Source organism: Bubalus kerabau, chromosome 17 (assembly GCF_029407905.1).
Source record: "Bubalus kerabau isolate K-KA32 ecotype Philippines breed swamp buffalo chromosome 17, PCC_UOA_SB_1v2, whole genome shotgun sequence".
Taxonomy (NCBI): Eukaryota; Metazoa; Chordata; class Mammalia; order Artiodactyla; family Bovidae; genus Bubalus; species Bubalus kerabau.
In genome coordinates, this window is record NC_073640.1 from 55,526,017 (window position 1) to 55,655,229 (window position 129,213).

General features: G+C 42.5%; 5 protein-coding genes and 2 long non-coding RNA genes across 26 annotated transcripts in view; 5 read left to right on the forward strand and 2 right to left on the reverse strand.

The window, feature by feature from the left end:
- LOC129632202 (zinc finger protein 45-like) overlaps nucleotides 1–495 on the forward strand; it is a 17,427-nt gene extending 16,932 nt beyond the window's left edge. For all 8 annotated transcript variants that reach the window (XM_055553656.1, XM_055553657.1, XM_055553658.1 and 5 more), the window contains one exon: nucleotides 1–495. This exon is cut by the window's left edge. The gene's annotated coding sequence lies outside the window, so the exon portion shown is untranslated.
- Nucleotides 496–12,136: 11,641 nt separating this feature from the next.
- LOC129630670 (zinc finger protein 646-like) lies at nucleotides 12,137–40,546 on the forward strand. Its single transcript, XM_055551170.1, is given in 13 exon segments — nucleotides 12,137–12,301; nucleotides 13,053–13,117; nucleotides 16,469–16,569; nucleotides 17,918–18,044; nucleotides 19,031–19,123; nucleotides 21,448–23,245; nucleotides 23,247–23,296; nucleotides 26,068–26,171; nucleotides 28,018–28,221; nucleotides 28,535–28,641; nucleotides 31,511–31,556; nucleotides 34,530–34,656; nucleotides 38,345–40,546. Coding segments are annotated over 11 exon segments (4,836 nt in total). The 5' UTR covers nucleotides 12,137–12,301; nucleotides 13,053–13,117; nucleotides 16,469–16,554; the 3' UTR covers nucleotides 40,510–40,546.
- A 4,662-nt stretch (nucleotides 40,547–45,208) lies between these two features.
- On the forward strand, nucleotides 45,209–74,703 carry LOC129632200 (zinc finger protein 227). 10 transcript variants are annotated; one of them, XR_008704405.1, is made up of 12 exons: nucleotides 45,209–45,418; nucleotides 47,978–48,114; nucleotides 49,761–49,822; nucleotides 51,931–52,057; nucleotides 53,171–53,293; nucleotides 57,238–59,226; nucleotides 60,190–60,287; nucleotides 62,807–63,134; nucleotides 66,243–66,291; nucleotides 69,730–69,854; nucleotides 70,595–70,687; nucleotides 72,373–74,703. XR_008704405.1 is itself a non-coding variant. In XM_055553653.1 (8 exons), the coding sequence occupies exons 2-7, from the start codon at nucleotides 48,012–48,014 to the stop codon at nucleotides 60,267–60,269; spliced, it is 2,484 nt and encodes an 827-aa protein (XP_055409628.1). In that variant the 5' UTR covers nucleotides 45,209–45,418; nucleotides 47,978–48,011; the 3' UTR covers nucleotides 60,270–60,287; nucleotides 61,665–62,043. The 10 variants fall into 10 exon arrangements, 2 of the variants coding, with proteins under 2 accessions (XP_055409628.1, XP_055409629.1); XR_008704410.1 differs by having other exon boundaries at nucleotides 72,567–74,703; XR_008704406.1 differs by lacking the exon at nucleotides 45,209–45,418 and adding an exon at nucleotides 47,300–47,493.
- Nucleotides 61,427–63,049, reverse strand: LOC129632208 (uncharacterized). The gene is made up of 3 exons (XR_008704422.1): nucleotides 62,910–63,049; nucleotides 62,099–62,206; nucleotides 61,427–61,605 (listed from the first exon to the last, which is right to left on the reverse strand). It is a non-coding gene; the product is annotated as an uncharacterized LOC129632208 (long non-coding RNA).
- Nucleotides 63,139–74,703, forward strand: ZNF233 (zinc finger protein 233). The gene is given in 9 exon segments (XM_055553670.1): nucleotides 63,139–63,273; nucleotides 69,730–69,854; nucleotides 70,595–70,687; nucleotides 72,373–72,703; nucleotides 72,705–73,427; nucleotides 73,429–73,455; nucleotides 73,457–73,625; nucleotides 73,627–74,017; nucleotides 74,020–74,703. Coding segments are annotated over 9 exon segments (1,917 nt in total). The 5' UTR covers nucleotides 63,139–63,247; the 3' UTR covers nucleotides 74,052–74,703.
- Nucleotides 74,704–80,187: 5,484 nt separating this feature from the next.
- On the forward strand, nucleotides 80,188–85,711 carry LOC129632207 (uncharacterized). Of its 4 annotated transcripts, none has more exons than XR_008704420.1 (5): nucleotides 80,188–80,346; nucleotides 81,240–81,374; nucleotides 81,489–81,657; nucleotides 82,028–82,086; nucleotides 85,352–85,711. It is a non-coding gene; the product is annotated as an uncharacterized LOC129632207 (long non-coding RNA). The 4 variants fall into 4 exon arrangements; XR_008704421.1 differs by having other exon boundaries at nucleotides 81,533–81,657; XR_008704418.1 differs by having other exon boundaries at nucleotides 81,550–81,657.
- Nucleotides 85,712–102,344: 16,633 nt separating this feature from the next.
- On the reverse strand, nucleotides 102,345–121,660 carry ZNF235 (zinc finger protein 235). The gene is given in 7 exon segments (XM_055553655.1): nucleotides 102,345–103,256; nucleotides 103,258–105,202; nucleotides 111,938–112,033; nucleotides 112,871–112,997; nucleotides 117,258–117,323; nucleotides 120,023–120,330; nucleotides 120,621–121,660. Coding segments are annotated over 5 exon segments (2,337 nt in total). The 5' UTR covers nucleotides 117,273–117,323; nucleotides 120,023–120,330; nucleotides 120,621–121,660; the 3' UTR covers nucleotides 102,345–103,102.
- Nucleotides 121,661–129,213: the final 7,553 nt, after the last annotated feature.

The window sequence follows — 129,213 nt, forward strand, 5'->3', positions numbered from 1 at the left end:
TTCGTGAATTTTGATAAATGTATCTACTTGTGTGATCATCACCAAAATCAATATATACCACATTTCTATTAAACCTGAATGTTTCCTTGTGTACCATTCTTGTCAGTTCTACCTCCAGTGGCAGCAAGTATGATGATTTCTATATGGTGTATTAACTAGATCTGTCTGACAATATTTGTATATCAACACAGGTTTCTTTATTTTGGTTAATACTTAGGAGTGGGATTGTTCGGTTGTAAGAGTATGTCTAACTTTGTGAAAAACAGGTGTTTCTAAAGTGGATATACCATTTTGCACTCCCACCACCAGTGCATATCAGGGTTTTATTTTTTAACATTTCAGTAGTTTTATACTGGTTTCTCATGTTGGTCTTAATTTATATTTCCCTAATGACTAAGTTCGGAGAAGGTGATGGCATCCCACTCCAGTACTCTTGCCTGGAAAACCCCATGGATGGAGGGGCCTGGTTGGCTGCAGTCCATGGGGTCACAAAGAGTCGGACACGACTGAGCAACTTCACTTTCACTTTTCACTTTCATGCATTGGAGAAGGAAATGGCAACCCACTCCAGTGTTCTTGCCTGGAGAATCCCAGGGACAGTGGAGCCTGATGGGCTGCCGTCTATGGGGTCGCACAGAGCTGGACACGACTGAAGCGACTTAGCAGCAGCAGCAGCAGCAATGATTAAGTTGAGCATCTTTATACATGAATGTTTGATAACCATAGACCTATTTTCTTTGGTGAACTGCTTTCTTGTTCTAGATTTTTGAGTTAGCTTTATATGTTCTGGACACTTGTCCTTTGTCAGTTATGTGTTTTGCAGATATTTTGTCACTGTGTGCTTTTTGTTTTTGCCACATAGTATTTTTCACAGAGCATTTAAGTTTTTTAAATTTTTGATGAAGTTCAGTTTTTGTCTTCTGTGATTGTGTTTTGGGTTTCAGATATAATAACTCTGCCTAATTTAATGTCACAAAGGTTTTTCTGCCCCCACTTTTTTTTCCTACTCTAAAAGCTGCACAGTTTCAGGTTTTACATTTAGGTCTATGATCCATTTGAATTAATATTTATTTATTTGGCTGTGCCAAGTCTTATTGGTGGCACGTAGGATCTATGCTCTTGCGGCATGCAGAATCTTTAGTTATGGGGTTCTGGGATCTAGTTCCCTGACCACAGATCAAACCCAGGCCCCCCTGCAGTGGAAGCCAGAACCTTAGCCACTGAGCTACCACGAAAGTCTCTGACTCATTGATTTTGGTGACTCAGACTCATATGAGAGACACAATAAAGAATCAACCAAATTACTGTATTCTCTTGGGCCCATGAAGGTTATAATACACTTTTGAGGGTGTACGCTTTTTGCTTTGCCACACTTGTAGGATCTCTAATCTCAGCCAGGGATTGACCCCAAGCCACTGCAGTGAAAGCCTGGAATTCTAACCAGTGACTCAGCAGGGAAGTCCCTATAATACAACCTTAAAGTGTTTTTAAGTTTTTCTTGGGCCCAGAAGGGCCAAGAGGAACTACTCCACGTTCAAGGTCAGAAGGGGCGGCTGTGAGGAGATACCCCTCGTCCAAGGTAAGGAGCAGCGGCTGCACTTTTCTGGAGCATCCATGAAGAGATACCCCATGTCCAAGGTAAGAGAAACCCAAGTAAGATGGTAGGTGTTGCGAGAGGCATCAGAGGGCAGACACACAAACCATAATCACAGAAAGCTGCTGCTGCTGCTGCTGCTGCTGCTAAGTAGCTTCAGTCGTGTCCGACTCTGTGCGACCCCATAGATGGCATCTCACCAGGCTCCCCCGTCCCTGGGATTCTCCAGGCAAGAACACTGGAGGGGGTTGCCATTTCCTTCTCCAACACATGAAAGTGAAAAGTGAAAGTGAAGTCGCTTAGTCATGTCCGACTCTCAGCGACCCTATGGACTGCAGCCTACTGGGCTCCTCCGTCCATGGGATTTTCCAGGCAAGAGTACTGGAGTGGGGTGCCATTGCCTTCTCTGCACAGAAAGCTAGTCAATCTAATCACACGGACCACAGCCTTGTCTAACTCAATGAAACTAAGCCATGCTATGTGGGACCACCCAAGATGGGCAGGTCATGGTGGAGAGATCTGACAGAATGTGGTCCCTTGGAGAAGGGAATGGCAAACCACTTCAGTATTCTTGCCTTGAGAACCCCATGAACAGTATGAAAAGGCAAAATGATAGGATACTGAAAGAGGAACTCCCCAGGTCAGTAGGTGCCCAATATGCTACTGGAGATCAATGGAGAAATAACTCCAGAAAGAATGAAGGGATGGAGCCAAAGCAAAAACAATACCCAGCTGTGGATGTGACTGGTGATAGAAGCAAGGTCCGATGCTGTAAAGAGCAATATTGCATAGGAACCTGAAATGTCAAGTCCATGAATCAAGGCAAATTGGAAATGGTCAAACAGGAGATGGCAAGAGTGAACATCGACATTCTAGGAATCAGCAAACTAAAATGGACTGGGATGGGTGAATTTAACTCAGATGACCATTATATCTACTACTGGGCAGGAATCCCTTAGAAGAAATCGAGTAGCCATTATGGTCAACAAGAGTCCAAAATGCAGTACTTGGATGCAATCTCAAAAAAAGACAGAATGATCTCTTCATTTCCAAGGCAAACCATTCAATATCGTGGTAATCCAAGTCTATGCCCCAACCAGTAATGCTGAAGCTGAAGTTGAAAGCTTCTATGAAGACCTACAAGGCCTTTTAGAACTAACACCCAAAAAAGATGTCCTTTTCATTATAGGGGACTGGAATGCAAAAGTAGGAGGTCAAGAAACACCTGGGGAAACAGGCAAATTTGGCCTTAGACTATGGAATGAAGCAGGGCAAAGGCTAATAGAGTTTTGCCAAGAGAATGCACTGGTCATAGCAAACACCCTCTTCCAGCAACACAAGAGAAAACTCTACACATGGACATCACCAGACGGTCAACACTGAAATCAGATTGATTATTTTCTTTGCAGCCAAAGATGGAGAAGCTCTATACAGTCAGCAAAAACAAGACCGGGATTGACTGTGGCTCAGATCATGAACTCCTTATGGCCAAGTTCAGACTTAAATTGAAGAAAGTGGGGAAAACCACTAGACCATTCAGATCAGATCAGTCGCTGAGTCATGTCCGACTCTTTGCGACCCCATGAATCACAGCACACCAGGCCTCCCTGTCCATCACCAGCTCCTGGAGTTCACTGAGACTCACATCCATTGAGTCAGTGATGCCATCCAGCCATCTCATCCTCTGTCGTCCCCTTCTCCTCCTGCCCCCAACCCCTCCCAGCATCAGAGTCTTTTCCAGTGAGTCATCTCTTTGCATGAGGTGGCCAAAGTACTGGAGTTTCAGCTTCAGCATCATTCCTTCCAAAGAAATCCCAGGGCTGATCTCCTTCAGAATGGACTTGTTGGATCTCTTTGAAGTCCAAGGGACTCTCAAGAGTCTTCTCCAACACCACAGTTAAAAAGCATCAATTCTTTGGCGCTCAGCTTTCTTCACAGTCCAACTCTCACATCCATACATGACCACAGGAAAAACCATAGCCTTGACTAGATGGAACTTTGTTGGCAAAGTAATGTCTCTGCTTTTCAATATGCTATCTAGGTTGGTCATAACTTTCCTTCCAAGGAGTAAGCGTCTTTCAATTTCATGGCTGCAGTCACTATCTGCAGTGATTTTGGAGCCCAGAAAAATAAAGTCTGACACTGTTTCCACTGTTTCCTCATCTATTTCCCATGAAGTGATGGGACCAGATGCCATGATCTTCGTTTTCTGAATGTGGAGCTTTAAGCCAACTTTTTCACTCTCCATTTTCACTTTCATCAAGAGGCTTTTGAGTTCCTCTTCACTTTCGTCCATAAGGATGATGTCATCTGCATATCTGAGGTTATTGATATTTCTCCCGGCAATCTTTATTCCAGCTTGTGCTTCTTCCACTCCAACGTTTCTCATGATGTACTCTGCATAGAAGTTAAATAAACAGGGTGACAATATACAGCCTTGACGTACTCCTTTTCCTATTTGGAACCAGTCTGTTGTTCCATGTCCAGTTCTAACTGTTGCTTCCTGACCTGCATACAAATTTCTCAAGAGGCAGATCAGGTGGTCTGGTATTCCCATCTCTTTCACGATTTTCCACAGTTTATTGTGATCCACACAGTCAAAGGCTTTGGCATAGTCAATAAAGCAGAAACAGTTGTTTTTCCGGAACTCTCTTGCTTTTCCCATGATCCAGCGGATGTTGGCAATTTGATCTCTGATTCCTCTTCCTTTTCTAAACCAGTTTGAACATCAGGAAGTTCACGGTTCACATATTGCTAAAGCCTGGCTTGGAGAATTTTGAGCATTGAGCATTCTTTGGCATTGCCTTTCTTTGGGATTGGAATGAAAACTGATCTTTTCCAGTCCTGTGGCCACTGCTGAGTTTTCCAAATTTGCTGGCATATTTAGTGTAGCACTTTCACAGCATCATCTTCCAGGATTTGGAATAGCTCAACTGGAATTCCATCACCTCCACTAGCTTTGTTCATAGTGAGGCTTTCTAAGGCCCATTTGACTTCACATTCCAGGATGTCTGGCTCTAGGTCAGTGATCACACCATCGTGATTATCTGGGTCGTGAAGATCTTTTTTGTACAGTTCTTCTGTGTATTCTTGCCATCTATGACCTAAATCAAATCCCTTATGATTATACAGTGGAAGTGAGAAATAGATTTAAGGGACTAGATCTGATAGATAGAGTGCCTGATGAACTATGGACAGAGGTTTGTGACATTGTACAGGAGACAGGGATAAAGACCATCCCCATGGAAAAGAAATGCAAAAAAGCAAAATGGCTGTCTGGGGAGGCCTTACAAATAGCTGTGAAAAGAAGAGAAGCGAAAAGCAAAGGAGAAAAGGAAAGATATAAGCATCTGAATGGAGAGTTCCAAAGAATAGCAAGGAGAGATAAGAAAGCCTTCCTCAGCGATCAATGCAAAGAAATAGAGGAAAACAACGGAATGGGAAAGACTAGAGATCTTTTCAAGAAAATTAGAGATACCAAGAGAACATTTCATGCAAAGATGGGCTCGATAAAGGACAGAATGTTATGGACCTAACAGAAGCAGAAGATATTAAGAAGAGGTGGCAAGAACACACAGAAGAACTGTACAAAAAAGCTTCACAACCAAGATAATCACGATGATGTGATCACTCACCTAGAGCCAGACATCCTGGAATGTAAAGTCAAGTGGGCCTTAGAAAGCATCATTATGAACAAAGCTAGTGGAGGTGATGGAATTCCAGTTGAGGTATTTCAAATCCTGGAAGATAATATACCAGCATATTTGGAAAAGTCAGCACTGGCCACAGGACTGGAAAAGGTCAGTTTTCATTCCAATCCCAAAGAAAGGCAATACCAAAGAATGCTCAAACTACTGCACAATTCCCCTCGTCTCACACACTAGTAAAGTAGTGCTCAAAATTCTCCAAGCCAGGCTTCAGCAATACGTGAACTGTGAACTTCCAGATGTTCAAGCTGGTTTTAGAAAAGGCAGAGGAACCAGAGATCAAATTGCCAACATCCGCTGGATCATCGAAAAAGCAAGAGAGTTCCAGAAAAACATTTACTTCTGCTTTATTGACTATGTCAAAGCCTTGACTGTGTGGATCACAATAAACTGTGGAAAATTCTGAAGGAGATGGGAATACCAGACCACCTGACCTGCCTCTTGAGAAACCGATATGCAGGTCAGGAAGCAACAGTTAGAACTGGACATGGAACAACAGACTGGTTCCAAATAGGAAAAGGAGTACGTCAAGGCTGTATATTGTCACCCTGCTTACTTAACTTCTATGCAGAGTACATCATGAGAAACGTTGGAGTGGAAGAAGCACAAGCTGGAATCAAGATTTCCGGGAGAAATATCAATAACCTCAGATATGCAGATGACACCACCCTTATGGCAGAAAGTGAAGAGGAACTAAAAAACCTCTTGATGAAAGTGAAAGAGGAGAGTGAAAAAGTTGGCTTAAAGCTCCACATTCAGAAAACGAAGATCATGGCATCTGGTCCCATCACTTCATGGCAAATAGATGGGGAAACAGTGTCAGACTTTAGTTTTTGGGGCTCCCAAATTACTGCAGATAGTGATTGCAGCCATGAAATTAAAAGACGCTTACTCCTTGGAAGGAAAGTTATGACCAACCTAGATAGCATATTGAAAAGCAGAGACATTACTTTGCCAACAAAGTTCCATCTAGTCAAGGCTATGGTTTTTCCTGTGGTCATGTATGGATGTGAGAGTTGGACTGTGAAGAAGGCTGAGCGCCAAAGAATTGATGCTTTTGAACTGTGGTGTTGGAGAAGACTTGAGAGTCCCTTGGACGGCAAGGAGAGTCCATTCTAAAGGAGATCAGTCCTGGGTGTTCTTTGGAAGGACTGATGCTAAAGCTGAAACTCCAGTACTTTGGCAACTTCATGCGAAGAGTTGACTAATTGGATAAGACACTGATGCTGGGAGAGATTGCGGGCAGGAGAAGGAGACGACAGAGGGTGAGATGGCTGGATGACATCACTGACTTGATGGACATAAGTTTGGGTGAACTCCGGGAGTTGGTGATGTACAGGGAGGCCTGGCGTGCTGCAGTTCATGGGGTCACAAAGAGTTGGACATGACTGAGTGACTGAACTAATACTGAAATTGTTTTTATCAACAGTTCTATGTAGATTTCCAAACGTGCAGCTTCTTGAGCCTTCACTTTGTGCAATGTTCTTTCAGAGAATCTGAAGTTCATCACTGGAGTTTGAACTAAACTTTCAAAGGATATGTACTTTTGCTTACAAACAGTACCTTAAACAACATACAATAGTCTCTGCTCTCGGATTCAGGAGAGGATAACACTCGCCCCTAGCAGGAATCCACCTTACTGCCCAGGAAGTCGACTGCATAAACTTTGCCTGCAAGGGCATTGTGGAAACTAAAGTCCAACATCTGTGAAGGGGCTTAAATACTTCCAGTGCAAAGAATGAAAAGTGTAAGTCGCTCAGTCCTGTCCGATTCTTCGCAACCCCAAGGACTGCAGCCCGCCAGATTCCTGTGTGTATTGAATTCTCCAGGCAGTAATACTGGAGTGGGTTGTCATTTCCTACTCCAATCTTCCCGACCCAAGGATAGAACCTGGGTCTCCTGCACTGCAGGCCTCAGATTGCAGGCCTTCTGAGAAAGTGAGCGGTATGCCCACTTGGTTTTCTGGGAAGTGTAGTCAACAAGTTCGGTGGGCTCGCGGTCACTTCCGCGCAGGCGCAACCCGGACAAGGGAATTGTGGGAAATGTGTCTCCAGAGCAGCCTGAGGGTGGAACTTCCTCTCTGGGCGGAACTTCTGCTTTGGGCTGCCTGTTATTCTCCTCTCCTACCTGGCAACGGTGAGTGGTTTCCGCATTATGCGACCCATGGGAACTTCTTTGGGAACCTGTCTAACCCAGTCAGCAATTTCGGGGAAAGAGCTGCTTCAGAGAGCAGTGCTTTGAAGGATGGGGCTTGGAAGGTGGTTCCTTTGGGCTGAGGCCTTTCCGTTCCCGGAGGTGGATGGGATCAGTTCTGGCCTAGTTGAAGGGTCTCCAGATCTCTCCCCGTGAGGACCCTCCTCTCAAGCTGCACGCCGTCTTACTCTGTCATTTAACACAGTAGAACATTGGATGAATTAAACTTCTCCTCCTCTGACGGCTTTCTGTAAGTTTGGGATGCGGTTACTACTCTTAAAAAACAAGGTTCAAGAAATTCCCTGTTTGTCCAGTGGTTAGGACTCCGCACTTTCAATGCCAAGAACCTGGGTAGGATTCCTGGTCAGCGGAGTAAGATCCCACAAGCCGCTCATGGCGATTCATGGGGTCGCGAAGAGTCGGACACGACTGAGCGACTGAACTGAACTGATTGGAAACCACAATGACTGGCACCTAAAATCTCCCAAAGCACCGCACCCACAACCACATCAGGCACATAGGCCACACAAGCACATAAGCACTATGGGTACCAGGTTCATCCCCAAAGCCCAGTGTCATCAGTTTAATCTTTAGACCTACGGAGGCCTAGAAAAACTACCATATGGGATGCAGTGTCCATGATTCCCAGAAAAGTCTTAATTCCTCTGTTTCCCCCTTTTATCTTAGAGAATAGGGCCACTGTCTCTGGTGAAGACACGGAGAACTTGGTCACATCCCTAAGTATGTTATTTGGCTGGAGACATTTGAATCTGCAATGTCCCCTTAAATAAGATGCAGCATCCACTGAGCATGGGATTTTCCTAGCTTCTGTCCTTATCTGTACTTCAATTTTTAAATTTATCCCTCAAGGAGGAGATTATCTCAAAAGTTTCAGTAAAGCCATCAGTTGTTTGGTACTGCACAAAAATGAGAGTTGTGCATGACCTGGACTGGATAGAGCTTCCTGCACAGGACCCTTCTAATATTCCCAGACACTGCAACCCCTGGGACATCGTGAGTGTTGGCGAGTAGCACACAAGGCAGTTTGAGCTTGGCCAAAAGCCTGGGTAGGATGTAGTCTCCTGCTCTTCTAGGAGTCACCTCTCAGACTTCTGTCCTCACCTACTGCACCAGCTTATCCCTGGTAACAGGAAGCTTATCTATATCCTGTTTGTCCCCATGTGGCCAGAGGGTAGCCAGCAGCTCAGTTTTTCACTCAGGGAACTAGTACTGCCAAGAGACAATGGGACTGACAAGCCCTTGCATTTCCACCATGCCATGTGGAAATGTCTCTGCTCAATCTTACAGGATTTGAGCTTTGGTTGGGTGTTTTGGGACAGAGCCTAAGGAAGCAGGGTTCACTCTAGGTTGGATGCTGTCAGAAGGCTTTGGGAGAGCAGAATAGAACAAAGATAAAGTCTAAAGTGGTAAAGAAGTAGCAGTCACTGTTTTAGCCAAGAGGGTGATGTTTGGTATTATGTGGGTGGCACAGTGATCTTATTTTTGTCTTTCTAAACAAAATTAGGAAGAAGCCTTGTTTTGTCTTACTTTACCCATAGTCTCAGAGACACCTCATTTGAGGATGGTATTCTGTGATTGGTTTATATCCTAAAGGAGAATAACACTGGCCTAGTTGGAGTGCTGTGCCAGCTTCCACATGTCAGGGGCTGTTTTGTTTTCACTTCTCAGGTTCATTCAATGAATCATTATATAATCATCATTGAAAGGTTTTAGGTTTTCAGTGGCTTTTATTAGAAAATGTCTAGCTTATATTGAGTTTAGAGAAATAGAGGCAAAATACGAGACTTGAAAAAACAAGTACATGTGGGGACTTCTCTGGTGGCCCAGTGATTAAGACTCTGTGTTTCCATTGCAGGGGGTGTGGGTTTAAACCCTGGGCAAGGAACTATATAAGATCTTGCATGCCATAGAGTGTGGGCAAAACAAAAAAAAAACAAGTCTGTGTGTTGATACATGTTAAGTATGTTTATAGGGAGAAAAAAAATCTGGTTATCTTCAAGGGGACAGAATCTAAGTATCAGTCCACCACCACCACCACCGCCCCCCCCCCCCAATTTGGCTTTATACTGTTTTAATTAGCAATGGTATGCACCTAACAGAAGCAGAAGATATTAAGAAGAGGTGGCAAGAATACACAGAAGAACTGTACAAAAAAGAGCTTCACGACCAAGATAATCACGATGGTGTGATCACTGACCTAGAGCCAGACGTCCTGGAATGTGAACTCAAGTGGGCCTTAGAAAGCATCACTATGAACAAAGCTAGTGGAGGTGATGGAATTCCAGTTGAGCTATTTCAAATTCTGGAAGATGATGCTGTGAAAGTGATGCACTCAATATGCCAGCAAATTTGGAAAACTCAGCAGTGGCCACAGGACTGGAAAAGGTCAGTTTTCATTCCAATCCCAAAGAAAGGCAGTGCCAAAGAATGCTCGAACTACTGCACAATTGCACTCATCTCACACGCTAGTAAAGTAATGCTCAAAATTCTCCAAGCCAGGCTTCAGCAATATGTGAACCGTGAACTTTCAGATGTTCAAGCTGGTTTTAGAAAAGGCAGAGGAACCAGAGATCAAATTGCCAACATCCACTGGATCATCGAAAAACCAAGAGAGTTCCAGAAAAAATCTATTTCTGTTTTATTGACTATGTCAAAGCCTTTGACTGTGGATCACAATAAACTGTGGAAAATTCTGAAAGAGATGGGAATACCAGACCACCTGACCTGCCTCTTGAGAAACCGATATGCAGGTCAGGAAGCAACAGTTAGAACTGGACATGGGACAACAGACTGGTTCCAAATAGGAAAAGGAGTACATCAAGGTTATATATTGTCACCCTGCTTATTTAACTTATATGCAGAGTACATCATGAGGAATGCCAGAATGGATGAAGCACAAGCTGGAATCAAGATTTCCGGGAGAAATATCAATAACCTTAGATATGCAGATGACACCACCCTTATGGCAGAAGTGAAGAGGAACTAAAAAGCCTGTTGATGAAAGTGAAAGAGGAGAGTGAAAAAGTGGCTTAAAGCTCCACATTCAGAAAATGAAGATCATGGCATCCGGTCCCATCACTTTATGGGAAATAGATGGGGAAACAGTGGAAACAGTGTCAGACTTTATTTTTGGGGGTTCCCAAATCACTGCAGATGGTGATTGCGGCCATGAAATTAAAAGACTCTTACTCCTTGGAAGGAAAGTTATGACCAACCTAGATAGCATATTGAAAAGCAGAGACATTACTTTGCCAATAAAGTTCCATCTAGTCAAGGCTATGGTTTTTCCAGTGGTCATGTATGGATGCGAGAGTTGGACTTTTAAGAAAGCTAGCGCTGAAGATTTGATGCTTTTGAACTGTGGTGTTGGAGAAGACTCTTGAGAGTCCCTTGGACTGCAAAGAGATCCAACTGGTCCATCCTAAAGGAGATCAGCCCTGGGATTTCTTTGGAAGGAATGATGCTGAAGCTGAAACTCCAGTACTTTGGCCACCTCATGTGAAGAGTTGACTCATTGGAAAAGACTCTGATGCTGGGAGGGATTGAGGGCAGGAGAAGGGGACGACAGAAGATGAGATGGCTGGATGGCATCACCGACTCAATGGACATGAGTTTGGGTGAACTCCGGGAGTTGATGATGGACAAGGAGGCCTGGCGTGCTGTGATTCATGGGGTCGCAAAGAGTTGCACACGACTGAGCGACTGAACTGAACTGAACTGAACATATGTCTTAAAATTACCTATAATAAGGGTTTTAACCAGAAAATATTTAATACAATAAATACAACATTTCATATTAATATAAACATTCTCCCTTGCCAATAGAATTCTCCTCAGTGCTCAGGCATTAAATCATAGGCTTTGGGAATCACAGTGACTCCAGTGCCAAGCTCTTCAGCAATGATGCTTGCATTGAAATAGCAGACAATTTCTTAACTTTCTGAAATGTGGTGTTTTCACATCCAAAGTCGGGATTGTATCAACTTCAGTGAGAAGTTCAGGTGAGGGAAGAGCACTTTTCCATGAGTGCCAGCTTCCATTTTGGACCTCTCAAGTTTGTTTTTCCTACCAAAGCAGTGGTACCAAGGGTCTGGAGTTGGCATTGCTACCTCCTTCCTTCCTTCCTCATTGCCCCTCCCAAATCATTCCTCTTTGCATATTCTTTTATCTCACAGCTTTAGCTTCATAACATCAGATTACACTAAAATGAGCCTACATTCAATCACCTTGTGTCCCCTAAGCAGTTAATATCTTGAAGATTGTATCTTGTTCCTGTCCAACAAAACTCTGCCATAATTGGGAGACATTTTGATTTCAGAAAGTCATGTCTATGGAATATTTTCACTGGGGAACTCAAGGAAAAGTAACAGACTCCGTACAGGAAACCTCATTACCAGCCCGGGAGTTGGGACTGTGGGGTTCTTTCCTCTGTGGTATTTAGGGAAGTGTAGTCAAGGAGCTCCCCTTAGTTTCAACACTTCGTGGAAAGTGAGACTCTGGTTAGTGTCCCTTGGCATTCGGCGAAGTGTAGTTCTGGCGCTGTTAGTTACTTGCGCTGCCGCTCAGGAAGAGGAAATCTGATGAATTCTGGGAAATGTAGTCCAGACTCCCCGCGAACCCCTAGGACTTCCGTTCAGGGAGAGTGAGGTTGGAAGGTCTCTTCCGTGGGGCGGGCTTGTCAGTTCCGCGTCTTGCTGGCCCTTCCAGATTTCCTGGATCTATGCCTGGGATGCGCAATTACCTGGCAATCGACTTAGGGGAAAAGAATCCTCGGTGGAGAATGCAGGTGCGGAGGAGCAAAGGCGGCAGTGTGCGTTCTCCTAGGCGGAGCGGTTGGGGTATTCTGGAGCCTGAGAGAGGACCAGCTCCCCTCGCATATCTCCTAGATTAAGAGTTTCCGTGGCTTTGGGATAACCCGTTCCGCCTCTCAACTTTCCACGCGCGCTTCTACTTCCTCACATGGGGAGTTAATCTCCCTGTGCCTCCCGTTTTGTGTGTGTGTGTGTGTGTGTGTGTGTGTGTGTGTGCGCGCGCGCGCGCGCAGCTCTCTTAGTCGCTCAGTTGTGTCCAACTCTGCCATTCCATGAACTGTAGCCCTCCAGGCTCCTCTGTCCATGGGATTCTCCAGGCAAGAATACTGTTATCATGCCCTCCTCCAGAGGATCTTCCCCAACCCAGGGATCGGACCCAGATCTCCTGCTTTGCAGGAGGAGTCTTTATGCCTGAGCCACCCATTACTTTTTGTTTTGGGAAGAGGTGATAGAATAAAAGTCTTAGCCGGTTCCTGGCAAATAGTGAATGGTGATTTCTCCTTGCTGTTAATATCTCAAGGAGTGGTCAGGTACCGGGTTAGCATCAGAGATCCATTTTCAGTGACCCTTACCCTTCTTTCTATCTCTCTGCGACACTGGGTCATCCTGCACCCCTTCTGACTTGGAAGAGAAGATTCCAGACTGCTCGGAGGGAAGGGAGGCTTTAACTTTTAACGAGGCCGAGGGCTCAGTCCTGGCATTTCCTAGCATTCTTTCTTTCCCCAGCGTGACCTCAAAAAGAACTACAGGAGGTAGGAGTGACTCCTGGGCTACTAACTGCAAAGCTCCACGTGAGTAGGACTTGATATTTTTCTCTTACAATGACGGTTACATCAATCAGAGAATGTGTCCGATGTGTAACTTGACATGGGCATTGATAATAATTAACCCTTAACCGTTAACTTTAATGAGTGAAAATGTTAGTTGCTCAGTCCTGTCCAACTCTTTGAGACCCCATGGACTGTAGCCCTTCAACCTCCCGTCCATGAAATTCTCCAGGCAAGAATACTGGAATGGGTAGCCTTTCTCTTCTCTCCAGGGGATCTTCCTGACCCAGGGATCCGATCCTGGTCTTCTGCATTAGAGGCAGATTGTTTACCCTCTGAGACACCAGGGAAGCCCCAGTAATGAGCTGCTGCTAAGTCGCGTCAGTTGTTTCCGACTCTGTGCGACCCCATAGATGGCAACCCACCAGGCTCCCCCGTCCCTGGCATTCTCCAGGCAAGAACACTGGAGTGGGTTGCCATTTCCTTCTCCAATGCATGAAAGTGAAAAGTGAAAGTGAAGTCGCTCAGTTGTGTCTCGACCCCATGGACTGCAGCCTACCAGGCTCCTCCGTCCACGGGATTTTCCAGGCAAGAGGACTGGAGTGGGGTGCCATTGCCTTCTCCGCCAATGATGAGGGCTTTACACAAATAAATACATTGTGCCACACCATGACTCTGAAAAGAAATGTTGCTTTTTTCCCCCTTCTGTAAAATGAGATTGATACTCAGAGTGCTGTAAATTATGTGCCCATAGTCACCCACCAAGTCAGGGGGCTCAATTGAGTTTGAAATTCAGGCACTGAGTCCAGAGCTTGAGTTCATAGTCTTTTAGTCCTTAAGGCTTAGGAACCAGCTGGAATCAGGCATCATAGTTAGGAATTGGTCATGAAGGACCTTAAATCAAATAAGATGGGTTTGGACTTTCCTGTGAGTTTTTAAAGTCATTGTCAACTATTTTGTTTCCCTTGTTGTGAATAATATTTCTTATTCTTACAGACTCTTATTGTGGAGCATTCAGGAATTAAAAATTTGAGAGAAAAAATTTCTTAATTACCATTAATCCAGGGTGTAATGATAGCAACTGTTAAGCTTCTAATATGTTTTTGCTTAGTGGGTCTTTTTGTATATTTCTCTATAAACATTTTACAGATTTTTTTTTTTTAATCACACCTTTCTCAATGGTTTTCCCCTTATGTGTTTTAACTATGGGAATTTCCAAACCCTGATAAGATAGAATAAACTAATGAACTTCCATATAATTTCATAATTAGTCTTAGTATTTTCATTATTGTTATTCCTATGATGTTTTCTGATTTTTAAGGCTATTTTATCTTTATATAATTTTAAACCTATGGAAAAGTTGCAAAAATATTATAAGGAGCTCTCATATACCTGTTACTCAAATTGACCAATTGTTTACATTTTGCCTATCTGCTCTGTACCTCCATCATCCAAATAACACCAGAAAGTTACTTGTATTCAATGAAAGCTTATCTTAACTTTCTGCATGAAGGAAGCCCACATACCATGAAATCAGGAGGTGTCTTGGTAAGAGGGATTTCAGAAAGACTGATTGTAGAATTTTAGCATCACATACTTGGTAATGTTAGATATTATACTAAAGAACAGTGTTTTATCTAGTAGGTATCTATTAAGTTAATCATAAGTAAGTAATGCCAGATAACATATTGGATAATGCACTATTAAATAATCCACAGTCTTGTGTTTCTTTTGTTATGTTTTTTTAACTAAAAGTCTTCATAACTGGTTTCCCCCCCCAGTTCAAAGTCCAATTTTATGCTTTAATTCGTATTTTTTGTTAATAAACATTTTACAGAATTTTTCTCACTTTTCTTAACCTTCTTTAATGTGGAATGATTCTACAACCTTTGTCTTTTTTATTCTTGATATTTTGGGGGAGTATCAGTTCAGTCGCTCAGTTGTGTCCGACTTTATGACCCTACGGACAGCATGCCAGGCTTCCCTGTCCATCACCAACTCCTGGAGCTTGCTCAAACTCATGCCATCAAGTCAGTGATGCCATCAACCATCTCATCCTCTGTCGACCCCTTCTCCTCCTGCCTTCTATCTTTCCCAGCATCAGGGTCTTTTCCAATGAGTCGGCTCTTCTCATCAGGTGGCCAAAGTATTGGAGCTTCAGCTTCAGAATCAGTCCTTCAATGAATATTCAGGGTTGATTTCCTTTAGGATTGACGGATTTGATCTCCTTGCTGTCCAAGGGACTCTCAAGAGCCTTCTCCAAGACCACAGTTCAAAAGCATCAATTCTTTGATGCTCAGGTTTCTTTATGGTCCAACTCTCACATCTATACATGACTACTGGAAAAACCATCGCTTTGACTAGACAGACCTTTGTTAGCAACGTAATGTCTCTGCTTTTTAATATGCTGTCTAGGTTTTTGGGGGTGTATAGAGTCAAGTTATTTTGGAGAAAGTTCTTCATTTGAGGTTCATCTGATGTTTTCCATTTTTAAGTTCAGATTATGCATTGTTGGCAGGGATTCCACAGAAGTGGTGAGGTGTCCTTGTCACTGCAACATAGCTGGAGCCAAAGGATATCAGTATATCCCTATATTAGTAAACTCAGCTTTATTTACTAGGCTCAGGTGATGTCTGTCAGATTTCTTCATTGTAAAGTTATCTTCTTTTTTTAATAAAGTTTTTTAATAGGGAGATATGTTTATTAGTTTACATTCTACTGTAAAGAGAAGCTTCTCCTTCCCTACTTATTTATTTATTCATTCATATATAAATATTAGTATGGACTCAATCCATAAATTCATATTGCAAATCTAAATGACATGTTGATTAATAAACATTTACTTTTACCAGCCCAAAATATGCATATCATAGAATTCACCCATTTCAGGTGTACAGATTAATGATTTTTAGTAACTGTGCTCAGCAGTACAACTATCACCATAATAATCTGGAACATTTTCATTTCTGCAGTTGGATTCCTTAGTTAACCCCCATCCTCTCCCCAGAAACCCCGGGTACCACTAACATACTTTCTGTCTCCATAGATTTGCCTATTCTAGACATTCCATATAAATAGAGTCATACAGTATGTAGTCTTTTGTGTCTGTCTTCTTTTGCTTTCCATAGCATTTGCAGGGTTTACCCATGTTGTAGCATAGTCAGTACTGGATTCATTTTCATTGGTGCATAATATTCCATTGTATGAATATACCACAGTTTGTTTTCACACATAGGCCAACATTCCAGTTGTTTCCAGTTGTAGGTTATTATGAGTAATGCTGCTATGAACCTTCATGCACTCATTCACAAGAAGCATCTGTGTGGATGAGCAGTGACCCAAGCTACTCTTTCATGTTTTTTTCTGCCTTCTCAGACTCTCAGAACTCTCTCAAGACAGTTCTGACCTCCTAGAACCTGTATAACTCAGGACCGTGCCCATCCCCAGGCATAGGAGGAAACATGACCACATTTAAGGTGAGTAGTACCTGCCTTTCTCACTTTAAAGTTCCATCTCATTGCTCAGATTGTTACATGTTTGTTTTGGGATGACTCAAGCAGAACAGGAGACACGGGAGACATTGCATTGTCCTTCTTGAGTTTTCTTTGTGTTTGTTTTTATTCTATGTGATTATTATATATTTTATGGAGTAGCAAAATGACTAGAAATGAATAACTCTCCCATTTCATTACTTCCCTACTGGCAAACTAACTTTTTATTTTGTATTTTCCTCATGTGCATTTATAACTGTATTTGTATTTATGGTGTACATCTAACTTTAAATTGTGACTTTGTTCCTTTAATATTATATTTTTAAATGGATACTTCACATTTGCCACTGTATTGATACGCCTTTTTTTGGGGGGGGGGGGCGCTGCCTTTTTATTTTTGACTACTTCTCACCTGTAGACATTTAGGTGGTTTACAAATTTGACAGTTCTAGGCAACACTTCAGTGACAGCTTTCTTCCATGATACCTTTTCCCCTTAAATCAGTTCTGAAAACAATGTCAGTTTTGTCCTTGATGTACTATGCATTCAATATAGAAAGAGTACATTTGATCTGTGTTGTGTTGGCTGTTTCTTAGGTAGAATATCCAAATAACGGCATGGCCCAGCTCTTCTTTCTTTCTTTCTCTCTCTTTTTTTTTGATGCACCACACAGCTTGTGGGATTTTAGTTTGTTAAAAAGATTTGGAGAGACTTCCTGGTGGTCCAGTGGCTAAGATTCCATATTCCCAATGCAGGGGGCCTGAGTTCAATCCCTGGTCAGGGAACTAGGTCCCACATACCACAACTAAAAATTTGCATGCCGCAACTGAAACCTGGTTCAGCCAAATAAATAAATAAATATATTTTTTAAAAATGTTGGTATAACACCAGACACATGTAATGTCCATCTTACAATCAGTGGCTACTTGAAAAGCAAAAGTGCCAAGAAGGTGGAGAGGTTGAGTAGGAAGTGAGTCCAGATTCTGAGGGACTTCAGTCAGTCTGTTGCCACTGAGGAAGCCACTGAGGCTGAGGAAAATCAGTGTGTGGCACTGGCAGGATAGAAGAAGGGCTGGGAAGTCTACAAATTGACTGAAGTCCTTCAGAATCTGAACTCACATCTCACCCATCCTTTCTTTTCCATAGCTGCACTTCCAGGGAGGCTGAGGAAAGTCAGTGTATGGTGTTGGCAGGACAGAAGGAGGGGGACTGGGAAGTCTACACATTTCCACAGGAGCCAGAATATCTTCCCATCATCCATCTCTGCTTCTTGGCTTTGTCCCTCTTCCACTGGACACTGGTTGTAAGATTGAGCTGAGATTATTTGTTGTAGGAGGCAGTGACCTTCACGGATGTGACTGTGACCTTCACGGAGGAGGAGTTTGGGCTGCTGGACTCGGCCCAGAAGAAGCTGTACCAGGATGTGATGCTGGAGAACTTCCGGAATCTGGTCTCAGTGGGTGAGGACAGGCACCCTTTCTTTTTTAAAAAAATATGTACTTGGCTGTTCCAAGTCTTAGTTGCGATATGTGGAATCTAGTTCCCTGACTGTGGGTCAAACCCAGGCCCCCTGCACTGGGAGTGCAGAGTCTTAGTCACTGGACCACCAGAGAGGTCCCAGGCACCTTTTCTAACAAGGTCATCTCCTTGGTTTGGCTTTGTGTCCTCAGATGTGGAAGGCTTTTGGGGTATTGAAATGGCATTTGGGGACCTGACTTTCATACCAAAGCTTTTTATCAAAATAAGGGAGAAAAATATCAGAATTTGTCAGGAAGAATGGAATACATTGCAGGAAAAACTCTGGCCAATTGTGTGAGTCATATAAAAACCAGTGAGGGGAGATTTAATGAAAATAGGCACTGGTGAGAAATTGGTTTCTGTAATACTTACTGTATTTATGTGTCCAGGTCTTGAAATATTGGTATTTTGGGTTTTTTTTGTGTGTGTGTTTTCCTTTTAACTTTTTGACTGCACCTTGGGCCATGAGGGATCTTAGTTCCCTGATCAGAGATCAAACCCGTGCCTCCTGCATAGAAACTCAGAGTCTTAACTGCTAGACCATCAGAGAAGTTCCAATATGTTTTCAAATAGGTCATGTTTTCTTAAAAATATTTTAATTACACTCATTTTGACTCATTAATCAACATTAAATACAGGAATCTTAATTTCCAGTAAATTGTACTGTTAGCGTATTCATTTTTTTTTTTTCTGACTTTAAATTTATTTATTTTTAATTGAAGGATAATTGCTTTACAGTATTGTGATGGTTTCTACCAAACGTCAACATGAATCAGCCACAGTGTGTTCATTTTAAATATGACTTTAAATTTATTTATTTTTAATTGAAGGATAATTGCTTTACAGTATTGTGATGGTTTCTACCAAATGTCAACATGAATCAGCCACAGTGTGTTCATTTTAAAAAAGTTACTCTGCATGTTCACAGGGTGTCACCCCTTCAGACATGATATATTTCACTTAGAAAAGGAAAAAAGGCTTTGGGTGGTGAAGACAGCAACCCAAAGAGAAGGAAAGTCAGGTAAGAACCGGGCAGATGGGGGTCCTTAGAGAAGCCCTCCCATGTGTTTTTTACTTCTCTCCAACCCTTTGGCTGTCATCTCGTCCAAACTGCCAGACCTTTTTTTAACACACCTTTGTACTGGTTGCCCTGCCCCGCCTATAGTCTGTTTTCCAGGTAGCAGCCAAGAGTGATGCTTAGGAAAGACTGCCATTCTTCTCTTCTAAATCTTTTATAGCTTCTTATTTTTCTTAAAGTTAAACCTCTTAAAGTGGCTCTGCAGTCCTCCAGGATCTGCTCATGGTCCCCCACTGTCTCTCTGATTCCTTTCCTCTCGCTCCTTGTCTCCCACCCATGCTGTACACCACACCAGGCTCAGACTCGCCAGGGATGCTGTATCACTTGCGGCTGCCTGAACAAATCACTGCAAACACCATAGCTTAACACAACACACGTTGAACATCTTACACTTCCAGAGGTCAGAGGTGTGGTGTGGTTTCACTTTGGAGGTTCTGGGGGAGAATCTGTGTCTCTGCCTTTCCAGCGGCTCATGGCCACCTTCCTCAAGCTTCACACCTAGCGACATCGCTTTTCTCTGCCCCGTCCTCCCTTGTCACATGTCCCTTTTCTGCTTTTTTCCTGCATCACACTTCTGCTTCATAGGAGACTTTTGATTGCATTGAGCCTCCCACTCCACCCCAAAGTAGAGGATGTACTTACATTTTAAGGTCAGCTAATCGGCAGCCTCAATCCTGTCTGAAATCTTAATTCCCCTTTGCCACATAATCTGACATAGTCTAGGCTCCAAAAATCAGGATGTGAGTTCTTTGGGGGACAGTTACTGTGATCACAGCAGATACTTCCACCTATGAGCCCTTAACTCTGCCAGACCTACTCTTCTACCTCTGGTCTTCCAACTCCCTCCCTTTCTGCCTTCAGGTCTTCGCTCAGTTCCAGCATCATGAGAGAGGCCTTCTCTGACCACCCTGTGTAAAATTCCATCCTCCCTTTTCTCTCCTCTTTCTGCATCTTACTGGATCTCACAGACTTTGCTTGTTTATCACCCTTCTCTGCACTGGAGTGTGATCACCAGGAGTGTGGAGTTTTGTCTGTCTTGAGTACCCGGAGCAGCCCAGTTGTGGCAAGCATCTGTAAATATTTGTTGACTGTGTAAGTTTGATGGATGGGATAGGAGAGCTGTGTTTCTCTCAGTGTGAAGGGGATAATTATAGGTCATGTAAAAACCAGAGTGAAGGAAGGAGGTTGGAGAGCATTTTTTGTCTTTGATGATTGCCTATCTGATTACTTTTTTTTCTTCCTTTTAGTTTTTAAAATTTAATTTTCCCAGTTCCTTTTTATTTTAATTTCTTTCCTTTTTTTCTTTAATTTAAATTGAAGAATAGTTGATTTACAATGCTGTCCTAATTTCTGCTGTGCAGGAAAGTAACTCAAGAAGTTAGACTCAGTTTTTGAGGGATTTTTTTGGTAAAACATGAGCCATGGTAAGAAATGCATGCTTTGTCATAACCAAAACCTGCATTTCAGGTGTTGGAGATTTATATGTATCACTTTCATAGGTATTTCATGTGATGACCCCTTTCCTGTTGATGATGATGCTGGTTCTTTTTTCTTTTTAAATATTTATTTTTATTCACTTTATTTGGCTGCACTGGGTTTTCCAGAATGTCATATAGTTGGAATTACACAGTATGTATGCTTGTCAGATTGGCTTCTATTTAGAAACTTAGAAATATGGATTTACATTTCCTCCACATCTTTTCCTGGCTTGGTAGTACATTTCTTGTTAGCACTGAATAATATTCCGTTGTGTGGAAGTACCATACTTTTTATTTATACATTCACCTGCTGAAGGGCATCTTAGTTGCTTCCAAGTTTTGTTTACAAAAAAAGTTATTGCTTTCCCTTAAAGTTCTAGTTGATTCATATTTTATTATCTATATAACTTTTTTGTCTGCATCATTTACTAACTATAAAGTTTACTATTGGAGATTCTACACTGCCTTTGAATCCAATAGAAAATGTCTATAGGTGAACAGTTTGAATCTAATTATCAATTTTTCAAGTTAAATTTTGGCATCTAACTTGCACCTCATGGAGGAAGCTTACACCAGTGGGTTTTGTTATGCTTAGGGGGTAAGAGCAACCTGGACCACCACTTGGTTTCCATTGGCATGCAAATCAGAGCACATGACACACAATGGAAGAGACAAACTGAACATTCTCTGGATTCATTCACGTCTCATACTCTCTCCTAAATGTGAAATCTTGAAAACAGCGAACAGAACCTTCAGTTGTCCACATCTCTGAATTTTGTGTCTTTGCAGAAGAAAAGATCCAAAGTGAGATGGAGACTATTTCAGAAGTAGGACCACATGAAGAGCTTTCCTGCTGGCAGATCTGGCGACACATTGCAAGTGACTTAACCAGGAGTCAAGACTCCAGGATAAAATGTTCTGAATTCCACCAACAATGTGACTCACCTGGCCAGAATGGGGCAGGACTATCAGTAATTCACACAGGCCAGATACCTTCTCAGTGTAATGAATGTACAAAATCTTTTGATGCTCTCTCCAACTTTGATCTTCATCAACAAATTCACTCAGGAGAGAAGTCTCATACATGTTGTGAGTGTGGAAAAAGCTTCTGTTACAGCTCAGCACTTCGCATTCATCAGAGAGTGCACTCGGGAGAGAAACGCTATAAGTGTGATGAGTGTGGCAAGGAATTCAGCCAGAGTTCACAGCTGCAAATTCATCAGAAAGTCCACACTGTAGAGAAGCCATTCAGATGTGAGCAGTGTGGGAAAGGCTTCAGTCGTAGATCAACACTTACTGTTCATTGTAAATTACACACGGGAGAGAAACCTTACACTTGTGACAAATGTGGAAGGGCCTTCATTCATGCTTCACATCTTCAGGAACATCAGAGAATCCACACTGGGGAGAAACCATTCAAATGTGATATATGTGGTAAGAACTTCCGCCGCAGATCAGCACTTAACAGTCATTGTATGGTCCACACTGGAGAAAAACCATACAAATGTGAGGAGTGTGGGAAATGTTTCACTTGTAGCTCAAATCTGCATATCCACCAGAGGGTCCACACAGGAGAGAAACCTTATAAATGTGAGGAGTGCAGTAAATGCTTTGTTCAACCTTCACAATTTCAGGCCCATCGGAGAATTCACACTGGAGAGAAACCATATGTATGTAAAGTGTGTGGTAAGGGCTTCATTTACAGTTCGAGTTTTCAAGCCCATCAGGGAGTCCACACAGGAGAGAAACCATACAGATGTGATGAGTGTGGGAAGAACTTCAGGATGAAAATCCATTATCAAGTTCATCTGGTCGTCCACACAGGAGAAAAACCCTATAAATGTGAGGTATGTGGGAAAGGCTTTCGTCAGAGTTCATATCTTAAAATCCATCAAAAGGCCCACAGCATAGAGAAACCCTACAAATGCGAGGAGTGTGGGCAGGGCTTCAATCAGAATTCACGACTTCAGATCCACCAGCTGATTCATACTGGTGAGAAACCATACAAATGCGAAGAGTGTGGGAAGGGATTCAGTCGTAGAGCAGATCTTAAAATTCACTGCAGAATCCACACCGGAGAGAAACCGTATAATTGTGAGGAGTGTGGAAAAGTCTTTAGTCAGGCGTCTCATCTTCTGACCCATCAGAGAGTCCACAGTGGAGAAAAACCATTCAAATGTGAAGAGTGTGACAAGAGCTTTGGTCGGAGTTCACACCTTCAAGCCCACCAAAAAGTCCACACTGGAGAAAAGCCATACAAATGTGAGGAGTGTGGGAAGGGCTTTAAGTGGAGCCTGAACCTCGACATGCATCAGAGGGTCCACACAGGAGAGAAACCATATAAGTGTGGGGAGTGTGGGAAGCACTTTAGTCAGGCCTCAAGTCTTCAGCTTCATCAGAGTGTCCACACTGGAGAGAAGCCCTACAGATGTGACGTGTGTGGTAAAGTCTTCAGTCGGTCTTCACAGCTTCAGTATCACAGGCGCGTTCACACAGGGGAGAAACCTTACAAGTGTGAGATGTGTGGTAAGAGCTTCAGTTGGCGCTCCAATCTTGTAAGTCATCACAAAATTCATACTGGAGATACATGAAAGCAATGAGAGTGGTAAGAACATCAGGGAACTGTCAGAGGAAAGAAGTTCCACAAAATGATTGTTTCAAAAAACTCATGTGCAACCCTGAATTCTTGCAAGTGTCAGGTCTCATAGGAGGGAAGGTATTGGGTATCGAAGCAGTAGCTGAACATATCCCAGTGTTCACCAGACCACACAGCAGAAACCTCCTCTGAGTGGTGCAGTAAGGGTTGCATTCAGAACTTTGACATTTGTCAGATACCACTTAGGGAGATAGCACTTAGAGAGGAAGAGTTTGGTCTTGCCTTTAATGAAAGTGTAAGTATGGGCTTGTCAAAACTGATGTCCAGGAGAATGTGAGCTCCATGAGGGCAGGCACTTGGATGCTGAATCTACACAACCTTAACATCGACTCTTGCTTGTAGATCTGCTCAGCTCATGTATGTTAAATAAACCAAAAGGGGGAAATGTACACTATATGAAAATTGTTTCAGAGGAGGAAACCTACCAAGTAAAATTAATTCAGGAAGTGATCATTTGTTGAAGTACAGAAAACCACTTGATACTATAATCTTCAGTATTAATATGATATGAGCCTATTGCAACTGGCTCCTTGCCTCCCACCGCCTCTGTTCTCAAGTAGAGTTATTTTCTGAGGCCCTGTCTAGTTTTCCAAGGGTTGTATCTAATATAAAATTGAACTGTCTTGCGGATTTTTTTTCTGACAGTACAAACTGAAAATGTTACTAACTTTGCAACAATAGGTAACTGCATACTTTACAATTGATTTTTTATGAGTCACTCAATGTTAAGGCAGGATTTACTGTTACATTTTGAAAATGTCACAAAAATTGTCACTAGAAAAAATTTTATTGGTCGACCTTGAACTTACTGATTTCTAATTCCCTGCATTATTATCCAGACTTTGAAATGTTTGCTTCCTAAGAACTGTAGCATTTCTTCTGTCAAAACTTCTCAGGTAGAGGCTATGCCATATTTTTTACACACATCCATGAGGAAAATACCCAGGAAAATGTAGGAATTTGATAAAATTATTAAATGTATTATTGAGGCAAGACTGACATTTATGTCCTTTGACCTATTGGTAGCAGTAAAGCATGGTTTTGGGAAAGGAGTACTTATCAGTATCTAGGTTGTGTATCTCTTTGATCTCAAAATCATATAATTGAATGTTTTTGATTATGAAGTTAAAATATGAAAAAGATAAGCACCACATCAATGATGTCACTGAAGTTTTTTAATGGAAATAAGTGTACAGCTGTAGGAATTTGAGTTTTACTATATTTGTATATTAACCTGAAGCCATTAAAATTATGGCAAATATAATGGCAAGAGATACACAATATGGGCTTTGAGAGGTCACAGATTGTAACCTTCAGAGTATAATCGAATCTTTGTGTGTGTGTTTATGTGCGTGTACACATACATCTGTATGTAGACATGCATAAGATCATGTGTAAAGGGATACTCTTCCATAGTGGTTTTCCTTAGTTAGGAGCATTTTGTGGTATTTTTTCATTTTGTAATTTCCTGTTATGGTTTTTTCATTGACCAGTACTATCAAAGCAGGAAATTACAATAGAATTTTTAAAAATTACTAGTAAATAACCCTTGTAGTTAACACGACATAATGATTGTTCTATATTGTCATAAGGCATATAAAGATCAAAATTATGATAGGATCCCAGAAGCCAATTTCAAAATAAAAAAAAAAAATTCTGATTGTTTTGTATACACCGATAAATTGATGTTTCAACCATTGAATCTTTATGCTGTACTTTAAATACAGAACATGGAGAGGGCAAATTCAGTAGCTGGAAACGAAGTAGATGTACATTCATTGGCATCTGACTCTTTGCGATCCTGTGGACTGTATCCTGACAGGCTCCTCTGTCCATAGAATTCTCCAGGCAAGAATACTGGCCTCTTCCAGGGGATTTTCCCGACCCAGGTATTGACCCCATCTCCTGCATCTCCTGCATTGCCGGCAGATTCTTTACATGTGTGGCTCACCTGGTAAAGAATCCGCCTGCAATGTGGGAAACCTGGGTTGGGAAGATCTCCTGGAGAAGGGAAAGGCTACCCACTCCAGTATTCTGGCCTGGAGAATTCCATGATCTGTATAGTCCATGGGGTCGCAAAGAGTCGGACACGATTGAGCGACTTTCACTTTTCCTGTTGAAAAGATGTGCGTGAGGAGGGAAAACAGAATTACAACAGAGGACCCTCTCGATGTGGAACCAGTAAGGACAAAGCATGTTTGGTCACATTTCAGGGATTGAGGTATTTTGACTTTTGACTTCAGCCTGTTCCAAAGAAAGCCTAGTTTCCTTCTCTTATTTCAACAGTAACTCTGGGGTTTACCAGGAAGCCTCTATGGCTGGTAATGCATTTATGTCACTTAGGCCCTTGGACATGTCCAAAGTGCTTCTAAGCTTGTAACCCTGTTCTAAGGCTGACACGGTAGACTGGCAAGACATTTGCCTGAGACCTTAGGGGTTAAGGGAAGTGAAAACCAGGTGAACCGACCACTTCCTCATCAGGGGGCGAGGCTTTGACGGCTTTCCGCTCGGACCTTCGCTGAAGTGTAGTCCAAGAGGGCGGTGGAGGGCCCACACGCACTCCCTTTGTATTCTGGGATGTGTAGTCCAAAGCTCCGTGTAGGCTCGCACACTGCAGCTATAGTAAGGCGGACTGCGAATGTCTCCTCACGGAATTCTGGGAAGTGTAGTCCAGGAGCTCCGGGTAGTCGCAGGCCCTTCGGCCCCAGGAAGACAACGTAGCAGCCATCTTTCGCTTGATGATGGTGTTTCAGGTCCGCTTTTCACGATCCATTCAAACTTCCCCGAAATGCGCTTGGGGCCAGCATCTCCTGACCTTTCATTTGGAGAGAAAGAGAAGCAGCGGCTAGAAGCAGAGGTTTGACGGCCAAGGGTGATGATGTTCGTGCCCCTGGGCGGAGCGTTTGGTAGCATCCCGGGATGGGGCGGGCTCAGGTCGTGCTTCTTGGGATTTGAGGGTCTCCCCGGCTTTCTGAACCCCTAACCTGACCTCCCACTTATGAAGCTAACACTTTGGCTTCATACTCTGTCACACTGGGTGAGTTGCTTAACCCTTTTGTGCCTCCGTTGCTGTTCTGTAAAAGAGAAATAAAAGCAATGCTTTCTTAATACAGTATTTGAAGAAAAAAGATAGCAAAAGGTCAACAAAAGCCTGACACATGATTGTTATTAATGCTTCTGTAATTCAGAAGCTCCTGGATTCTCACAGATTCTGAGAGCCCAGGAAACTGAATTGTCCTGGACTCCGGACTTGTTTAGAAAAGGGAGGGTTTCTTCTAGCTGGTACAAGAGGGTGTGAAATATAGGGGATGCAAACACAATCCTGGGATTTCACAACCTCCTTTCCTTCTCCAGCCCTGACTTCTCAGAAAGCACTACACGAAGGAAGAGACAACAGAGACCCACGGGAGTAGAACTTGGCATTCTTCTATTTAAGATATATAAACTGTAGAACGTATGGGGCATGAGTAATGCTTGTAACTATGCCTTGGTCACTTAAGTTACGTTCCAAAAGCTTTATACTGATGAACACCTTTCCATCACACTGGCTCTGTGCATCGGTACTGCTGTTTTCTCTGCTTTAGAGATAAGGAGATGGAGCCAGGGAACACAACCCTATTGGCCCATCCTCAGCTGAACAGTAAGAGGCAGAGCTGCGATTGTAACCCTGGGCAGGCTGAATCCAACACCTGAGTTTGCTAATCTCTTTGATATATTCTTGTTGAGCATAGGGAACTGACTAGAGTCTCTTCATGAAAGTAGGTTGGGACTTAAATGTGGGGACCTTGAGAGCAAAGTTGAGGTTATTCTATGAAGTTTTTTTGTTTGTTGTGTTTTGTGTGTGTGGTTTCTTTGGTCTCGCCACACAGCTTGCTGGATCTTAGTTCCCTGACCAGGGATTGAACCAGGGCCCATGGCAGTGAAAGTACCGAGTCCTAACCAGGGACCACCAGGGAATTGCCTAGTCTATCAATTTTAAGTTAGTTTTCTCAACTGGGTCATTTATTTTATTTCAAATATTTATATTACAGAAGTAACAATCATTACGGTAAATGCAGATGTAAAGAAAAATTTTAATTACCTGTAAGTTTAGGATGTAAAGATAACAGCTGTTAATGTTTTCTTGCCTTTTTGTCTGGTTACTCTTTGTTTATGTGTGTGTTTAGTGGAGGCTGTTTTCTTTGGGACTGAGGTTACACTGCCTTGCTACTCAAATTGTGATCCACAGGGCAGCAGCATTGGCATCACTTGGGTAGGAAGGCCCAGCCTTGAGCCCCATTCAAGACCTTCTGATTTAGAATTTCTGCATAGGGGGCCCAGAAGTCTGCATTCCAACAAGATCCTGTAGTAACTCCCCTGCATGTGAAAATATGAGAAGCTCAGGAAAGGATCTTGTCTGGAAACTGAGGCCGAGGAAATTGCTGGATGTCGCAGATAAAGCTGAGCTGGATAAAGTGGAGCTTTACTTAGTTGGAGGATTTTATTACCCCACTAATGATTGTCACTTGTCAGGGATCCTTGCAAAAAATCCTGACTTGAGCAAAAGGTAGCTAGCAAGTATAGAATCAAAATGAAAGGGTATTAGATGTGAAGATATATCCCTTCCAGGCTTTTGGGGGTAGATTCATTGCTATCTTTTAAACTAGAGTGCTGTTGCTGGTGTTTAGTTGCTAAATTGTGTCCGACTCTTTGGGACACCATGAACTGTAGCCCACCAGGCAGCTCTGTCCATGAGATTTTCCAGGCAGGAGTACTGGAGTGGGTTGCCTTTTCCTTCTCTAGGGGGTCTTTCTCACCCAGGGATCAAACCCGAGTTTCCTGCTTGGGAGGCGGATTCTTTACCACTGAGCCACCTGGAAAGCCTCGTAAACTTGTGCCTAAAGGGGGAAGATCAACTAATAGTTACTGTTAGTTAGTACTGGATATTTTTGCCATAGTCATCATCAGTGAATCACTACTATTATTACTATTGTTATTACTATGACTGTTTCTTAGCTTCTCGTTTTAAATTTTATTTCTTAAATATTTATTGGAGTATAGCTGATATGCTGTGTTGTATGTTTTCTATACCTTTATTTTCATTAAAATAATAGGAAATAATATAAAAATAATTTCAAACAGAGAAAAGTGGCAAAAATAGTATAAGGAGTTCTCATATACTCTTTATGTGGAGTTATCAATTATTTCTGTTTTGCTCAGTTGCTCATTTGTGACCACCAGGCAGCAGCCACCAGGAACATACCTGTAATCAAAGAGCTCCGTTTGTTTGAGCTTACTGCAGCAAGGACACCTATGCCGCACTGGTGTCCTGGTATGGAGGCGGTGAGGTATGGCTGTTTCTACGGTTTCGGTTCGTGTTAACTGAGTTGGGGAGAGCTTTACGCAGTGAGAGTTTGTTCTGGATTGGATGGTGTCAAGAAGGAGATGCAATTTGACTACTGAATATCATAATGATTTGCATCTAGTGGATGAGAGAAACAAAATGGGACTGGAGTCATTATTAATGAAGTGGTCCATCACTTCATGTTTGCTGAGAGGACAGTTCTTTGTTTTTTTGTTTTTTTTTAATATTATTTACTTGTGACTGCATCAGGTCTTAGTTTCGACAAATAGGCTTAGTGGCTCCACAGCATGTGGGATCTTAGTTCCCCAACCAGGGGTCCAACCCACATCCCCTAAATTGGAAGGTGGATTCTCAACCCCTGGACTACCAGGGAAGTCCCAGTTCTTTGGTTATTTTTGTCTGTGTTATGGAGTAGCTTGTCTTTTTCTCATTTCAACACGATTCTTGTTGATCAGTTAAAAACACCAAGTTCGAGCCGTTTCTCTTGCTAGTTCTCAGTGCAGTGTGGTTTTTCATGGCTTTATCATGCTTGTATATTTTTTCGTTTGCAGAGCCAGTTGATCAAAAGGAGGTTAATGACATTGATAACACACTACTATCTAATGCACAGCCCATATTTACATTTTTTATTAGCCTTTTCTTTAAGATCTTGTTTAAAATTGAAATCTAGTTGACTTATAATATCATGTTTATTTCACAGCACAGTGATTCATGTTTTTCAGATTCTTTTCCCTTATAGGTTACTACAAAATATCGAGTGTAATTTCCCTGTGCTATACAGTAGGTCCTTGTTGGTTCTAATAAAGTCTTGGCGAGCCACTTTTCTTCTTCAAGGTGTAGTCCAGTTATATGCTTTGCACTTAATCTTTGTTTCATTAGTCTTCTTTAGCCCAGAATGATTTCTCAGACTTTTTGGCTTTTGATATTTTTGAAGAGTATTGATAAATTATGTTGTGGGAGGGCCCTCTTTTTTGGTTTCTCTGACCTTTGTTCATAATTAGGTTCAGGTTATACATTATCATTTTTAAAATAATTTTATTTATTTATTTATTTTTGGCTGTGCCGGGTCTTTGTTGCTGCACGGGCTTTTCTCTAGTTATGGCGAGCAGGGGCTGCACTCTAGTTGCAGTGCACGGGCTTCTTATTGTGGTGCTTCTCTTGTTGTGGAGCACAGGTTCTACAGCTTGTGGGCTCAGTAGTTGTGAAACACAGGCTTAGTTGCTCCACAGCATGGGGTATCTTCCCAGATCCGGGATAAAACCCATGTCTTCTGCATTGGTAGACAGATTCCTCACTACTGAGCCACCTAAGGAAGCTGTGGTTTATCTGATACTTGTTCATGATTAGATTCAGGTTATGTATTTAAAAAAATAATTTTATTCATTTGTGTTTGGCTGTGCTGGGTCTTCGTTGCTGCACGGGCTTCTCCTTGCGGTGGCTTCTCTTGTTGTGGAGCACAGGCTCTAGGCCACGTGGGCTTCAGTAGTTGCAGCTTGAGGGCTCAGTAGTTGTGGCTCATGGGCTCTAGAGCACAGACGGGCTCAGTAGTTGGGACACATGGGTTTAATTGCTTCATAGCATGTGGGATCTTCCTGGACCAGGGATCAAACTCATCTCCTGCATTGGCAGGTGGATTCTTTACCACTGAGTCACCAGAGAAGCCCTGGTTTATCTGATATTTGTTCATAATTGGATTCAGGTTATCCATTATTAACAGTGATGCCCCAGAAGTGGTGAGGCAGCCCTCTAAGGCATCATACCAAGCAAATGTCAGTTTGTGGGTTTGGTTAAGGTGTCTGCGAAGTAACTATTGTCCCTTTTGCAATTAATATTTTGAAACAATGTGGCTATCTTACTCTGTACTAAACTTTTCCAAATTTTAGCACCCATTGATGATTTTCTGTTTTTCATTCTACAGTTATTAGTTTGTGTTCTACCATGGGGGGGGAGCTCTCTCTTCTCATCCATTTATTTCTTAAACATTTCTTTATTTATAATCCAGATTCCTGTATGGAATTTTTCGGTATGGACTGTCAAGGTGTTTTTTTATTATTGTTGCAGAATCCAGGCTTTTATTAGTTCTCTTTACATCTGTGCATAATTGTCAAAAGGGTACTTCCTGGTTAAAAAGAAACAATGTATTTTTATATCTTTTATAAAAACTTGCCTATTTCAGTTTAAATATTAATGTTGTGGTAACAAAATTTTGAGGAATACAAGCAGAAATTTGCAGAACTCTAAAAGCTCCCATTTCGGGACAACAACCTGGGACCTGCCCATATTTGACAGTGTTCTGTTGTTAGAAATCACGTCTATAAGGATCATTTCAAATTGTACAATATCATCTGCTTTACCACAGTTGCTGAGAAATAAGAAATCCTGACGGGGTTCTCAGAGCTTTCTGCCTTACACCAGTCTCATGAGGTGGATACCCCTGTTCTCCCCTACTTGCTGATGACAGAATTGAGGCGGAGAGATGTTAATAATTTGCCAAAGATGACACTGCTAGTGAGTGGTGTAGCCCGGATTTCAGCCCATGCATGTTGACTCCAAAGCCTGCTCTTACTCACACGGTCTCTTATTACACCTTGGAATAAGAATGACCGCTGTGGAAGCCGCAGCACACTGATAGGGCCAGTGTGTGGGTGGGCATGTTGCTCCCTGAACAGCTAATGAGAGAGGTCTCAGAGGCATCTGGTATCAGTGCAGGATCCCTCTCAAGCCCACTCGGCTGCAGCCACTTGGACGACTGAGTGCCTTGCTGATTCACAGTGAGCCCCACCTGGGTTAGTCATGTTTTTGTAAACCAGTTTTCACTGACTTCTTTCTGCTTTCCCCCTCTGTCTTCCTAGGACTCTGCACTTCCCTGGAAGGAGAGAGAAGATGAACATGTTCATGGTGAGTAGAGCTTGTCTGTCTTGCTGTTAAAAAATACCATTTTTGTACTCAGAGATTTTACATGGATTTTTCTTTCTTTGTTTTTAATTGAAGTATAGCTTCCCTGATAGCTCAGTTGGTAAAGAATCCACCTGCAATGCAGGAGACCCCGGTTCAATTCCTGGGTCTGGAAGATCCGCTGGAGAAGGAATAGGCTACCCACTCCAGTGTTCTTGGGCTTCCCTTGTGGCTCAGCTGGTAAAGAATCCACCTGCAATGCGGGAAACCTGGGTTCAATCCCTGGGTTGGGAAGATCCCCTGGAGAAGGGAAAGGCTACCCACTCTACTATTCTGGTCTGGACAAGTCCATGGACTGTATAGTCCATGGAGTCGCAAAGAGTCGGACATGACTGAGTGACTTTCACTTTCACTTTTCACTTTCATAGTTGATTTACAATGTTGTGTTAGTTTCAGGTACAGCAAAATGATTCAATTATATATGTGTGTATGTATATATATATTCAGATTCTTTTCCCTTACAAGGAAATATTTTGTAATAACAAAATACTGACTGTAGTTCCCTCTGGGTTTTTCTTTTTCAAGGAGAGTCTAAGCCTGTGAAGACCTTTGTGAGCCATGTGTGCTTTTTAAAAAATTCCTGTCTTATGTAATTAGTTTTGGTTTTAATTTTGGTTTTATTTCGTCACTTTTTATTTCACAAGTAAAAGAAAAATTAAGGGACATGAAGAACATCTTCCACTTTAATATTTCCCAGCTTACAAATTAGCTGCTTTTATATTTCTGTAATCTCTTCATCATATGTATTCATAGCTATGTATTTATATTTATAACATAGTAGTAGTTGTATTAGTCACTCAGTCATGTCTGATTCTTGGTGACCCCACTGACTGTAGCCTGCCAGGCCCCTCTGTCCATGGATTCTCCGGGCAAGAATACTGGAGTGGGTAGCCTTTCCTTTTGCCAAAGGATCTTCCCAACCCAGGAATCGAACCTGGGTCTCTTGCATTGCAGGCAGATTGTTTACCATCTGAGCTACAGGGAAACTCATTTATAAAATAGATATAGTTTAAAAACTTTTCTCATTTAATACTACCTAACATTTGCTTTTAATTGCTTTATCATGTTCCCAAAAACTTCAGTCATGTCTGTCGTGTCTGACTCTTTGCGACCCCATGGACTAAAGGATGCCAGGCTTCCCTGTCCATCACCAACACCTGGAGCTTGCTCAGACTCATGTCCATCGAGTTGGTGATGCCATCAACCATCTCATCCTCTGTGGTCCCCTTCTCCTCCCGCCTTCAGTCTTTCCCAGCATCGGGGTCTTTCCCAGTGAATGAGTTCTTCACATCAGGTGGCCATAGTATTGGAGCTTCAGCTTCAGCATCAATTCTTCCAATGAATATTCAGGACTGATTTCCTTTAGGATTGACTGGTTGGATCTCCTTGCAGACCAAAGGACTCTCAAGAGCCTTCTCCAGCACCACAGTTCAAAAGCATCAATTCTTTGATGCTTAGCTTTCTTACATACTTAGTTTTAAACTATTTTTTATTCATAGACCTTTAGGACTTTTACGGTTTTAAGAATGCTACAGTGACAATGTTCCTGATCTAGCTTTTTTCTCAAAAAATGTATTCTGAAAAATATTGCCTCTTTTTGCCCTTGACATACTAGATATGCAAAATTGAAGTGGTATATTTTGTAAGTGGTACCTTGGATGTTTTTTGGTAAAATAGCCAAATATGGCACAGCAGGGTAAAACTGCCTCTTCACACAGAAAACATAACTATTGGTAGTTTTCTTATGACAAGAGTGAGATTCTGTCTTCCTGTGGTTGAATCAGACCCTGTGTGTATTTTATTTACTGGTTTGTTTGTTTTTCCATCTTGTACTGGGTTGGCCAAAAAGTTTGTTCAGATATTTCTGTATGGTGGTACGGAAAAGCTGGAATGAACCTTTTGGCTAACCCAGTATTTTTTTTTTTCTTTTGATCAAAATAATCCATGACCTTAATTTTAAAAGTCAGGTGGTACTTCACTTGTCACTGCATTGACACCTGAGAACAATTGTCTAAAGAGGTATGTACTTGGTTTTATCTTTGTTTTAAGTAAAAGGGTTGTGAAAAATGAGGAACCAATTCAGATTTATCCAGAAAACCAAGATTCTGGAGTCAGAGTATACCATTAGATAAGAGAAAGACAAACAGGGAAAGAAAGAAGGGTTTCATCTGAGGCCTGGCATGGCCTTTTGGTTAATTCCCTCATATGACCCTCCTCCTCACCTGGTTCCTACTTCAGTGAGAGGCAGGTGCCATCATATACTGCCGGGCCTAAATTAGTAAATGTTTCTGGGACAATTGACGATTGTAACTAAAAAGTGAAATGTTTTGGGGAGTTCCTTTTATGGCTCAGCTGGTAAAGAATCCACCTGCAATGCAGAAGACCTGGGTTCAATCCCTGGGTTGTGAAGATCCCCTGAAGAAGGGAAAGGCTACCCACTCCAGTATTCTGGCCTAGAGAATTTCATGGACTGTATAGTCCATGGGGTCGCAAAGAGTCAGACACAACTTAGTGACTTTCACTTGGTGGCCAGTGGTTAAGACTCTGCACTTCCACTGCCAAGGCCCGGGTTCAATCCCTGGTCAGGAAACTTAAGATCCCACAAGCTGAAAGGCATGGCCAGAAATAAAAAGTGAAGGCTTTTTAGTTCAGGATGCAGCAGTTAGAATTCTAGGGAGTTGATGAGTTCACTGAGAACACCAGGTAAATGCACAAACCTTCCTTCTTCATAGCTGCACTTGCAGTGAGGCTAAGGAAAGGCAGTGTGATGTTGGCAGGATGGAAGGAGCGGGGCTGGGAAGTCTACACATTGCACAGGAGCCAGAGCAACTTCTTATCATCCTCCTCTCCTTCCTGGTGCTGCCCCTCTTCCACTGGACACTGGCTATAAGATTGAGCTGGTATTGTTTGTTGTAGGAGGCAGTGACCTTCAAGGACGTGGCTGTGGCCTTCACAGAGGACGAGCTGGGGTTACTGGACTCAGCCCAGAGAAAGCTGTACCAGGATGTGATGGTGGAGAACTTCCGGAACCTGGTCTCAGTAGGTGAGGACAGCCTTTCTCTGCAAGTGTCTTGTGACCTTGGTGTTTCAAGGCTCTGGGGTTCTTGAAATGGTTCCCTGAGTTTGAAGACCAGACTTTTCCAATTCCAGTGGGATATGAGAGGCTATCTCTGGTCTTTCTAAACAGTATGTTTCAGGTCTTTTTCTTTTTTTGGTCAAAGAACAGTCAATGAACAGTATCCTGCTGTACTTTGTTCTTTTTCAGATTTCACTCATGTCCGATTAGTGGCAGTCCCATTAGTGGATTATAAAGCCAACTTATCAAGCCTAATATGCCGTTTTTAATGAAATCAAATATTAGAGAAAATATCAAGAGCTTCTTAGGAAGAATAGATCACGTTGCAGTGAAAACCCTGGTCGATGCATGAGTGGTGTGAGAGCCACTGGGAACAGATTTTAGGAAAATAGACCAGTCAGAAATAGGTCATTCAGCCTTCATTTTAGTAATGCATATTCCTACATATGTGTCTGAGTCATGAAATAAATGCTACTTCTTCAGTGGGTCATGATACAAAGTTTAAAAAACAGGGCCTTCAGTATCTTTTTTTGAAACGTAAATTATTTATTATTGTTATAATCAAGGCAAAATCTCTTAAAACAATTAGCCTTGATAATGGAAATATAATCAGAACCATTTTGCAGTTGTTCTTCTCTGCTGTTCGTACTTCACTCTTCAGTATCTTAAATATGTAGTTGGAAACTCAAATTTCCAGTAAATTGTAGCTCTGACCTGTTCATTTTAACTTGCAACTCTGCATGTTCTCATTCTTCAAAAGAGATACAAAACATATAGAAAGAGAAGAGAGGCTTTGGATGATGAATTCAGCGACCCAGATAGAAATTTAGGTAAGCACCAAGCAGTTGTTCATTCTCGTGGTTAACTCTCCATATGTTGTGCTTCTCACCAGCCCTGTGCTGTCCATCACCTGGTCCCAATGGGACATCTGTTTCCCTGGTTATTGCACAGTCTATACTGATCACCTGCTCCCACCTTTCCCCTCCTACAGTTCGTTCTTGAAGTGGCGAAGGGATCCTTTGTAACTTTAAGTCAGATTATGTTAGTTGTCTGTTCAGAATAAAAACCACCTAAAGCAACTTCTGGGATCCTCTAATGGTCTGCTTTTCAACCCCACCACCTCCCTGAGTACATCTCCTCTCCTCCTCCTGACTCTGTCCTTTCCGTCTCCATCATCCTCCCTACTGTCTCAGACCTGCAAAGGATGTGTCTCCTTGTCCTCTCTGCCTGGAATACTCTTTCACCGGTAATCCTTCAGGCCTGTGTACTTACCTTAGGTCACTCACCTTCAAGAGGAAGAGAGGGCTGTCCTTGGACCACCCTATAGAAAATCTAGTCCTCTCTTTCTTTCTCTGCCCTGCCTTGTTTGATCTCTGAGCACTGATCGTCACTCATGTACATACATTTTGGTTCACCTGTTTCTCACTTCTCTCTCTTCCCCTGGAGGGTATTCCAGGAATGGAGGAATTTGTCACTGTTGTTTTTTAATATTCATTTCTTTATTTGGCTGTGCCAGTCTTAGTTGAGGCATGCTGGATTTTCAATCTTCACTGCCTATGTGAGATCTAGTTCCCTGACTAGAGATCAAACCCAGGCCACCTGTATTGGGAGTGTGGAGTCTTAGCCACTGGACCACTAGGGAAGTCCCCAGAGTGGAGGAATTTGGTCTGTTCCATTTATTGCTTACAAGCCTAAGTGCTTAGAATAGCCTTGGTACATGACAAGGACTCTAAATGTTTGTTGAATAAGTGGATGAGTCGATGGACAGAGAAATTTGCCTACCACTTAAATAGCCAGTGGCTGGTGAACAAATCCGAGTGAACAGGGATATTGCAAAATGTTTTTGTGTCTTCAAATGAATTCCTAGCCTAATTCTCAGAGAAAGAAATGGCAACCCACTCCAGTACTCTTGCCTAGAAACTCCCATGGACAGAGGAGCCTGGTAGGCTGCAGTCTCTGGGGTCGCTAAGGGTCGGACATGACTGAAGCGACTTAGCAGCAGCAGCAGCAGCCTAATTCTAACTTCTCAGGTCCCATGGTGTATATGTGGGTGTTTGCCTTTCCGTACAAGTTGACCCTCATCAACTTGAGCAGACACATGCATAGAACCTGTAATTATAACCAAACTGAGTGAAATGCTTTCCCTGTGACTTTCTTTTAGCCATTACTAGCAAGCATATTCATTTGGGGAGAAAAATTTTTTTTGAATGAAGAATTCTTATGTCTACTTCTTAGGTAGCTTTTCATAGAAGGAAAAAAAATTCTATTTCCTTATCCATCATATCCGGGGAGAAAAGGTCTCAGAAAATAGCTAACTGGTGAGTTAGTCTTGCCCTGAAAAGATTTTCCCAGCTCTGTCCCATCTCCTTCCTTCCAAGCCCACCTCAGTAACAAGAAATGGATCTTAGGTTGTTACCTCTACAAACATTTTGTTTGTGTGGCGATTTGTACATATGCTTTAGAAGGGACTTCAGATCATGTTTGCCTTGACTGCTTTGATGATTCTTTGACAGTGTCTAGTCTTTCTAAATACTTATCATAAGCTATGGAATTTATTCCCACCTCATTCATGAACTGCCTTCTTCACTTTGGAAATCATTCTTGTTAAAGGCCAATGTATTTATGTCCAAAATTTTTCCATGCTGTGGTTATTTTTTTTAAAAAAAGCAGCCAGTTTGTTTTCTTAATATTTATTTATGTATTTGGCTGTGCCAGGTCTTGGTTGTGGCATGTGGCATCTCTAAGTTGCAACAGGTAAACTCTTCGTTACAGCATGTGAGATCTAGTTCCCAAACAGGGATCAAACCTGGAACCCTTGCATTGGGAACTGGACCACCGGTTTTAGTGACTGGACCACCAGGGAAGTCCTTTCCATGCTGAGACATCATTCTTCCCTAGCCTGTAAATGTTGATTCCTACTTTATGGGGATGTGGAGCCATATTAGGCTACACAGCTACCTCAGAAGGATCCAGTGTATAGGTTTCAGAGTATGATCTGACGTGCTGCCTACTGCACTAAGAAACCAGAGTATTGCATAGCTTTGTGCTTTTTATCACGCCCACTGATTCTTAGCGCCTTGAATCTTCTCAGCACTCCCTCCTTGGTGTACTGCTGCCTCTGGTGCGGCGTTTCAGCTTTTCAGCACGCTGTACTTTCCAGTGCTTTTCCTCTTTCAGAAGCCTACCTTCTGAAAGCTCTTTTGCTTCTCTGACTTGATTCAGAGATAATCTGGAATTCAAAATTGTTGAGCATCCTGGAAATCAAACTGGGGTTCACCTGTACATGCCTTTCTTGAGCCCTGACTAACTTAACTGCCAAACATTGTGAAACCTGTGAGCACAGCAAAATGCTTGTCTGTCTTGATACTGTACTGTGATAGGAGCGATAGGTAATTTTTGAAAGATGCTGTAAATAGTATGTCAGATAGCATTTTGTTTTACATGGTTTTCATTACTGCTAAGTATTTGGGAGTTTAATGGGCCGTCTCTTGGTTGCTGTCAGTATATAAACCTGAGAACTTTATTTGTGGGGAAAAAGATAAGTCAAACCATGCTGGGGTTCATTAAAGTCTCATACTGTGTCTTAAGTGTGAACTCTTGACTCTTTGAACAAAGCTTTCACCTGTCCACATCTCTCAATTCTCTGTCATTATAGAAGAAAACAATCAAAGTGAGTTGAGTGCCATTCAAGAGAGAGGATTACACGAAGAGCTTTCCTGCTGGCAAATCTGGCAACAAATTGCTAACGACTTAACCAGATGTCAAGACTCCATGATAAATAATTGTCAGCTCCACAAACAAGGTTATTCCCCACACCAGGTTGGGTCAGAACTATCTATTCAAATTTCTGAAGATGAGAACTATATATTAAATGAGAAAGCAGGTGGTTCTGGTGATACTGGAAATCCAAGGTTTGCATCTTTGAGAGCCCGAGATTCTTGGAGAAAAAGTTCCTTGACTGAGTCACAGAATTATCAGACTAGATACCAGGAAATTTCCACACAAAGTAAACTATGTCGGTGTAAAGCGGATGTTGACAGCATTGGTCGGATCTCATACCACCTTGATGATCGAGGAGTACACAAGAATGAAAAGTCTTATTGCCACAATGATTATAGAAAAGACAGCACGGTTTCCACATTGGATCAGAATAGTATGATTCACACAGGACAAAAACCTTACCAGTGTAATGAATGTAAAAGAACCTTTACCAGCCTTTCTACCTTTGATCTTCACCAGCAGTTACACTCAAAAGAGACATCTCACGTGTGCAATGAGTGTGGAAAAGGCTTCCGTTGTAGCTCAGTTCTTCATATTCATCAGAGAGTTCACATAGGAGAAAAATGCAGTGTGTGTGATGAGTGTGGAAAGGAATTCCATCAGAGCTCACAACTGCAAACTCATCAGAAAGTCCACAGCATAAAGAAACCATTCACATGTGAGGAATGTGGGAAAGGCTTCAGTCGTCGATCAGCACTTACCATTCATTGTAAAGTCCACACGGGAGAGAAACCTTACACTTGTGAGGAGTGTGGCAGGGCCTTCAGTCAGGCCTCCCACCTTCAAGACCATCAGAGAGTCCACACTGGGGAGAAACCATTCATATGTGATGCATGTGGTAAGAGCTTCAGTCGGAATTCACACCTTCAGTCCCACCAGAGAGTCCATACAGGAGAGAAACCGTACAAATGTGAGGAGTGTGGGAAGGGCTTCATTTGTAGCTCAAATCTATACATTCACCAGAGAGTCCACACAGGAGAAAAACCCTACAAATGTGAGGAATGTGGGAAAGGCTTTAGTCGGCCTTCAAGTCTTCAGGCCCATCAGGGAATCCACACTGGAGAGAAGTCATATGTATGTAATGTGTGTGGTAAAGGCTTTACTCTGAGTTCAAACCTTCAGGCACATCAGAGAGTCCACACAGGGGAGAAACCATACAAATGTGAGGAGTGCGGGAAGAACTTCAGGAGGAACTCCCATTATCAAGTTCATCTGGTCGTCCACACAGGAGAAAAACCCTATAAATGTGAAGTGTGTGGGAAGGGCTTCAGTCAGAGTTCGTATCTTCAAATCCATCAGAAGGCCCACAGCGTAGAGAAACCCTACAAATGCGAGGATTGTGGGCAGGGCTTCAATCAGAGTTCACGACTTCAGATCCACCAGCTGATCCATACTGGTGAGAAACCATACAAATGTGAAGAGTGTGGGAAGGGATTCAGTCGTAGAGCAGATCTTAAAATTCACTGCAGAATCCATACTGGAGAGAAACCATACAATTGTGAGGAGTGTGGAAAAGTCTTCAGGCAGGCCTCAAATCTCCTGGCCCATCAGAGAGTCCACAGTGGGGAAAAGCCATTCAAATGTGAGGAATGTGGCAAGAGCTTTGGTCGGAGTTCACACCTTCAAGCCCACCAAAAAGTCCACACTGGAGAAAAGCCATACAAATGTGAGGAGTGTGGGAAGGGCTTTAAGTGGAGCCTGAACCTCGACATGCATCAGAGGGTCCACACAGGAGAGAAACCATATAAGTGTGGGGAGTGTGGGAAGCACTTCAGTCAGGCCTCAAGTCTTCAGCTTCATCAGAGTGTCCACACTGGAGAGAAGCCCTACAGATGTGATGTGTGTGGTAAAGTCTTCAGTCGGTCTTCACAACTGCAGTCTCATCAGAGAGTCCACACAGGGGAGAAACCTTACAAGTGTGAGATGTGTGGTAAGAGCTTCAGTTGGCGCTCCAATCTAACAATTCATCAAAGAATCCATGCTGCTGATAAATCCTATAAAAGTCATAGGGGTGGTAAGACCATCAGAGATTCAACTTAGGAGAAAAGTTCTATAAAATGATTTTTTAAAAACTCAAGTGTCATGTGAATTCTTCCAGTTGTCAAGTTCAAAAGAAAAAAAAATCATTTGTTTCATTAAAAAGTCAGCATTTAACCATAGCTCACCATGTCCCAGTAGTCAGAAGGCCACGTAACAGAGATCCCTTATAAGGGGTATAGTAAGGGTTTCAGTTCAACTTTGACCTTATTATTAAATACTACTCAGAGGAGAAGACTTAGTATGATTTTATCAGGCCTTGTACAAAAGTATGATGGATGGGTCAAAACTAATGCCCATTAGAACTCTCGATGCCCAATAGTCTCTCCAGAATGCAGAGACTTTGTTCTGAATTTGCCTAGTCTGACCATGGCCAAGTAATACTTCATGTGAAAGTTGCTCAGTCATGTCTGACTCTTTGCAACCCCATGGACTATACAGTCCATGGAATTCTCCAGGCCAGAGTACTGGAGTGGGTAGCCTTTCCCTTCTCCAAGATATTTCCCCAACCCAGAAATCGAGCCCAGGCCTCCTGCATTGCAGGTGGATTCTTTTCCAGCTGAGCCCCAAGGGAAACCCATAATACTTCATAGGTGCTCAATATTTGTTAAATTAGTAAATGAAAAATGTTTTATAAATTATATTGCAATCATGCTCAAAATTTCATAAAAAGTTTTATTCAGAACACGTAATTAAATGTGGCCTTAAAAGTAGTTCAGAGAGACAAAGAGTTAAAAGTATAAGTAAACCACTCAGTACTGCAGTCTGCAGTATTAATTTGACATTGTCCCATTTTGATTAGCTCGTCTTGTCCACCTAGCCTTGCTTCCAGTTGGATCTTACCATCTTGGAGTTTGTCTAGTATTCTGTCAGATTTATACAGTACAAATTAAGTTACTTTTTGTGACAGTATGAAGTGAAGTGAAAGTTGCTCAGTCATGTCCAACTCGGCAATTCTCTAGGCCAGAATACTGTGGGTAGCCTTTCCCTTCTCCAGGAGATCCTCCCAACCCAGGGATTGAATCCACGTCTCCTACATTGCAGGAGGATTCTGTACCAGCTGAGCCACAAGGGAAGCCCTTGTGACAGTATACTTACTGAAAAATGGATGGTTAATCTTGCAGTACAGAAAACATACTATTGATTCTTTTTTCAAGTCAGAGTTATTAATGACAGTGACAAAGGACCAACAATTCTTAGTAAATGAATCGATTGTTGGTTTTTTATTCTTCACATTGCCATCTAGGCTTTGATGTGATAGTCTTCCAAAGGTCTTAGTGTTAACTTTCATCAAGACTTCCAAAGTAAAGAAGAGACGCTATTTATAAAGTAGATTACTTTCATCAAGTTCTCTACCCCATTCCTACTCCTTCCTGGCCTGAAATAAAAGGAAAAAAATTATTTGTTGGAAGTTGGTCATTTCATCAAATACATTGATTCAGTGACTGACTTGCACACTTTTCCTAGCGATGGATTGAAAAATTGCTTTTGAAGAAGAGAAGTTGGCAAGTATATATCAAAGTACAGGATGTGACTTCTATGACACAGAACTCATAGAAGTGGAACTTACAATTAAGAGAGTCAAGTAGAAAAGGTGAGTAGCACATCAAGGATGCTGCTAAATTTTATAAAAGTGAAATAAATATTCAGTAGGAGTTTATTTAAATATATTTTGGTATATGAAACCAGATCTAGAGAAATGATGTCCAAGACTCATGACCAAAGCATGTAACAGGCTGATGTAGTTTAGGGACATCACACAGTTTAAACGTGTTTTTTTTTTTTAATGCATCCTGTCATCTGTAAATGGAGAAGGCAATGGCAACCCACTCCAGTACTCTTGCCTGGAAAATCCCATGGACGGAGGAGCCTGGTATATTCACCCTCATGTAAACAGTGACAGGATTTTCAGGGAGTTTCCACGTTTTAGATTCCATATTTTAAAAATTTTATTAAGCATCAATTTTACAATAAAATACTGTGATATTTATAGTACTGTAGGTAGTAAAACTATGTAAAACATAGAAAATTACTAAACATACTAATCCCTCACAGTAAGAAAATGTATATATAGCCCAAGTTAAGGAATAGAACTCTCGGAATCAATTATAAAAGGAAATTTATATGGTTGTTCAAAGATACAGAATATCAGCTAGTATAACATATGTATTTTTGTAACTAATGAAGTTTAGGCATAAATCCATACAGCCCAGAAGATTATTTTAATTCCAATAGTAGAAATGTATACATCTTAGTTCTGTTCCTTACTGGGCTGATGGATGTATAATCCGGAGTACTGGCTTATCCTTTCAAGTGCTTGGTCTGATTAGGAAAATAACTGGTTCATTCCAGGTACTGTATCCCAAAGAACCTTGAGCTATGGGGGGAACGGAATTTAGAAAATGAGTGTTTTGTTTACCAAGGTAACACTGATTGGGCAAACCTGAAGATAAAGAGTCAATATATGTAAGTCTTGGAGGTAAAATTTATCAAAGATACCCTAAGGAAAAGATGTGCTTAGGGAAAGAACATAGCATGATGGGAACAACCTGTTGAGATTTGAATACTAGTTCTTAGTTCATTTTTCACTGATGTTTAACACTTGTTTGGTTAAAGAACTTTACTCAGCGAAAATGAGTATGTTAATAACGTGAGAGGCAGGTTTTTCAGATTCATTTCCTAGACCATATCTTCATATGAGTATGAAAGTCCATTCTACCTCAAATTGCATTAGATGTTATATTTTGTTTTGAGTAGATATCAAAATAGCCTACCAACTCGCAAGGTAATTTGTATAGTTTAGTGAGTTAAGTCAAGGACTGGAAAACTACTGTCTTTTAAGGTTGTTTTTTTTTTTTTTTTTTTTTTTTTTTTGCCACAACTCTCTGCATATGGGATCTTCGTTCCCCATCCAGGGAAGTCCTTGTTTGTTTTCTATTTCATAGATCTCTTCATTCACATCCATCTACTTACTGTATTTTTTGTTATTTTTTAAATTACCAAGGGGTGATTTTTTCATTTTAATAACTTATGTATTAGTATATGCTTTCAAAATCCCATATTTCTTCCTAATTATGTATTAAAAATTCCCATTCTGATAGTGAATTTTCCTCCTTGTGGTTCTGTCAGTTTTGCTTTTCCAAGTTTGCTTTATATTGTATGTGAACCCATTCTTGGTTGTCTGAAATTTATAAACTTTGTATATTTTATAATGCTTTTTTCTTCAAGGACTACTTTGCCCTATATTAATAATTTTTAAATTATAGGAATAATTTGAAACCTTGGATAATGCTATCTTCCCTAGAAAGAATTGTCATTTGTTCCCTTTAAGTGCTTGAGTGTCAGTAGCTCAGTCGTGTCCGACTCTTTGCGACCCCATGGACTGACTGTAGCCTGCCAGGCTCCTCTGTCTATGGAATTTTCTAGGCAAGAGTACTGGAGTTGGTTGCCATTTCCTTCTGCAGGGGATCTTCCCAATCCAGGGGTCGAACCTGGGTCCCGCGCATTGCGGGCAGATTCTTTACCATCTGAGCCACCAGGGAAGCCGGGACTTAAGTGCTTGAAGATAACAGAAAAGATTCACGCTAATCCGATTTCAAGTAATTGAGGTGATTTAGAGTTTGGTTTTAGTCTCCACCAAAGGTGATCCATCTCTGGACAAGGCAATGGCACCCCACTCCAGTACTCTTGCCTGGAAAATACCATGGACAGAGGAACCTGGTAGGCTGCAGTACATGGGGTCACTAAGAGTCGGACGCAACTGAACGACTTCACTTTAACTTTTCACGTTCATGTATTGGAAAAGGAAATGGCAACCCACTCCAGTGTTCTTGCTTGGAGAATCCCAAAGATGGGGGAGCCTGGTGGGCTGCCGTCTATGGGGTCGTACCGAGTCGGACACGACTGAAGCGACTTAGCAGTAGCAAAGGTGATCCATTACCCTATGTCAGTTCAGTTCAGTTTCATTCTTGTGAATGCTTTGGCTATTCAAGGGTTTCTGTATTTCTATACAAATTGTGAAATTATTTGCCCTAGTTTTGTGAAAAAAATATCATTGGTAGCTTGATAGGGATTGCATTGAATCTATAGATTCAGTTCAGTTCAGTTCAGTCGCTCAGTCATTTCCGACTCCGCGACCCCATGAATCACAGCACGCCAGGCCTCCCTGTCCATCACCAACTCCCGGAGTTCACCCAGACTAACGTCCATCGAGTCAGTGATGCCATCCAGCCATCTCATCCTCTGTCGTCCCCTTCTCCTCCTGCCCCCAGTCCCTCCCAGCATCAGACTCTTCCAATGAGTCAACTCTTCGCATGAGGTGGCCAAAGTACTGGAGTTTCAGCTTTAGCATTCCTTCCAAAGAAATCCCAGGGCTGATCTTCTTTAGAAGTACATTACCCTATGTACTTATTCCTATAGGACAGTTCTTTGAGGTTTTACTACCGACTTCTCTTCCCTACCCCGACCTCCTCTCAAGCCCCTTGAACGTGGCTAAAGTGATGCTCAGCTTTCAATACTAGAATGATTGGGATTCTCAAGAAAGACAGTAGCAGCTCCAAACGGAACAGCTTCGCCAAACGCCGCACTGGCCTTCTAGAATTCAGTATTTAGAGGGTCAGGGTATTCGGAAGTACTTCCATTTCAGGGGGCGGGGCCGTGGCCGTCTTTTCTCTAGGGCATTCTGGGGCGTGTAGTCTGAGGTCCGTGTAGCACAGAGCACTTCCGTTATGGACGGCTGGAGCATTCTGGGAAGTGGTCCACGGGCTGTCTCTGGAAGATAGGTGGTGCTTTCGCTGTAGGAGGGACTGGCTACCTCCCACTTTCCCTTCGGGTAAAAGTGTCTTCAATTTCCGGGGCCCGGCTTATCTTGGTGGTGGAGCCAGCGAGTCTCTGACCCTCGTCCTCAGAGAAAGTAAGAGAAACCGCGGCCGGCTGCAGAGTTTGTGTTCCCCTCCGCTGAGCCTCCAGTTCAGAGACGTTCCTGTAGCCCCAACTTGGGGACTGCCCAGTTGCTGGTCGTCAGATTTGAAGGTCTCCCGGCACCTCAACTGGCCTCCCTCAACTACAGTCAGTTCTGCCACTTCCTAGGGTATAATTTTGTGGTAGTTACTTACTCTGTCCTGGCCTCATTATCCGCATTATTAAAGTAGTGTCATTCAGTTCAGTCGCTCAGTCGTTGTCCAGCTCTTTGCGACCCCGTGGACCGCAGCATGCCGGGCTTCCCTGTCCATCACCAACTCCCAGAGCCTGCTCAAGCTCATGTGCTTTGTCCAGCCTGGCATTTTGTATGATGTGCTCTGCATATAAGTTAAATAATCAGGATGACAGTATATACAGCCTTGACTACTCCTTTCCCAATTTTGAGGCAGTCCGTTGTTCCATGTCAGTTCTAACTGTTGCTTCTTAACCTGCATACAGGTTTCTCAGGAGGCAGGTAAAGTGGTCTGGTATTCCATCTCTTTAAGAAATTTACAGTTTATTGTGATCTACAGAGCTTAGTGTCTTAGAAAATTTTCATGTATATCAGAAGGTTAGTGAAAGGATCCAAAAGCACTGGGTTTTTTGTGAAATTGCTATAAGAAAAAGGACAGGAAAAGTTCAAATTCAGTAACTTTCTGATTACAATGGCCCTGATTGCATCGAAAAATTGATCACACAGTCTACTAAATTTGTCTTTCCACTCCATGTCTAGTTGTCCTTTGGACAAGGAAAAGTCTTCTTTCAGGTTTTTAAATTTTTACTTTTAGTGAGTTTATCGTATCTGCCCAAACTTAACAGCTAGGAGCTTCCCTGGTGGCTCAGATGGTAAAGAATCTTCCTTCAATGCAGGAAACCTGGGTTTGATTCCTGGGTGGTGGAAAAGGCCCTGGAGAAGGGAATGGCAACTCACTCCAATATTCTTGCCTGTGAGATCCCCTTGACAGGGGACCCTGGTGGGCTGCAGTCCATCCACTGAACAGCTGCTGCTGCTGCTAAGTCGCTTCAGTCGTGTCCGACTCTGTGCGACGCCATAGACAGCGGCCCACCAGGCTCCCCCGTCCCTGGGATTCTCCAGGCTAGAACACTGGAGTGGGTTGCCATTTCTTTCTCCAATGCATGAAAGTGAAAAGTGAAAGTGAAGTCGCTCAGTCGTGTCCGACTCTTCGCGACCCCATGGTCTGCAGCCTACCAGGTTCCTCCGTCCATGGGATTTTCCAGGCAAGAGTACTGGAGTGGGGTGCCATTGCCTTCTCCAGCACTAAACAGCTAATTAACAATAATGTTTTCATCTTTCAAATTCAGTAACTCTGAGGATTGAGTACAAAGGCCCCGATTGCATTGAGAAATTGATCCTACAGGCTACGAAACTTGTCTTTCCACTTCATGTCTAGTTGTCCTCAGCAGCCAAGTTCTGAATTATTTGACTTTTCTGTTAACAATAGTAGAAATCTATGATCTTCCCCCATTGCATTTTGGGGTATTTCACTCATATCTAAAAACGTTAAAACTACATTTTAAAGCTATCATCCTCCCCACGCCCCCACCCCTGGCCCATTTGTTTTTTCTGGTAGAGTGGTTACAATCCTACTGCATTGATATGTTTCTTATAGTTCTTTTTATTAAGATTCTGGCTCTTCAAATATTTGTTATGTTTTATCAATGAGATAAAGCTCTACTGCCGTCAGAGAACTGCTTTAGATTGGCAGTAATAGGATGGATGGCATGAAGGAGTTTCTGGAAATCTTTGGCCGAGAGGTCCTGAGAATCTGGGGTTAAAGCTCCCAAGGGGCGGGCATTGCCCTTCCTCCACTTGGGGTCCTGGGAAATGTATTTCGCCGCCCTACCACCGCCCACCCCTCCCCCCACCGCGCAACTCTCTCCGGAAATGAGGGGCTGCTGCTCCTGTTCTCCAGGGCTTTTGGGAAGTGTAGTTCTTGAGCTCTGTGTAGTCAGAGGCTCTTCCGCTCCGGGAAAGCGCAGCCGCCACCATTTCTTTCGGTCTAGGAGGTGAGTTAACCCTGCGCCCCCGCGACCCCTCCGAGGTTTTCTGGCTTGAGCGTGGTACTAGTCACTACCTGGCCGGCTGTCTTAGTATGGAGAGGTCGTGGCCGCCGGTGGAAGCCAAGAATCGGAGAGCAGAAGTGCGGAATCCCTCTGCTCTCCTCCCTGGCTTGCCAAGCAGCGCTGCTACTTCTGTCCGTACGATATATGGCGAGCTGTTGATTATCCGTGCCCCTACTTGCATCTTCTGTAAGATTGCGAGAGATATGGTCACTACTGGTTAGGGTTGTGAATAGATTCAAGTGAGATCACACGTGTCAGCAGCTTCGAATACTGGCGGCACCACGGGTTGGCTTTTGCTATTGATGCAGTTCTTTTCCCAGGAGCATCGTTATGACTGGATGCCCCAGGGAAGACACCCAGGAGCGATGGCGTGGCCTTTCTGTCCGGAGACAGCTCCTTCCGAGCTTTGACTGATCTCTTTCTTTAGGAAGCACTGAGTCACCCCGCGCTAGTGCCTCGGAATGTCCGCTGCAGTTTATACAGGAAACGTGAGACGAACACAGTCATTCTGTCCCACCGCATCGGAAAGGAAGGACTTCCTGCCTCCTCAGAGCATAGCCGCAGGTACATACGGTCTTTCTTGGTCGGTCATCTGTTTTCAGTTAATTAGATTTCCTTCACTCAATAAATTACCACTAGGAAAAAGTTCAGTTATCTATTGAATACATCTGAGAATGTTTAATATGCTTGTTAATATGTGCGTGTGTGTTTCTACCATAAATATGTTTTTGAAATAAATATTTTAAAAATATAAAACATTTTATTTACTTTAGGTTTTAAATATTAAAAAAATTTTTTTGAAGTATAGTTGATTTACAAGGTTGTGTTAATTTCTGCTGTATAGCAAAGTGATTCAGTTATATTCTTTTGATTATGATTATCGCCGAATATTGAATATAGTTCCCCATGCTACACAGTAGGACCTTGTTTACCCGTTCTGTACATAACAGTTTGCATCTACTAATCCCAAGCTCCCAATCCTCCCCTCCCCTAATGTTCCCCCCCACCCCCCGCCAACAACAGTTTGTTCTTTATGAGTCTGTTTCTGCTTCATGGATGTGTGTCATACTTTAGATTCCAGATATAAGTAATGTCATATAGTCTTTGCCTTTTTCTTTTTGGCTTCGGTTAGTATAATAATCTCTAGGCCCATCCATGTTGCTGCAAATGGCACTGTTCTGTTCTTTTTAATGTCTGAGTAAAGTTCCTTTGCATATGTATACACAACATGTACTGTATCCATTCATCTGTCAGTGGATATTTAGGTGGTTTCCATGTCTTGGCTGTTGTGGATAGTGCTGCTGTGAACACTGGGATGCATGTATCTTTTCGAGTTACAGTTTTATCTGAGTGTATGTCCAGGAGTGGAATTGCGGGATTATATGGCAATCTGCTTTTAGTTTTTGGAGGAATCTGCATATTGGTTTCCAGGTGGCTTCACTAGGCTCCATTGCCAGCAGTAGTGTAAGGGGCTTTCCTTTTCTCTACACCCTCTCCAGCATTTATTATTTGTAGACTTTTTAATGATGGACATTCTGACCAGTGTGAGGTGGTACCTCATTGTAGTTTTGATTTGCATTTCTCTAATAATTAATGATGATGAGCATCTTATCATGTGCCCTTTAACCACCTGTATGTCTTCTTTGGAGATGTCTACTTAGGTCTTCTGTCCGTTTTTTGATTGGGTTGTTTGCTTTTATTGAAATTTATTTTTATTTTATTTTGTATTTTGCGCTGTACCTCACAGCTTGCAGGGATCTTGGTTTCCCAACCAGGGATTGAACCTGGGTCACAGCAGTGAGAGCCTGGAATCCTAACCACTGGACCTCCAGGGAAGTCCCCCTGTTGTTTACATTTTTGATATTAAGCTGTATGAGCTGTTTGTATATTTTGGAGATTAATTCCTCATCGGTCGCATCATTTGCAGACATTTCCTCCCATTCCATAGGTTGTCTTTTCATTTTCTGTATAGTAGGAGCAGAAATCTTCACCATAGGGATACTGTGTGTGGTCGTGCAGGTTGTTCTTTGTCCATTGGCTGCTGGCTGACAGTCTTGTTAGTAGGGGCAGTCTACTCCAAGCTCTGCTTACCAAGCTATGTGGGCGTATCTACCTTGGAGCATGCGTGTTCGTGCATAATCTCTGCAAAGATCCACATGGGGTCATGAAAGCCGTAGCCTGCATCTCATGGCTTCTTTGTCCTTCCCCAGTTATGCCTTCTCAGGACTCTGACTTTCCCCAGAATGAACATGAGAAAATGACCGAGTTTCAGGTAAGTAAGGCATTGCTTTCTGTCTTCTAAGGATTTTATTTCTCAGAGATTAGGGACATCTTTGTCCCTAATCTTCCTTGGAAAGCTTAATGAACACAACACATCTTGAGTGCACGTTGTGTGCTGCTGCTGCTGGCTGTGTGTTTTGTTTGTTTTATCATCTTCTTTGCTTCACAAAGCAATCTTTGAAAAAATAAGGGAAAATTAAAATAGACAAACATAATTTACAGTACTATCCTCCTTACAGACTAGCTGTTTTCACTTTCTCATTTTCCTTTTTCATAGGCATTCATGACTATATATTTGCAATATTAGAACTGATGGGATATACTTATTTATTTATTTAGAATTTTATTGTGTAACCGATTTATTGGCTGTGCTAGGTCTTTTTTGCTACACACTGGCTTTCTCTAGTTGTGGCAAGAGGGGGCTACTCTGTACTTGTGGTTTGTGGGTTTAGTTGCCCCACGGTATATGGAATCTTCCCAGACCAGGGATCGAACCCATGTGCCCTGCATTGGGAGGCAAATTCTTAACCACTGGACCACCAGGGAAGTCCAATGAGGTGTACGTGTAAACATTAGATAAAGGTTTAATATCTCTAATTCTTATCAAAATTAGCAACACAAACTAAGACCCAACTGGAATATGAATAAAAGAAATTATTAGACGTGTCAAAAAAAAAAAGGAAAGTAGATTTATGAAGAAAATAATGATCATTAATAACTAAATGTGTGAAAATGTTAATAAATCTTCCTATTTATTTATTTCACTTGGATTCTTGAATTTTTTTTGTTTCATTTTTTAAGGCTTTCAGTTCAGTTCGATCGCTCAGTCGTGTCCCACTCTTTGCGACCCCATGAACCACAGCATGCCAGGCCACCCTGTCCATCACCAACTCGCAGAGTTTACCCAAACTCATGTGCATTGAGTCAGTGATGCCATCTAACCATCTCATCCTCTGTCATCCCTTTCTCCTCCTGCCTTCAATCTTTCCCAACAAAGCTTTAGGTCCTTATTAACCTGTCTAGAGATTCAGGCGCATTTATACTCCTTCATGTGAAAGGCAATGGCACCTCATTCCAGTACTCTTGCCTGGAAAATCCCATGGACGGAGGAGCCTGGTAGGCTGCAGTCCATGAGGTCGCGAAGAGTCAAACTCGACTGAGCAACTTCACTTTCACTTTTCACTTTCATGCATTGGAGAAGGAAATGGCAACCCACTCTAGTGTTCTTGCCTGGAGAATCCCGGGGACGGGGGAGCCTGGTGGGCTGCCGTCTATGGGGTCGCACAGAGTCGGACACGACTCAAGTGACTTAGCAGCTTAGCAGCATGTTAAAGGTGAATTGGGAAAACCTTTTGAGAGGGAAAAGTGCCATTACACTTTCAAATATTTTAAAGTGCATATTTTTTGACTTTGCAATTGCTACTTCTTGGCTAAGGTCTCTGAAAAAAGGATCTTTACAGCATTGATGATATGTAAATATCTGTAACTAAATGTACTTTATTTGAATTGAGTAAAGCTAAGTCACCAGTTCTAAGGAATACTATACTGTACGGTCACAAAATGAAATGAAAGAGATTATGATAAAACTGCTTGTTCAAATTTATTGAGCACTTATTATTATGTTCCAGGCACCAGTGTAAGTGATTTACGTGTATTCATTAATATGATCCTTTCAAACACCTTGTGATTTAGATACCATTATGGAGAGGAAATTAAGATAGTGAGAGGTGAGGGAATTTGCCCAGTATCCTATAATTAAAGCCTTGAAGTGTGAACTTAGCCTATGCTTTCACCAGCTGTACGTGCAGCAGTTTCTGGATGTGGCTTGTGCCTTTAAAGCACAGACCAGAAGCTGTGCACCTGTCCTAGAGGGTTACTGATGGCCCACGACCTTTGCAGACGTTAAAAACAGTGATGGAGTGGGGTTGTAGGGAGGTGATAATGCTGTCACTGAGAGAAAGAGACAAGTGTTGGGACTGAAAACTGCCTGGAGTCCCTCCAAATCAGTAACCGTTTTGGGGTTCATCTTCTTTATCCTGCTTGATGCTGTCCTTCCAGTGGAGGTTGTAAGATTGAGTTGACACGTGTTTGATGTTGTAGGAGGCCGTGACCTTCAAGGATGTGGCTGTGGTCTTCACTGAGGAGGAGCTGGGGTTACTGGACTCGGCCCAGAGGAAGCTGTACCAGGATGTGATGGTGGAGAACTTCTGGAACCTGGTCTCAGTGGGTGAGGACGGGCGCCCTCTGACCCTGAACCTCATCCCCCTTGAGAGTCTCTGATCCTTCTTTGTTTGAAGGGTTGGACCTTTTAGCCAATTTTTTTTTTAACTGAAGGTTAGTTTTATAGTTACTATTTTGTTGTTGTTGTGGTTTAGTTGCTAAGTCGTGTCCAACTCTTTTGTGATCCCCATAAACTATAGCCCACCAGGCTCCTCTGTCCATAGGATTTCCCAGGCAAGAGTATCAGAGTGGATTGTTATTTCCTTGTCCACCTTGGACCTTTTGAAATGGTTCCCTGACCTGGAAGACAGAGATGTTTCTAATTCACAGGTTTCTCTGGTCCCTGTCTACTTGGGCAAAATTCTGTCCAGGGGTGATTTTGCCTCCCTGGGGATGTTCAGTGATGTCTGGAGATAGTTTTGATTGTCACAGCTGAGCGAGGGGTGCTACTGGCATCTAGTGGCTGGCGATGTGGTTAAACCTCCTCCAATGCACAACACAACCCCCACCACACAGAATATCCAGTCCAGAATATCAGTAGTGCCTGATTGAAAAACCCTGTTTTAGATGAACTAGAAATGCACAGCTTAGCTTATATACTTTGTCAAATATTTTGGTGGATCATGGAGTCACCTTAGTTCATTGTACTGGGATTATTTTTTTTCAATAAAATAGAATAAGAATAGAAACTGTCAGAGTTCCTTAAGACCCACTCACATTGCAGCAAAACCCATGACCGTTTGCATTAAGTAGTGTGAGAATGTGGGAAGTATGATAAAAACAGACATTGGCTAAATCTGATTTTATCTATTTATAGTCATGAACTAGGTTATGACATTTCTTTTTTTTTTTTTAATTGAAGTATAGTTGATACATTAATTCAGTGTTTTGTTATTTTCAGGTGTATAGCAGAGTGATGCAGTTGTATATACATATTCTTTTTCAGTTTCTTTTCCCTTGTAGGTTATTACAAAACATTGAGTGTAGTTCCCAAAATTTATTTCTTATTACAGTTCATGATCAGAAGGTTTTGAAATATCACTCAAGGGTTATAGAATTTGGACAAAGATCTCTTTTAGCGGTGTGTTCACCTTAAATATATATATCTGGCTTTTCCTAGGACATGTTCCATTCAAAGCAGATATGGTATCCCAGTTGGAGACAGAAGAAAAACTGTGGACAGTGGAGAGGGAAACCCAAAGAAATGGGCATTCCAGTGAGATCCACTCAGCTGTTACTTCAGGTATTAGTTAATCTGCTTCTCTCCACATCATGCCGTCGTCTCTTGCCTGTGACAGCAGCCTCCACGCTGGTCTCCATGCTTCCACCCTTGCACTCCTGTAATCTCACATAGTAGCCAGACTGGTTCTTTAGAAAGCAGGTAAGACTACGCTATTCCTCTGCTCGAAACTCTCCTAAGGCCTCCCGTCTCACTCCGAGACCCTCCAATGGACTGCAGGACCCTACCTGACCTGGCTTTCTCACCAAGTTCCTCTTTGATCACCTGGCTGTTGACCCTTGCTTACATCATCCCTGCCATCCTGGCCCTTTTTGGAGTATTCTCCTCTGTTTCCTGGCCTTCGACTTGCTCTCTGCCTTGGTGTCCAGGCCCCCAGCCACTCCCTTACTCACTCAGGTCTTTGCTCAAATCTCATCTCATCAGACAGCCCTTCTGTGTCTGCCCCATTTACTGTCCCATCCTCTCCCCATTCTCCATGCCTTCACCCTGTCTTAATTTGTGTCTAAGCACTGATCACCTCCTGACTCAGTAACCTGTCTTTATTTCCTTGTTCATCATCTGTCTCCCTGTGAAAGTAAGAATTTGGGCAGTTGTATTTGCTGTCTCTGTTCAAAGCCTCCAATGGCCCTTCTGCATGGTAGGTGCCCAGCACATAATTCTTGGGTGAAGAAATTACTCTAAAAATTACTATTGTTTGGAGCAGGGGTGAGGAAGCTCTCCTCACAGTTCCTCCTGACCTGTGACCCCAGCCTTCCTCATCCGTGAAGTGCGCTTCATCCTCCAGATCCCCAGCCCCTCCGTGGCCCTCGGTTCTCCTGCCCTCGCTCAGATCTGCTTTGTTCACTTCACTTTCTGACCTCCTTTTCCTTTCCCTCCGCTTCTTTCCTTTATCTTTTAATTTGCACATTCCTCACTTCTACCCATTTAAACATATTAGACATTCATGGGAATGTAAGTGTATATACTCTCCCTCTGCCTGAAGAATGAAGCAGAGAAGTTTATCTGCAAACATGATGGACCAGGCCCTGAATTCTGAGAATCGCCGATCTGCCTTCATTTGTCCATCTCCCTTCTCAGGTCTACACGTTGCTTCACATTTGATGCCTTCAGGAATACTACATACTTGCTTCACTGGAAAGGATCTCACTTTTCTTTTTTTTTTTTAATTGAAGTATAGGTAATTTACAGTGTTTTACATTGCACACTGGACCTCAGGAATCATGAGCCTCCATATTGTCACACTTTGCCTTTGTGCCATAGACCAAGTCTTTCTCTTAAGAAATCTGGTAGCATTTTCTGCCACCCTTTCTCAAATGTTTTTTTGTAGTTTTTTTTTGGACCTCTTCATCATCCACATTTCAGGATTTAATGGATCATTTTGGAACATTGTCTCCCAATGAACCTCTAATATAACTCTAATTTCTTAACATCTTTCAATATGTAACAGTACATACTCAGTCACCTTGTAAGATAAAAGCTGTTCACAGTTATCACAATGTATCACTAAATTATCAAAAACTAGCCACACCAAGATGCCAGGCGTTATAGTTCATCACTTCTCATGTAACAATTTCAAGTTGGCTGCTTATGAACAAGAACTGCCTCATCCCTCCAGCCAACTTCCCACTGAACTTCTAAATAGCCACTACCCAAGCAGTCTTATGACATATATGGTAATTGTTTCAAGCTGGATATTTCCAGAAGTCTAAGGGCATTGACATAACCCATGGATATGAAGGAGTTCTGATCAGGAAAGAAAATGACAGAATTCCTAAATAGATTTTCCAGTGTAATTCAGAAAATTACGGAATTTTTACAGAAAATCTAAATAGATTTTTCAGTGTACTTTGCATCTGGTGTCATAATAGGCTGATGTCATAGGCAACATGAGAAGCCTTCTACATGTTGCAATGAGTTCTGATACCAAACACGAAAAGTTCACAGGCTAAGGGCACTGCCCACCAGGACTTCAGACACCAGCCTGGGGTTCCCAGGGCCTCACTTCTGACCAACTGGCTACAAATTCAGGCGTTTCTACAATAATTTGCTAGGACAACTCAGGAAAGCTCTCTACGTACAATTATGATTTTATTATAGCAAAAAGGATGCATATTGGTACTGGAGGGAGATGTGTAGGGAACTCTGGGTGAGTTCTTTCCTGTCTCCCTCTTACAAGGACCCTTGTCTTTACTCTGGGCTCATCTGGAGAATCCAGGATAACCTCCCCATCTCAGGATCCTTCATTCAGTCAAACCTAAAATCCTTGTTGCTGTGTCCATTCACATATCTGCAGGCTCCAGGGATTAGGGCATGGGCATCTTAAGGACGTTCAGTTAGCAAGTCTGTCATACCCAGAAGCGTGCACATAACTGCTGGGACTTGTTCAGTTTATATTTGACTGTAACTTTCCATTTAAGGAAATCATTCAGGACTTGACACCCCCTTAAACATTTTAAGCCAGCGACTTCAATACATTTTAAAAAATTAATTATTTATTTATTGTTCTGGGTCTTCATTGTTGCGTTGGCATTCTCTAATTGCAGCAAGCGGGGACTGCTCTCTAGTTGTGGTGTGCGGACTTTTCATAGTGGTGGCTTCTCTTGTGGTGCACAGGCTCTAGGTCTGCAGGCTTCAGTAACTGCCACTCGCAGCCTCTGGAGTACAAGCTCAGTAGCTGTGGTGCATGAGTTTAGTTGCCCCGTGGACAACTAGACCACGGGGACCAAACCAGGGATCAAACCCGTGTCCGCTGCATTGGCAAGTGGATTCCTAATCACTGGACCACCAGGGCAGCCCCTTCCATACATTTTTAACTGTGATCCTCAATAAGGAGTATTTTACATCCCAACCCAGCATGAATATAATGCATGTGCATATTTATGTGTGTGTCTACAGATGAAACAGGCATTTCATGTAGTGGTACCCTATTGCTTTTGATACACTTTTAATGTTTTTAATCTTTTCTTTTTCCCTGTCACAAGGTATGGGATTGGTCTCACAGTTCTCTAAAACATGTCAGCAATTCAAAGGATTCTGCTACAGTGGGGATAAAGCAGTGAAGAAAGCAAAGTGCATGTCTTCCTTATGATTGTTATTCTAGTGGGTCTAAGAGGGAAGAAAAAACTAGGGAGTATTAGTAGATCAGTAAGTGCTGTGGGCAACATAAAGCAGAATAAGACAGATGGGAAGAATGGAAAGTGTGGGGAGTGGGGAGGAATTATTTTTACATTGGGTGATAGGAAGGCCTCAAGCAGAGAACCCAAAGGGAATAAGAGAAAAGGCAAGCTTCACAGCTTCCTGGACAAAAACTTTCTAAGTTGAATAGAACACCCCCTCTCCTCCCATTTGAGGTTTCCTTTGAGAGTCTGCACTCTGCTCTCTTTCTTTCCTCCACCCAAGTTCTTTCCCAGCTGTTCAAAGTTAGTTTTCCCCTTTCCTGCTTCTTTTCACAGAGACCTGAATCACTCCCAGGTTTAGAACAATGGATGCTATTATCCCAACTGCTTCCCAGATTTGCTCTTAGAAGATCATTTCTACCAGGACCTAAAATACTGTTCTGTGCCTGCACTCTGAGCTTTTATAACTTAACTGGGTAGAAGCCCACTTATTGTAAGGCTGCTAAGGAAAAGATGAGGGGGCTTTTAATCGATGTTGCTTTTCTCTGGAGTGTGGGTTGTCTTAGTTGTCCTGCAGCCATCTGGTTTCAAACCTACCACCCTCCTATTAAACTGTTGGACCTATGGTTCTAAAGGAGTCACATTTCCATAAGAGTCTGCTGACCCCTTTCTTTGCTTTGGAAAGAATAACAAAAGAATAAACGGTGTGGTACAGACATGACCCTTGCACTGGATTATCAAGGCCTCATCCCATGGCCCGGGTGTGAAACCCCGATATTTCTGAACAAAGCATTTACTTGTCCTCACCCCTGAATATCATCTTTTCTTTAGGCAGCAAGATCCCAAATGAGATGGAGACTCTTGGGAAAGTCATGTTAAAATACCTCTCGTGTGAAGAGCTGTCCTGCTGGCAAATCTGGAAACAGGCCACAAATGATTTAACTCTGCAAAGGAAGAGTTCCTGGTTCCTGCAAGGTGATTCTCTTCAAGTTTCTGAAGATGAGAACCATATAATGAATCATAAAGGAGATCACTTCCGTTGCCTTGAGAATCAGGAGTTTTTGATTCTGACAGCCCAGGCTTCCTGTGGGAGTAGATGCCTGAGTGAGTCAGAGAATCCAAGCAGAGGTAAACAGATAAATGTGAAAAATCATCTGCATGTATGTGAAGGCTTCACAAAGAATTCACCGCTGAGCGATCCTGGTAAAACTGACACAGAACAGACACCCTGCAAAGGAGAGAGACCGCATCCCTGTAGAGTGTGTGGGGAGGGCTTCAGTCATGGTGCAGTGCTCCCAGTTCATCAGAAGGTTGACCCTGGAGAAAAGTGCTCCCATCTGCAGACTCATCAGAGAATTCACCCAGGAGGGACTGTCAATAAATGTCCTAAATCCGGCGATGGTTTGCATGAGAACTCCTTTCACCCCCATCACTCTAACCCCACAGGAGAAAAGCCCTACAGGTGTGAGAGTTGTGGCAAGGCCTTTGGCAGCAGCACAGGCCTCATCATCCATTACCGGACGCACACAGGGGAGAAACCTTACAGATGCGAGGAGTGCGGCAAATGCTTCAGCCAGAGTTCCAATTTTCAGTGCCATCAGAGAGTCCACACGGAAGAGAAGCCCTACAAGTGTGACGAGTGCGGCAAGGGCTTCGGCTGGAGCGTCAACCTCCGTGTTCACCAGCGGGTCCACAGGGGCGAGAAACCCTACAAGTGTGAGGAGTGCGGGAAGGGCTTCACGCAGGCCGCCCATTACCACATACACCAGAGGGTCCACACCGGGGAGAAGCCCTATAAGTGCGACGTCTGCGGCAAGGGGTTCAGTCACAACTCGCCTCTGATTTGCCACCGGCGCGTCCACACTGGTGAGAAGCCCTACCGGTGCGAGGCCTGCGGCAAAGGCTTCACCCGGAACACAGACCTCCACATCCACTTCCGCGTCCATACAGGGGAGAAGCCCTACACCTGCAAGGAGTGTGGGAAGGGCTTCAGTCAGGCTTCAAATCTTCAAGTCCACCAGAACGTCCACACTGGGGAGAAGCGGTTCAAGTGCGAGACGTGCGGGAAGGGCTTCAGCCAGTCGTCCAAGCTCCAGACCCACCAGCGAGTCCACACCGGGGAGAAGCCCTACAGGTGTGACGTGTGTGGCAAGGACTTCAGTTACAGTTCCAACCTGAAGCTGCACCAGGTCATTCACACCGGAGAGAAACCATACACCTGCGAGGCATGCGGGAAGGGCTTCAGCTGGAGGTCCAACCTTCATGCTCATCAGCGAGTCCACTCGGGAGAGAAGCCCTACAAATGTGAGGCGTGTGACAAGAGCTTCAGTCAGGCCATAGACTTCCGGGTCCATCAGCGGGTCCACACAGGCGAGAAACCCTACAAGTGTTGTGTCTGCGGGAAGGGCTTCAGCCAGTCCTCGGGTCTTCAGTCCCATCAGAGGGTCCACACCGGGGAGAAGCCCTACAAATGTGATGTGTGTGGGAAGGGCTTCCGATACAGTTCCCAGTTCATTTACCACCAGCGGGGCCACACTGGCGAAAAGCCTTACAAGTGTGAGGAGTGCGGGAAAGGCTTCGGGCGGAGCCTGAACCTTCGCCACCACCAGAGGGTCCACACGGGAGAGAAACCCCACAAGTGTGAGGAGTGCGGGAAGGCCTTCAGTCTCCCCTCCAATCTTCGAGTCCACCTGAGCGTCCACACCCGGGAGAAACTGTTTAAATGTGAGGATTGTGGGAAGGGCTTCAGTCAGAGTTCTCGGCTTCAAGCCCACCAGAGGGTCCACACAGGAGAAAAACCCTACAAGTGCAACGTATGCGGTAAGGACTTCAGTCACCGTTCACGGCTGACATACCATCAGAAAGTCCACACTGGCAAGAATCTTTAAAAATGAGAAACATGTTGACGGCTTCAGTCAGGATACACACATTCAGGGTTTTGGAGAGTCCATGCTGGTGATAAACTATAAATCAGGGGTCCCTAATCTCTAAGATCTAATGCCTGATGATCTGAGGTGGAGCTAAGTATGTGCTTGAATCATCCCAAAACCATTCCCCCTACCTCTGGTCCTTTGAAAAATTGTCTTCCACAGAACCAGTCCCTGGTGCCAATAAGGTTGGGGTCCGCTGCTATAAAATATTGAGATGGAAAGGGATTCTTCAGGTGGCTCTTTCTAGCAAATCCACTAAAATGGTTGGTGACATAGAACCATAGATAGTAACAGGGAAAAAATAGGTTGTAACCCTCTTGGTAAGATCCACTTGATTTAAATGATCTCTCAGAGTGAATATTGGAGAAGGAAATGGCAACCCACTCCAGTAATCTTGCCTGGAAAACACCATGGACAGAGGAGCCTGGCAGGCGACAGTCCGTGGGATCACAAGAGTCAGACACGACTTAGCGACTAAACCATCCACCACTACAAAGTGAATATATGCCTAAAGATAATATGTGAAAAGGATATTTGCCATATACTAGCTAGTTTTTTGGTGGGAGGGTGGGAGTCAAGGAAGACTTGGGATTATTTTTTCATCAACTTCCATTTTATACTTATTTATAATGGTCATTATTTTTACTAATACTGTAAAACTATGAAAATGAATAAAATACTAAAAGTTTCATATAGCCAAGAATTTATAATATGACTATTTTCTATGATAATATGAATTAAAACATATATCTGCCACAGATGGATATGAAGGAATGTTCATTGCATCATTGTTTATAATAGCAAACAAATAATCAGTTGGATTGCCAAAGTATTTTATGATTTATTTATCTAGTGCTAATTGTTGTTAATGGATGTTGGAAGATATCCAGAAAACTTTCACCTGGAGAAACAAAGCATGGGATTCTTGTGTGATCTCATTAAAAAGAAAAGGTAGGTATTTATTTTTACTGGTCTCTAAATGATGGAATTTTGCTTCATGTAAATTTTTTACGTTTTTTTAAACTTATTGTTTTGAAATAATTTAACACATGCCAGAAGTTATAAAAACTATTTGAAATCTTTCATGCACCCTTTATGCAGATTCACCAGTTAACATATTTGAAACATATTCTCTTAATGTATGTGAATGTGTATGTATGTGCACACATATTGACACATACTTTTAAAAACTATTTTTAATTGGAGGATAACTGCTTTATAATATTATGTTGGTTTCCGCCATATATCAGCATTAATCAGCTATAGGTGTACACATGTCCCCCCCTCTTGAACCTCCCTGCCACCTCCAACCCCACCCCTCTAGGTTGTCAGCGGAACATTGGATTTGTGCTCCTGTGTCATGCAGGAAATTTCCACTGGCTGTCTAATTTTACACCTGGCAATGCATATGTTTCAGTGCTACTCTCAGTTTTTCCCACCTTCTTCCCACACTGTGTCCGCAAGTCTGTTCTCTTTGTCTGCATCTCCATTGCTGCCTTTCAGATTGGTTCATCAGTGCCATCTTTCTGGATTCCATATACATGTGTTAATATACAATATTTGTCTTTCTCTTTCTGACTTACTTCACTCTATATAATAGGCTCTAGGTTCTTCTACCTCATTAGAACTGACAAATGCATTCCTTTTTATGGCTGGGTAATATTACATTGACATGTACTTTTTCTTAACCATGAATATGTTCCAGTCCTTTTACCCTGTATTGATAAATTGTAAGAACAAGGAAATTTACTTATATATTTACAAGTATAGCACTCAGGAAAATTGAATATTGATATATAACATTGTCTAACCTCCAGACCTTATCAAATTTATCAGTTCTCTCCCTTTTCTCCCTCCCTCTCCTTTTTATTTATTTTTTGATAGGTGACAGAACTAAAATCAGCTTATGGAATCTTTAAAGAAAGGTCTATATTGCCTCCCATATAATTTAATTATTCACCATTTGAATATTCAGTTGTTGCTATACCAGTTACTGAAAATTTCCCTTATTCCCCACTACTTTGCAGTGCTACTTTTGAAGAAAATCAGTGATTTAAATGATTAGATAGATGTCTTGACTCTCAATTCCCTTTGATTGATCTACTTTTCAGTAATTTTACTAATACCACACTACTTCAACATAGCTTTGCAGTGAGTCTTGGTATTTGGTAGAAGACATTTTCTCATCTTGTTCTTTTTAGGGGTGTCTTGGCAGCTTCCAGTTAGGATAATAGGAGATACAAACAGAACCCCGATGAAGTATTGTTTCCTAAAAAAAAAAACAAAAAACAAAACTGGAATCAAACCGTTCTAACCCTTGGTTCACAGGAAAAATATGGAGAAATATTTGTGACAACATGAATGAAATTGTAGGACATAAACTAAATGAAACAAGACAGAAAGACACTGCATGGTATCATTTTATCTTATATGTGGAATCCAAAGGGGAAAAAGTGTCAAACTTCCTAGAGACAGTATAAGAATGGTGGTGGCTGCCTGGGAATGGGGAGAGGTTATAAAAACGGTACAAACTTTCAGCTTTAAGATGAATAGGATCTAAGGGTCTAATCTATAGCTTGGTGACTATAGTTGATAATGCAATATTCTATAGTTGAAATTTGCTAAGAATAGATATTAAAGGGTCTCCCTGCCCCCCAAAGAGTTAGCTATGTGATGATGTGTTAAGTAATTCATTTGTGGGAATCCTTTCACAGTATATATCAGTTCAACACATATATTAAAATTTTACTTATCAATTATACCTCATAAAGTTGAAAAAAAGGAGTTGAATGTGTTACGGTTGTCTGAGCAGGATACCCCACTTTCACACCAACTTCTTGAATAATCATGGCTCAGTGATTTAGACCAACCTGGAGAAAAAACATTTTGTAGTATTTATGATGGTTTTATTTGTTATGATGATTTTTCAAATTGAAGGTTTGTGGCAAACCTGTGTCAAGCAAGTCTTCTGGTACCATTTTTTCAGCAGCATTTTAAATTAAGGTACATACATTATTTTTTAATATGTAATTGCATACCTTGACTACTATAGTGTAATAACATATGCACTGGGAAACTAGAACATTCATGAGGCTCACGTTATTTCATAATTTGCTTGACTGCAGTGGTCTGGACTCTAACCTAAAATATCTCTGAGGTATGCCTGTATTCTAGGCCTTTCTTTTTCAAGTTACAGTATTTCCCTCCCTACTTGCTAATGCATCTTCTTTAATTTGCTAGAAACTCCAGCTTTCAAAAGGAGCGATTAAAGCCAACAAAAGTTATTGTTTTTTTGTTATTTGTTTTGTGACTTGATCAAAGGTTACTTTTCCTTCTGGTGAGTCTTTAACATATTGGAATGACTAGGTCATGCCAAGTAAACATTGTCAGTGGTCTAAATGCATCCAGGTACAAGTGAAAAAACACAATAAACCAAGTTTGAGATTCTCTCTTTCCCTTTTTTCATGCAGCCACATTTACTTTTCAGCCACACTTATTAGTAACGTAATGAAAACAACACCCCAAGCCCTCCAAAAGATAGGAAGGAAAAGAAAGATGAAGCTAAAACAGCACCTCGGTGAACTGAACGAGCTTCATTTTTTAAAGTTTCACTACTTTTGCCGAGGATTCTGGGAAGTGTGGTCCAGTGCGCCGGGTATTCAGCGCCACTTCCGTTCCCTAGGGCGAGGGACCGCAGCCCTTGTTCCGGTGGGGGATTCTGGGAAGTGTAGTCCGAGAGCAGCGTGCAGTCCGGGCACTTCCGCTACAGGAGCGAGAGGCTTCAGTATCTTCTGAGAGGTGAGTCAGTCAGTACCTGGAGTCTGGGTCTCTTATGATCCTGTCTGGATGTGGAATACGCAGCTTCCGCCCTCGCTTTCACCCTCGTGAAACAGAAGCAATGGAGGGCAGGGATGACGGTTTTTGTGTCTGGCGTTTGGTGAGGTTCTCGGGTCCCCTGGTTGGGGGCGAAGCGGGGTAGCGCTCTCCGAGTTTGAGAGTCTCTCAGCCCCTCGGTTTTCCTCGCTTCCCTTACCTTGTGCACGCTGTGCCATCTCTTAGGGATATACTCTTCGTAGAATTATCAGATTGCTCCGATTCACTTATGTAAAGAGTTAATAGTGGTACCTCCTTAGTTGGCATGTGATGAGATTAATGGGAAGCAAATGTGAAACTGCTTAGAACCGATCGCTGGCACCTGCTAAAAGCGGTAGATTGTTCAGTTTCTTCTTTCCGCGATGCTTTCAGTTCTTGAAAACCTCTGTGAGCCCCGGGTGTTCTGAGCTCCAGCTGCAGAGCCACTGGCTCTTCTCTAACCTCTGCAGAAAGAGGGGTTTTCCGTGGATTCCTTTGACACCCACAGCCCCGATCTTTTTTAAAGGAAGAAGAGGGTCTCACCCCTAGCCGGTGCATGGGGATGTCCGCTGTAAGTTATCGTGGGCCTGAGACACACAACTGTCTTTTCATTCTTCCATATCATCCTATCTTTCCATTCCTGACCCTGATTGCTCAGAGGACTCACAGAGAGGAGTGAGTGAGTGACCCACGAATCCTGGTACATTGTCCCAACGTGAGGTAATTTTATCTTGCCGTTTCATTTCTGCTAGGTGGGCAACAAGTTTCCTTCACTCATGAGCAGGTTTTTTCTACCGGACAAATGTTCCAATGTTTATAGAATAAATGGGAGGTTGGATGAGACCTGCTGATGAATGAGTAATAATAATCTGTTAACATAGTGAATGCCGGATACTCTTCTACAGGCTTTATATGCATTGTGAAGTGAAGTGAAAGTTGCTCAGTGGTGTCTGAATCTTTGCGACCCCATGGACTGCAGCGTGCTAGGCTTCCCCATCCTTCACCATCTCCTGGAGTTTGCTCAAACTGATGTCCATTGAGTTGGCAATGACATCCAACCATCTCGTCCTCTGTCGTCCCCTTCACCTTCTGCCTTCAATCTTTCCCAGCATCGGGGTCTTTTCTAATGAGTCAGGTCTTCGCATCAAGTGGCCAAAGGATTGGAGCTTCAGCATCAATCCTTCCAATGAATATTCAGGATTGATTTCCTTTAGGATTGACTGGTTTGATCTCCTTGGAGTCCAAAGGACTCTCAAAAGAGTCTTCTCCAGCACCACCGTTCAAGAGCGTCAATTCTTCAGCGCTCAGCCTTCTTTATGATCAAACTCTCATATCCATACATGACTACTGGAAAAACCATAGCTTTGACTATACAGACCCTTGTTGGGAATCTCATTCATCAACCTGGTTCCAACCCATCTGGGGTCTACATGCGTGTTAACCACCGTCACGTAGAGCCTGGATGGGTTGGAACCACGTTGATCACTGAGGTTCCCAAAACCCAGAGGAAAAAATTGGAAGATGCGATTTATCTTCTCTCCTCCCAATCAGGAACAGCCTCAGGATTTTACAGCTCAGAGGAACCTCTGAGATGGTCCAGCCCAATCCTTGCCTGAGAAAGTATGTCTTCTGTCATCCTTTGATTCCATGTGCGGAGTCTATATTCTCCAACTCCCCTTTCGTTTCTCCCCAATGACACCCTTCTTTGTGATTAGAGACCTGGAGACAAGCCCTGGAATCAGAGTTGGATTCATGTGCTCTGTGATTATCAGTAAAGTAATTGCATGAATCCTCAGCTTTCTTTTCCATTATATGGGGAAAATAATCATATCATCACTTATTGAGAACTTGTGTTATGTCCCAGGCACTGAGCCAAGGCTGTTTTTTCCCCCTATTTTTTAAAAAAAATTTTATTAAACTATTTTTTAGGCTGCTCTTTGTGATTTGTGGGGTTAAAGTTTCCTGACCAGGGTTTGAACCTATGCCCTCTGCAGTGAAAGCACAGTCTTAACCACTGGACCACCAGGGAAGTCCTTTCTTCTATTTTTTAACTTGAGATGTAATTCACATATACTTTTTCTTACAAAATATACAACTCAGTGGTTTTTAGTATATTCACAGGATTGTACAGCCATCACCACCGTCTAGTTCCAGAACATTTTCATCACCCCCAGAAGAAATCCCATGCCCCTGAGCCATCACCTCTCACTTGCCCCCTCCCAGGCCCTGGCAACCACTAATTGACTTTCTGTCTGGATGGACTTGCCTATTCAGGGCTATTGGACTTGCTCACTTAATCCCCAAAGCACCCTTATAAATTCAGATCTGCTGTGGCCACTACAGTATTCATTTAAATGAGACAGACCATTGCACTTTTGTTTAAAATGAAAAAAAAAAAAAAAGGAAACCTAGCAGTTGTATTTAAAAAAAATTTTTTTTACTTCAGTCGTCATGGCAGAGGGGGATGTGCCATTGAGACTCTTCTGGCTACTTGAAGAAAATTCACAAGTACTGTATTTATACCTTTTATAGAACCAGATGCTGATATCAATGAAGTATCATTACAAGACCAGAAACTATTAAGTGACATAGCCAATCAGAACTATGGACTTGTCAGAAATAAGGGTGAATTTCTTAAGACAGAGCATTGAACAGTCTCTGAAATCTGAATGTTATAAAAAGACTCCTTTAATGGAATGAAGGCAAAACAAAACACACTTCTAGCATTCAGGAAATTATGAAGGTTTCAGGAGCCCTGTGTCAGGAACTGAGGGCAGAAAAACCAGTATCTTATGTCACAGGAGTAGCACCAGGGTTGACCTGGGACCTGTTGGCCCCAGAGTCCACTCTCATAGCCAGTACATCCCACAGCCTTTCATTTCCCCCAATACCCAGGATGAGAATGATGGCCCTGAACCCTGGGAGCCCCAAGGGACTCTTGTATGAGCTCTGCTGCTTAAGGGCCAGAGAGGCTGGTGATTCACATGAAGCAGCCACTTGCGCTTGGACCTATGTCTCAAGGCTTCTTTCTCCTTTGCCACTATGTCTTCCCAGGACTCTTGACTTCCCCCAGAATGGGTGGCAGAGCATGACCAAGTTCCAGGTGAGTTGAGTTTTATCTCTTAAAATTACATCTCTTTCTGCAAAGATTCTCTTTTCTTAAAGATTAGGCACAGTTTTAAAAATTGAAGTGTAATTGATTTACAGTGTTGTGTTAATTTCCACTGTACAGCAGAGTATTTGCGTTATGCATATGAACACATTCTTATTCAAATTCTTTTCCATTATGGTTTATCACAGGGTATTGAATATAGTTCTCTGTGCTATACAGTAGGACCTTGTTGTTTATCCATCTTATGAATAGTAGTTTGCATCTGCTAATTCCAAACTCTCAGTGCATCTCTCTTCCACCCTTTGACAATCACAAGTCTTTTCTCTATTATCATGTTTTTTTTTTTCTCTTTTATTTTCTTCTCCTCTGTTGTCTTTTTTCTCTTCCATGGGAAGGATAAAGGAAGAAAACATTCCTTGTATGCCATGTAGTTGCTTTTTTTTGGTTGTATTTTTTGCTTTTGCTTTTAGATATTTTTTTATTTTGTCATCTTCATTTCACAAATAATAGTACAGAAACTCAGACATCAAAAAATCTGAAAAACTCAAATTACTACACTGCTTGTAAGTCAGCTATACTTTATTTACTTAAAATCATAGTCTATGATACTTTATTAGAATCATAGTCTATGTACAGATTTAAATTTTATATTTTCACTTAATATCAATTGAGTTTTTTTATGATTCAGCATTCTTTTATGTATTACCTCAGAAGGGTTTCTGTGTTTTATTTAACCATTCAGAAGTCACAGTTAAGCCTACAGACTGTTGTACCTCTGAATAAATTTGGTTTTGATTCATAACACTTTTGCTTAGGGCTTTTAAAAATGAAATATAATTTACTTACAAAAACTACACAAATCTTAAGTGTTGGGTCAATGACAGTTGTATATCCTGTTTTCAAGGTTGTGTAATTGTATTAGCCCACTATCCAAAACAGAAATAAAAACTCTTACATTCTCATGTCTCTTTCAAGTCAGTTTCTTTGACTGGGAAGCATCTCCTGATCTGTCATCATATGATTAAATTTGTTTGTTTTCAAATTAAACATAATTAACAAAATCACACTGTATGTACTCTTGTACCTCTTTGACCCTGCATAATGTTTTTGAGATTCAACTGTGTTGTTGCAGGTGTCAGTAATCCATTCATTTTTATCATATTCCATTTTATGAATAGATCACAGTTTGTCCTTTTAAAAGATATATTTGAGTTGTTTGTAGCTGTAATGTATTTTTTAAATTTCATAATTTATTTGTATATCATTTATGTCATTCATTAATTTATTTTTTTGCCCATATTTTGTGGCATATGGGATCTTAATTCCCTGACCAGGGATTGAATCCAAGCCTCCTGCCAAGGGAGCATGGAGTTTTAACTACTGGACTGCCAGGGAAGTCCCTATTTGTAGCTTTTAATTGTTTTGCTCTCATGATCATGCCTCACAGACCTTCTTAGGGATGTGTTTTCATATCTCTTGGGTAAACATTTAGAAATGGAATGACTGAATTTTTAGGGTAAGTGACTATAAACTCTTCTACAAAATACCTGTACCATTTGACAGCACATCAGTGGTGCATGAAATTTTCAGTGTGCCCTTCTTCTTTTCTGTCATTTGGTATTATGGACCTTGTTTCTTTAAGCCATTCTAATGAAATGACAGGCTTTCCTTGTGGCTCAGCTGGAAAAGAACCTGCTTGCAATGTGAGAGACCTGGGTTTGATCCCTGGGTTGAGAAGATCCCCTGGAGAAGGGAAAGGTTACCCACTCCAGTATTCTGGCTTGGAAAATTCCATGAACAGTATAGTCCATGAAGTCACAAAGAGTCAGACAAAAGTGAAGAAGAACTAAAGAGCTTCTTGATGAAAATGAAAAAGGAGAGTAAAAAAGTTGGTTTAAAACTCAACATTCAGAAAACTAAGGTCATGGCATCTGGTCCCATCACTTCATGGCAAATAGATGGGGAAACAATGGAAAAAGTGACAGACTTTATTTTCCTGGGCTCCAAAATTACTGCAGCCATGAAATTAAAAGACGCTTGCTCCTTGGAAGAAAAGCTATGACCAACCTACACAGCATATTAAAAAGCAGATTACTTTACCAACAAAGGTCCATCTAGTCAAAGCTATGATTGTGAGAGTTGGCATGGATGTGAGAGTTGGACTATAAAGAAAGCTGAGTGCCAAAGAATCGATGCTTTTGAACTGTGGTGTTGGAGAACACTCTTGAGAGCCCCTTGTACTCCAAGGAGATCCAAACTGTCAATCCTAAAGGAAATCAGTCCTGAATATTCATTGGAAGGACTGATGCTGAAGCTGAAACTCCAATACTTTGGCCACCTGATGCAAAGAACTGACTCATTGGAAAAGACCCTGATACTGGGAAAGATTGAAGGTGGGAGGAGAAGGGGATGACAGAGGATGAGATGGTTGGATGGCATCACCAACGCAATGGACAGGAGTTTGAGTAAGCTCCGGGAGTTGGTGATAGACAGGAAAGCCTGGCATGCTGAAATCCATGGGGTCACAAAGAGTCGGACAGGACTGAGTGACTGAACTGAATGGAATGACATCTCACCATGACTGTGATTTCTTTTTCCCTCATGATGTTGAATACTTTTTCATGGGTTTTCTCTATTGTCATATCTCTTATGAAAAGCTTGCTGAAGTTGTTTGCCCATTTAAAAATTTGGCTTCTACTTTTTATTATTAAGGAGTTCTTTATATTTTCTGAGTTCAAGTCCTTTGTTATATACACATTTTGGGAGTAATTTTTTCCATTCTGTGGTTTGTCTATTTGCTTTGTTAATTGTGTCTTTTTATATCATTTTGAGATGAAATTTACATGTAATTTACATATAATAAGTGTATTTGATCAATTCTGACAAACATACCCATGTGACAACTGCCTCAGTCTAGATGTAGACCATTTTCATCACCAAAAAGGTTCCCTCATCCCCAGTTAATCCCTATCCCACATGCCTGACTATAGGCAGCAGCTGATTTACTTTATGTCACTACAGACTAGAGTCATCATTTCTTGAGTTTCATGTTAATGGAATTACACAGTATGTACTCTTTTTGTGTCTGGCATCATTTGTTCATTTTGAACATAGGTCAATAGTTTGCTCCTTTTTATTGCTTCATTGTATTTCATTGCATATTTCACTTGATATACCACAATTGGGTTATTCATCCACCTCCTGATGTGCTTTTTTATTGTGATAAAATATACATAGCATAAAATTTACCATTTTAACCATTTTTAAATGTGCAGTTCTGTACTTTTAAGTACATTCACACTGTTGAACACATCTCCAGAACTTTTTTCTTCTTCTCAAAGTGAAATTCCATACCCATTAAACAGTGACTTCCTACCCCCCACACTCTACTGATCATAAGATTGAGGCTACATGTGTTTGGTGTTGTAGGAGGCAGTCCTTCAAGGAGGTGGCTGTGACCTTCACCAAGGAGGAGCTGGGACTGCTAGACTTGGCCCAGAGGAAACTGTACCATGACATGATGCTGGAGAACTTCTGGAACCTGGTCTCCATGGGTGAGGGCTCAGGGACTCTTTCAACCCTCAAGAGTGCCTTGGTGTCAACATGTTTAAGATTTTGGGGTTCTTGAAATGCTTCCTTGCATGTGGGGGCCTGAATTTCCTCCTTTTTATGGGACATCTTATTTATTCCTTGTCTGTTTTCTCAAATTGCAGTTGTAACATCTTGTGGTTTAAAGTCAGTTAGTGAATTGTATCATTATTGCATTTAATGAACTAGGACAGAAGTAGCATAGCTTGTCAGAAACTGCGTACAGTGCAACAGAAACTGTGAGTAAAAAGCAGGAAAGGAGATATGATAAAAAGTAGTTAATCAGGGACTTCCCTTGTGGTCCAGTGGATAAGAGACTCCGTACTTCCAGTGCAGGGGGCACAGGTTCAAGCCCCTGGTCAGGTAACTAAGATCCCATGTGCTGCAGGACACAGCCAAAAAACAAGCAAACAAAAGAACAAAGTTAACTGGCAGTTGAAATAAGCTAATCTATTGAGATCTACAAAGCTGTAAAAGTAGAATCCTTATTTTAAAAAAAAGTAGATAATGGTTAGGACTCAGTCACTTGTTTTAGTGATGTGCATCTGTTTATTTGTGTGCCCAATCACAACAGAAGAGATATTTATTACAATAGGTCATGATCAGAATTTGGAAAAATACTGCTCAGAGTGCATGAAGATCGTAGTATTGGAATTAAAAATTTTGTTTTTATTCACCTTACACATGTATGGTTACTTTGTCACAGGATATCAACCCTTCACGTTAGATATAATACTCCAGTTGGGAAGAGAAGAGCAGCTTTGGGTGATGGAGCCAGAAACCCGAGATGAGTGTTCAGGTGAGAACCATGCAGGTCTGAGCCCTTGCAGCTCACAGAGAGTGGTGCTAAGTGGATCTCACTGTCCGCTCCTCCTGCAGACAGCTCACGAGTGGAGGATAAACCGGTGTGATGAAAGGATTATTTCAGAACACAGTTCATCTTCTGACAAATGTCTAACTTTAGTTTCTATGTACCTAATTAGTCATCCGTTGCTGTATGACAAATTATTCTTCAATTTCTCAGCTTAAAACTATAGACATCACAGTTTCTGTGCATCACAATTCTGGGGCAGCCTCGCTCACGATCTCATAAGATCTCAAGTCTGCCAGAGCTGCAGTCCTTTGAGGGCTTGATGGGCCTGAAGGACGTGCTTCCAAGATGAGGTCATTCACAGAGTTGTTGGCAGGAGGCCTCAGTTCTACCCTGGCTTGACAGGAGAGGAGGCCTTAGTTCATTGGCAAACAGCCCTCTCCCTGAATGTTCTCAAAACACAGCAGCTAGTTTTCCCAAGGTACTTGCACTCAAAGAGTAGAAGGCAGAAACTACAGTGTCTTTTATGGGATAATCTTGGAAGTGATCACCAGCACTTCTGCCATATCCTATTGGCTTCGCAGACCAATCCTGATAGGTTGTGGAGGGGACTTCAATAGGGTGTTCATATTAGGAAGCAGGGATCATTTGAGGCTGTTTTGTGTGCTGGCTACCACAGCACCTATTGGTATTTGCTGATTCATATCTACAAAACCTGGAAGATAATATTAGCCATTCAGGCTTATCAGAAAATCCAGCCAAATTGAGCAGCAATAATTATCATAGGATTTTTTTTATTGCCATAGGATGTGTCAGCCAAGGGAATAAGTTTTCTAGTTTTTTTTCCCCAGTTATAATGTTCATTAGTTGAATATTATATATTCAGACATCATTGAAATAAAGAAGAACTCTCTCAAATCTAGTTTATGTATTGTGCTTGTGCTCAGTCATCTCCAACTCTTTGTGACCCCATGGATGTGGCCTTCTGAGCTCCTCTGCCCATGGGATTTCCCAGGCAAGAATACTGGAGTGGGTTGCCATTTCCTACTCCAGGGGATTTTCCCAACCCAGAGATCAAACCCACATCTCTTGCATCTCCTGCACTGGCAGGAGGATTCATTACCACTGTGCCACCTGGGAAGCCCAGCTTATGTATTAACATGTGCATTTAGTGGCTAAATTAAGGAAAATAAAGTTATCATTTCATGGGTTCATTATCAGGACAGAGGCGATGTCTCCCTTTGCAAATATATTCTTTTCACTTTTTCTGAGAACGTCCCATGCTCTGTAGCACTGTATTTCTCTTTTGACTTCATGTATAAGCCTCAGCATATAGTTCCTTTTTTAAAATTTAATTTTATTCATTCATTTATTTATTTTTATGCCATGCCATGCAGCATGTGGGATCTTAGTTCCCCAACCAACAGATTGAACTGATACCCACTGCATTGAGAATGCAGAGTTTTAACCACTGGACCACCAGGGAAGTCCCATCAGCATACTTCTAAATGAGTCTCATTATTACTTCTTTGTTTCCATAGGCATGATAAAACTAAGAATCCAGCTGAACAATGCACTGGTTGAATAGGATTTCCCAAAACAGTCGACCTGTGAAATATCTTATATCCCTGAACCTGTCCTCACTTTCATCTCTGAATTTTTTATCCTTCTAGGACACAGGAATCAAAATGAAATAGAGATTCTTCAAGAAATAGGACTAAGACACATTTTGCATGAAGGCCTTATGTGCAGGCAGATATGGGAACAATTTACAAATAAATTAACCAGAACTCAGGACTCAATAATAGGTCTGCAAAAAAACAAGTCCAAATTACTAAAAGAAGTTAATTCCTCCTCTTGGGTGCAGGTAGGAGAATCTGCTGAGGTTGCTGAAGATGAGAACTGTGTGGGAAAGCTTCAAGGGAAGAGTTCCAATAGTGTCAACAATCAACAGCCTCAAATTCAGACCTCCTGAGATTTCTGGAGGAAAATGAATCTGAGAAAGTCAGAATTATCAGAGTAGGTATCAGCAAATTGACGTAAAAAATAAACTGTGGCTGTGTGATCATTGAGTCATGAGAATGATCTCTCATCACCATGGTGATCAGGAAGTACACAAAAGCAAGATGGCATTTGGCCATCGTAATTGTGGAAAAGACTTTGTAAGGAACACATCCCAGCATAGCATCATCCACTCAGAATGTCAGACCTCTGATGAGAATGGAAAAGGCATCAACCTTGGCTCTGATCTTGAACTTCAGCAGCAGCTGCAAGTAGGAGAGGAGCCCCGTATGTGTAGTGAGTATGGGAAGGGCTTGAGTCAGAGCTCACATATGCAAACCCACCAGAGAGCCAACCCAGGGGAGAAACCCTACAGATGTCAGGTATGTGCTGAGTGCTTCAATCAGAACTCCTCCCTTCCTGCTGATGAGCCCATTCACCCCAGGGTGGATCTGTATAGATGTGCCCAGTATAGGAAGGGCTTCAGTCATGTCTTAGACCTCAACAGTTGCTGTGTGGACAACATTGAAGAGAAATCTTGGAAATGTGAGCTGTGTGGTAAAGGCTCCAATAAGGTATCACAAGTTCAAGCCCATCAAACAGCCTACCCTCAAGACAAAGCATCCAAATGGAACACATGTGACAGGATGTTCAGCCAGAGCTGTGGTCCTCTTCAAAAAGTTCATACTGGAGAGAAACCACATAAATGTGAGGTATGTGGGAAAGACCAATAAGGCCTCAAACCCTTAAGCCCATCAGAATCCACACCAGGGAGAAACCCTACAAATGTGATGTGTGTGATAAGAACTTCTGCTGGAATTTCCATCTGCAGGCTCATCAGAGAGTCCACACAGGAGAGAAACCCTACAAATGTGATATGTGTGGCAAGGACTTCGGTCAGATTTCCCATCTTCAGGCCCATCTTCAGAGTCCACATAAGGGAGAAACCCTACAGATGTGATATGTGTGGGAAAGGCTTCAGTCAGAGCTCACATATTCAAGACCACCAGTGGGTCCACACCTGAGAGAAACCCTACATGTGCGATGTGTGTGGGAAGGGTTTCAGTTGGAGCTCACATCTTCAAGCCCATCAGAGAGTCCATACAGGGGAGAAACCCTAGAAATGTGAAGAATGTGGGAAAGGCTTCATCTGGAACTGATACCTTCATGTTCATCTGAGTATCCACACAGGAGAGAAACCCTTTAAGTACAGCATGTGTGGGAAGAGCTTCAGTCAGACCTCCCATCTTCATTGGAGGGTCCATACAGGAGAGAAACCCTACAAATGTTTTGACTGTGGTAAGGGCTTTAGCAAGAGTTCTTGTCTTCGGGTTCATCAGAGAGTCCATAGTAGTGATCAGTCCAGTACACACAACAAGTGTGATAAAAATTTCTTCAGAACCTAGACGTGACATTTTTATCAGAAAACCCGCACAAGAGGGGCTAGTTATAAAATGTTGTATTTTAAGAATTCAAGAGGGAGCTGTATTTTTTACAGTCATCTGAATTCCAACGAGGAGACCTGCTTGTATGAGTATGGCTGGTGTGTCCAACAGAGACCAAAATGTCACAATTTTCAAGGAAATATACAGCAGTGAAACCCTATAAGGATGGTGCAGTGGGTTTCAATCAGAACTTTCACATTCAATAGAATCTACATAGGGGAGGCTTTACAATTAGAAGTACTCTCAGGACTTTAGCAAAAGTATAATGATGGACACAACAAAATCCATGTCCACTAGAATGTAGGTTCCATGGGGGCAGGAAATCTACTTGCTGCTATACTGTCATGACCTGGCACCAGTGCCAAACATAGCAGGTGCCCTGGAATTTGTATCACTCGAAGGATAGGAAAACCTACTATAAATAGGACAAACATTTGAAAATTTTAGTGCACTCAATCCCAGTTAATCACAATAAATTGTACTAGGAAAAGGATTCTTAGAAGAGGCCTTAAAGATTAATTCAAAGAAATGATCATTTAATAAAGATATGTAAAATCATGCAATCTGCAATTTGAATGTTAGATTTTTTTTCCATTGCATTCTGTCCTGCTTAGCTTCACTTTACAGGCAGAAAAGGACCCAAGTTTTTATCTTACCAGTTAAGACTTTCTCTGGACAGTGTACCATCAGTCATATGTAGTGTAAGTTTCATTATTTTTCTTTTATTGGGTCCTTGGTTACCAGACTGAACAGAGAAAGTTGGTTTTCTCTCCATAAAATTTTGTGGCAAAGAGTGTACAAAAGGGGGAAACATATTAAAACATGCATTCTAGATGCTGCACTAAGCTATTAAGGCAGAATGTTTTGAATACCACTCTGTACCTCTCAGATGCTTTCAAGTTTGCTTGGTTGAACGGTTTACTCGGGTGTACATTTACTGGAGGCTTTCCACTATTGTTTTATTGAAATTTAGTTAATTTACAATGTTGTATTACTCTCAAGTGTTCAGCAAAGTGATTCATGTATATATTGGTATATTCTTTTTCAGATTCTTTTCCCCTATAGGTCATTACAAGATATTGAGTAGAGTTCCCTGTGCTATATAGTAGAACCTTGTTGTTCTCACAGTTTCTTCTGGGCCTTACCTTCCAGGACACTGGATACTTTAATTCTATTCTATCTCAAGTTTCATGTTACTGAAGAAATCCAGGGCCATCACCAGACCCTGGAGTGGGCTGCTCAGAGCTCCTGGTGGTTTGTAACCATTAGGATGTTCTCAATTGCAAGAAACAGGAAACTCAACTCAAACTAGCTGAGACAAAAAGGAGGATTATGTACTTAATTCAAACTCTTTTTCAGATAATCCCAACATCTGAATTAGTATTGATGTCTGTTAATTGTTTTTTCTCATTCAAGTTCTGATTGTTCTGGTTCTTGGTATGATGAGTGATTTTTGTTGTTGTTGTATACTGGATACTTAGGGTATGCTGCTGCAAGACTTTGGATCCTATTTAATCTTTTGTGGCAGGAAACCTGTTTAGGTGTAGTACACAGTTAAGGGCTTCCCAAGTGGCTCAGCAGTAAAGAATCCACCTGCAGTGCAGGAGTCACATGAGATGTAGGTTCAATCCCTGGGTCAGGAAGATCCCCTGGAGGAGGGAATGGCAACCCATCCCAGTATTCTTCCCTGAGAAATCCCATGGACAGAGGAGCCTGCTGGGCTATATTCCATTCGGTCGCAAAGAGTCGGACATGACCGAAGCAACTTAGCACACACTCACACGCCAGGTCTTAGTTGTGGCATGTGGGATCTACTTCCCTGACTAGGAGTTGAACCCAGGGCTCTTGCATTGGAAGTGTGGAGTCTTATCCAATGGAACACCAGGGAAGTATTTCCCCAAATTCAGTTTAAGTGATATTCCTCAAGTCTACTTAGTTTACACCCAGGATGGAGGATTTACTGTGAATAGGGGTACAAAGAGCTCCAGAGAGATCAAATACCTTCATATTCACTAGAGTCCATGAGGAGGAGAAGCCCTACAAGTGCTGTGTGTGTGGAAAAGATATTGCATAGAGCTGAGTTTTCACACTCATCTGAGGGTTCTTTCAGTAGATGAATCCTATACGTGTAATGAATGAAACAGCCATGAAGGTGATGAGTGGAGTAAGGGTTGATTTGGAATTTAGATCTTTGTGTCCATCTCAGAACCCACGAACTTCCCCAGTGGCACTAGTGGTAAAGAACCCACCTGCCAATGCAGGAGATGCACGAGAAGTGGGTTCAATCCCTGAGTCAGGGAGATTCCCTGGAGGAGGGCATGGCAACCTACTCAGGTACTCTTGCCTGGAGAAGTCCATGAACAGAGGAACTTGGGGGCTACAGTCCATGGGATCTTGAAAGAGTCCGACATGACTGAAGTGACTTAGCACACATACATGCACAGAACCCATGAGAGGCTCCATGCATATGAAAAAGATATTAAGGACTTCAAGTGAAACTCATACCTTTTTATTCAGCAGAGGTGCATGAGGAAAAGAAAGCCACGTGTATGTGAATAGTTTATTGCTTTTAATAACAGTTCAGACCTCACTCATCAGAGCCTGCACAAGAGGACAGAAATTCTATGCATGTGGTCAGTACTTGACTTGTCAGGGTTCAATAGAGAAACAGATGCCACTCTGTATATTCCAGGCATGAATGCTTTGTGTGTGTGTGTCGGGGGGGGGGGGTGGTAGGTAGTAGGGTGTTTTTTTTTTGCCCTGCCATGTGGCATGTGGGGTCTTAGTTCCCTGACCAGGATCAAACCTGTGCCCCCTCCAGTGGAAGCTCAGAGTCCTAACCACTGGACTGCCAGAAAATTCCCATGGAGTGTTCATTTTGCTTGGCGTATAGTTGATTTGCAATGTTGGGTTAGTTTCTGCAGGCACACATGCTTTTAATGCAAGCAATAAGAGGCATACACACTTTTGGCAGAGTTGAGGGAATGGTGGTCAGGCAAGCCAACGGCAGCCTGCAGCACCAAGTTAGGCTCTCAAGAGCGTTCTCTCTCTTTTTTAAAAATTTTATTTTATTTACTTATTTTTGGCTGTGCTGGCTCTTCGTTGTTGGGTGGACTTTCTCCAGTTGTTGGGTGGGGGCTACTCTCTAGTTGTGGTGGTTGGGCTTCTCATTGTAGTGGCTTCTCTTGTTTGCGGAGCACGGGCTCTAGAGCACAGGCTCAATAGTTGTGACATATGGGCTTAGTTGCTCTTTGGCATGTGGGATCTTTCCAGACTAGGGATTGAACCCAAGTGTCCTGCATTGCTCACAGATTTCTTTACCACCTGAGCCACCAGAGAAGCCCAGGAAACCCCTCTAGAGGGACCCTAAACTGTGACAAAACAGCACAAACAGTTCAATTCAGTCGCTCAGTCGTGTCCGACTCTGCAACCCCATGAATCGCAGCAAGTCAGGCCTCCCTGTCCATCACCAACTCCCGGAGTTCACTCAAACTCATGTCCATCGAGTCAGTGATGCCATCCAGCCATCTCATCCTCTGTTGTCCCCTTCTCCTCCTGTCCCCAATCCCTCCCAGCATCAGGGTCTTTTCCAATGAGTCATCTCTTCGCATCAGATGGCCAAAGTATTGGAGTTTCAGCTTCAGCATCAGTCCTTCCAATGAACACCCAAGACTGATCTCTTTTTAGGTTGGACTGGTTGGATCTCCTTGCAGTCCAAGGGACTCTCAAGAGTCTTCTCCAGCACCACAGTTCAAAAGCATCAATTCTTTGGCACTCAGCTTCCTTCACAGTCCAACTCGCACATCCATACATGACCACTGGAAAAACCAAAGCCTTGACTATATGGACCTTTGTTGGCAAAGTAATGTCTCTGCTTTTCAATATGCTATCTTGGTTAGTCATAACTTTCCTTCCAAGGAGTAAGCGTCTTTTAATTTCATGGCTGCAGTCACCATCTGCAGTGATTTTGGAGCCCCCCCAAAATAAACTAACACTGTTTCCCCATTTAATTCCCATGAAGTGATGGGACCAGATGCCATGATCTTAGTTTTCTGAATGTTGAGCTTTAGGCCAACTTTTTCACTCTCCACTTCCACTTTCATCAAGAGGCTTTTTAGTTCCTCTTCACTTTCTGCCATAAGGGTAGTGTCATCTGCATATCTGAGGTGACTGATATTTCTCCCGGCAATCTTGATTCCAGCTGGTGCTTCCTCCAGCCCAGCGTTTCTCATGATGTACTCTGCATATAAGTTAAATAAGCAGAGTGACAATATACAGCCTTGATGTACTCCTTTTCCTATTTGGAACCAGTATGTTGTTCCATGTCCAGTTCTAACTGTTGCTTCCTGACCTGCATACAGGTTTCTCAAGAGGCAGGTCAGGTGGTCTGGTATTCCTATCTCTTTCAGAACTTTTCACAGTTTATTGTGATCCACACAGTCAAAGGCTTTGGCATAGTCAATAAAGCAGACATGTTTTTCTGGAACTGTTGCTTTTTCCATGATTCAGCGGATGTTGGCAATTTGATCTCTGGTTCCTCTGCCTTTTCTAAAACCAGCTTGAACATCTGGAAGTTCACGGTTCACATACTGCTGAATCCTGGCTTGGAGAATTTTGAACATTACTTTACTAGCGTGTGTGATGAGGGCAATTGTGCAGTAGTTTGAGCATTTTCTGACACCGCCTTTCTTTGGGATTGGAAAGAAAACGGACCTTTTCCAGTCCTGTGGCCACTGCTGAGTTTTCCAAATTTGCTGGCATATTGAGCGCAGCACTTTCACAGCATCATCTTTCAGGATTTGAAATAGCTCAACTGGAATTCCATCACCTCCACTAGCTTTGTTCCTAGTGATGCTTTCTAAGGCCCACTTGACTTCACATTCCAGGATGTCTGGCTCTAGGTCAGTGATCACACCATCATGATTATCTGGGTCGTACAGACAGAACTGACCCTTATTTGGTCCAATGAGTTTTTCCAATTAAACATCCAGAACTGCCAGATCTCTGTGTGTCCCCCAGATACAAGGCAGAAGGCATCTGATGATCCTGGAGGCAGAGAGAGGAAATCAGGAATTGGAACGGGATGCTCCTTCAAGTAAGGATAGACACTAACAAGAATAGGCATCCCCGATAGCTCAGTGGTAAAGAATCCACCTGACAATGCAGGAGATGCAGGTGGTGCAGGTTCAATCCCTGGGTCGGGAAGATCCCCTGCAGGAAGGCATGGTGACCCACTCCAGTATTCTTGCCTGGGGAATCCCATGGACAGAGGAGCCGGCGGGTTACAGTCCATGGGGTCACATAGAGTTGATCACGACTGAGCATGAGTACTAACAAGAATAGGGAACACGTCTAAATGTTTAACCACGTGCCTACCACAGATCCATGTTTCATGTATAGTCACTGTGTTATGTCTCCTGAAGACCTAGTGAGGAGGTTATGATTTTCTTCCTTTTACCCACGTGAAGCACAGAGAGGTAGCTAGTCACTATCAAAACCTCAAAGAGGGACTTACCTGGTGGTCCAGTGGTTGAGGCACCACCTTCCAGTGCAGGGGCTGCAGGTTCCATCCCTGGTCAGGGAACTAAGATCCCACCTGCTGCGTGATGCAGCCAAACACACACACACACACACACACACACAAGTCTCAAAGTTATGGCTCCAGAAACCACACACACACACACACACACCCTTCAAAGTTATGGCTCCAGGAAACCCCCCCCCCCACACACACACACACATCCCCCTCAAAGTTATGGCTCCAGAAACCACACACACACCCCTCAAAGTTATGATTGCATGTCAGCAGGAGCTTTCCCCTTTTCTGTGTGTCTGTCCTCTACTCTTTGTGGTTGACTGAGTTCGTGCCCCCTAAAGATGTCCTGACCCCCAAGAACCTGTACATATGTTCCCTTATGTGGCAAGAGGGACTTTGCAGGTGTAATTAATGTCTGGAGATGGGGAGAGGAGCTCAGATGATCCAGGTGGGCCCAATGTAATCACAAGCATCTTAGAAGAGGCAGGCCGGCTGTCAGAAAATAGCAGGCACCTGGCTTTAAAGATGGCAGAAGGGACCACGCGCATCATCTGAAGCTGGAAGAGGTGAGAGACTGAGCTTTCCACAGAGCCGCCAGGAAGACCCAGCCCTGCACGCACCTTGATGTTAGCCTTACTCACTTCCGACTTCTAACCTCCAGAACTGTAAGAGAATGCATTTGTGTTGTTTGCCCCTGAGTTTGTACTAATTTTCTACAGCAGCTGTAGGAAACGAATCCACTCCTGGACTGCCCTTTCCTGATTCCATGAGAATCCCCCCTTCTCGTCTGTACTTGTCTTTAGAGCAGCCTGGTGATGAGGTGAAGAGCACAAGTTTTTGAGTCAGAAGTGGATTCAGTTACTACCCCTTTAGTTGTAGTTTAGTCCACCAGGCTCCTCTGTCCATGGAATTTTCCAGGCAAGAATACTGGAGTGAATTGACATTTCCTTCGCCAGGGAATCTTCCTGACCCAGGGATCAAACCGGCGTCTCCTGCATTGGCAGGTGGGTTCTTTACCACTGAGCCACTAGGAAAGCCCATATATGTTTTTAAATTTCCATAAGAGATTTTTTACAGATCCCAAAAACAAAAAACCTGGATTCAGTCCCAACCACTGCCACTTGCCAGCTGTAACACCCGGGTATCTTGGTCTCTTTGAACTTCTGCATTCCTATCTGTTATATTGGAGCAATGGTCATCCCAGACCTCATTAGTTGTTGAGAATTTAATGTGCCAGGCCCTAAGGCTCACAGAACCTCCAAAATGACTACATGGGTTGGGTTTTTGTCATCGCTGCTCAAGTACTATTAAAACAGAGACTCACAGGGACTTCCCTGGTGGTCCAGTGATTGAGACTCTGCCTTCCAATGCAGGGGGTGCAGGTTTACTCCCTGGTCAGGGAATTAAGACTCCTTCACATACTGTGGGATGGGGCCCAAAAAGCAGTTAAAAGAAACAGTGAAATAGAGACTGGCTTCACGAAGAAAATTGACCAGCAATGATTTGGGGTTTTTTTTGTTGTTGTTTAGTTACTCAGATGTGTCTGACTCTTTTGCAGCTCTGTGGACTGTAACCCACCAGGCTCCTCTGTCCATGGGATTTCCTGAGGAAGAATACTGGAGTGGGCTGCCATTTCCTTCTTCTAGGGGATCTTTCCTACTCAGGGATTGAACCCACTTCTCCTGCATTGCAGGTTGGTTCTTTACCACTGAGCTACCAGGGAAGCCTGGTTCCTTTCTTTTTTAATTATGAATATAAAATAACTAGGCAACAGATAAGTAGCGCTTAGAATTTTACACTTTTCAAGATTACAGTCTGATGTTCAGGTGTCTGACAAGCTCTTTGACAAAGATGGCTTTACCGTGCAGCATAGCATCAGCTTCTGTGCAGTGGCCAGGAAAGGAAGGGTCCCCGAGGGAACGTGAGAACAGCTTTTCACCTGCCCACATGTTGAATCCTCACAACTATCTTGAGAGGTAGGCTCTGTTGGAGTCCTCAACTTGCAGATGGCGAATTAATGTAAGCACAAGTTACTTGACCAGTGAGTAGCCTGGCCATGACTTGAACTCGGGCATTTTGGATCCAGCACCAAAATACATTCTATTGCCTCCCTACCCACGTTTCCCAGGATAGTACAGCCAGCCTGGGTGCTCTGGGGACCAGCTGCTGACCATGATGGTGCTCAGCCAAGGTGAATTAGTGGCACCTGGACCCCAGCTCACACTTGGCTCACCAAGGCATGTGGGGCCACATCTGCTCTGTGGAGGGGCACCTTCTTGTAATTTTCACAAAGATGCCAAACAGGCTAGGGGGTTCCTGCCTTTCTCTCATCATGTCTTTTTCTAGCTCTGTCTTCTCGTGACTCTGCCCTTCCCCAGAGGAAGGAGAAAACAACCAAGTTCCAGGTGAGTTGTTTTCTCATGTCTTATTTTGTAATGCATGGCCGTGTCTTTTCTGATTTCTGGAAGTATGAAAGATGATACCAAATATTTAGTACTTGTGATGTGCCAGGCATTTGCCTTTTATGGTGCAATTTCATTTATAGTTTTTGCTTGTTCTCGTTTGTTTCCCAAATAATAGTATAAAGGTGAATTTAAAAATTTCTGCATTACTACTTCATTACAAACCAGTTTTCTGACTTGAATTTTATTTACTTATTATTGAAGTTGATCTTACAATATTGTGTCTTAGATGTATAGCAAAGTGACTCAGTTACATGTATATTTATATATCTGTATTCTGTTTTCAAACTTCTTCTCTTATAGTTTATTATAAGATACTGAATATGGTTCCATGTACTATACAGAAAATACTGCTCTTTATCTATTTTATATGTGGTAGTGTGCTTCTCTTAATCCCATACTCCCAATTTATCTCTCCTTTAAGCCAGTTGTTTTCAGCGCTCTTTAAAAAAAAAAGGCATTCATCCTTTCAACCATGAAATTTTTGCATGTGTTTATGTTCCTGGATATGTTCCAGTGTCTCCTAGTTTATGGGAACTTGACTAGAATTTGTATCCTACTGTTGTGTGAAAATTGTAAAAATTTTAATTCTGTAGAATTAGTTCATAGTGCTTTTCAGCTCTACTATGTTCTCTGTATATTCATTCTATTAATTTTTTGAGTGTTTGCTATTGAAACTCTAACCAAATATCTTAATTTATCCACTTAAGAAATAATTGTAATATATTTTTGGTTGTTTGGTTGCTGAGTTATGTATAGTGGAACTATATGTAACCTTGTTCTGTATTTTCCAAGTTACTTGTATCTTCCAAGTAAATGTGTTATCATACTTTCATAATTTAAAAAAAAACATAGGCATTCGTGATAATATTTGCAATAATAGAAAAAGTGATTTTGAAGAGTGCTGTCTTTGCCTACTTTTTATAACTGCTTAATTGAGCTATAATTCACATACTGTGTAATACACCCACTTAAAATGTAACATTCAGTAGTTTTTCATATATTCATGGATATGTGCACCTATCACCACAGTTAATCTTGGAGCATTTTCATCACCTCAAAAGCAACACTGTACCCTTTAGTTACTACACCCCCCAAACCCCTCATGAAAATGGGGTCCTATAATATATAGTCTTTTTGTGACTGGCTTGCTGGATAGGGTGTAATGTTTTCAGCTTGATATGGTGTAATGTTTTCAAGGTTTATCCATGTGTGACATGTATCACTACTCCGTCCTTTTTTGTGACTGAATAATATTCTGTTTATGATGTAGTACATTTTGTTGATCTACTCATCCATTTGGATTGTTTCCACCTTCTGACTGCTGTATATAATGCTACTGTAAACCTCTATACATGTTTTTGTGTGAATATGTTTTCATTTGTCTGGGACATTTCTCTTTAGAAGTGGAATTACTGGGTCATCTAGTAACTCTATGTTTAAATGTTTGGGAAACTGCCAGACTGTTTTCCAAAGTGGTTGCACCATTTTACGATCCTAATAGCAATGTTTGATGGTTCTAATTTCTCCACATCTTTACCGACCCTTATTGCTTGTGGATTTTTTTATTTTTTTCATTCTGGCAATCCGAGTGGGTGTGAAGTGGTTTTGATCTGCCTTTTCCTAACAACTAATCTTCTCATTTTAAAACTGGGTTATTTGACTTTGTATTATTGGGTTGTAATAGTACAGCGTATGTTCTAAATACTAGCAGATACATGATTTGCCAATATTTTCTCCCGTTCTGTTTCACAGATAGGTTCAATTTGTCATATTTTAGATTCCATATAAGTGATATATGAGTGATACCATACAGTATGTCTTTCTCTTTCTGAACTTCACTTAGTATGATTATCTCTAGTTGCGTTCATGTTGCTGCAAATCACCCAGCAACTTTTGACAACCTTCGTAGCTTTTTGTCTTTGTAAGTCCACGACTCTCCCTTCTTTGGAACACACTTGTGTGGTTACCTGAACCTGCATCTCCTGATTTGCAATTCTTAAGACCCCAGATAAACTCTTATCTGCAGCCTCCCACATTATATTTTGGTTGACCAGGAACCCATACAGGACGTCTCACTCCTCAGCTTTCCCTTTTAAGCTTTGTGATTAGTTCATTATGGGCCCCAACTGAACTGCCTTGGGCCACCATGGTGCATGAACATTGTATGGGGTGGGCCTTCCAGGGAATCTACCAACTGCCCCAATAATAACTCCTTGGGAAGGAGGCTTGGGAACAGCTCTAGGTCTGCTCTGCTTCTTCCAGGATTGGAAGAACAGGGTCTCAGTTTCCTCAGCTGAGCTGGGGAGTGGGAGGTGGGCCTAAGCTAAAGAAAAACCATAGACCTTCCTCTCCTGACTGAGATTCAGCATTTTTTCTTGACTAAATCCACCTGGGTTGGTTGCTGCAGGTCTTTGGTTAACTTCCAGAGTTCTGGAAAAAAGTCAATTCCATATCTGCCAATTTTTTTTTCTTTTTTTTTTATGTAGAGTGGACTTTCCAAAGTCCTTAACTCTACCATTTTGGCCAAACATTTCTATATAATTATTTCCATGAATTAATTTGTCCTACATCAACACCTAGGAGGGTAATCACTAGGGCACAGGAAAGATAGTATATTAAGATTTTTAAAAAAACAGCCAGACTTCCCCCGCTCCCAGTAAGTTGTACTATTTTTGATACAAACGTCAACTTTATGGTTCATAATGTCACATGAACTGAATCAAAATTGAAATGTCATATAACTAAATTATGTTTTCATGTATGACTTACTGATTTAACATAAAGTCGAGGTTCATCAATATTGTTAATTTAATGTTTATCAATTAATTAGAATTAATTAGTTCATTAATCAGTTCATTCCTCTTAAGATTCTATTTCATGTTATGGCATGGATATAAATTTATGATATGCATCTATCACAGTTGTTTACCTATTAACCAGCTGATGGAGATTTCAGTTTGTTTTCAGCAGTTGGCACTTATGAATAAAGCTGCTATAAACATTGTGTACAGATTTTTGAAAGCACGTTTTCATTTCTTTTGGGTCACTGTCTAGGAGTAAGATTGCTGGGTCTTAGGGTACATTTTAGTCATTCTGATAATAAACTATCAAATGATTTTCAAAAGTGCTGTTAAATTTTATGTGAGTTCCAGTTGTGCATTCTGAGTAGAACTTCCTTCCTTATTAATTTGATCCATTCTAATAGGTGTGTTGTTGTTGTTTCATCACCAAGTCATGTCCAGTTTTTCTGTGATCTCATGGACTGTAGCCCACCAGACTCCTCTGTGGAATTTTCCAGACAAGAATACTAGAGCGGGTTGCCATTTCCTACTCCAGGGGATCTTCCCAATCCAGGGATCAAACCCATGTCTCTTGCATCGGCAGGCAGATTCTTTACCACTACTGCCACCTTGGAAGCCCACACAATGTCATAATCTATCTTAAAATAATGCTACGTTGCTTAAAGAATGATGTCAGATCATTACAACCTCACGCTTCTAGTTTCTCCCTTCTGTCCTTTGTGCTATCATACATTTCACTCCACACATGTAATAAATTTCAAAAATATTTGTGCTTCAGATAGTCTATTTTTTCAAAGTTTATTTAAAATATTACTATTTTACTTTATAATAATAAAGAATATTTTGGTGTTTAATTCTTTGAATTATTTATTTATTGGCCATTCTGTATGGCTTGCGGGAATCTTAGTTCCATAACCAGGGATCGAAACTGCGTACCCTGCACTGGAAGCATGGAGTCTTAACTACTGGATGACCAGAGAGTTCCCAAATGCTGTGAATTTTAACACATGTATAGATGCGTGTAAGCGTCATACTCAGAATACAAAATGGTATCTTCACACCAAAAAACTTCCTTATGCTATCTCTTTATGGCTCCTCCTCATTACGTTGATAAACCCTCAAAACCAATGGTATGCTCTCTAACCCTATGGTATTGTCTTTTAGAGAATGCCATTTAAATGAAATTATATAGTGCTTAACATTATGTAACTGGATTCTTTCAATTAAGATAATTCCTTCAAGGGACTTCCCTAGTGGTCCAGTGGTTAAGACAATGCAGGGACCCCGGATTCCATCCCTGGTGGGGGAACTAGACCTCACATGCTGCAACTAAAGATCTTACAGATTGCAATTGAGGGTCCCACATACCGCAACTAAGACCCGCTGCAGTCAAATGAATAAATAAATAATTTTAAGTTCTGTTCAGTCGCTCAGTCATGTCTGACTCTTTGTAACCCCATGGACTGCAGCATGCCAGGCTTCCCTGTCCATCACCAATTCCTGGAGCTTGCTCAAACTCATGTCCATCGAGTCAGTGATGCCATCCAACCATCTTGTCCTCTGCCGTCCCCTTCTCCTCCTGCCTTCAGTCTTTCCCAGCATCAGGGTCTTTTCCAATGAGTCAGTTCTTTGCATCAGGTGGCCAAAGTAATCTTAATTTTAAATTAAGATTCATCAGAGTTGTATATATCAATGGTTGGTTCCTTTTTATGGTTGAATGGTATTTCATTGTGTGGATATACTGCAGTTTATTTATCCATCCACCCTTTGAGGGGCATTTGGGTTATTTCCAGTTACTGACAATTATGAATAAGGCAGGTATAAATATTCATGTACAGGTTTTCAGTCATGTTGGACTCTTTGCAACCCCATGGACTGTAGCCCACCAGGCTCCTCTGTCCATAGAATTCTCCAGGCAAGAATACTGAAGTGGGTAGCCATTCCATTCTCCAGGGGATCTTCCAAATCCAGGATTCAAACCCAGGTCTACTGCATTGCAGGCAGATTCTTTACCCTCTGAGCCACCAAGGAAGCCCTTTACTATAAGCATAAGTTTTCATTTCTCTAGGAAAGATTGCTGAGAAGAGTACTCTAGAGTATTTTTAAATTTGTTGCAACTTTTCTAATTTATTTCCACCAGTGTTGTTCAGTTGCGAAGTCATGTCCGACTCTGAGACCCCATGAACTGCAGCACGCCAGGCTTCCCTGTCCTTCACTCTCTCCCTGAGTTTGCTCAAAATCATGTCCATTGAGTCAGTGAGACCATCCAACCAACTCATCCTCTGTTGCCCCTTCTCCTCTTGTCTGTGCCATTTTCCATTCCTCCCCTCCCCAGTCATATATGAGAATTCCAGTTGCTCTGGGACCTCATGACAATTTGACATTGTTCCTATTTTTGTTTTGTTTTTAGATTTTAATTGGAGGATAATTGCTTTACGGTATTGTTGGTTTCTGCCATACATCAACATTAATCAGCCATAGGTGTACATATGTCCCCTCCCTCTAGTACCTCCCTCCCACCCCACCCCACCCCACTCCACCCCTCTAGGTTGTCACAGAGTCATACAGCAAATCCCCACCGGCTATCCATTTTACATATGGTGGTTTGTATGTTTCCATGCTACTCTCTCAATTCATCCTGCCCTGTCATTCCCCCACTGTGTCTATGAGTCTGTTCTCTATGTCTGCATCTCCACTGCTGGCCTGAAAGTGGGTTTATCAGTACCATCTTTCTATATTCCATATATATGCCTTAACATACACTATTTGTTTTCTCTTTCTGACTTAGTTCACTCTGGGTAGCAGGCTCTAGGTTCATACACCTCATTAGAACTGACTCAAATGCATTCATTTTTGACTGAGTAATATTTCATTGTGTATATGTACCACAACTTCCTTATCCATTCATCTGTCAATGGACACTTAGGTTGCTTTCATGTCCTAGCTGTTGTAAATGGTGCTGCAATGAACATTGGGGTCCATGTGTCTTTTTCAGTTATGGTTTCTTCAGGGTATATGCCCAGGAATGGGATTGCTGGGTCATATGATAGTTTTATTCCTAGTTTTTTAAGGAATCGCCATACTGTTCTCCATAGTGGCTGTATCAATTTGCATTCCCACCAACAGTGCAACAAGAGGGCTCCCTTTTCTCCACACCCTCTCCAGCATTTATTGTTTGTAGACCTGATGATGATGGCTATTCTGACGGGTGTGAAGTGATAACCTTGTGGTAATTTTGTTTTGTGTTTCTCTAATACTGAGTGACATTGAGCATCTTTTTTTGTGTTTATTAGCCATCTGTATATCTTCTTTGGAGAAACACCTGTTTTGGTCTTCTGCCCACTTTTTGATGGGATTGTTTTGTCTTTCTGGTATTGAGCTTCATGAGCTGCTTGTATATTGCTCCTATTTTTTATTTAAGGCATTCTAATCGATGTCTGAAAGTGAAAGTCATTCAGTCATGTCCGTCTCTTTGTGACGCCAGACTGTACAGCCCATGGAATTCTCCAGGCCAGAATACTGGAGTGGGTAGCTTTTCCCTTCTCCAGGGGATCTTCCCAACCCAGCCAGGGATCGAGCCCATGTCTCCCACATTGCAGGTGGATTCTTTACCAGCTGAGCCACAAGGGAAGGTGTGTGGTGGAATCTAATTGTGGTTTAACTTGTAATTTCCTTAACTGCTAATGATGTTGTATGTATTTTCATGTGTTTATTTGTCATCATTATATCTGCTTTGGTGAAGTGTACATTGATGTCTTTTTGCCCATTTTCAATTGGCTTGTTGGTTACTGTTGAGTTTTGAAAGTTCTTTATATATTATGGAGAGAATATTTTTTGAATATGTGTTTTGCAAATATTTTCTTCCTGCCCATTGCTTGTTTGTTTCATTCTCTTAAAATTTGATAAGATTTAGCTGCGGTTCATGGGGTCACAAAGAGTCGGACACAACTGAGTGACTGAACTGAAATCTGAATGTGTTTTTATATGGAGTGTACTTGCGGTGTCAAGTCTAAGAATTCTTTGCTTAGTCTCAGATCCCAGAGATTTTCTCTTATGTTTTCTTTTTAAAATTTCCCCCCCTTTTTAAAAAAAATATTGGAGTGTGTGGATTGATAGTGTTTTAATTTCAGGTGTACAGCAAAGTGAATCAGTTATACATACATCCTCTTACTATTTTTTAAATTTTATAGTTTTGTAGTGAGATCTGTAAGTCATTGCTAATTTTTGTATCAGGTGTACGTTTAGGTTAAGGCTCATCCTTTTTCTGCACTGGAGGTCAGTTGTTCAAACATCATTTGTTGAAAGACTGTCCTTTCTCCACTGAATCACTTTTGCCTCTTTGTCAGTTTGCCAGATTTATATGCGTACATTTCTGAACTTTCTGTTTTCCACTAATCTATGTGTCTGCCCCTTCACTATCACGACATTCTTGATTACTGTAGCTTTAGAGTATCTCTCAACATCAGGTGGTGTGTTTCTTTCAGTTTACTCTTTTAAAATAAAAACTTGTCTATTAGTTTCTTTGCTTTTCCATATACATTTCATTTATTTTTAATTGGAATATAATTGCTTGACGATATCATGTTGGTTTCTGCTGTACAGGAATGTGAATCAGTTATAAGTATACATATATCTCCTCCCCCTTGAGCCTCCCTCCCACCCCTCTAGGTCATCACAGAGCACTGAGCAGAGCTCCCTGTGCTCCACAGTAGCTCTCACCATCACCTTTACACACGGTGGTATATGTACATCAGTGCTACTCTCTCAATTCGTCCCGCCCTCTCCTTCCCTGGCTGTGTACGCATGTCTGTTCTCTACATCTGTGTCTCTATTCCTGCTCTGTAACTATTAATATTTGTTGTTCATCAGTACCAGTTTTCTAGATTCCATATATATGCCTTAATATATGATATTTGTTTTTTCTGACTTCCTTCTGTATGACAGACTCTAGGTTCATCTATATCACTACCAATGACCCAATTTCATCCCTTTTTATGGCCGAGTAATATTCCATTGCATATATGCACCACCACTTCTTTATCCATTCGTCTGTCAATGGACAGTTAGACTGCTCCCATGTCCATAGTGTTGCAATGAACAGGGGTGCGTGTGTCTTTTTCAGTTATGGTTTTCTCAGGGTATATGCCCAGTAGTGGTTTTGCTGGGTCATATGGTAGTTTGATTTTTAAATGAACCTCCATACCAGTCTCCATGGTGGCTTTATCAGTTTACAGTCCCACCAACAGTGCAAGAGGGTTCCCTTTTCTCCACGTCCTCTCCAACATTTATTTGCAGATTTTTTGATGACAACCATTCCAAGTGGTGTGAGCTGATACCTTGCTGTAGTTTTGGTTTACATTTCTCTAATAGTGATGTTGAGCTTCTCCAATACTGACTGATGTTGAACATGTTTTCATGTGTTTGTTGGCCATCTGTGTGTTTTCTTTGCACAAAAGTCTGTTTAGGTAGTTTCTGCCCATTGTTTGATTGGTTGTTTGTCTTTTTGATATTGAGTTGCACGAACTGCTTGTATATTTTGAAGATTAATCCTTTGTCAGTTGTTTCACTTGCAAATATTTTCTCCCCATTCTGAGGATTGTCTTTTCGTCTAGTCTATGGCTTTCTTTGCTGTGCAAAAGCTTTAGAGCTAATCCACATCTACGGGCTTCTGTGATGACTCAACGGAATCCACCTGCAATGCAGGAGACACAGGAGATGTGGGTTCAATCCTGGGTCAGGAAGATCCCCTGGAGAAAGGGATGGCAACCCACTCCAATATTCTTGCCTGGAGAATCCCATGGACAGAGAGAAGCCTGGTGGGCTACAGTCCATGGGGTCACAAAGAGACCCCACTGAGCAACTACACACACATGCACACAATCTGTATTAAGAAAATGCTACTGGGTGACTTTCCTGGAGGTCCAGTGGTTAAGACTCTGAGCTTCCACTGCAGGGGGTGTGGGTTCATTCCCTGGTTGGGGAACTAAGGTCCTGCATGCCTTGCGTTGATGCCAAAAAAAAAAAAAATGCTGCTAGAAATTTGATTAATGTTGCATTAAATCTGTAAATCAATTTGGGGATAATTGATCTGTTTACAGAGAAGGCAATGGCACCCCACTCTAGCACTCTTGCCTGGAAAATCCCATGGATGGAGGAACCTGGTAGGCTGCAGTCCATGGAGTCGCTAAGAGTCAGACACGACTGAGCGACTGAGCGACTTCACTTTTCACTTTCATGCATTGGAGAAGGAAATGGCAACCCACTCCAGTGTTCTTGCCTGGAGAATCCCAGGGACGGGGGAGCCTGGTGGGCTTCCGTCTATGGGGTCGCACAGAGTCAGACATGACTGATGTGACTTTGCAGCAGTAGCAGCAGATATGTTTACTGTGTTGAGTATTCTAATTCATGAACACTGTATATCTCTTCAATTATTTAGGTGTTTTTTGGTTTCTTTCTATCAGTACTTTGTAATGCTTAGCACGCAAATTCTCTACATGTTGTTAGATTTAACCTAATATTTCATTCTTTGGAGAGATTGTAAATGGCATTATTTTTAAATTTTATATATTGCTAGGGCATAGAAATATTATACATTACTAGGGAAGTGAAAATTGGACTCTTTGAGACCCCACAGACTATAGCCCCACCAGGCTCCTCTGTCCCTGGGATTCTCCAGGCAAAAAGTTGTTGTTCAGTCGTTCAGTCGTGTCCGATTCTTTGCGATCCCAAGGACTGCAGCACACCAGGCTTCCCTCTCCTTCACTATCTCTTGGAGTTTGGTAGGATTTTGAAATATAATTGATTTGTGTTTTTGTATTTATTGGCTTTATATGACCTTGATATACTGCTTCTAAATTCTAGGTGTTTGTAGATTCCTTAGAATTTTCTTGGGTAGATAATTATTTCTTCCTTGCCAATCCATATACCTTTCTGTCCCTCGCTTTGGTGCACTGGCTAAGACTTCCAGTGCAATTTTGAATAGAAGTGGTGAGAGAGAATGTTCCTGCTTTGTCCTGTCACATGGGAAAAGCCTTCAGTCTTTACTAAGTATGATGTCACCTGGCTTTCTCCATGTCTTTTATCAAGTTGAAGTTCTTTCCCTAGTTTGCTCAAAGATTTTTATCATTACTGGGTATTTTATTTTGTCAGATGCCTTTTCTGTATCAATTGAAATGATACAATGAAATGTTTTTTCTTCCTGAGACCAATATTGGTAAACATTTTCTGAAAAGGTGTATGTGTGTGCATGCTCAGTCGTGTCTGACTCTTTGCAACCCCATGGACTGTGTAGCCCACCAGGTGGGATTCTCCAGGCAAGAATACTGGAGTGGGTTGCCACTTCGTCCTTCAGGGGATCTTCCCAACCCAGGGATCGAGCCCGCGTCTCTTGCGGCTCCTGCATTGGCAGGCAGATTCTTTACCACTGAGCCACCTGAAGATAAGAGAGTAAACATTTTAGACTTTGTGGGCCAAGAGGCAAATTGAAGATATGTGTGCATTTAAATCAGCGGTCCCCAACCTGTTTTGGCACCAGTGACTAGATTCATGGAAGACAGTTTTTTCATAGACAGGGATAGAGGAGGGCGAATGGTTTCAATATCATTCAAGCACTTTACGTGTATTATACATCAGCTACACCTCAGACCATCAGATTCCAGAGGCTGGGGACCCCTGAATTAAATAACAAGAAAATTCTTGCCCTAACTCACTCTGTTTTCCCTGGTGGGCTTCTGAGGTGGTGGGCACGCTTTGTGTCTAGCTGCCATCACTTGGAGACATTCTTAGACTATAGAGCATCTGGCCTGAGGAGGAAGGGCCTGAAGGGTGGAGTCTCTTTAACATAAACGGTGGTACAGAAAATCCACATCAGACAAGGCCACTTTGTTACGATGATACATACAGCAAGGCAAAACAAAGCCCATTGTGCAAAACACAGGTACAAAAATAGCACCCAAACAAAAATGATCAACTAGCCCCCTCTGCTGGTTGATCTGAGTAACTGCTTTTTTTTAAGTCAATCATTAAAAAGCCTTGGTCTTGTTTTCTCTTTCTGGATTATTGTTCAGTTGGCTAAATCATGTCCAACTCTTTGTGACCCCATGAACTGCAGCGCACCAGGCTTAAAATTTATTAATTAAACTCAAACAAAATTATGTCCTTTGAGTGAGTCTATGTCTGAATCTTTTTCCTACATCTACTTTCTTCCCAGCCTTTTACAGTATAATTGCATAATTGTCTGAAGTTGGATCCCTCTCTCTTTTTTTTGTTTGTTTCACGTCCTCTTTTTTCCTTTCTCTTGTGAAACTTTTGAGATTCATTATCCAAAAAATCATTCTGCTGTTATTCTAGGAATATCTAGTCAAGATTGACCATCAAAAATGGTTTAAAAGAAAGAAACATTATTAAACTACATGTTATTACATCTTAACAAAGGGATGTAGATTTGGTCTTTATGTAAAATGACTAAGTTAATTCATGCCCAGATTAATAGTTTTCTTTTTTTGTTACCAAATTATTCTGTTGAACTCCCAGTTAACAGTCACTGGTATTCTGCTGTTCTGTGTGCAGGCTCGGTCACTAAGTCGTGTCCGGCTCTTTTGCCACCCCGTGGACTGTATGTAACTCGCCAGGCTCTTCTGTCCATGGGATTTCCCAGACGAGAATACTGGAGAAGGCTGCCATTTCCTTTTCTTTTTTTTCCTGCCATTCTCTTCTCCAGGGGATTTTCCTGACCCTGGGACCGAACCTGTGTCTCTTATAATGGCAGGTGGGTTCTTTACCACTGAGCCACCTGGGAAGCCCTGTTCTTGGGGTATCATGTTCTATAAATATCAATTTAGATTGACATGGTTAGTATTGTTAATATCTGTCTCAACTGATTTTTGTCTAGTTGTACTAATTTTCTGGGAGAGAGGTTAAAATCTTTACCTCTGTGTTTTCTGGATTGTTTTCTTAGGTTTTCAAGTTTTGCTTCATGTATTTTAAAACTTTGTGATTTGTTCCATAATCATTTAAAAACGTTGTTACTCATGTATTGACCTTTATATTGTTGTAAAAAATTCCCTGTTTTAGCTCTATAAGAATCTTTGAAATCTACTTCATCTAATATTAACATATGCTCCAGCCTTCTCACACTTATGAGCAAAGTCATATGGATTTTTGGATGCCAAGGGGGAAGGGAGTGGAGAACGGATGGAGTGGGAGGTTGGAATTAGTAGGTAAAAACTATTATATGTACTTTCAATCTGTCTGTCTCTTGGTGTTTCAGGTACATTTCTAGAAAAGAGCATATAGTCACTTTTTAATACATTCAGTCCTTGCTTTTGTGTACTTGAGATTTAATATATTTATGTGGCTATATTTAGGGCTACTCTTTTACTATTTATGATCTTTCCTCTTGATTTTTGTTTCTCTGTTTTTCCATTCCTGCTATCTTTTGGACTAATTCAGTATCTTTAAGATATTTCAATGATTCCATTTCAATTATTTATTGTTTTCTTGGCTGTACTTCTGCATCATTTTACAGGGAATTTAGTCATTACAAAATTCTTCCTAGCTTTTCACAGTTGTCTTAGAGTGACTGTTGTGTCATTTCATCTAAAGCAAATAGTGTATTTGTACATGTATTTCATCAATATATACTATATATTTTACATCAACAGTCATATGTATATTAAGAAAAAATATTATAGTTTATATTTATCCACATCCTTGCCATTCCTGGTGTCCTGCACTTCCTGGAGATGTTTCCCCAGCATCATTTCTGTTCATCCTGAAAAACTCCTCGAGCATTTCTTATGGTGTGGTTCTGCTGGCAGTGAACTCTATTTGCCTTTATCTGAATGTCTTTAGTTTGTCTTTATTCTGAAAGAAAGCTTTCTTTGAAGGTAGGATTGATTTTCTTTTTCTTGCAGCAGTTTAAAGATATTGCTCCTCTTTTTCCTGCCCTAGATTGCTTTTCTGTGTGGCATTTTTTTTTTCAGATGTCAGCTGTCGTTTAAATCATTGTTTTCCTCTGCAATATCATTTTTTCCTTAGCTGCTTTCATGATTTGACTTTTATCTTTTCATCAGTTTGACTACAATGTATATAGGTCAGTTTTTCCTATTTGGAGTACATTGAGCTCTTTTTAGAAAATATTGAAGTCTAGTTGATTTATAATGTGTTAACTTCTGCTGTGATTCAGTTATACATGTATATATATGTATGCTGACATTCTTTTCCATGTTCTTTTCTAGTATGGTTTATCACAGGATAATGCATGTAATTCCCTGTGCTGCACAGCAGGACCTTGTTGTCTATCCAGCCTATGTCTAACAGTTTGCATCTGCTAATCCCAACCTCCCACGCCATCCCTCCCGCACCCCCTCCCCCTTGGCCCCCACAAGTCTGTTCTCTGTGTTCCTGTTTCATAGATAGGTTCATTTCACCCTGGGTCTCTTGAATCTGTAAAGTTACATCCTTCACCAAATTGGGCAACATTTTGGTCTTTATTTTTTCAAATTCCTCTGTGCCTCAACCCCTGTCCCCCTCCTTCTTGGAATGTAAATACATGTACATTATACCTTTGTATTACCCCTCTGATTTCAGAGGTTCTCTCCAATTTTTCTGTGATATTTTTTCTCTGCGCTCTTCAGATTTGATCATCTATTAATCCATCTTCAAGACCACTGATCATCTTTTTCCATTCTGCTCTCTTAGTAATCTGGCAAACTCACTTCGGTTATTATATTTTTAATTAACAGATTTTGTGGATTTTTTAAAAGAGAAGTTTTATGTTTACCAAAGAAAAAGAGGCAGATAGTAGAGAGTCCCCATGAGCCCTGTCTCCCTGTCCTCCTCCTCACCCATTTCCCTCATTATTAACATCTTGGATTAGTGTGGTATACTTGTACAACTGATGAACCAATATTAAACTTTAAACATTAAACACTTTATTATGGTATAAATTCTTTTCATACATTGTTGGATTTGTTTTGCTAGTATTTGGTTGAGAATTTTTGCACTTTGTCCATGAGAGAGATTTGCCTATAGTTTTCTTCCTTCCAATATCTTTACCTGGCTTTGATATTAGGGTAATACTGCCCTCATAGAATATCCCTCTGTTCTATTTTCTGGAACAAATAATATCAGTTTTCTATAATTTCTTCCTTAAATGTTTGGTAACTTCACTGATGAAACCCTCTGGGCCTCACTTTTTGTAAGTTTATTACCACTGGTTCAATTTCTTTAATAGACACAGGCCTAGTCAGATTACCTATTTTATTCTTGATTGTGTCTTTCAAAGAATAAGTCCATTTCATCTAAGTTATTTTCAAGTTCACTGAGATACTTTTCTCTGTCATTTTCATTTCTGTTACAGTGATCTAGTAAATTTAACTTAGGATATATATATATTTTTTTAGTTCTTGAATTTTTATTTTGTTCTTTTAGGATAGATCCAATTTCTCAGCCGAGATTTCTTATCTCTTCCTTCATAGTGAGTATAAATCCCTTTACATGTTAAGTATAGTTATGAAAGCTTTTAAAATTCATTATCTAATTGCAATATCTGGATCATCTCATGGCTGATCTCTATTGACCTTTTTTCTCTTGAGAATGAGTCACGTTTTCCCATTTCTTTCATCTGTCTAGGAATTCTGGATTATTTCCTAGATATTGTCATTAATATATTGAAGAAACTGGATTTCACTGAGTTCCTCCAAAGAATATTGATTTTCTTTAAAAAAAAAAAAAAAACCCAAACAAATGTATTTTTATTAGGCACTTAATTTAGCTGGATTCAAACTGAAAATTCTTTCCTGTGAGTAACAGCTCAAATTTCAATTCAGCTCTCTCTGTATTGACTTGGTAGCTTTAAGTCTCCTCTGCCTTTTAGAGTTGAGTTTGGGATTTTCCCTCTCTGGCTTGCCTTTTTCCGGGCTGTCCTACACATGTCATTTTCCAGCAGCAATTATACAGGCCTTGAACTCTTTTATAGTTTTCCAAATGGTAATGTCCAAGATACAATCTAAAATTTTAGCTGCCCTAGATTTGACTGGGACTTGCTCTCAGGGTGAAAGCCATGAAAAGTAGAAAACTGATCCTGTCATTTCCTTCTCAGTATTGATCTAGTCCCAGGATAGGATAAGTAGGATGTACCTACTTTTGTTCATTCGCCATTGCTTTTGTATAGTTAAACATTTTTTAATTTAAAATATTTGGTATAGAATTAATACTTGCTATCCATTAAGAGTTTTGGTACAATAAGAACTTCCTTTGAACTCCAGCATATTTAAACTCTCCTCTCCTCATGTCCTTCATATGTGGTTACTCGTTTACATGTATGTCTATCCCAGTAAGCAGTGTATCCCTTAAGTGTTTTCCAGCTACATCATGACAGCTCGTGAGATGCTTCCCAGATAACTTGTTCTGGCAATTGCTCAGTCTCCAAACTCAGAAATTATTTTTTTAAAATCCCAAGAGTGTTGGTGTTATTACTCTAATCGCCCTATTCTCACCAGAACAGCAATGTTCTTTAAGTGGAAGACAAAAATTGGAATTGGAGCTAGTATGCTTAGAATTCACTTCAGTCACAGCCTATCTGAACCACACACTATAGACAGCTTCATCCCCCACATATTTCTAACCCAAATTCCTAGCTCTTGCTTGCGTCTTCTGTAACAAACAACTGGAGAAAAGAAACTCAGTGATCCCCGGTGCTAGAGGCTGACTTGAGACACAGCTCTGGACAGTGGGACACAAACAGAAGTCCACTCCCTTTTCTAGACACAGGAGCAAATACCTTGAATGGCAAAGAGAAGAAGTGACCAAGGAGAGTGAAAAAGCTGAGAGCAATGGGTTTTAGGTCCTTGTCCTCTCAGTTATTAAAGTGAGAACAAAGAGGGAATAAGCTGGGGGAAATAAGAGTTGGTGATTGCAGAGTGGAGCATTTGAACTTGAGAGGATACAGGGGTTTCAGGTGACTGGCAGTGAGGTGTTACCATGGAGGCAGGAGCGGAGGCACGGTGGAAGACAAGACCCCTGGAAGCAGAGGATGGAGGAACTGAGGGTTTGGGAAGTGGGTGTGTTAATCTTCAAATAGTGTGGCTGGAGGAGTGAAACTGGTTCTGGAGATAAAACCTTGGAGGAATAAGGAAGAATAAACAGATTGGTAGGTGACTCTATGGAGAAGCCATGGTGGATAGTTTGACATGAAAATTAATGCTGGAGGGGTGGGAACTGGAATTTCAGAAGACAGTTTGGAAGGAGAAATGAATAAGATACCCACCCCATGTCCAAGCCTAGTGGGACAAGGACTGTGAGAGAGAACACAGGATACCACTTGAAAGAGATAAAGAGGAGAGTCATTAGGGGCAGGGGGAATAACTTCACTGAAATTTCAGAATATTTATTAAGAATGCCTCATTTATAGGCAGAAATATATAGTATAAATAAGATTACATATTAATTATTAGTATACATTAATATGGGCTTCCTGGGTAACTCAGCTGGTAAAGAATCCTCCTGCAATGCAGGAGACCTTGGTTTGATTTAAGGTCAGGAAGTTCCCTTGGAGAAGGACTAGGTTACCCACTCCAGTATTCATGGGCTTCCCTGGTGGCTCTGATGGTAACAAATCCACCTGCAATGCAGGAGACCTGGGTTCAATCCCTGGGTTAGGAAGATCCCCTGGAGGAGGGCATGGCAACCCACTCCAGTGTTCTTGACTGGAGAATCCCATGAACAGAGAGGAGCCTGGCGGGCGATAGTCCACAGGGTCTCAAAGAGTTGGACACAACTGAGTGACTAAGCACAGCACACACATTAATATACATATTATTAGTATACATTAATATACATATATCTATAAATACATATATCATAATTAGTAAATTGTCCAAGTCTTAAAGCAACCACATCAACTACAGAGCTCTGCTATAAACTTTCTGACCCTAAATGTCTATACCCACTAGCTCTTTCTATATTATATAATTCCTGGCATATTTTTGATATAAAGAAAAATATAAGAATGAAACAAATATCCCTTTATAAGCCATCCAGCTTTTGTTGCTGTTCAGTCACTAAATTGTGTCCAGCTTTTTGCGACCTCATGGACTGCAGCATGCTAGGCTCCCCTGTCCTTCCCTGTCTCCAGAGTTTGCTGATTCAGGAGTATTGAGTTAGTGATGCTCTCTAACCATCTCATCCTCTGCCACCCTCTTCTCCTTTTGCCTTCAGTCTTTCCCAGCTTTTGTAAATCCACCCAGTTTCTACCATGTATTATAGTCTCTCCATTCCTATGGTCTACCTACCCAAAGGAATATAACAGTCATTAAAGATGAATTTCCTGAAGAATATGGAACACTGAAAAGCATTTACTGTGTAATTCCAAGGAGGTAAATAGCCCACTTTAAATATCTGAAGAGGGACTTCCCTGGTGGTCCAGTGGTTAAGAATCTGCCTTGCCACACAAGCAGGTGTGTTTTTTTGCAGTGACGTTGTTTAGGAACTCTAAAGGTTCTTGCTGCGTTTTGGAAAGTGAAAGTCACTCAGTCATGCCTGACTCTTTGCAACCCTATGGACTATACAGTCCATGGAATTCTCCAGGACAGAATACTGGAGTTGGTAGCCTTTCCCTTCTCCAGAGCATCTTCCCAACCCAGGGGTCGAACCCAGGTCTCCCGCCTTGCAGGAAGATTCTTTACCAGCTGAGCCACAAGGGAAACCCAAGCATACTGGAGCGGGTAGCCTATCCCTTCTCCAGCAGAGCTGCATTTTGGAGGACTGAACAAATGAGTAAACAGACTGATGACTGGGAGCCAATTTCTGATTTTTGGAGAAAGAAGTCAATATGGAATAGGGAAAGACTTACTTGAAATGAAAGGTGTCAGCATCTACACACATGTACACGAAGGACTGCTACCCCAGTAACAGTGAGAACAATGAGTGGTTTCTCCACTCCAAGGACTCAGGGCTCTGTAGAGTCTGTGGATCCAGCACACAGTAAGATAAACCCAGGATCCTACTGTGCAAGAAAACAAGGATTCATACTGAGGGAGAGACTTGGGGGAGAAGGGAAAGCTCTTCTAACGGCAGAGCGCCAACTGCTAAATATAAAAGGGATGATAAAGAAAGTCACCCTTTTGCCATCGTGGCAGTGATAATTGATTCCAAGAATATCCATGAATGCAAAGACTAGCAGGTGAAGGTTATGAGGAGGTAGTTGTTACACAGTCCCAAAGACGTCCCCACAGATTAGTTACTAACTTCGAAGGCAAATAGCAATTTCACAGCTGGAGAAATCTAGTAGTTACAGTGTGTCCAAGTGACTGAAGTCACCGTCATTCATGTAACAGGTACATTGTGTTTCCTGTCCTACCACGCTGGACCTATGCATCATTCATAACACTCACGTGACAAATGTTTAACATGAATCTAATTATGAGGAGTCAAAGCCCCAGTTAGGAACATCCTACAAAATAACAAGCCTGGGCTCTTCAAAAAGGCGAGTTTTATGGAAGGCAAAGGCAGGCTGTGGAACGGATCCAGATTTAAAGCCTAAAGAACATGACAATCAAATGCAGGTTATGACACATCTTAAGATTCCATCCAGAAATAGGGGGGGATGTTATACATATATATCTGCGTGTGTGTATATATATATAGGGGTAACTGTGGAATTTGAATGAACTCTTTATTAGTGTTGTAGCAATGTATGATAGTCTTATTATGTTTGGTAATTCTTTGACATTCCTCACCTCAGGTGGGGTCCATATCCCCTCCCCTTGATCTTGGCAGGCTTTTGTGACTATTTCTACAGACTGGCTGACATTGTTACTTCCACGGTCAGATCAGCAAAGGCCATAGTGCGTCTGCTGGTTTTTCTCAGCAGACTCGGCCCCTTGTCCTGTCCAGCTACTGTGATGCGGTCATGCTGGAGGCCATGCCGATTTGTAGAGACAGGCCAAGGCTCCCTGGTTCTCAGTTCAGCTATTAGATAAATAGGTTTGCTTGTAATCACATTACTCAAAAAGTATAAATGAGATTTCTATTTTTCTTCTTTCTGAGTGTTTAGAATGAACTAAAATGCTCTAAAACACTTTAATTTCAAAAAATTAAAAATTTACAATAATGCCCTTAGGTATCTGTGATGTATCTTTATTGTGACATATATATATGATATGATCTAGTTACCTTTAAAAGGAGGGCATTATGTGAAACATTTCATACAGAATTCTTTGCCTCTGTCCACTTTCCTCAGGATATTCTGCATACCTAGTAATGTCAGTAACTGAATCTACCTATTCCATTTGATGCTGTATCATATTCCACCGAATGGATAAGCCACAGATTGTTTTTTCAGATCCAGCTGATGAATGCAGCGTGTGCTGCTACCAATGATGCTAACGGTGAACACCCTTCTATGTACATCCATGACACAGGTTTATATGCTGTGAGATAAAGCGGTTAAGATTCAGCTGTAAGGGATTGTCATTCAGTAATTTTGCTGTCCCAGTTTCACTGCTTTGGTAAAATGGGTAATGGTCACTGTAAAATAATTTTTCAAAAAAGTTGTAAAGAAAATCCATCCCAACCTCTGCTGGAGTAAACCAGGTAGCATATTAATCAGTACCTCTCCACCTGTCATCTCCGTGCCCATGATCACACGGTTGGGCACACCTCCGTGCACGTGATCGCATCATTAGGTATATACATCTTTTAATGACCTGGACTACACCAGGAACTCTCACCTCGTTTTCTCATGAACGTCTCTTTTCCTATCATCACAACCTGTAACATATTTTCCATGGCTGTGTATTATTAGAATATATTTATGTAAGTATTCCCCCCCCACCCCTTTTTAAATCAGTATAAGCATCTTTATGTACAATTTTCCTTGCGTGCTCAGTCGCATCCGACTTTGACCCCATCTCCTCTGTCCCTGGGATTTCCCAGGCAAGAATACTGGAGTGGGTTGCCATTTCCTTCTCCAGGGGATCTTCCTGATTCAGGGATTGAACCTGCATCTCCTGTGTCAGCAGGTGGATTCTTGACCACTGGGCCACCAGGGAAGCCCCTTGAACGAGTAAGACAATCTTCCTTTGTGTCAGCAAAACCCCGACTGCTAGGACTTGCCAGGTCAGAGTATTTTGATATATATTAACCAGGGAATGTTCACTAAGACGTTCAATCCTTGAACACAGAATGCTGTGTACATGAAATCTCAAAATCCAAAAGCGTTCTTGTCTACCCCCGACCCTCCCCCCTCAACCATTTTTAGGGAAGGAACTGGGTGGAATTTGACAAACAATATCCTTGGTTTCTGCCAAACCCACTGCCTGAAGTGTGGACGAAGGGTCATGCATAGAAAAGACACTGTGACCAGGACCTGAATGGAAACAGTACAAAGAAATCAATTATTAACAATTCAAGTTTACTAAGAAACTTTTTGTCACTAGTAACTACTTTTAACACTTTCAGTTACAGTAACACCCTACTGTAACAAGTTAGGGTACAAAATTTCCAATCATATAAACTGTAATATGTTATTAGACTAATAAGTCTTTTTCGGTGTATAAAATACAAGCTAATGATACTCAATATTACTGCTCACAATGGGTAATTCCATACATATGACTGAAGCTGGATGGAGGCTGGTGGCCATTCACAAGCCTTGTCCAAATCTATAGTGTTGTGGGTGGCAGTATTAATGTGATTCTGTCGATGAATGTTTCCTGAAATTAATTTTATTAAGGCGACTTTGCAGGATTCCTCTTGAGTATGTTGTTACAAATTTAGGGAACGGACTAGAATTTTCAAGTATCTGTCCTGATTAGAGGGTTTTTCTCCACTTGGTTCAGTAATTGCCGGGGACCTATTAGAAGCCACACACAGTTCTACACGGTAGACGGAGTGGCGACGAACAGCCCACCCTGTGTGCAGGGCACCCTGCAGGTGGCATTGACTGTCTGCACTATACTTCTGTTAGTTCAAGTCCCGCCCATAAAACCTTCATGTGTAAGCCTTCTCTCCTGGGAAAAGGGCAACGATTCTTCTCGTGTCACATCTTGAGAGGGCACTCAGGGTTCTGGTGTAACTACTGACCATATTTATAGAATATATTCTCTACAAAGAGGTCACCTCCCAGCTGAAACTTGCAAACACTACCTTTTCTACAACTTCTTTCCCATGAAGATGGCTCGGAGCTTCCGAGGCCCACAGGAACCTCCCGTGACCCCTGGGACAGGACTTTTCCAACAGAGATGAAGAGGTGGGTTCTCACTGAGGCCGGTTCCACACCCCCCACCCCTATAGATTCCCTCCTGCGTGGACCCTCTGGTGGTAAACAAGATGTGACCTCTGGCTGAAGCCCTTACAACATATGTCACATATGTAGGGCCTCTCCCCCGTGTGGACCCTCTGGTGGGTGTGGAAGTGCGAGGCCTGGCTGAAGCCCTTGCCACACTGCTGGCATGTGTAGGGTTTCTCTCCCGTGTGCACCCGCTGATGGGCGCTGAGCCCCGCGCTCCAGCTGAACTCCTTCCCGCACTCCTCGCACTTGAAGGGCTTCTCGCCCGTGTGGATTATCTGATGGACTTGAAGGTTCGACCTCTGGCTGAAGGCCTTGCCGCAGGTACCGCACTTAAAGGGCTTCTCCCCGGTGTGGACTCTCTGATGCGCCTGCAGGTGTGAGGCCTGGCTGAACCGCTTCTGACACGCGGCGCACTTGAACGGCTTCTCCCCGGTGTGGACGCTCTGGTGGGCCTGGAGATTGGAGGCCTGGCTGAAGCCCTTGCCGCACTCCTCGCACTTGTAGGGCTTCTCGCCCGTGTGCACGCGCTGGTGGTTGTGGAGGTTCAGGCTCCAGTTGAAGCGCTTGCCGCACACCTCGCACTTGTAGGGCTTCTCCCCGGTGTGCACGCGCTGGTGGGCCTGGAAGTAGGAGCTCTGGCTGAAGCCCTTCCCGCACTCGCTGCAGCGGAAGGGCTTCTCGCCCGTGTGCACCCGCTGGTGGCTCTGGAAGCTGGAGGCGGAGCTGAAGCCCTTGCCGCACTCCTGGCACTTGTAGGGCTTCTCGCCCGTGTGCACGCGCCGGTGACTGTGCAGGTTGAAGCTCAGGCTGAAGCGCTTGCCGCACTCCTCGCACTTGTAGGGCTTCTCCTCCGTGTGCACCCGCTGGTGCGTGTGAAGGTTGGAGCTGCAGCTGAAGCGCTTCCCGCAGTCCGCGCACCTGTAGGGCTTCTCGCCGGTGTGGATCCGCTCGTGCGCCTGCAGGTGGGACCTCTGCGTGAAGCCCTTGCCGCACGCCTCGCACTTGTAGGGCTTCTCGCCGGTGTGGACCCTGCAGTGGATGTTGAGGTCGGTGCTCCGGCTGAAGCCCTTGCCGCAGCTCTCGCAGCGGTAGGGCTTCTCCCCGGTGTGGATGGGCAGGTGGGCGTACAGGTGTGAGGTCTGGTTGAAGCTCTTCCCGCACTCGTGGCACGAGTAGGGCTTCTCCCCGGTGTGGACGCGCTGGTGGGTCTGCAGGTTGGAGCTCTGGCTGAAGCCCTTCCCGCACTCACGGCACCAGTAGCGCTTCGTCCCTGGGAGGGCGCCCGGCGGAGTGGGGCGCGCTGAGCCGTGAGCTGGGTCCTTCTTGGGCGTCCTGTGGGTCGGGGACTTCCCGCCCAAGTGTAGCCGCTGATGAAGCTCCAGGCTGGTGCGGTCACCGAGTCCTCTCTCACCCTCATTGCACAGGTAGGCTTTCGGTCCAGCCTCAACGATGCTTTGCTGGGCTAGTGGTGATGCCTTGAGGAGGTCTTTGCCACACTCTCTTGTGCCTTGAGCCTTCTCTTTTTGGGGCACCGTGTGGTCATCGTGGTGGGGGGAGATACATGGGAAAAAGTCAACACATGGAGCAAACATACAGATCTTGTTCTTCATGGAAGTCAGCTGACAACCCCTCTGGTAATTCTGTGTCTTGCTCAGACAGAGTTTACTCCAGGAATTCGGAGCTCTCCCAGCTGGAAATTCTTGATTTTCAATAATATCAGAATGATCCTCTATAAGAGTCACGAAACAGCTGCCTTCCATGGAAGCCTGAGCGGACACTCCTGCAGGGGAATTATGTTGTTTGGGGGACTGAGAACTCTTCTCTTGAGTATTTATCACAGAGTCTTGGCTTTTGGTTGATTTGCTCACATGTCTCCTGATTTGCCAGCATGAAAGCTCTACCCGTGAAAGGCAGCTCACTCCTGTGTCCTGAACAGCTGCCATCTCGTGATTCCCGCCTCCTGAAAGGGAAAGAATAAGGAATTAAGGAAGGAGAGCATGGCATCACCAAGCCGTTGCTCCCGCCGTGGAAACATTCAGTAAGCAACTAGGGAAAATGCCTTCATCAGAGTTCCGAAAAACAAAGGTCTACAGAAACCAAGAGAACATCAATGAAGAAAAAGCCACATTTAAAAAAGTATGGCAGGGGAGTAGAAAAAAATTAAATAATTTTTTAAAAAGTGCTATTTGGGATCAGTTGAGAGTGAGATGTGCCCATATCCTTGGTGGATGCAGACAAGGAAGAGATGGAGGGTCTGGACTGAAAAACAGCCGCTAGAAGCCAAGACAGACACAGGAGTGTGACGCCAACACACGTGATTTACCCAAAAGAATGAGAAGAGACAAAGATGCATAAAACAGAGGAGAACCCCGCCCCCAACAAGTGATTGTTAATATACCTGTTTCAGTAACCATATTGTGTGGACGCAGACTCCCCTAAAATCTCTACCCGCATTCAAGCAGAAGGAAGCAAGAGGCATACAGATTGGGAAGGAAAGCAAAGAATATATTTGCAAAGGTTATGAATCTACATAAAGAAAAGTCTTTAGGAATATACAAAAATGAGTTTAGAATAGGTGAATAGAGGGACGTCGCAAGCTACAAGATGGTACGAAAATCTGGGGCAGTCTTTCTGCTCCCTTCTGAGGTCTGTGTCAGAAGTTTTCTCTGTTTTCACTTTAATAAAACTTTTGCTGCACAAGAAAATAAAATTATACAAAAATATATTCAGATGTAATAGAAGTAATTGGAAAGTGGAATTAACTCCATTTATATAGCATCAAAAAAAACACTTCTGAAAAAGTGGACATACAATTCCTATACACTATATGCTATGAAGGTGAGTGGTGATTTATAACAGATGTTTCATTGTCTTCCATGGTTCCTGGCTCATGGCTCCTAAGGGGAAAGAAAATGGGAGTGTTTTTTGTTCTAATATTTGGTTTTTTACTTTGTTCTAATATTTTGGTCTCTTCCTAAAATGGCTTCAGAGCCCTAAGGGTGAAATGGGTGTCTTATTATTCATAACAAGCCCGGGATGCTTCATGAATTGATGAATAAGTCCATTTAGATCTTCACATGTACTCCGTTGAATTCTGTCTCGTATCAGATCAGTAGCAGCAACAAGATCCCCAAGCAGAACTTCTGAGGGTGTTCTGGGTCAAGAAGAAACACAGGCACGGCGTCGGGAAAACCATTCTGAGTTCACTACCTTTCTCGCCATTTCTGGGGACTGGTGGTACATGTTGCAAGTGTTCCTGAAATTGTGTTGTGTGTCCTGGCATGAAATGTTATAAACATTGTCTGTCATCAAAACTGAGGCTCAGACTGAAAGGACTGCACCCGAGTCTCAGGGAAGCACCCTTGCTGACTTTTACACAAAGGCAGCAGCAGCATCTGTTCAGTGTGGTGTGTGTGGACGAAGTGCACTCTGCTTTTGTAGAGAGCGACCCCTCAATGCCAGACTTCTGCCACCCTGACATCCTTGTCACCTGGCAACAGCCAGCTCCTGAATCAGACTGAGATGCACGAACAATGGCTGTAAATTCAAGGGATAGTCAGGGCTCCAGGAAAAACCCCAGGTGGCTGCTTGATCTCTCCAGCTCCCTGGAAAACCCCGTTGTTGGTGTCTGCATTCCTTCACTCACCACAGTGCGTTTAAGAAAAACCTGTAAGTCAAAACTCTCTGTACAGCCTGGTGACTACGGTTATAATACTGTGCTGCATATGTGAAAGTCGCTGAGAGGAGACCTTAAGACAGGAGACCTTAGAAGTTTTCATCACAAGAAAAAAAAATTCCACGTGGTGATGGATGTTAACTAGACTCAATCATTTTGTCACGTATACAAATGTTGATTCATTACGTTGTGCACCTGAAATTAATGTTAATTACCTCAATTTAAAAAAATTTAAAAGAAAAAGTAAAACCGTCTTTGTCCCTAGAGGCCTCAGACCTGCTCTTTGTGGATCCTCTGACTACTCGGCAGCAGCGGGGATTCATTCAAGGGCCCCTCACTGTGGGTCACTAGGCAGGATGTCTTCCAGGTGGTAAAGTCTTTCCAGGCCACAAGACCAGAGCCCTCATGGCGGCAAAGAAACTGTTAGAGACTGAGTTTCCTGCTTGGGGTGCACCTTCCAGTCTCTAATGATCGAGGCACCCACATCAACCGGGAAAATCACATGAAAACCCTACGAACTTCTTGGAAGGATTGCTGCCCTGTTGACCTCAATCATCAGGCAACGTTGAAAGAATTAATGGGGAAAAACAAATTCAAGCAGAATTGTGTTAATTATGGGACAACAGAGGCTGGGGAGGATGCTCTGATGTTTTTTGTTTTTCCAGATTTAGAGAGACCTTTTTCTCTTAGGTTACCTATGACTTAACAGCAATCTGGTAAAATATACTTTTGTTAGCAAAGATGAGACATCTACTTAAAAAAAAAAAATTTACTTATTTCTTTGGTTTCACCAGGTCTTCTTTGCAGCATGTGGGATCTAGTTCCCTGATCAGGGATTGAACTCCGGCCCTCTGCATGGACAGCAGAGTCTTAGCCACTGGACATCGAGCCCCGAGACATCTATTTTTTATCCTTAACTGATCCTTCCAGAATTCAGGAAGTCTCAGTGACTATCCTTATTTTCCAGACAGTATATCTGTTCACATAAATTCAGTAAGAATCTGTTCTCCTGGTGACAGGACACAAACTGAAACACCATCATTTACCCAGGCTTGACTGGAATATCGTATTTGAGAGACGGGTGTAGATTTGGGTGTGCCCACACAGCTTCAAGGAACTGCTTGGAGCAGCTGAGCTAGTACCTGGCTTTCAGGCCTCCAGGAAAGCAATCTTAGAAAAGATTTAATGTGATCAGTCACCTTTCCTGCTGTGCTTATATAAACAATCAGGCCAAGTTTAACACAAACAAATGAGCTTTACTGCCATCATCTTTGGTTAAAGAAAAAAGGGTGGGGGAGTAATTATAAAGAAAAAAAAATGGTTTTACCTTTGTGGCTATTAGATTCTACTCCTGCTAATTGTCTTGGAGCTTTTTTTCACATATCTGTAAACTGGCCTGGATCCTGAATTTTTCTAGTTTCCTCAAATATCTAACTCTGATTCAAATTAACACTTCCAATTTTCTCCCACCTTCTGATTTGGAATCAGGAAGAAGAAAAGCAGCCCTTCAGAAAGGGCCTCACCAAGTGTGCTTATCCACTGCCGCTTCGGGGAAACTAGAGGGTATGCTGGGGACCTCCCGACCACAGTGACACAGGCAAGAGGCAGCTGACACCAGGGTAGACAACTGCCTCAGCCCAAGGTGCCGGATCCAGGCTTTAACTAAGTGTGAATCCTGTTCTTTACTCCGGCGTTGACCTGGGGAGATTATACCCTCACTTGCATCCCCCAGGCCACAGCTAAGGGGGTAATGCCTGGAATTTAGAATAGATTTTGTCCTAGCCTTATATAAAAGTTAACAGACCCCTGGTTTGAATGATAACAGATAACGGTTCTTACAAATGAATCCACTAACGGGCCGTCTTCACAGAAGTGGTTTGTGCCCTGACAAGGTTCCTCTTTCTCTGGGGTGATTATGCTTCTCCTCGGGCCTGTGGATGCCTCATTGGTGGCACACAGCTGGGTAATGCCGGTCAGTTACATAACCATGCCCCCTACCTGCTCTAGAAAGGGCCTACCAGGAGGCTTTTCCTGATTCAGGATCCGCTTCCTTGGGCAGGGCTCTACTTCCCTGATTAAGAGTAGATGTAAGTGAGGCTGTGATCAGAAACCTTAATTCTTGACGAGACTGCAGATTCTGTTGCCATGACACTAGCTGCCTAGAGAAATATGTGGCCCTTCTGGTCGAGGCTGCTGCCAATAGGATTGTTGTTTAGTTGCTTAATCGTGTCCGATTCTTTGCGACCCCATGGACTGTAGCCCGCTAGGCTCCTCTGTCCATGGGATTTCCCAGGCAAGAATACTGGAGTGGGGTGCCATTCCTCTTCCAGGGGATCTTCCCAACCCAAGAATTGAACCCGCATCTCCTGCTTAGCAGGCAGATTCTTTACCACTGAGCCACTTGAGAAGCCTGCCTAACAGGATGGCCCTTGATTATCTTCCAGCTGAGTGAGGTGGTATCTGTGCTGTGGCCAGCACCACTTGCTGCACCTGGGTTAACACTTTCAGAGAAGCTGAAATGCAGGTACAGAAGATCACTAAGAAGGCCACCTGGCTTAAGATGACTCCATGCTATACACAGAAAATCCTAAAGATGCTACCAGAAAACTACTCGAGTTCATCAATGAATTCGGCAAAGCTGCAGGAGACAAAATTAATACAACAAATCTCTTGCATTCCTACTACACTAACAACAAAAGATCGGAAAGAGAAATTAAGGGGAAAATCCCATTTACCACTGCATCAAAAAAAAATACCTAGGAATAAAAAACTTAAGGAGGAAAAAGATCTGTACTCTGAAAACTGTAAGACACTGATGAAAGAAATCAAACAGAAGACATGATGATGGAAATTCTCTGGTGGAGTTTTAAAAAAAAAATGGGTGTTAAAACTGAACTCATTTTTATCATGTATACCCTCAGGTTGGTGCTTTCGTATATGATTATCTTAATCACATTCACACTTTTAGAATTAACTGATTTTCTGTATGAGATTCTTCCACTTCTGCAGTAGATGCTGCACTTGCCAGGAGATGGCAAACAGGCAGCTTAGGGGTCCGTGGAAATGCTAACAGGGACTACAGTTTTCAGAGTGCAGATCTTTTTCCTCCTTAATCACCACCCACGGGAATGAACCCGGGCCCTTGGCAGTGAAAGCACACAGTCCTCACTACTGGTCCACAGGGAATTCACAAGGAGCTTCTTATAATACTAAAGACAAATTAAGAGTAATACCAAATTATGCAAATTAAACTTAGAATGGCATAAGGTTCATTTCTGTAATTTCTTCTCTGTTCCTACACAGAGCCTCCTCGTCGACCCCAGCTGCAAAATCTGTGACGTCTATAAATGTCACGTTTGAAATGTAGAAAATGTCACTGAGGCCATGTGACTGTTTAAGTAAGTACCGGAGAGGGGCAGAGAAGGTGAGGTGACTGCCTGCCTGACTGGGAATATGGACTCCACACAGAAAAAACTGCTAAAACCAATAAGTGAATTCAGCAAAGCAGCAGGGTATAATGTTAACATACAAAGATTAGGTTGCATTTCTAGCCACTGTAGAAAACAGTAGGGGGGTTTCTCAGAAAACTGAAAATGGAATTACCATATGCGCCAGCAATCCCACTCTTGGGCATATATTCAGCCAAAACGAAAATTCAAAAGATACAGGCACCCCTATATTCAGAGCAGCACTATTCACAATAGTCCAGACATGGAAGCAACCTAAACAGCCATCGACAGATGAACGGAGGAAGGAGATGTGGGGTGTACACATGTACATAGAATAGACGACTGCTCAGCCGTAAAAAGAATGAAGTAATGCCACTTGCAGCAACATGGCTGCAACTAGATTATCATACTCAGTGAAGTAAGAGAAAGACATACTACACGATGTCATTTATATGTGAAATCTGAAATCTGACACAAACACACTTATCTATGAAACAGAAACACGGACAGAGAACAGACGACTGGCGGCTGTGAAGGGACATGGTGGGACGGAGGCATGAACTGAGAGTCCAGGGTTAGGAGAGAAAGCTTTTATATACAGAATGGATAAACAAGGTCCTACTATATAGCACAGGGAACGGTATTAATATCCTGTGATAAACCAAAATGGAAGAATTATGTAGAAAAGAATGTGTGTATGTATATCTCAATCACTTTGTTTACAACAGAAAATACAACATTGTGACTCAACTGTACTGCAATTAAAAAAACCCCAAATTAGTTGCATTTCTATCCTCAATGAACAATTGAAAACAAAGAAAAAAATTCCATTTATAATAGCGTCAAAAAGAATAAAATACTTAGGAATGAACCAAGGAGGTGAAGGGCTTGTCCGCTGAAAGCTACAAAACGCTGGTCCACATATGGGGAGATTTAATACTGCTTCGCTAGTGCTACCCAGAGGGATCCACAGATTCAACGCTATGCTTGTCAAAATCCCAATACAGAAATAGGAAAATTCATCCGAAAACTCATACAGAATCCAGGGACTCTGCTGGTGGTCCAGTGGTTAAGACCCTCTGCTTCCACTGCAGGGAGCTCGGGTTCCATCCCTGGTCAGGAAACTAAGACCCCACATGCTGCACAGCGCAGCCAAAAAAACAAACAAACATGAATTAAGAGTAAAAGGAGCGGCCAGGGAAGGCCGTGGGTGAGACACCTTCTGAACAGAGGATGAGGGGTCGGAGGTCTGCGGGCTAGCAGCCTTCCGGCCAGAGGAAAAAGAGGAAACGATCCTCGTGTACAAACATAAACCTCGGATGTGAGAACAGAGGACATGGGAGGGGATTCGACAGGACGGAAGTGCAGGACGGCACGGCTGGGTGAGGGGGTCCTTAAACACAGCGGCCTTTATTCCTAGTGGAGTGGGCGCTGGGGGCGGCGCGGGAGGACCGGAGCACCAGACTGTGCGGTGACTGAGCTCTTCAAAGGGCCACTCTGGCTGCTGCGTGGAGAAGACACAGATGCTCCAGACAGACGCCGGGGAATGGCCCGGCCGTGCGGTTCTCACCTGAACACCCTCCTCTCTGGGGCTGGATCTCTGTCATCCAGAACTTCTCCTCTCTCTCCAACTCAGATATCATGTCTGGCTTGGAGGACTGGTGCCCTGAGAAAAAAAGCGGGGGGGAAGTACTGAACAATTCTGGTTCCAATCCCATGATGAACATTCTTCATCAGACCCACTGTGAAAAATACATCTAGTGTCCTTAGTGACTACCCCACATAAACTGCTGAAATAGAAGCCAGAATGACCTGGCTCTCGTGGTGGCCATCACATCCTCTGTCGGCTCCCACACTCCTTACTGTGAGCGCTGCAGTTGCTGATACAACGTGCACCGTTCTGGCCGCGGGGCTCTGATGTTGCTACTTTATTCTACATTATGGAAAGAATGCTCAAGCCATTTACTAATTTCATGATGCACCAATGGGTCAGGACCCACAGGTTTACAAAAAATATAATAGGAAAGGGTTTTGTGTGGTTTTTCTTTTTTGGCTACAAGGCATGTAGGATCTTAGCTCCCCAACCAGGGATCGAACCCGCACCCCCTGCATTGGAAGGCAAATTCTTAACCACTGGACCACCTGGGGAAGTTTCAAGGCGAGGGTTAAATTTGGGATTTAAAAAAAGCAAGCTATAATATGAAATAAGGAGCCAGGTACAGTCAAGCTCGACTGTTCACACAATTCATTTACAAAAGACTAATGTTTACCTTGGAACAAAGACTAGGAACGTTTTGTCTCTGTGTTTTCCAAAGGGACTGGAAAACTGGTCTCTGAGGAGTCCCAAAGTCTTGAAGTAGCGGGCAGAGGGCCAGGGACGCTACTAAACATCCTAAAATGCTCAGGACAGTCTCCACGACAGATCACCTGGCCCCAAAAGTCAGTAGTGCCGACGTAGGGAACCCTACGGGGGTGATGCCAAGCCACAGGGCGCCATCCTCACCCACGGACAGCAGGTTCCGGAAGTTCTCCAGCATCACATCTCGGTACAGCTTCCTCTGGGCCAAGTCCAGCAGCCCCAGCTCCTCCTCAGTGAAGGTCACAGCCACATCCTTGAAGGTCAATGCCTCCTACGACACCAAACACACGTAGCCTCAGTCCTACAACCAACTGCCTTTGAGGGAAGAGCAGCACGGAGACGGTGGAGGAGACACGTGGGAAGCTGTTCCAGATTCTAAGTGACCTGAACCTCCTTTTAGGAGATGGTTTCCTCTTCCCCTTCCACAGTCACACCAGAGACGCAGGGGGTGGGAGGGGGATGGTGGAGGAAGGAATGAAAAGGAAAAATTCTAAAACCTTCCGGGCACGCAACACTGCACCCTTTGTATGGTCGTGTCTCTAGAATTGTCGTCCTTCAATCATGGTATACATGCATTTTACAATTTGAAAGTGCCACGTTTTTAAGAAATGTTGAGTTCATTGGCTCCCAATAGTATTTAACAGTGCCCATCTCCTCCTCTGAGTGGGCAGTACAGTAATTTTGTCAATGCCTGCCCATCTAACCAGCCTTCAGTACCTCGAGTGGAGGCAGGTATCTAGTTCATTCTGTCTCAGGAGCGTGCCCTATCTAACAGTGCAGCAGCGTTCAGTGCCAAGGTGAAGAACACAGGTTTTAGAGACTGAATGCTTCAGTTCACACTCTCTGACTCCACTTCTAACTTTACAGTCTTGGACAAGTCACCTAACTTTTCAATCCCTCAATCTCCTCATCTGCACAAAAGAACATCATCAGGGACTTCCCCGGTGGTCCAGTGGCTAAGTCAGAACTCCCAATAGAAGGGGCTCAGGTTCAATCCCTGGTCAGGGAACTAGATTCCACATGCTGCAACTAAGATCCAATGCTGTCAAATAAATAATTACTTTTTTTTAAAATAAAAAGGCGACTCACCATAGGGTACTTGAAGGGATTAAATGAGAATGTGCAAAAGATTTAGGATAGTACCTGACACGTGTCATTAAATAAATATTCAACAAATGTCAGCCACCACTATTCCTATTATCATTATTTGTGTCTGCCTGGTACTTCGCACAAGTGAAAAATACATTTAATCATTCCAAATAAATGATACAAAAATTTAAGGATTTAAACCTATTGAAGATGCTGCAAAAACAAACAATCATATTTTCATATAGACCTCAGCCAACCTGTCTGGTTATTTCCTTAGGTTAAGTTCCAAGAAGTGGCAACTGCCTATCAAAAAATATGCGCCTCTAGGGACAAAGGTCCATCTAGTCAAGGCTATGGTTTTTCCAGTGGTCATGTATGGATGTGAAAGTTGGACTGTGAAGAAAGCTGAGTGCCGAAGAATTGATCCTTTTGAACTGTGGTGTTGGAGAAGACTCTTGAGAGTCCCTTGGACTGCAAGGACATCCAACCAGTCCATTCTAAAGGAGATCAGTCCTGGGTGTTCTTTGGAAGGACTGATGCTAAAGCTGAAACTCCAATACTTTGGCCACCTCATGAGAAGAGTTGACTCATTGGAAAAGACCCTGATGCTGGGAGGGATTGGGGGCAGGAGGAGAAGGGGACGACAGAGGATGAGATGGCTGGATGGCATCACTGACTTGATGCACCTGAGTTTGGGTGAACTCCGGGAGTTGGTGATGGACAGGGAGGCCTGGCGTGCTGCGATTCATGGGGTTGCAAAGAGTCGGACACGACTGAGCGACTGAACTGAACTGAGGGACTTCCCTGGTGGTCCAGTGGTTAAGAATCACCTGCCAAATGCAATACTCTAAAGCAATTATCCTTACAGTTAAAAAAAAAGAATCCACCTGCCAAGGTAGGGGAAAGTAGTTCCATCCCTGGTCCGAGAAGATCCCACATGCTTCTGGGCACTAAGCCCGTGCACCACAACCACTGAGCCCACGTGCCTAGAGCCCCTGCGCTGCAACGAGAGATATCACCGCAGCGAGAAGCCCGTGCACCAAAACTAGAGAGTAGCCCCCGCTCTCCGCAGCCAGAGAAAGCCCGAACACAGCAAAGACCCCAGCATAGCAAAGGCCAGTAAATAAAGTAAGGTACCACAGGGCCGCAAAGAGTCAGACATGACTGAGTGATTGAGCACAGCACAAAATAAAACATTTTTTAAAAAAGAAAGCATCTGCCTGCCAATGCAGGGGACCCAGTTTCGATTCTTGTTCCAGGAAGATTCCACATGCTGCGGGGAAACTAAGCCCTTGCACCATAACTACTAAGCCCGAGCTCCAGAGGCCATGCTCCACAAGAGAAGGCACAGCAATGAGAAGCCCGTTCACCGCCTGCAGGCAGCAACAAAAAAGACTCAGCAGAGCCACAGATAAACAAATGAGTCTATTTCCCTAAAGGCTTCGCTCATCTCTGCACTTGTTTTGACTGGAGTCCTGAGCACTGATGTATTAAACAACTAGTTGGCACATCTGGCAAAGAAGAGGCAGGCACTTAGAAAAGGCAGGACGTGAGGGGAGTGTTATTTTTGGAGTTCTCCAGCCACTGGCCCTGCCAGGCGTCTACACGACTCGGCCTCAGGGCCCAGAATAGAGCAGTCTCTTCTCCTGGCTCTCTCCATTTACCCTCATCCAACTCCTGAAAAGATCTAGCCCAGGCAATGGAAACTCTAGTGTCAGCTGGGGACTGAGCAGATTTTAACAGGAAACTGAAAGCTCACAAATCTGTTAAAATGCAGCTGTATTTTAACTGTGTCTTAATACAGCTAACTGTATTTTAGCTGTAATGCAGATACAGGGCATCTATGGTCAAGAACCCGCCTGCCAATGCAGGAGACTCGGGTTCAATCCCTGGGTCGGGAAGATCTCCTGGAGAAGAAAATGGCAACCCACGCCAGTATTCTTGCCTGGAAAAATTCACGGACAGAGGAGCCTGGGGGGCTATAGTCCATGGGGTCGCAAAGAGTCGGACATGACTAAGCACACACACATATCCTTACACAGTTGCTCCATAGAGTAAATGTCTGGTAAGTCCCTGATGCTACTAGACTCTCCAAACTCAAGTGTGTCCCTCTAAAATATATTCACACGGCAATGAATAAAACAGACACTTAACTATAATAGATACGCATGTAACTCAGAATTACAGAATCTAGTCCTTCTTGGAACTTCCTTGGTGGTTCAGTGGCTAAGACTCCACGCTCCCAATGCAGGGGGCCGGGGTTTGATCCCTGGTCAGGGAATTAGATCCCACATGCTGCAACTAAGACCCAGCACAGCCAAATAAATAAATAAATTACTCAAAGGAAAAAAAAAAACATACCTCTAGTTCTTTTTGTCTGAAAACAAAACTATTTTCTCTGAATTCAATATCAGTTGGATTCTGTTACACTAAACCATATTTTAGACAATTTAGACACAAAACTTGAGGGTCCCCATGAGAAAAATGAGCTCTGAAAATTTTAGAAAGAAAACGGCAGAGCACTCAGAATTCCTGTTTGGGAAGAAAGGTTATATGAAGGAAAACTGTCACTGCAAACATTTTGAAATGGTAAAATTCATTGTTTTTTAGTTGCTAAGTCATGTCCAGCTCTTTGCAACCCCATGGACTGTTGCCCACCAGGCTCCTCTGTCCACGAGATTCTCCAGGCAAGAATACTGGGGTGGGTTGCCGTTTCCTTCTCCAGGGGATCTTCCCGACCCAAGAATCAGACCCAAGTCTCCTGCCTTACATGTGGGTTCTTTATCACTGAGTCACCAGGGAAGCCCTTTGAAATTCATTAACCACATAAATATGGACAACAGGGAAAAATATTAGGTAAATTATGGAAAGTGATATGACCATTTAAGTTGCAGGTGCTATACAATCAAATTTTAAAAATCCAAAACAGTACTGAAACTATAATCACAAATCTATACACGTAAATACAAATGAAAAGGAATGTGGGAAGATGAAAACTGATTTGTAAACATGTTTATAATGTGGGAGTTATTTTTTAACAATATTAATTTTGGAGACATCTCTAGTGGTCCAGTGGTTAAGAATCTACCTTGCAATGCAAGGGACTCCAGTTTGATCCCTGGTGGGGGAACAAATCCCACATGTCGTGGTGCAATTAGTTAGGCCCATGGGTCACAAGTACTGAAGCCCGGGAGCCATGACTAGAGACTGTCCTGCAATAAAATATCCCACGTGATGCAACTAAGACCTGATGCAGCCAAATAAGTATTTTTTTTTTTAAATATTTTCACACCATTATTTGGAAATAAAAAGCAAGGGCCCGTCACACAGTTCCTCAGGTGCCTTTGGTTCCCTCTTACCTTTCCTGAGCAGGAGAAAAACATGTCCAGTCTTTGTGAAATGAGATGTCATTTTAAGAAACAGAAAGGCATATCCGACTCACCTGGAGTTTGGTCATTTTTTTCTCCCTCTTCCTTTTGGGGAAAGGCCGAGTTCTGGGAAGGCAAAACTGGGGAAGGGAAAGAAAGCCACGGTGAGACAGCTGCCGGGATGGCTGGAGCACATGGGGCTAAATGTACGGGAAGAGGGTCCCCTTTCTCTCGGCAATCGCAGTGACGACATAACCCCGTGAGAATGGAGCTCGATTCCAGCTCCCTGGGCCCCCCTTGGCCAGCTGCCTGAGTTCATGAACAATCCGGAAACAGCCCTACCCTAAGTGTTTCTTATAAGCTCCCAGGGTATTCCTGAGGCTGGCTATCAGAGGAAATGAGATGCAGACAGGCAGCACCAACAACTTAATGGGGCCAAAATGTCTGGGATCCAATTCCGGCCTTTCTGCTTGTTTTCTACTTGTCACATAAACCTTGAGCGGGCTGTTAATCTCTCTGACCTCAGTCCAGTCTACTTGTAAATAAATGGGCACAACAGTGCCCTAACTCCCTGTTGCCTGCAGCTTCCGACAAGGAGGTCCTCTTAAGACTCATAAAACTTCCTTTGTGAATCTGCTTCACAGAAGACGGATCTTAGGAAACACTGACTTCACAGATGATGGCTCCTGAGTTCCCTCACTTTCAGAAAAAAAGTCTAATTCGGACAAGTGGTCTCACAGGTGATTTGTGCTGTTGTTAATGAAGGTTAAATGGTCCAGGAATTTGCCTCCTTAATAAGCTTAACTACTTGCATGTGCTGTTAAGCTGGAGGCACTCAACTAAGTTTCTTCTAGAATATGCATGAAGGTAAACAATGACTAATAAAAACCTAAGACTAAGAAATCATGCTTCATTTAAATTAATGACACAGAGTTGTTACACAATACTAGGCATTTTTAAAAATTAAGGCCCGGCTAGGCTGCAGGCACCGTGCTAAGCTGTGAGCAGGATCACTTTGAAATGAAGCAGGACCCTGTGGTCCCTCCCCCGTATAGTCTCAGCCTGCCTTTTGTCTGTGGACAAACTTTAGCCAAAGAAGAAATTTAATCAGAGAAGTGAGAACATGCAGAAAAAAAGGGAAAAGAGTCCAAGGAGAACAAATGATAATAGTTTGGTCATTAAGCACAGTCAAGGACCTTTAGCTCCTTCTCAGCGGCTATAGGTAATATTCGGAGTTGTATCCTGTGAGCTGTCTTCTAGCTACTGGAACCTCCACCAGGTGGAAGAAGTTAACTACATGATGACCAGATTGTGGCCATGACATAAGCTGCCATCCCAAGAACTGGCCTCAAAGAAATGGGAACCAACCAACCCTGGAAGTGAAGATTAGCTGTACCTAAAACAACTAAGATGATGCTAGTCAGACCACTGATGACGAATGTCCAGCTGACTGTCACAGCTGACTGTGCTGTTACTGCAGGTCGTCCCCTCCTCCCTCTGTCTATAAAAGTTCTTGCCCACTGACTGGGGGTGAGCGTACTCAGTCTTTGGACAGGTATTCCTCTCCTTGCCAGCATCCAAAATAAAGCAAACTTTCCTTTCCACCAATCTGGTCTATTTACCAGCTTTTGAGAAACAATCAGCCAGACTCCGCTGTTATAATTTCTCTGTCTGGAATAAACCACAGAGGACTTTTCCCTGAATCCAGCTGAAAACAACTTTCCTTCCTAAACAAGTGTCCAGAAAGAGTCCAGGAATCCAGGACCAAACCCACGGTCAGTGACGAGGGAAAGGACAGCGGGGCTGCAGCTGGAGCTCCGACCCCATCCCGGCTCGCAGGAACTTCCTAAACAACAGGGCGCCCGAGTGTTTAGTGGACTTTATGGTAACATCCAACATCTTACCGTACTCAGCCCTGTTCTTTTCGAATATAATCTCAATCCTCAGAAGACCACCACTGCTAAAGAACTAACCCGAGAAAACAGGCAGAGAGATTAAACAAGCCGCTCAATAATTTGCCCAAGAAAGCGACAGAGCTGGCCCCTGGTTCCCCGAGGAGGGCTGGGGGAGCAGAGCGCGCGGGAGACCCTCAAACTCGACGCAGAACGCGAGCCCGCCCCCAACTCGCGACTCGAGGGGAGCGCCGCGGCTCCCTCCCGCTCCCGGCCGATCGCCGAGGATTCCCTGCCCCAGGAGCGAGGACCGGGTTTCTGCTGGCCCCACGCAGAGGCTGGCAAGGATTGCAGGGACGCTGTGTTAACTCACCTCCGGGGAAGCAATCTCGGCCCCAACCTGGCCTTCCCAAAGCGGAAGTGCCTTGGGCTACACACAGTTCCCGGACTACACTTCCCAGAACCCCCACGAAGCGCCTCAGATTTCACGCAACTCCTGGACTACATTTCCTAGAATGAAGTTCGTCCCTGCTTCCTACCAGCTGTCTTGGGTTTTGACTGGAGAAGGTTCGGATTTAAAGTCGCAGGTGCTGGACCTGTCAAATTCCTTTCTGTTTTATTCAGTTATTAAAACTCATGAGAAAATAATGTTGTAAATGCGAATTTTTAAAAAATGCAGCCGTATAAGAGAGAAAAGCAAGGCTTGCGCTACCAAAATAAATTAAAAAACAATTTTTTTAAGGGAAGACAAAAGGTAGACTAAGAAATGGGAAATATAAAAGTAACTTAAAAAAAAAAAAAAAAAAAAAAAATAAAAGTAACTTAGGCTGGGCTGCCTAACACAGAACTTATGGAACACTGGATTTTTTCACTTGCTTCGAATTCTGGCTCCCCAAATATCAGCAACAAAATTTGTTAATGAGACAGAAACGTAGTTTATTGCTTACCGCAGTAAGGAAGAACACCTCCACAGAGCTTCAGCACCATGACGGTGTGCACAGAGCCCGGAAGCCAAGGTTGGAATTTACTGATAATTGGAAGTTCGATTTAAGGCGGGTTTTTCAATGCAGAAGAGGAATAGGATTGCTTGACAGTCAGGATGCTGTAGTCCAGGACTGGTGGGAGCAGCAACGATTTTTGTGAGGTGAGGAAACTACAGCTGAAATTGCTGACGCTCTCTTTAGACGAGATGGAAGAGTTGATGGGTGCTTGTGGAAGTTTCTCTAAAACTCAAGCCATTTACTTGGGCAGGAATCTTTTGGAATAATAAAGGCATGCCAATAAAACTTACTAGTTATGTTAATATAAACAGTAAATTGTAGGAGGGAAGGTAGGGGTCACCAACCAGCTGGGGGTTGGTATTGTTAGGGGAACCATGGACTGAAACCACCCATCCTGGCCAGGCATCAGAGTAACCACTTGCACGAGTTACCAGGACCAGGAGGTCCTGGTAAGGAGTGCAGAACTAACAAGCTGCCACCAATCAGAAGACTTCAATAAAGGTCAAAAGGAGAGAGAAGACTCCAATCCACATGTCCTACCAACCTCCCAGAATCCTTCTGGTTGGAATCCATCTTGGCTGAGCGATGTAAGCACCACCAGGAAGGATCCTGAGTCGGAATGATTGGCCAGAGACAACTTAGAAACTAACCCAATTACTATAAAACCCGAGACTGAGAGCCACGTGGCAGAGCAGTCCTCCTGGGTTCCCTTAGCTGCCTGCTCTCCACCTGGGCATCCCTTCCCAATAAAGTCTCTTGCTTTGTCAGCACGTGTGTCTTCTTCACATCCTAATGAAAGCTGAATGTGGTGGCCAAGAGCCCGGCAATGTAACCAGGCTGCTGAGACTTACTCCTGGCTCTGCCATTTCCTGGCTGTGTGACCCTCAGTACAAGCCATTGTTCAAGGAACCTCTCTGTGCCTCTATTCCCTCACCTGTAACGGATGGGTCATATGAGGATTATGCAAGCTGATATGTGCAAAGCGTTAGAGTCTCTGCCTATTAGTAAGTGCTTCATAGCTGCTAATAATTATCATCATTATGATTAAAGTCACCATGTGATACATACAGGAGCCTCATATTTAGTGCCGGTTTGTTTCTAAAGAAACGTGTCTTAGATCATGAAAGTATTATCAATAATTATATGTCTACAACTCGATAACAAAAAAACAACCAACTGAAAAATGGGCAGACCTAAAGAGATATTTCTCTAGAAAAGAAATACAGATGGCCAATAGGCATGTGAAAAATATGCTCAACATCACTAATTATTCCAGATATGCAAATCAAAACTACAATGAGTTACCACCTCGAGCTGGTCAGAATGGCTATCATTAAAAAGTCTACAAATAACAAATGCTGGAGAGGGTGTGGAGAAAAGGGAATCTTCCTACCCTTTTGGTGGGAATGTAAGTTGGTGCAGCCACTATGAAAAACAGTATGGAGGTTCCTCAGGAAAAAAGTCGGCTTACCATATGATCCAGCAACTCCACTCCTGGACGTATACCCAGACAAAACTATAATTAAAAAAGATACATACACCCCTATGTTCATAGCAGCACTATTCACAACAGCCAAAACACAGAAACAAATGCCTATCAACAGATGAATGGATAAAGATGATATGGTACATGTATATATGCAATGGAATACTACTCAGCCATAAAAAATAATGCCTTATGCAACAACATGGATCCAATTAGAGATTACCATACTAAGTAAGTCAGAAAGAGAAAGACAAATACCGTATGATATCACTTACATGCAGAATCTAAACTATGGCACATATGAACCTATCTACAAAACACAAACAGACTCATAGGACAGAATTGTGGTTGCTGGGCTGAGGGTGGGCAGTGGGAGGGGGATGGACTGGGAGTTTGGGGCTGGTAGATGCAAACTATTACATTTAGAATGGATAGATAAGAACGTTGGTTAAAGTTGCTGGCCCCTTGGTCATAAAACAGTGGTTACCAAATATGTAAGCAGTTATTGTATTCTTTTTTTAAAAACTGTGCCATATGGCTTGCAGGATGTTAGTTCCCCAACCAGGGATTGAATCCAAGCTCAGCAGTGAAAGCATGGAGTCCTACCTAGTGGACCACCAGGGAATTCCCAGTTATTGTATTCTTAATTGCCGTTCACTCAGAAAAAAACAGTGATAGTTTTGCTTAAGAATATACTTGATGAAACAGTAAAAGTTATTAATTTTACCTGGTAACTCGGGTAAATTAGGCATTTGTTTATGGACAACACCCTTTTCTTCAAAGAACTGGGAAACTACAGTTGGTTACATCCAGGTATTTGGCAGAACTTTAGGAAGTGAGCACTGGCACTTCAGAGAAAGTTACTGTCAGCATCTGTTGCCAGTGACAAAACTTATGCTTTCGAGAAACTATAAGGGGCTTCCCTGATGGTCCAGTGGGAAGACACCACACGTCCACTGTAGGGCGCACGGTTCAATCCCTGGTAATCCCTCATGCCATGCATTGTGTCCAAAAGAAAAAGAAAAAAAAAGTATCAGAATTTTGGAAAATTTGTATCACTAAGAGCTTGACAGGTTCCCAGTGCTTAAAGACTTCAGGTCTTTAAAGATAGAACTTTTCTGATGAGATGGGTGATAGTATCGACAAATGTGATTTTTTAAAGGTATTATGAAATCAATAAAACTCAGTCATTTAGTATTTTCCAAATGAGGGATGCATAATTTCACAAAACCATGAATAGATAAAAAGACTCAAAAAAGTACAGGACAAACCAAAGAATTTTAATGGAATAGAGTAAGAAGGTACTCTGAGAAGGTTTCAGGTTGTACACTGCAATAACCTTAAGAAACTATCACATACGGAACTTGGGTGCAGTATCAAAGGGGAGCATTACCTGTAAAGTCTATCAATCTTTTCTTTCTTAATTTTAACTGTGGGGCTGGGTTTTCGTCATTACTTCAACCAAAATAATATATCACCACAGGTAACAGAAGATATGAAAATCCAGCTTTTTTTCTCATAAAAAACAAAAAGATGTGCAAAAAATGTAAAACATTGCTACTCTTGTTAAATTTGTTTTTGGAAATACCGTTTTCTCATAAAATCTAGTTCTGTTATTGGTTTATTTTAAAAATAGATTAATAAAAGTTTTAAAGTAATTTTTAAAAAGTATTACTATTCCTAAACAGTAAATAACACTTTTCATCTGGTCACCCTAAATGTAATTTGTATAAAGCCCTTAGACTGGAACTTAACTAAGGTGTAACTACTGGCATCCCTCACAACCAAATAAATAGTGCAAATATCTTTACAGGAGAAGAATGCCAAGTCCTACTCACATGGGGCCCTGGGCCAGGAGCCGAGGGGTCAGTCACTCCCTCCAGTTCAGTTCAGTTCAGTCGAGTCCGACTGTTTGCAACTCCATGGACTGCAGCACGCCAGGCTTCCCTATCACCAACTCGCAGAGCTTGCTGAAACTCATGTCCATCGAGTTGGTGATGCCATCCAACCATCTCATCCTCTGTCGTCCCCTTCTCCTCCTGCCTTCAATCTTTCCCAGTATCAGGGTCTTTTCAAATGAATCAGTTCTTCGATTCAAGTAGCCAAAGCATTGCAAGGAAGTGACCACTCCCTTCACGTCGGTGCAAGTCCTTCTTATGAAGTCAGGACTGGGGAAGGAAAGGAATTTGTGAAATATCACCGTGGCTCAAATGAACCACAGAAGGGCTTCCAACGCTATTAGGAAAGAATTGCTATTAATCCATTTTACAGATGTGCAAACAGAGGCATAGAGAGATTATAAAATTAACCCAATATTACACTGCTAGAAAATAGCTGACAGATGGGAGAGATGAGCTGGGGGAACTGAGCATGGAAGGGACTGCAACCCGGGCCCCGCGCCCAACTCCGGGTGAGGATATCTCCCCAAACTCTAGCCGACTCCGTCTAATTGAACTAAAAATGTCGTCCTTACACTTCAAACATCCTTTTGCCTCCTTAAACCCACAACCGGGTTGCTGCTGCTTGCAGAGCAACTCTTAGGTTCGGAAAAGTTGCCGGAAGCGAAACTGACAATCACTACAAAGGAAGAGTTAGTCACAACCTCGTCCGCCTGGGCCGGAAGTGCCTGCAACTACCAGGTGCCCTAGATCAATGTTTCCCAGAATACCGCATCACGGCCCTTTGGGAACGGAAGTGCCTGGGACACCACGGAGTTCCAGCACTACACTTCCCAGAATGCGGGAGGAGACAACATCCACTGCCCGGGCCCTCTGGGCGGAAGTGCCCGAGAGTATTCTGAATTCCAGAGAGGTGCTTCCCAGAATGCCGCGGGAGACCGCTGTCCATGGTCCTGCCAAGTGCTTGTGGCTAAGGGGAGCGCCTGGACAACACTTTCTACAGTGGCCTAGGGCAGCGAAGACTACAGCCCAGTCTTCTAGGACGGAAACGTGGAATACTACTCTAAGTATCTGGGTTAAATTTCCCAGAGTCCTAGAGGGGAAAATATTCGATAGACATTGTTGTGGAGCCCAAATGGCGCAAAAAAAAAAAAGCTCTAGCGGACTGAGCACCACTGACAGCTTGCCTGACCAGAAGTTTCTTTTTCTAGTTTCTAGAGTGGCTGCAAGGTAGTGCTTACTGTCATGAAGCCCTTGGGTGTTATGAATAAGTGGGTTCAATTTGGATGAATTCTGTGCCGCTGACTGAGCCCAGTTTTCCCTTTTATCACTCTCCCCTCTTTTTTCATGTAACTATACTAATAAGCTATTGTCAAGAAAATACCTTGTATAGGAGAGAAAAGTGAAGCCTGAACTATAGGAAGAAAATAAAAATCATTACAGAATGGGAGTGATGTGTGAGTTAAAAATGGAGATCTTGAAAGAGGATTGGCCAAGGAGCACAAGATCTCAGTCTTACCTCGACTGGTTTGCCTTCTTTGTTCCATGTGTACCTGGATGCATCTGAAACTTCTACCAGTGTCAGCTGGTGTAGACTGTTGATTCAGAAGTATTCAGTTCAGTTCAGTCGCTATCATGCCGACTCTTTGCAACCCCATGGACTGCATCATGCCAGGCTTCCCTGTCCATCACCAACTCCCTGAGCTTGCTCAAAAACATGTCCATTGAGTTGGTGATGCCAACCATCAGAAGTACTACGAAATCACAAAAAGACAAATGTTCATTAGGTCATGATGCAGAAGTATTTAAAACTCCCAGCATTTCCTTAGTCTTAATTTCTCACTTTAAAAGTGAATGAAGGCTACACTGGCAGGGAACTGGAGTAAACACTGCAATACTTAAAAGGGTAAATCATATATAAAATCTTGAGAATATTTCTTTTTTATCTTGAGATATCACATCACCTACTATAAACTTGCTCTTGGCACAGTAAATCCAATGAGTTAATGATATGCCTTATTATTCCACATGCCAGCTGAAATCAGAGAGGCCATGATTTATCCTGTGAAATAGGGGCTCAAATCTAGAAAAACTATACAACAACAAAACTGATTACCACCAAAACTGAAAAATCTCACAAAATCCAAAAAGGCTGTCCTGTCTACTTTTCAATGGCATAAGAATGAAATAATCTATAGTGAAAACTTAAAAAAAAAAAAAAACACTGGAGAAAAAAGTTAAATGTGCATAAACACATCTTACAAATAAAACATTATCAACATGTTTCCCCACGTGCTTCATTTTTTCCTTTCTTTTTTTAATAACTGACATAAGTACAAATCCATGACATCTTGTCACTTTTCCCTAAAACATTTTCATATATTTCTCAAAAATATAGGACATTTATTTTCATAACCACAATCTAGGTGGCTCAGTGGTATATAATCTACCTGCAGAAGCTAGAGACACAGGTTCAATCCCTGGGTCAGGAAGAGCCCCTGGAACAGGAAATAGCAACCTGCTGTAGTATTCTTGCCTGGGAAATACCATGGACAGAGGAGCCTGGAGGGTTACAGTCCATGGGGTTGCAAAGAGTGGGACACAAGTGAAAATGCACTCACGCACGTACTCATGTAATACCACTATCACACTGAACAAAATTAATAGTCTCAATATTAATTTACTCTATCCTTACTTTAAGTTTCAAATTCTTCCAAGAGTTTTACACTTTTTAAAAAATCAATATCAAAATATGTCCATTCAATGCATGATTTTTGCATGTCTTGTGACCCTCCTGCATCTTTATATTGTCTTTTTTTTTTCACTAGAAAAATATTTCATTCTAGTAAGTGTGTAGTTCCATCTCATTGGGGTTTTAACTTGAATTTCCTTGATGATAGTGATGCTGATTCTAATATGTCCTTAATTCAGTCATATATGTTCTTTGGTGAAGTGTCTGTTCAAAACTTTTGCTTATATACTTTTTTTAACGGGTTATTTTCTTGGTGTTGAACACAAGTTCTTTTTTAGTGTTATGTTTCACAAATATTTTCTCCCAGTCTGTAGCTTCTCTTTGTATTTTTACAACTGTCCTTTGAAAAGCTGAGGTTTAAAATTTTGATGAAGCCCAACTTATAAAATTTTCTTGTATGGATCATACGAAAAACTTGCCTATTCAAGCTGACAGGTGATGAAAAAAACTGTCCAGTTTCTTCAAGAACTTTTTATTATTTAGGATTAAAAGTTTCATTGAAGATCCATTTTGAATAAACTTTTTATACAGTGTGGTGTATAGGTTAAGATTCACTCTTTTGCATGTTGATGTTTAATTATTCCTGCACATTTCAATGACATACTGTTTCTCTCATTGAATTGCCTTGGCATGTTTTTAAAAATATCAATTGACCACATATGTGGCTCTATTTTTGGACTCTATTTAACATCCTACTGTTCTATATGTTTATCGATTTACACACTGTCTCAATTTACAGTAACTGTAACTTTATGGTAAGTCTTGAGATCAGATATTATGAATCTTCAAATTTTGTTCTTCATTTTTTATATTTTTAAGGCTATTCTTGTTTCTTTGCTTTCTGCATAGGTTTTTTTAAATAGCGTGTCAATTTCTGCAACATCTCCTGCTGGGATATTGAGCAGAACCATGGGCTTCCCTTGTGGCTCAGCTGGTAAAGAATCCACCTGCAATGTGGGAGACCTGGGTTCGATTCCTGGGTTGGGAAGATCCCCTGGAGACAGGAAAGGCTACCCACTCCAATATTCTGGCCTGGAGAATTCTATGGACTGTGTAGTCCATGGGGTTGCAAAGAGTCAGACACAACTGAGTGACTTTCATGTTCACGTTCATGTTGGGCCTACAGATCAATTTAGGATAAATGGCTTACCAATATTGACTCTTCCATTCTATGGAACAAGCTCTTTATTTGCTTGATTAGTCTTTTAATTCTTTCATCAGTAATTGTACTGTGCAGTATAGAGATCACACACCCCCATCCCAACCACCACATTATATACTTGGCACTACTGTAATTGGTACTATGCTGTATGCTTAATTGATCAGCGCTACCCGACTCTCTGTGGCCCATGGACTGTAGTCCACCAGGCTCCTCTGTCCACGGGATTTCCCAGGCAAGAATACTGGAGCAGGTTGCCATTTCCTACTCTAGGGGGTCTTCCTTACCTAGAGATCAAACTGCATTTCTTGGCATCCCCTGCATTCGCAGGCAGATTCTTTACCACTAGTGCCACCTAGGAAGCCCTTAACTGGTAATGCTTGTTTGGGTGTGCCAGTCTCTTAGTTGTAGTATGAGTGATCTTTCATTGCAGCACATGGGCTTCTCTCTAGTTGTGGCCTGTGGGCTTCAGAGCCCATGGGTTCAGTAGTTGTGGCAGGCAGGCTTAGTTGCCATGCAGCACGTGAGATCTTAGTACCCCCACCAGGGATCAACTCTATGTTTTCTATCTTGGAAGGCAGATTCTTAACCAGTGATGATCAGGGAAGTCCCTGCTTTTTTCAGTTTCCAATAGTTCAAGTATAGTGATTTTATGTGGTTTGTTTTTTTTTTTTTTTTTGGTCCATGACCCAAGGCAGGCAGGATATGGGATCTTTGTTCTCCACCCAAGTTTTGAACCCAAGCCCCCTGCAGTGGATGCAAGGAGTCTTAACTACTGGACCACCAGGGAAGTCCTGATTTTGTATATTTGTATACTGACCTGTGACTTTGCTAAACGCACTACTTCTATGAGTTTTTCTGTTGATTCTTTAGACTTTTCTACATAATCTTGCCTTCTGCAATTAGAGAGTTTTGTTTCTCCCTTTTCTATCTGTATATCTTTTCTTTTTCTCACTTTGGTGCACTGGCTTTTAGCTCCTATATAATGTTGACATGGGTGGTGAGAGTAGAAATCTTTCACTTCTTTCCAAACTTTGGGTGAAAGCTTCAATCTGTTCAGTTCAGTCACTCAGTCATGTCCAACTCTTTGTGACCCCATGGACTGCAGCACACTAGGCTTCCCTGTCCATTACCAACTCCCAGAGCTTGCTCAAAACTCATGTCCACTGAGTCCATGATGCCATCCAACCATCTCATCCTCTGTCATCACCATCTTCTCCTGCCTTTAATCTTTCCCAGCATCAGGGTCTTTTCTAAGGACTCAGTTCTTCACATCAGGTGGCCAAAGTATTGGTGCTTCAGCATCAGTCCTTCCAATGAATATTCAGGAATAATTTTCTTTAGGACTGACTGGTTTGATCTTGCAGTCCAAGGGACTCTCAAGAGTCTTCTCCAACACCACAGTTCAGAAGCATCAATTCTTTGGTACTCTTTATGACCATAAAGCTTTCTTTATGGTCCAGTTCTCACATCCATACATGCTGCTGCTGCTAATTTGCTTCAGTCGTGTCCAACTCTGTGCGACCCCATAGACGGCAGCCCATCAGGCTTTGCCATCCCTGGGATTCTCCAGGCAAGAACACTGGAGTGGGTTGCCATTTCCTTCTCCAATGCATGAAAGTGAAAAGTGAAACTGAAGTCGCTGAGTTGTGTCAGATTCTTTGCGACCCCATGGATTGCAGTCTACCAGGCTCCTCCATCCATGAGATTTTCCAGGCAAGAGTACTGGAGTGGGTTACCATTGCTTTCTCCACACCCATACAAGACTACTGGGAAAATCATAGTTTTAACTAGATGGACCTTTGTTGGCAAAGTAATGTCTCTGCTTTTTAATATTTTGTC

Bases quoted from the DNA above. Each gene is read 5' to 3' on its own strand.
- LOC129632200 (XM_055553653.1), top strand. From the start codon at position 48,012: ATGTCCGCTGCAGTTTATACAGGAAACGTGAGACGAACACAGTCATTC. The intron at 49,823-51,930 runs GTAAGTAAGGCA...TTGATGTTGTAG, and splicing joins AGAAAATGACCGAGTTTCAG to GAGGCCGTGACCTTCAAGGA. The intron at 52,058-53,170 runs GTGAGGACGGGC...GGCTTTTCCTAG, and splicing joins CTGGAACCTGGTCTCAGTGG to GACATGTTCCATTCAAAGCA.